The 144179-nt window shown below is 34.8% G+C and overlaps 1 pseudogene; it reads right to left on the bottom strand.

Annotated features, from left to right (window-relative positions):
• Positions 1-23024: 23024 nt before the first annotated feature.
• On the bottom strand, positions 23025-23999 carry LOC132487085 (lipid droplet-associated hydrolase-like; annotated as a pseudogene).
• Positions 24000-144179: the final 120180 nt, after the last annotated feature.

The following is a 144179-nucleotide window of genomic DNA, read 5'->3' as shown; positions in this document are numbered from 1 at the left end:
TCACAATTTTTTTCACTTAGAATAATGTTCTCAAGGTCACTCATGCATTTTGTATATCAGTACTTCATTCCTTTTTATGGTCTGGTAATATTTCACATTTTATTTATCCATTCATCAGTTGATGGACATTGACTCTGCCATTACAAAAGTGCTTCTTCATATTTTCTTTTAAAAAGAGAAGAAATTATCTAAAAAATTTGTATTTTGACAGGAAATCAAATGCTATATGCACATTTGCACACGTGTGTACCTGTGTGTCTGGGTAAGGGTGGGGACCTTGAAGAGGTTCCCTCGGTTTGATATTAGCATAAGGAGAGCAGAAAAGTAATATATAGAACAGTGGTCATGTGGTTTATAGTTTGTTTATTCCAGGGTCTCTAGACCCTATCTATAGACACATCATTTCTGATAAAAATGATGAACATATACTTAAGTGATAAATTGCTTTCAGTAAAATTAACTCATCTATTTGATGTTTTAAAAATTTATTCATGAGAAAAATCAATATTTTTGGTGTTGTTTATGTGAAAAATATACATGGCCAAATATTAGATATGGGTATATTTTATAGTAAACCTATATAAAAAATTACCTAGAGTCCAATTAAACTGGTAAACATTAAGAAAAACCATGTAATCATAAGACACTTTAGAATCATCAGAACCTAAATACCAAGGTACCATATAAATAACATGTTTTCTTTAAAATTCTAATATATGAAAATTAACTGAAATTTTCAGGAGGATCAGAGGAAATATTTTGAGAAATATCTCAAAAAATACAACAAAAGAGAAAAAGTTATAAAATTAGAGTATCCATCTGGGAAATCCTATAAAAATAGTTATACAAAGAAAGAGCTGAAATAATAGTTAAAAATTTATCAAATAAGAAAATAAGTTTCCAGAATTAAAGGTCTCATGAAATGAAATGATTAGTATAGTTAATGAAAAAAAATCCTATAAATTTATATTCATCATGAAATTTCAGAAGAGTTAAAGAGATTCTTAAAATCACTGAGGAAAAACATCAAAAAAAGAAAAAAAAAAGGAGGGGATTGGAATTACTTCCCTGCAGTAATACTAGACACTGGTATTTAGTCTTCAAAATTTCTGGTCCCAAATTTCTAGTCTAGAATTCTGTGCTCAGTAAAAATGAGTATGAGGGAGAAAATAATGATATTTCAGACATGAAGTATCTTTAAAATTCATCCAATATACCATTTCTCCAGGAGCTCCTAGAAGATAAGCTCCGCAAAATGATGACTAAACCAAGAAATAGGATAATATTGAATTCAGAAAAGAGAAGATTAAAAAACACCTCAGAGGTAAAGGTCACACTCCCGATAAACAGCAAGAGAAATTCCAGGATGACAGCTAAGCAGCACACCTAGGGAGCAACCAGCCAGATTGAAACATTGGAACAGGAGGAAAATTATGTATGTTTCTATTGGCAATGAATGGGAAAATGGAAAATCAAGCAAACCAAAAAAGAATTAATTGTTCCAATAAAATTAAAATTCGTGCAGCCATTGATATTTATGAATTGAACATTTAATCCTCAGTGATGACAAGTTACAATAATTATGTGCCCTGTGTACCAATCCTTGAAATTCCAATGCTTCTGCTTTAGAAGGTAATGAAGAAGGGAAGTGTAAGTGTGAGTAGAGAATACCATCTGCTATATATACTCTGATAGATCTAAATCCTTATCCTCCAGTTGTGGAAATGTTATATTCAAACCTCAAGCATCAGGAAATGGCAGCAAATGCAGAGGCAAAAGAAGCAGAATCAGCTTAAAGAATTGCAAATGATTGTTTCCTGAGATTAATAAACTCAGAAGGTGAAGGAGGAATGGGACATACAACTACTGTGGTTTTGCTTTTTTTAAAAAATAAAACTACTTGAATTTGAGACTGACATGGATTTATTTAAAATGGAATAAGTTTAAAAATAGCCATGGCAAAATATATAATTCATTTACTTCTATCACCTAAAAGAAAGTGGTGAAAGGAGCAGAGAGGGAAGAAATGACAAGTACTTCTCCCATCACTCACTCCTTTGTGCTCCTCCAAGAAGAATCTCAGAGGAAGAAAAAGACAAAAAGTAGGGGCAATTTGGTTATGGGACTCTCACTGTAATGATTTCATTAAAGCATTCTTCCATTTTATTTTCCAAAATCAAGTGATCATGCAGTGTTTATCAAGGAATGACTGAAGAGCTCCTTTAAAGAGTAAACAAGGATGCCTTTCCTGATTGTCCACATTCTGTTTCCAGTGCAGCCAGCATCTTCTAATATAACCAACCCTATTTATCTGCTTCATATAAATATGTTCCATTAATATGTTTCTATTTAGTACTTTGCAAAAATTAATTTCTATATGAATAATAGGGGTATACACAGGAGTGTACGCAGCATGTATGTAGCTATTTCTATCATCGTTATACTTCTGGCAGTTGTCTGCCTGCAGTGAAAAGAACTACATTTTGCAGCATCTTTACTCCACAAATTTAAATGTTTTAGGTGATATTTTTTCCACAGAGACAGTTATAGGATGCAGAGAGAGGCACAAATTACCAGCATGTCAATTATGGTAATGCTTTTACATAATAAGTATAAGTAGTAGGTCATAAGAACCACTAGTCTCCTTGTTACTAAAAACATAGTGCCAATCAAATTCTATATATGTGGGTAGTGGCTTGTGAGGGAGGTAATAAAAATGAGGAAACAAATTATTCCTATTAAAAGCATACCTTGAGCATACGAGACAATGCATATTAGGCCACATTCAAGCAAAGTGAGAACAGGAACCCAGCAGTGATAGTCTCTCTTCCCAGACTTTTTCAAAGATACCATAAATAGAGTCTGACATTAATGTTTACAGAGAAGAGATAGCTTGTAGGAATATTTGGATACTAATTTGCAGAGTAATAACAGATAATGCTCCAATCACTGTGAGCGGTCCAAAAAGAATATGAAAAGGGGCTCGTTAAGGTGACAGTTTATGCTTCTCTTATAAGAGAGGGCTTCTTAACCTGAGGCCCATGGACTCCCAAGGGTCTGTGGATAGGATTCAGGGTCCCAACACAAAAATCCACGCCTTATGAGAGGCAAAAGTGTATATCTATATCACTGTAGTATCAGAAGTACATGCAACTTTGTCACTATTAGAAATGAGAGATTTTAGATATCACAAAGCACTTATTGCAGATATTTTGAGTTACAGTTCATGCTCATTAACACTTCAAGGTTATTGTAGTTATTAAGTATACTATTAGAACTTATTATTTTAGGCATTAATAAAGAAACAATAATGTAAGTTTGTTTTTAATATTTTTAAAACTATATTTCAATATATTTGGTTTATATTTTAGTTCTATGCACTTTGTTCATTTAAAAACTCTTATTTTGAAAAGGAGTCCAGGCTTTACAAGACTACCAAAGTGATCCATGGATCAAAAACAAGGTTACAAATCTCTGGTTAAATTCAGAGGTAAAAATATTCTGCTTTTGTTTCAGAATTGAGTGCTCAGATAAATCCAGGAAGTCAGATGTTATTTGGGAATAACTTGGGGGATTTTTTTTTTTTTGATAGAAGGGAGGAGAGCTGGATATTTTAGTTTTCTAGAACATATACAGGTCTAATGTAGGAACATGAACCATAAAACTTTAGACACTTTAAAATACTATATTGGGCTTCCCTGGTGGTGCAGTGGTTGAGTCCGCCTGCCAATGCAGGGGACACGGGTTCGTGCCCCGGTCCGGGAAGATCCCACATGCTGCGGAGTGGCTGGGCCCGTGAGCCATGGCCGCTGAGCCTGCGCGTCCGGAGCCTGTGCTCTGCAACGGGAGAGGCCACAACAGTGAGAGGCCCGCGTACAGCAAAATAAATAAATACATTAAAAAAAAATACTGTATTGTAGTACCAAGTCGATGGGGAGGAAGAGAGAGATTCCCTGGGCAGACGGAGATAATGGATAGGGACTCCAAGTATTGATGGAGATATTCTGAAATGGCCAGAGTGTGATTTAGCAGTCCATTTTTACTTCATTGATTTCTCACTGTGATTGAATTGAACTTGTTTGTTCATCAGAAATTGCCCCTGGCATCTGATTTTTCCTCCATTTTCTTTTAATTTCTCTTTTTTCATCTAAATCATGTCATACTAATCCTCATTGCTATCGAGCAACAGAATATGACATTCCTGACGCAGGAAAGGACTTGGGTACTCAAGGTCTTCGTCAGCCATAGCTGCTCACACTACTGACAGTCAATAAGAAATCAGTGCTTTCTATTTTTGTTTTAGATAATTTGTTTTTTTATTACAACTTTTATTTTTAACAGTTCGAGTTGAAAGTTAAAAATACCAGATATAGGTTGGAAAGCATTCTTTTTTTCCATTCTTAATTTGGTACCCAGTCGAACATATTCAAAGATGCTGTTTTCAAACCATACATATTGTTGGGAAAAAGCAATCTAGAAGGTATCTCTAGGACTATCAGTTGAAACTATTCTTCAGAAATCCTTTATGAGTGTATCTGGATGTTCTGACCCCCTTGAAACATTTGTGACATTTGTAAGCTTGATCTTTCTTCACACTGTAAATTGTAAACTAATACAAACAGGGACCAGATATCATGTATTTTATGTAAACTCTTGCATAGACTATATACAGCCAACTACACTATCATTTGTCAACAAATATTAAAGAGATGGTAGCATATTATAGAGATTTGTTTTTTCCAAGTATTTATATTTGTGCTACTTAGCATGAAGATCCTGCAACAAAGATCTTATTTTGCATCTTGTTTAGGGTCATGATGCATATAGCTACTATATTTGAAAAAGATGATTTTCAAACCATCATTATAAAATCAAGTGATTATTTTATAATAATATACCTTTAAAACTATTCATTTTAAGAATCATTTTCAGGATAAAATTCTCTGGCTGTAATAATTTCTCCGAATGTAAATCTTTTTCTTGTTATTCTTACCACACTTTCACTGAAAAACAAAATAAAACAAAAAACTCTGCTTCATTTTTCTACAGTTATTACATTATCCTTCCCCTGTTCTCCTTGCTTCAGGTCTCATATATTAAATTTCTTCCAGTGGTTTCTCAGTAGTACTTAGGTGACTTCCAATCTATTTGATTATCTTGCACTAACACTTCATTTTTATCAATTTGATTATCAGTATTGGAATCCATTTGTACAGTCCACAATTTCTTACCATAGGGAATAATAGCAAACCAATGATAAAATCCTTTGAAAATCTCATCCTCACCTGATGGTGGTGATAATATTTTTAAAACTTTGAATTAGACTTGAAAAATGGCACGTTGTTTTTCCTTTAGTACATCTTTCCTCTTCTGTTTTTTTTTCTTATCATCTAGTTTGGATGCTTTATATGATGATTCAGTACATTAACATCAATATAATATGCTTATTTAGAGCATGAAATTTGGACCTAGACTGCCAGGGATTAAATGCTTCCTGGCTGTGTAACCTTGGGCAAGATACTTAACCTCCTTTGCTTCCTCATCTCTAAAATGGACACATTCTATTATTGGTCAAATCAAGTGAGGAATGCACCCCACATTGAAGATGTTGGAGAAATAGACTTCACCTTTTGATGAGAAGAGTAAGGATATCATATTGCAAAGGAGTCTTGATATAGGGACTCTAATTCATTGGAGGACATTACCATGATGATAAACTACTTGTTGACTAATTAAACATACAATTTATCTTCTTATAGGATGATCTGGGTTAAAGGTGGGAATATCCTTAGCCTACATTATTCCACCTTTCTGCTCACCAGGTTAAATTTGGACTCTCTGAAGGGCAAAATGAATGTTTTCCTGTCAACAAATTCTTCCCAAAGCTCTTTGTTTAGTTTAAGAGAAAACCTTAGACTTTCTGGAAAAAAAAAGTTCTGTTCGTCCATCAGTGATTTAGGACAATTTCTTAATAGTGTATTTGTTGAAATACAGTTGACCCTTGAACTACACAGGTTTGAACTGATCAGGTCCACTTATAAGTTGATTTTTTTTCAATAAATACATATTACAGTACTACACAGTCTTCGGTTGGTTGAATCTGTGATGCAAAACTGAAGATACGAGGGGTTAAATGTAAAATTATACATGAAGTTTTTGAGTGCTCGGGGGTCAGCACCTATATTCTACTTGTTGTTCAAAGTCAGTTGTATATTCACTAGAATTATCTACAAAATTTACCTGTTCCTGAACCCAACCTGACAGTCTTTGGCAGGTGAGAATAAAGCATCTTTCCTTCTCTTCCCCCCCCCCAGGTTTATTAAGATATAATTGACATATAAGGTTGTGTAAATTTAAGGGGTAAAATGTGATGACTTGATACACATACATTTTGCAAAATGATTGCCACAATAAGTTTAGTTACACCTTCACCTTACGTGATTAGAGTTTTGTTTTTTGTTGTGGTGAGAACATATAAGATTTACTCTCCAAACAACTTTCAAGTATACAGTACAGTATTGTTAACTGTGGTCATCATGCTGTACCTTAGATCCCCGGAACTCATAACTAAAAGTTTGTACCCTTTGACCAACAGCTCCGCATCTCCCCGACCCCAGCAGCCCCTGGAAACTACCAATCTATTCTTTGTTTCTGAGTTCAACTTTTTTTAGATTCCACATATAAGTGAGATCATTCAGTATGTGTCTTTCTCTATCTGACTTATTTCACTCAGCATGATGCCCTCGAGGTCCATCATGTTGTCACAAATGAAGAAGGAAAGGATTCCTTCTTTTTATGGATGAGTAATATTCCGCTTCATATATATACATAATTATATATATGTATATATATTTCCTTCATTCTTTCATGGATGGACACTTAGGTTATTTCCGTATCTTGGCTATTGTGAATACTGCTGCAGTGAACATCGGGGGTGCAGATACCTCTTCAGGATTTCATTTACTTTCATTAGTATCTGTGCATTTGAGGAATCAGTCTCTTCTTTTAGCCTTTCTCAGCAGTTGGGAGGGACTGCTGACTTCCTTCTCTGCCCTGGCAGGCTGTAGGATGTGCTTTTTAGTTGCCTAGAATCTCTGGCCTGGCTTCCTGTTTGGGTGGGCTGGTGACTTGCTTCCCTGCCCAGGCAGGGTCCTAGAATGGGCTCTGAGGCTGGGATGGCCTACCTGCTGGTGAGTAAAACTCAGAAGAACTGCTGACCGAGCTTACTGGCCAGATAGGGCCACTAGCTTGGCTCTGCAGATAAAGAGAGCCACTGGTTCTCTGCCTGGGTACTATTGCCAGCAGGAATGCAGTCTGCCAAGATCTGCATGCTTGTTGCTGTGGGCCCTGTCACCCTTCTATGTCTCTAGCTGATTCCCCCAATGATTCCCAGGAGGCAATACCTAGTAGCTTCCCTAAAAGCATCCTGTAATGCTGGAGAAGCTGGATGTCCACCTTGGGCTTTCCTTTTTCCACTGGAGAAATGGTAGGTCCTTGATGTAGTGTTGGACCAGCCTTGGGGAAGTGGTTTTTCACAACTCTTGTCATCCAAGAGGTTGCTTTAACCCTATTCCCAAGTGGGATCTTCACAAACTTGTCTTGTCTATGGATGATTGCCAGTTGTTCTTTCTGTGAGGGGAATTGAAGTCGGGAACCATCTATTTCTCCATTTTGCTGTGTCACTCTGCCTTTATTTCTAATACAAACTTTGGGTGATTCTTAGGCCTAGTAATGTTAGAGAACCATTGGTGTATTAGACATTGGGATACCACATTGACTGTATGAAAAAAATGTGTATGTTCTTCTATAACACTCAGAAGCCTCTGTCTTTTTCTATAACATGACAGAAGATGTAATAGTCCTGGTTAAATTTTATTTCACCCTCATTTATAACATTGTGACCAAACTAATAAGTCTACTGTATTCTAACTCAGAAGGCCAGGTATATAGACTCTCCTCCCTGGGTTTAGAGAGAATTCTCTGATATGGTGACAAGAATAGCTTCTGTGCCTGAGAATAAAGTTTCTAATCAGCAGGGGCAGGGAAATACTCTTGGAATACAATATATTAAGTTCCAGAAGGATGCCCATAACTAAAGTCAGGGGACTTGATATGGAGATGAAGTCTTGCATACATTTAGGTATAGGTTAAAAGTCACCAGGATTTAGGCATGTCGTTAACTTTCATTTTATTCGCAGGCTATAGATGTCAGAGTCTTGCCAGGAAAAATATTTCAGGCAAGGAGTTTAAATGAGTGCTATCAATACCCTTGGAAGGGTGGGGGAAACAAATGTCAGAGAAGGCTCATGGAAATGTCAGGAAATTTTTAAGTTGCAGAAATTATAGAAAAACAGCACTGCTAGTTTCAGCAACCTGCAGTACCTAATTAATTGATTCATAGGCAAATATCTGGAAGACACAACATAACCTTGCTTTCAGCCCAAATCAGTGTGCTTGCCTACTATTGTTAGCAGGACTAAAATGAATTCCATTTCTCATCTACCTTGAAAATCTTGTGAAAGTGACTTTCTTTGGCAGAATCTAAGCTGGAACTCAGCTAGGGATTTAGTCTAAAAATGTAGTTTTCTATGCTTCTTTCTTCAGAGCTACAGGAGACAAGTTAGAGAGACAGATATACTGCTGGATACAAGCAGACATTATCCATATTGCCTAAGCCATAATCATATGTGATGTTCTTCTTCCCTTTTCTGAGATTAAGAGAGACTGGGAGCTTGTTAGAATGCAGATTCCTAGTATTGCCCCAATAGAATCAAGCATCTATTACTGTTCAGAAGCACAAAAAATATCCTCATTCATACTAGATTTTAAGAATCACTGCCCTAGAAGAAGAATCAAGTTATTTTATATTTCAATAAAATACATGTCTCAAGTTTTGAATGAAAAGCTAATGTGTAATGGATTCTGGAAGCAAAAGCCTAGTTGTGTATATACCAACCCATGCACATCAGTATACACTTGGGTATTTAATATTATTTATCAAATTTAACACAATTACTACAACCGATTTGGACACTATTATAGAGCTTAAAAATAGATTAAAAATGTGAAAGGCAAAGGTTTTGGCATAAACTGCAAAATGATAATTTTATAAGAATAATTTTCTAGATTATTCTTAAGAGTCGTGATTCTCTTCATGTTTAAGGGAGCAATTAAGGATCTCCCCACAGTAATTTTAATGATTCTAAATGTGAATAGCTATGAAATTTTAAAGAAAGCTACCTTTTATTGCTAAGGTAGGTTAAATTATATTTTAACTATTTATCTTACAATGTAAATTATAGTCATATAATTTTCTTCATAAAATATATGTCTCAGTGGAAATAATGTCTAAAATGTGGAGGCAGTGCTCATTATTCTCAAAAGCCCCATTCTCATCTAAAATTTGTGAATCTCTAATATTTTCAGTTGATTTAGGAAAAAGAACCAGATGACATTCAGTTAATTTTCCTAACATTCAAGTTACTTCAGACCAAGTTAGATCTGACCTAAAAGAACTAGGTCTCCAAGGAGACTTAACTTTATTCTCTTTATAAATCTATAATTTCTGGGGGTTGCCTCCCTTACTCTCAGAGGCTTCTCATGAGTTTATAGTAACTGGTGGAAAAGTTAACAAAAACATCTTAAAAACATTTCTTTTCAGTCTAAAACTTTCAGCACAGGATGAACTTTTTATGAAGTTACTGTTCTCCTTTTTTTTTCTTTTTAACATCTTTATTGGAGTATAATTGCTCTACAATGGTGTGTTAGTTGCTGCTGTATAACAAAGTGAATCAGCTATACATATGCATATATCCCCATATCCCCTCCCCCTTGCGTCTCCCTCCCTCCCACCCTCCCTATCCCACCCCTCTAGGTGGTCACAAAGCACTGGGCTGATCTCCCTGTACTATGTGACTGCTTCCCACTAGCTATCGATTTTACATTTGGTAGTATATATATGTCCATGCCACTCTCACTTCGTCCCAGCTTACACTTCCCCCTCCCTGTGTCCTCAAGTCCATTCTCTGTGCCTGTGTCTTTATTCCTGTCCTGGCCCTAGGTTCTTTAGAACCTTTTTTTTTTTTTTTTTTGATTCCACATATATGTGTTAGCATACAGTATTCGTTTTTCTCTTTCTGACTTACTTCACTCTGTATGACAGACTCTAGGTCCATCCACCTCACTACCAGTAACTCAATTTCGTTTCTTTTTATGGCTGAGTAATATTCCATTGTATATATATGCCACATCTTTATCCATTCATCTGTTGATGGACACTTAGTTTGCTTCCATGTTCTGGCTATTGTAAATAGATCTGCAATGAACATTGTGGTACATGACTCTTTTTGAATCATGGTTTTCTCAAGGTATATGCCCAGTAGTGGGATTGCTGGGTCATATGGTAGTTCTATTTTTAGTTTTTTAAGGAACCTCCATAATGTTCTCCATAGTAACTGTATTAATTTACATTCCCACCAACAGTGCAAGAGGGTTCCCTTTTCTCCACACCCTCTCCAGCATTTATTGTTTGTAGATATTTTGATGATGGCCATTCTGACTGGTGTGAGGTGACACCTCATTGTAGTTTTGTTTTGCATTTCTCTAATGATTAGTGACGTTGAGCATCCTTTCATGTGTTTGTGGCGATCTGTATACCTTCTTTGGAGAAATGTCTATTTAGGTCTTCTGCCCATTTTTGGATTGGGTTGTTTGTTTTTTTGCTATTGAGCTGCATGAGCTGCTTGCAATTTTGGAGATTAATCCTTTGTCAGTTGCTCCATTTGCAAATATTTTCTCCCGTTCTGAGGGTTGTCTTTTCGTCTTGTTTGTGGTTTCCTTTGCTGTGGAAAAGCTTTTAAGTTTCACTAGGTCCCACTTGTTTATTTTTGTTTTTATTTCCATTTCTCTATGAGGTGGGTCAAAAAGGATCTTGCCGTGATTTATGTCATAGAGTGTTCTGCCTATGTTTTCCTCTATGAGTTTGATAGTGTCTGGCCTTACATTTAGGTCTTTAACCCATTTTGAGTTTATTTTTGTGTATGGTGTTAGGGAGTGTTCTAATTTCATTCTTTTACATGTAGCTGTCCAGTTTTCCCAGCACCACTGATTGAAGAGGCTGTCTTTTCTCCATTGTATATTCTTGCCTCCTTTATCAAAATAAGGTGACCATATGTGTGTGGGTTTATCTCTGGGCTTTCCATCCTGTTCCATTGATCTATATTTCTGTTTTTGTGCCAGTACCATACTGTCTTGATTACTGTAGCTTTGTAGTGTAGTCTGAAGTCCGGGAGCCTGATTGCTCCAGCTCCATTTTTCTTTCTCAAGATTGCTCTGACTATTCGGGGTCTTTTGTGTTTCCATACAAATTGTGAAATTTTTTGTTCTAGTTCTGTGAAAAATGCCAGTGGTAGTTTGATAGGGATTGCATTGAATCTGTAGATTGCTTTGGGTAGTAGAGTCATTTTCACAATGTTGATTCTTCCAATCCAAGAACATGGTATATCTCTCCATCTATTTGTTTCATCTTTAATTTCTTTCATCAGTGTCTTATAATTTTCTGCATACAGGTCTTTTGTCTCCCTAGGTAGGTTTATTTCTAGGTATTTTATTCTTTTTGTTGCAATGGTAAATGGGAGTGTTTCCTTAATTTCTTTTTCAGATTTTTCATCATTAGTGTATAGGAATGCAAGAGATTTCTGTGCATTAATTTTGTATCCTGCTACTTTACCACTGTTCTCCTTTTAATTCCTTTCCATACCTCATCAACACCATTTACCTGATCATTTCTTATTGTGCCTGCATTAGGCTGTAATCAGGATTCTTCCTTGATCTGTTCAGTATTCCAACCTCCCTTTGGTCAGTGCCACCTTAGCTGACATACACTTGGTCTTCCACAGTTTTCTATACCTGCAAGCAGCAGGAAAAACTTTTTCTCTTTAGGGTAGGGCATAAGATTGATAACCTGACAAAGCAATTACAGTAAAACTCTATTACAAGGCACTTCACTATTTCACAGATTCGATTATACCTTTGGTCAAACTATGACCATTGTGTACATTGTGCATTTCTCTTTATATAACATAGAAGGAGCCTACAAGGTGGGTGTTATCTTATCCTCTGACATCGGCATTATTACAGTGGTCTCTTTTATTGCACTGATTCATGTTGCTAGATAGAAAAAAAATACTTTCTATGCAATTTTCAAGGACTAGCAGATAAACAATGTCAGAAAATAATATCAGGCATCATTTTGTCTTGTAATATAAGCTTATCCCATTACGTATTGTCCCAGTTATAAAATATAGTTGGTGATTTATAGTCATAGGCCAAATATTTTAGCAATGATTTTATGTGAAATTTGTTCTAAGAAGATAATGCTATTTGACTTAAGTAAAAATATTGATTCATATGACTGATGATAGCAGATGTCTCTGATGCCTGCATGTTACATCTTTCCATTCCACAGTTCTGTGCACTTAGACTCACCTTGTGCTAAGGCTCCCATTACGTGCACTGATCTCTTGTCTTCAGGACTGATGCATTAGGCATAGTGCCTGGTCCATACTACTTTTAGGAGCCCACAATAATGTTTTAAATTTCTTTTATAATTAGAAGAAACAAACTTTAAGTTGATAAAAATGTTTTACTATATAATAGTAATATATTTTTCTTTATACAAATGCAGTCATAAAATGAGAATTTAATTTCTTTTTATGGTGAAAGGGACCAATCACAGTCATAATGTGGCCTTGCCTATCTTTCCACTTTCTCCATGGTTGACTCCTTGGCCATATGTAAGTATAGGTAGGATGTATAGGGGAGTTAACATTCCCTAGGGCAACAAGGTGAGAGTAGCAGCCAGGTAAGCAATTTTGCGAGGAATTTTTATGTTTCCAGAAAGAATGAAGTCCCTGTTGCCCCTCTATCACATCTTCATATACTCTATAAAGCACACTTATATACATTTTTCTTCATCTTTTCCTTGATGTGTAGAGTCAATTTCTCATTTTATAGGTATAGAGAACACAAACTAAGACTCTTGACTCTGTACTTCACTACCAATTTCAATCTTTTAAAATATAAAAATGTTCTTTAGATTTCTTGTTCCCAATTATATTTACTTTTATACTAACAGATTTATTAAGATTTAATTAACATACCATAGACTTCACCATGGTAAAGTATACCATGCAGTGCTCTTCAGTATATTCACAGACTTGTACAATCATCACCATTACCTAATTTTTGAACTTTTTCATCACCCCCAAAAGAAACCTCATACCAATTTGTAGTCATTTCCTCTTTCTTCTTTCCCCCAGCTCCTGGAAACCACTAATGTACTTTCTGTCTACATAGATTTGCCTATTCTGGACAATTCCTATAAATGGCATTATATAAAGTACAGTCTTTTGTGATTGGTTTCTTCATTTAGCATAGTGTTTTTAGGGTTCATTCATGTTGTAGCATGGATAAGTACTTTATTCATTTTTATGGCTAAATGTTCCATTGTATGAGTACACTACTTTTGTTTATTCGTTCATCTGTTGATAGACATTCATACGATTTATGCTTTTTTGGCCATCAGGAATAATGATGCTGTGGACATTTGTGTGCAAGCTTTTGTGTAAATATATATTTCAAGTCTCTTGGGCTTTTACCTAGATTGAAATGCTATGTAAAATGGTGACTCCGTGTTTAACTTTTTGAAAAACTCCCAAATTGTTTACAAAAGTGCTTCACATTTTCACATCCCCACTAGCAATTTTTGAGTGTTCTAATTCACCACATCCTTGCCAATACTTATTTGTGTCTTTTTTATTTTAGCCATTCTTTACATGTAAAGTGGCATCATCTTGTAGTTTTGATTAGCATTTTCCTAATGACTACTTATGTTGAGCATCTTACCATGTGCTTTTGGCCATTTGTATATTTTCTTTGGAGAAATGTCTATGCAAATATTTTGCACGTTTTTAATTGGGTTGCCCTTTATATATTGTGCATACAATGTTATTAGATAAATTATTGAAAATATTTTCTCCCATGTGAGTATCATTTCATTTTCTTGATCGTTTTCTTTGAGTCATGAATGTTTTTCATTTTAATAAAGTTTAACTATTTTTTCTTTATTACTTGTGTTTTTAATGTAATGCTAAGAAAACATTGCCTAACCCAAGGTCACAAAGATTCACTCCTATATTTATTTTTTAGTTTTATACTTTTAGCTTTTAAATTTATGTCTGTGATCCATTTTGAATTAGTTTTTGTACATGGTGTGAAGTACAGGTCCAATTTCATTCATTCTTTTGCATGTGAATATCTAGGTAACCCAGCACCTTTCGTTGAAACAGCTATTATTTTCCCACTGAGTTTTCTTGATAACTTGTCAAAAACCAATTGACGATACTGTAAGAATTTATTTCTATATTCTCAATTCTATTCTATTGATCTACATGTCTTTCTTTGTGTCAGTACCTCATGTCTTGATTAATGTAGGTTTTTAGTAATTTTTGGAATCAGGAAGTGTGAATCCTCCAACTTTGTTCTTTTCTCCAAGATTGTTTTGGTTATTCTGTGTCACTTATATTTTCATATGAATTTTAGGAGCTGCTTCTCAGTATCTGCTAGAAAGACACCTGGAATATATGATAAAAGTTGTGTTGAATCTGCAGGTCAATTTGGGGAGTATTTCCTCAGTGTACAAATTTTCAATCCATGAATATGAAATGTTTTCCACATACATAGGACCTCTTTAATTTCTTTCAACCATGTTTTATAGTTCTAAGTTTACAAGTCTTGTACTTTTGTTGAATTTATTCCTATTTTATTCTTGTTGGTGCTATTATAAATGGAATTGTTTCTTTAATTTCATTTTCAGATTGTTCATTGCTAGTGTTTAGAAATGTAATTGACTTTTGTTCTTTGATTTTGTACCCAGTAACTTTGCTGAACTCATTTATTCACTCTATAGTTTTTCTTAATGGATTCATTATGATTTTTCTATAGACAGAACTATGTTATCTACAACTAGAGGTGGTTTTACTTAATAATTTTCCAATATTGGTGCTTTTGTGTTCTTTTTCTTACCTAAATGCCCAGGCTAGGACCCTCATTCCAATGTTGAAATGACGTGGAGTGAGTGTATATCCTTGTCTTATTCCTGATCTTAGGTAAAGCTTTCACAGCCAAGTATGATATTAACTGGAGATTTTTCATAGATATGCTTTATTGTTTAAGAAAGTTCCCTTTTGCTACTACTTTGTTAGGTATTCTTTTTTTTCTTATAATGAAAGGGTACTGGTTTTTTTTCAAATGCTTTTTCTACATCTGTTAAGGTGATCACATGGTTTTGGTCTTCTAAGTAATATGGTGTTATATTATGCATGTAGTTTTTTTTTGTATTTTGAACCAACCTTGTCTTACTGAGATAAATCCAACCTTGACATAGTGTACAGTTTTTTAAAATTTATTGCTGGACTCAATTTGTTAGTATTTGGTTGAGAAGTTTTGCATCTATATTAATAAAGGATATTAGTCTGATTATTTTTCTCTTGTGTTGTCTTTGCCTGGTTTTGGTAGTAGGGTGTTGCTGACCTCATTGAATGATTTGGGAAATATTCACTCCTCTATATTTTACAAGGGTTTCTGAAGATTGGGTGTTATTTCTTCTTTGAATATTTTTGTTAGAATAAGCCAACAAAGTGATCTGGGTGTGGGATTCCCTGTGTTTTTTTGATTAATAATTAACTCTATTTTTATAAGTCTTTTCAGATTTTGAATTTTATTTTTAGAGTTAATTTCAGTAGTTTGTTTCTTCCTGGGAATTTGTCCATTTCATTCAAGTTATTGCATTTTTTTTGGCATAGAAATATATTATCTAGTGTTATTATCTTATATCCTTTTTTTATCCTGTAAAGAAGATAGTGATATCCCTTTTTCCTTTCTTTTTTTTTTTTTTTTTTTTTTCGGTATGCGGGCCTCTCACTGTTGTGGCCTCTCCCGTTGCGGAGCACAGGCTCCGGATGCGCAGGCCCAGCGACCATGGCTCACGGGCCCAGCCGCTCCGCGGCATATGGGATCCTCCCAGACCGGGGCACGAACCCGTATCCCCTGCATCGGCAGGCGGACTCTCAACCACTGCGCCACCAGGGAGGCCCCCTTTTTCCTTTCTGAATTTAGTAATTTGAATCTTGTCTCTTCTTTCCTGGTTACTGTAGCTAAAGTTTTGCTAATTTTGTTTAAACCTTCCCAGAGAAAAAACTTTCGTTGGTTTTCTCTATTTGTTTTTCTATTTCTGTGTCCTTTTCTTCTGCTCTATTCTTTATTATTTATTTCCTTCTGCTTGCTTTCGGTTTTGATTGATCTTTTTGTTTCTTCAGGTGAAAAGTTGGGGTGTTCATTTGAGATCTTTCTTTTTTAATACAGGTGATAACAGCTATAAATTTCTCTCTATACACTGCTTTAACTGAATCTCCTGAGTTTTGGTATTTTGTGCTTTTTATTCATCACAAAGTATTTTAAAATTTTTCTTGTAATTTGTTTTTTGAGCCATTAGTTTTCTAAGAGCATATTGTTTATTTTCCACATATTTGTTTAATCCCCAAATTTCTTTCCTTTATTGATATCTCATTTAATTCCATTGTGGTTGGAGATTATGCTTTGTATCATTTAAATCTTTTAGAATTCATTGAGGTTTATTTTAAGTCCTATCAAATGGTCTATCCTGGTGAATATTCCACATACACTTAAGAATAATACTCTGATGTATATGCTCTACTGTTGGATTGATTGTTTTATAGATGTCTAAATCTACTTGATTTTTTAAATGTTGCTTAATTCTTCTATTTCTGTGTTTTTCTTCTGCTTAGTATTTCTATCCACTATCTAAAGTGGAATACTGAAGTCTCTAGTGATTGTTGTTGAGTTGTTTTCCCCTTCAATTACGTCAACTTTTGCTTCATGTATTTTAGGGCATTAAGTACATATATGATTATAATTATTATATCTTTTTGTGGGTTGACCTTTTCTAAAATATCCTACTTTGTCTCTAGTTATTTTTGTCTTTAAGTCTATTATGGCTGATAATATTATGCAGTTCTTTGTATGGTATATTTTTTCCTTCCTTTCACTTTCAACCTGTTTATGGGCTTTGAATCTAAAGTGCATAACTTGCAGACAGCAGTTAGTTCATGGGTTTTTTAAAATTTACTTAATTAATTTATTTTTTATTTGTGGCTGTGTTGGGTCTTCACTGCTGCATGTGGGCCTTCTCTAGCTGCGGCGAGCGGGGGCTACTCTTTGTTGTGGTGTGCGGGCTTCTCATTGCAGTGGCTTCCCTTGTTGCAGAGCACGGGCTGTAGGCCTGCGGGCTTCAGTAGTTGTGACATGCAGCTCAGTAGTTGTGGCTCATGGGCTCTAGAGTGCAGGCTCAGTAGTTGTGGTGCATGGGCTTAGTTGCTCCATGGCATGTGGGATCTTCCTGGAGCAGGGCTCGAACCCGTGTCCCCTGCATTGGCAGACAGATTCTTAACCACTGCGCCACCAGGGAAGCCCCAGTTCATGGTTTTTAATCCCTTCTGCCAGTCAGAATTTTTTTGAGTGTTAAATCCACTTAGATTTAATGAAATTACTGATTAGGTGAAACTTAAGTCTGACATTTTTGCTACTTTTTTCTATATATCTTGTCTTTTTTGTACAGTTATTCCTTTTTTTTTAACTACTTCTTTTTTGCTAAATAGATATTTTCTAGGGTATTTAACTCTCTTTTGTTTCCTTATCATATTTTTTAGTTATTTTCTTGGTAGATCTCCTGGGGATTACAACTAACATCCTAAGTAAAGCAATCTAGTTTATATTAAGGCAAATTGAATTTATATAATGTATAAAAACTTTGCCCCAATATAGCTCCATTCTCCGCTTCTTTGTCCTATTTTCATATAAATAAACACTTTTATATAAGTTCATCCACATAGTTTTATAATTTTTTCTTTGTACAGAAGTGAAGCATTACAAAGAAAAGTACATTCACAATGTCTTTTATATTAACCTATGCAGTTACTTTTACCAGTGCTCTTATTTTTTCCCATTGATTTGAGTTATTGTATAGTGTCTTTTCCTGAAGGACTCATTTAATATTTCTTATGAGGGAAGTCTTCTAGTGATGAAATCTCTCATTTTTTGTTTATTAGGGTATGTGTTAATTTCTCCTTCAATTTTGAAAGATAGTTTTGCTGAATGCAGAATTCTTAGTTAACATTCATCTTCTTTCAGCACTTTGAATATGTCATCCCACTGCCATCTGGCATCCATTATCCTGTGAAGAGTCAGCTGTTAATTTTATTGAGAATTCCTCATGTGATGAGTTGCTTTTCTCTTCCTGCTTTCATCATCCTTTTTTTCTTTGGCTTTTATCAGTTGCACTGTGATGTGTCTAGAAGTGGATCTCTCTAGTTCATCCTTCTTGGAGTTAACTGAGCTTTTTGGATGGGCAGATAAATGTTTTTCATTAAATTTGGAGAGTTTTTTTTCTTTTTTAAAAAAAAATTTTACTGTTATTTATTCAAATATTCTTTCTTCTCCATTCTCCTCTCTTGAGATTCCAATTATGCATATGTTAGTAAGCTTGATAGTATGTCACAGTATTCTGAGACTATATTTATTTTTCTTTATTCTTTTTTTCTTTCTGTTTCTCAGATTGGATAACCTTAATTGACCTATATTCAAGTTCACTATTTCTTTCTTTTTCTATCCATTCCAGTCTGCTGTTTATCCCATCTAGTGAGTATTTTATTTCATTTTAGTTATTATACTTTTCAACTATAGACTGATTTCTGTTTTCTTTTTTAATAGTTTCTATCTTGATTAATATCTGTTTGTTGAGACATTGTTCCCACAGTCTCCTTAATTCTTGAGACATGGTTTCCTTTAGCTCTTTGAACATAGTTATATCAGCTCTGAATATTAAGCCCAATGTCTGAACCTTCTCAGGGGTAATTTCTATTGACTGCCCTTTTTCCTTGTGCATGAGTCATGCTTTTTTGTTTTTTTGTGTGTCTCAAAATGTTTTATTGAAACTTATATATTTTAAGTAGTATAATGTAGGATCTGGTGACTCAGATCCTCCCCTCCCCTAAAGTTTGTGTTATTGCTGATTGTTGAGTTATTTTTGTTGTTCTTATTGCTGTTTGGTTGTTTGATGTCTTTCCTGGACTCCTTCTGTAAGGTCTATATTCTTTGAGTTGTGTGGCCACTGAAGGCTCTGTTTCATTAGTGTCAATTTCAGCTAATGATTTGAAAGAGATTTTCTTAAATGCTTTGAGCCATTAGGTCTCCCAGTCTTAGCAGAAGAGCCCTATATTTGTTTTGGTGTTTCCTTTCATTGCTCATGCAAGCAGTTTACAACTCTGCCTTAGCTTTCACTCACTTCCTCCTTGTCAGAGCTTCAAGGTCAGACAGAGCTGAGGATTAGGTCTTCTTTCCTTTTTCTTTGGCATGAACACAAGCTTTCACATGGGCACTATCTTCTTGATTTCTAGGAATAAGTTAAAGCTTTAAAAGTCCCCTATTAATCTCATTCTCCATTTTTCACTTTTAAGTTTTTGGTCATCCTCTTCCTATTGTCACCTCAGGCAGGTGAGATTTTAAACAATTGCCACTGATTATTTTAGATAAAGACCCTTGGTATAGACTGTTTGCCATGAACAAGCTCTGATTCTGAGATTTAAACTTTTGAGGAACTGTACAGACAGGTAGATAGTGACAATAATCTGGGATTGAACTTTAAGGGGATTTATTTTTCTAAATAATTATTTCTATACATTTCAAAATCATCTCAAACTTACAAAAAAGTTGCAAGTACAGATAACTGTTTTTTCCTCTGAATGATTTGAAAGTAAATTGACATAATGCTCCATGATTACCGGACATTTTAGTGTGTCTTCAGTACAAGTAAAGAGATTCTCCTAGTTATCCACAGTACAACCACTGAAATCAGAAAATTAACATTGATCTCTTATTCCCAGCTAATCTTCAGATCCCATTCAATGAAGTTTTGCAAACTGTCCCAAGAGTGTTTTTTTTTTTTTTTTTTAAGTAACAAAAGCATCTAATCCAGAATCAGGTATTACATTAAGTTGTTGTATCTCCTCAAGTCTGGAATTAAATTTAATTTTAATATAACAAAGGACAAAGAAAAATCACGATTTTGGAGGTCACTGGCTCTCCAAGGGTTGAGTGGAGAGGCCAATGGTGAGAGGGCTGCTGCCTTGGACATCCGGCCAGAAAAAGCCACAGGGGCTGCCTCTGGAGATTCTTCCCCATGGTCCAGAGCAGACTGGGAACAACTGGTCATGATTTTTTGTTCAGGCCTTTCACTTAGCACTAGATAACCCCAGATGAAGTTATTAAATAATCTAAGTGATCGACCAGTATATACAGGCAGAAATACTTCTGGAAAATGCATTTCATCCACTGCTTGCCAACTTTAGTCTTTTGTTTATTTTTATTATTAAAACATTTAATAATATTTATTAATGTAGCCAATCTTTATCGAGAAAATATTCTTGTTTAGGCATTTTGCTAAATGCTTTCGTTTAATCATCGCATTGAAATCTTCTAACAATATAAGGTATGTATTATTTTTAATCCTATCTTATAAATGAGGACAATGAGGCATGGAGAAATTAGATGAAGTTGTCTAAGATCACACAGATTGTAAGGCCTCCAGAATTCACATACCTTGTCCCCTCATACTTATGCATGGAAACATTTTTAATTCCTAATGAAATAAAATGAACTTCAATTTCCTGAAATCTGATTCTTCCTTCTCTAAAAGAACCATTGAAAAAATGACTTTTCAATTTAAGAGAGAGACTTTGACCCTAGTCTAACTCAGGAGGACACTAAGATTTTACCCTTCCTCCCTCAACAAACAGAGATCAGGCCAGGCAAGGTCATTAAGTGTGGGTAAAACATTTATTTTGAAAATTCATTTGGTGCTTAGATGATAAACAGGGATTAAGAGCCAGTATCTTTTACTTTATTGTTTTACTTCTTATCATTTTTTAAGCTCTGGTAAACTTTGGTGTATCAGATATAATATAATTTCATACATGTGGCCTCCTGAAATATGAAGTAATGTTGTAAAATAACACTAAAAGAAAAGCTGGGCACGTTATTCTTTATTCCAGTAGCATGATTTACCCAGTACTTGCTTAAGTGCTTTAGGTTCGTACTGTTGAGCATCTCCTGTGTGCAAGGCACTTCAGAGCCGTGAGACCAAGCTACTAATGTAAGATTTCCAGAAGGCCTCCCCACACAGTTGCCAGTAAGGACTTTGTATGCAGCCTTGCACCAATGCTTATGCACCTACTGGCTCCTTTCTGGTGCCAGGAGACCTTCTTGCCTGGAGCTTGGCTCTTACCCTCTGAGAAGTCATTTGTCCCGATGCAGAAGCCATGCCAGAGGATCGTAACTCATTCAACACTTACCACTGGGTTGGGAGCATATCAGAGCTGAATCTTTCATAAGGGGGCTTTAGGTTTTGAGAAGAAGGACAACATCCCATTGTCCTTAAGGAATGATAACACCATGAGGAATTTCCTCTAGGAGAAAATAGAATGTTTCTATCAGTCATCAACCATCTTTGCAGTCAGTGGGATTTATTGGCTCCTAAGGTCCCAGGATTCAGTCAGTGTAGGAAGTCATATCATTAACCTACTGTAGGTCAGAGAACAAGCCTCTTCTTTACCGAACCCCAAGGTGTCCAGAGAGGGGGAATTCACATAATTTAATCAGTTCTTTTGGTTCATTAATGAAATAATTTCTTTCTGACTAACAAAGCTAATGCAGAAGTGGAAAACTTATTTATGGTGATTCTCTATTCAGCAATTTAAAGATGCCCTTTCAAAAATTACTTATAGAATATTGTCAGCAGACAAGAATCATAATGTAGCTAACAATCTATCTTCACTGCTTATATAGTACTTGGCTCATTGCTGGTCCTCAATGGAATTTGACTGAAGAAAATTACAGAAGGGGCAGTTGCATGTGGGCAGGTACAGGGTTGATTTGGGACAGCCCAGGGCCTCCCCATCCTGGCTCTGGAGAAGAGGAGCCAGCAGGGAGCTCACAACCAGAGCTCGCTGGCTGTCTGCTGGTATAGTTGGGATCCTTCAATAACTCTTATTAGTAGTTAGTTTACCAGAAGAATATCTGATGAAATTTATTCACTGACTACTGCAGGTAGATCAGGAAGTCATACTCCTCAGAGAAGGAAATAAGCAGTGCTTCCCCTGCCATTGGCTCTGTTTGGGTTTGTTCCACTGGCAGCCAGACAGAAGGCTGACTTCGTGGTTTGAGACACGCAGCATGGTGGTGACAGGTAGGATGTGCAGGCTATCCTGGGATCCAGTCTGATTCTGATAATCTCAGCCAAGACCTCTGCATAGTTAGTCTGGGATGATCTTCAGTTTCTGTCCTTAAGAGAGAGCTGGTCCACTGCCAAGATCCACTGCTCATCACTCCCTGCTCTACTGGAACTTGAGTATATTCTTCTCATGATCTCATACACTTCACATATCCGACTACACACATAACACTCACAGGTCTCTTACATTTTTGAGTAGGTCTTTCATAATTTTCTCTAGGGGAGCCTATTCTACACTGTAACTCAATTAAAATCAACTAAATTTAGATTTCCTTTTGTCTGCAAGGATTCTGCCTACCAAAACTGTATGGTGCCACTGGGCATCTTGTGCAAACATAAGAGACCTTGTTTAGATCACTGTGTTCCCGGAGTCTTGGAAAATGTGTTGTTAATCCTATGGAATATTGATCAACTGTGTTTATTTCAGCCTATAGCATGGGGAGCTAGGAGCTGATAGTTTCTAGGCCAAGAGGGCCTCACTTTTTTTCTCTTCTAATATCAAACATTAAAATTTAACATTTACCTACTAAGTGTACTACTTACTACTAAGAGGCAGTATACTTACTGCCCCTATGTCAGTGCTTGTTCCTTGTGTCAGTATTTATAGTTTAGACAGATCATCCTTTAGCCAGTCAGCTTCCATGTTGGGCTCCTGGTAAAAAAAATAAAGGATAAATGCATGAGGTATTTTTTTTCTCACAGAGTCGAATGTCTCCTGGAAAATCTTTCTTCATGTCTTCATAGTATGCTTTTGGACACCAACCATCTATAGTATCATAGTAAAATGTGAGCTTAGGTACATGTTCTTTTATGGTTTCATTGTCTCTCTTCACCACCTCCATCATTTCTTGACTCCCAAGGTAGGCAGCACTAATGAGGCAGAATGGTTCCAATGCATTCAGAAAGGAAAATTCACTCTGTACATTAATCATTCAAAGGAGCATTCTGATCATCGAGGACTTGATTTTCTCAGGCCACGATTTAAGTAGTAAGTAGCCAGGAACATAGAGAACATCAAAGCCAGCACAAAAGTGGATTGGCGAGCTTGCTGTTGGGTGACTCAGTCATTCGCTCAATTGCTGGAAAGAGCAGAAAGCAGCGAATTATTGGGAGCTCAGGGGCATGCTTCAGAATCTGAAGGGAAAAATAGCAGCCTACAGAATGACTAATGACCACAAGTTTCATTTCCTTTGGCACATGAGTTCTCAGGAAAGCTAGTTTGTATTCTACTTGACCACAGAGTCCATAGATGTCCTTAATTTCTCGGGCATTTGGATCGTCCAAAAGTTGTCAGAATCTTCTTGTCTTTGGGGGCCACGGCATGCCCAGCATGACTGATAACCCAAACTGGAAAGCGTCTTTTTGTTGAAGAATACAAAGCCTTTGCAAATGGCCCATAAAAGGCAGAAAAACCGATGTTACCAGTAATAAAGAAAATAAGCAGCTTAGGTCTGTTGGCACTTTGAGTATTAACGCGGTCAGTCCAGGGCCCACATTTTAGAACCTGTGTTTCAACTCCACAACATGAAATGAATTCCTCAAGCACAGGAGTTTCTTCCTTGATTTCTGAGTCCATTTCTGTCTGCCTAGAAGGCAGCGGGCTGAACCGTGACCATCTTGGTTAGTAAGGGGATTTTTTTAATCCATTTTGCTCCCTCCAGTGTCTGCAGGGCTGCTGGTTTTCACAGTTGCTGCTAGCCAGGCTATTGTTTTTCAACACTCCTGTACAGTAGGGAGTAAGGCGTGGGCACAGGGCCTGTTATAACATTTCAAACCTCACTTATCTTACTTTTTTATTGAATAATGTTTTCTCATGTATTTTTTAAGCATTTGGTTAATTTCTAGAGTTCTAAAAAGTTGATTTTGCCAATCATTATCATTGCTTTTACAGAGGGGCAGTTTTTCAGAGGTCTTGCTCTGCCATTCCAGAAATGTTTTTTATCCAAATGTATTTTCAGTCTACATGTCTAATTTTCACCTCAATATTCTTAGTACTCAGGTTCTGAAGTAAATAAATATCTAAAGTGGAAGAAATCCAAACTGAATATATCCACTGTCCTGGCTTACTAAATTCAAGGGTGAATTTACTGGTTGTGAGTCTAACAGGAGGCCGTACTTTTTTTTTCATTCTGGAAAAAAATATATATATCACATAATGTGAAAACAAAGTGTACAGCATGTTCTTTAGTTTGAATTTTACTATAAATTGCTCTCTAGATCTGGAACTTGTTCAGGACATTTTTTAACAGATTAAATTTTGCCTTCTTTAATAAAAGAATAATGTGTCCTCTATGGTGAACGAGCGTTATAGCAAAATTCTGTATTTAAACTGATGCTCAACATTGTGTATTATATATTTTCTTTGTATAACTATCAAATTTCAGATGCTCCTGCTTACAAACAAGCCTGGATCTAAACATTATATACTTAACTTACATCCAAAAAAAATAGAGCCTATATATCCCCCATAAAGAAAATTGTTACAATACCTCGTAACTGAGATGTATGTATGTATATCTGCTTGCCACGTTAAAAATTCTTTTGCTTGTGCAAAAATTAAGAGAAAAACCCCAACATGGTTCACCATGGAAGATACAAAAATCTACTCTCTGAAATTATGTGATGCTAATTATAAGGTGGGGGATAATATATTGAAGGTATTATTATCACTATTGTTATTTACAAAGCATTTACTTAGTAACTTACAGGTACTAAATGGCTGTTTTACCCACTTCCTATGATTTCATTTTCATTTTCAATGTTTTATTTACTCCTCTATCTGCCCTGTATCAGCCAGTTACATTCTGTGTGTATTCATTGATTCATAACTTCATTTATTTACTTTATACCTATTAGGTATCAGCTGTAAGCTCTTTAAGGGAAGGGACTAGGTCTTATTCATTTTTGTCTGCCTAATTTCTATCACATTGGCTATATAGGAAAACATATAAAAATAGAAAAATATAAAACAGTGCAATATTTTAGTATTACATACTTATTTTTGAGATTACAAATTGGTTGTTCCATGTGAAATTGTTAATATTTGATTATTTATTTATTTATGTTTGGCTGCATTGGGTCCTCGTTGCTGCATGTGGGCTTTCTCTAGCTGCGGCGAGCGGGGGCTACTCCTCGTTTCGGGATGCAGGCATCCCATTGTGGTGGCTTCTCCTGCTGCGCAGCACAGGCTCCAGGCATGCGGGCCTCAGTAGCTGTGGCACGTGGGCTCGCGGACTCTAGAGCGCAGGCTCAGTAGTTGTGGCGCATGGGCCTAGCTGCTCCGCGGCACGTGGGATCCTCCTGGACCAGGGATCGAACCCTTGTCCCTGCGTTGGCGGGTGGATTCTCAACCACTGTGCCACCAGGGAAGTCCCAATATTTGATCATTTTTGACTTTGCAAAATGGAACTTCATGTGATCCATCTTAATATATGCATAGAATAGTTAAAAGATCAGACTCTGATTCATAGAATGGGTGAAATTTGTCTTCACTTCAGGATTTAGTTTGGAAGCAGGGAATTTGGTGATTATCACCTTAAAGTATATGCACCGCCATGTTCATTGCATCATTATTCACAATAGTAAATAATGACATGGAAAAAGCCTATGTGCCCAATAATGGATGAAATGATGAAATGTAATACACACATACACACACATACACACTGGAATATATTTCAGCCACAAGAAGGAAGAAAATCAGCCTTTTGCAACACAGGGATAAAGCTTGAGGGCATTGTTCTAACTGAAAGAAGTCAGACAGACAAAAACAAATACTGTATGGTCTCATTCTTATGTGGAATCTGAAAAAGCTGAACTCATAAAAAACTCGTAAATAGTGCTTGCCAGGAGTCTGGGATAGGGGAAATGGGGGAGATGTTGATGGAAGAGTATAAACTTCCAGTTATAAATTGAATAAGTCCTAGGGATCTAGTTTAAGGCATGGTGAATATAGTTAATGGTACTGTATTATTTACTTAAAACTTGCTAAGAGTGTAGGTAATTATGTGTGATGATGGAGGTGTTAACTAAGCCTATTGTAGTAATCATTTCACAGTATATATGTGAATCAAATTGTCATGTTGTACACCTAACACAATATACAAATTATATCTCAATTCACTGGAAAATATGTCAAAAATAATAATTACTGTTTAATCTTAAGTGCAATTGTATTCTTTTTCCCCTTGAATTTACTTATGATAGATAAAATTTGTTCATTTTTAGACAGATAACATTGTCATACCACATATATCAATTAAGATGATTTCCACTGGAAGAAATTGGAAACCTGATTAAACTGGCCTAATGAGTGAGGACATTTTAAGCTTGCAACTAGGAACCCAGAGGAGTGTGTGTCCCAGGATCAGCTGAGTTAGAAGGTTCCATTTTATTGTGATTACCTCATTTGTATTCTTTGTTGGCTTCATGTCTTACACCCTGATGTACAAAAAAAAACCAGTGGAAGCCATCTTTTATATTTGCTTTCTCTTGAGTGTGATTCCTTCTCAAAAACCCCAGACTCTTTATATATCTATTCTTATGGCTGGGACATCTGCTGGTGGCGCAGTGGTTAAGAACACGCCTGCCTTATTTCTGAACTCAAAGGATATCTCCATATGTCAGACAGTAAATGGATCTGAATAGTACAAGGGGCGCAATGTAGCAAATGCTGGTGCCACATCTACATCCTGTCAGTGAGTTCCAGACCATTTCCAACTGACAGCACTTGCATTTCTTTGCCTAAAGAACCCATCTATGCTAAGGGGTTAAGATTATGCTTAGACCCTTCAGACTACTCCAGGAAACACTGGTTTATGCCATTGCATGAGAGATATAATGATACTGACTATTAAAATGAATGTGCATTTGGGTATTTTCTATTCAGTGCAATGAAAGAAGAAATGCTATGAAAGAAGAAAATGACAGGCTCATTTCAGCTAACTGCCAACTCATGATACACAGTGAAATGTAGAAAGATTCTATGGGAGGATTAAAGAGACTCTCATCTCCTATGGCTGTGGGGAAAATTTTGCTAAAAATCATTCCCAAAACCTGAATGGGAAAACATTGTAATGATTAGGTAAATGCTTACCTAATGTACAAAGCTGGATATGACATCTGGTGAAGTTGGGCCGCTATATTGACATCTGGTGAAGTTGGGCCGCTATATTTTAAGATAAAATATATAATTTGAACCAACGGCCATTTTGTGGCACTATATCCCTGACAGGTAGAATACACTGCTTTGAGAACTACTGCATGGAAATAAGACTTGCTTCTCTCATCGTCATTTCCATGACCCGTTTCGGAATTTGTGTTTCTATGTGCACAACTTTAAGCACCATTGGAATAAAGAAACTAAAGTGTGGGGAGTGGTGGCTTGGGGAAAAAGGGGGAGGGGAAGTATGCTTCTATCAGGGAACACAAGTAAGGGTCCACTAATCCTGACCCTTAGTCAGGATTATGGCTGCTGCTTTGTCATTTTGGATTCCTCTTAACAGTAGATAAGCAGGCAGGAAAAAGGAGTTAATTAAGTCTTTAGTGTCTACATTCATTAATATTGTCTTGAACGCCAGCATGAAAATTCTGGAACAGGGTAGATTATAATTACTTATATACACTATTAACTGTTTAGGGCTCACTTTGCCCTTATTCTTATCCCTGGGATGGTGTGAGAGGAACCAGATATAATCCTGCATGTAACAGGATCTACTGTAGGCAAGTATCGCAGAAAATAACTTTGGCATTTGTAGAAAAGAAAGAGCCAGCTGTCCTTCCTCTCCTTCTAAGAGTCTCTTTGGGAATATAATGGGAAGGATCCTGGGTCCTCACACATTGGAATCTGAATAAATATTTCTTGGGAAAGATGTGTATACAGCTTTACAACTCAAAGGGTATCTACATACGTCAGACAGTAAGTGGATCTGCATAGTACAAGGGGTGCAGTGTAGCAAATGCTGGTGCCACAACTACATCCTATCAGTGAGCTCCAGACCATTTCCAACTGACAGCACTTGTGTTTCTTTGCCTAAAATTTTGTTTGTTTGTCTTTACTGAAGAATTGGAAGTTACTTTGCAAAAGTAACAGATTTGAATATCAGGATATGGACTCCTTGAGAGCATGTCTATGTCATGATTGAAGAAATCTGAATAAAAAACCCAGCTCTCACTCCTGCTGAGAGAGACATGTTTTTACAACATTTCTCAAAGTTTTTCTGTGGAATTACATTTTTAAAAAGTGTAGTTAATCTTAACTGATAGCATTACCAGAGTGACCTCTAGGTGCCTTATCCCACAGGGATCTGTGGTGGTGGCTAATAGATCATGTTCTTTTTTGACAATATGGCTGCTGCATAGGATGTGGACATATGTAACTTAAAAAATACATATAGCTGACAAGCAGAAGCCTGATGTTGGATCCCGGAATGGAAATTGTTATAACTCACCTGATTTTTAAACCTAAGTTCAAACCCTGAACATTTGGATTGAAGTGGAGGCTAGATCTCTTTGGCAAAGGACGTTGTAATGTCCCTTATTGTAAACTCTCCCCTAAAGAACTCTGTTGCCATTTAGTAGAGTAACTGTATACTTAGAAAAAGAATATACAGAATTCTTTCATGTGCTATTAGATATTAACCATTAACTGATTCTGATATCGGAAGAACAGAAATATCATCATTATTTCTTGGTTTCCAAGAGGGCATATTGGGAATGATAGACTAAACAAATGCCAGATTGGCTACTATGGAGTCTACTATAGCTGTTAAGAGTCTTTGTCTAGAAGGACAAAACAAAATCCCCAGAAACTGCCCCTATTTCAGGCCTAAAATGTAAATCAGAAGGAATACCGGATCCTAGGATAATTTGCAGTGAATAATGTCATCCTCAAAGAATGAAGATGCAGTGATTACCAGCATATCCCAGTTTAATTCACCTGTACATTCCTGAGGGGAAAAGCAAATGAGCTGTGGAAAATGACAGAATAGTAAGTGGGGCCCCAATCTTAGCCGCTGTGCTGGATGTGGTGCTTTTACTGGAACTGATCAACATAGCCTAAAATTCTTGGATTGTGACTACTGATTTGAGAAATAATTTATTTTAATCAACTTCAGAAATGAGGATCAAAAGTATTCACATTCACCTGGGAGGAAGACTAGTACACATTAACTTCTTGCCCCAAGATCATGTTAATTCTTCTCGGTCTCGTTGTAGTCCATAGGGACCTTGCTTTTCTTTCCTAATGCTGGCTTACTGTTTTGGTGAGTCATCCTAACATAATCTTGTTAACAAGGGGAAGGAAGTACTTTGGATTTTGTAGTGTAACACATATGTGCAAAGAATGGGAGATAAATACTCTAAAGATTCAGGGTCCTGTCTCAAAAGTGAATCAATAGTCTGGGGCATTTGGGGACAGCTCTCTAAAGTATAAGAAAATGTATTGCACTTTTTATTCTTACCACTTATAAAGATGACTCAACTATGAGGTTTTCTCTCAGTTTCCGAGGCAGCATATCAATGTACTTGAAAATACTGCTACTGCTGGTGTGATTCAGAATACTGTTAGTTTTTAACAGGGGCCCAGGGCAAGAGAGGACCTTCAGTCAGTTGCAGTCCATGTTGTACTGCTGCTGGGCCACATGTGCTGCTAGTACCTCATCTTGAGCACACATTGTATTTTACTACATTCTGCCCCAGAGCCTAAGCTAATGCTGTAGCAACTCCACCTACATGTAAGCAGAGTCCAAACGTAGAGAGTGGTTAAGGTGCCAGGAGCATTCCTTACCAAGTGGGTGTTAAGTGCTGGTTTATAAATGCTCTGGACTTCCATCAAGACACAAAATTTTTACGTATAATTTGTAAAATATTGGTAAGCTTCACAGGAGTTTGCAGCAAAATACAACATCTATTGTTATAAAACAATCTCAGCCTCAGTTATACATCCTTATCTTTGGCTTTCCCCTTCCCGTCTCACTCTCTCAGTTCCCTCACTTGCATGTCTTGAGATAACCAACCAAATAAATCACAGGAGAACCAAGAAGAATTGTCTCCAAACGTGGACTTAACTGATTTTTAAAAATTCTTTATTTGTTTTCTATTTTATTAACTTATAATTTTCATCTTTCTACTTTCTTTAGGTGTAATTGCTTTTATTTTTCTAACTTATAAGCTGGTTAGTGAGCTCATTAAATTCTAGGCTTCCTTCTTCCTAATATATGCACTAAAGGCTATTGATTTCCCTCTAATCACAAATACACAACATATTGATAGTTGAATTTCCATTATTACAGGGCTAAAATATTTTCTAATCTAATTTCCATTATGATTTACAAAAAGAAAACTTAATTACCAAACACTCAGGTATTTCCTAGTTATTTTTTGTTGTTGTTGATTTCTAGCTTAATTTCACCATGGCCGTGTTATACATTTCATATAATTTCATTCCTTGGAAGCTTTTTGAGATATGATTTAGAGGCTAATTTGAGATCTATTTGGGTAAGTTCTTCATAGGCATGTGAAAATAATATTTATCTGTTACTATTAATTACAGTATTCTTCATATGTCAGTTAGATCAGGATTATTCATCTCGAGCAAACTTCTATACTTTTTTTGGTCTGCTTATGCTTATTTTGTCAATCACTGAAAGAAATTTGCTAAATCTTCCATTCTGATTATAAATCTGTTAATTTCTCCTTTTAGTTATGTCAACATTTGTTTTATATATTTTGAAGCCATTTAATTTGGGTGCATACTAACCAGAATTGTTATCATTTCCTGGTGTATTAATTTGTTTATTATACTGAAATGTCCCTCTTCTATTCTAGCAATATTTTTTGCCTTTATACCTATTTTTCCGAAGATTAATATAGAAAAGCCAGATTTTTAAATTGAAATATAGTTAATATACAATGTTATGTTAATTTCATGTATCTTACATAGTGACTTGAAATTTGCATACATTATGAAATGATCACCACAATAAGTTTAGTAGCCATGTGTCCCTATACAAAGTTATTACAATATTATTGACGATAATCTTTATGGTGTGTATTATATCTCTGTGACTTATTTATTTTATAACTGGAGGCTTGTAACTCTTAATCTCCTTTACCTATTTCACTCTGACCTACCCCAGTTTGCTCTGTCAACCCCATTTGTTCTCTGTATCTGTGAGTCCATTTTTGTTATTTTGATCATTTGTTTTTTTTTGTTTTTTTTTAGATTACACATATAAGTGAGACCATATGGTATTTGTATTTCTTTGTTTGACTTATTTCACTTAGCATAACACCCTCTAGATTCATCCATGTTATCACAAATGGCAAGATTTCATTCTATGTTATGGCTGAGTAATATTCTATTGTGTATATACCATATCTTTATCTGTCCATCTATTGATGGACACTTTGGTTGCTTCCATATCTTGGCTGTTGTAAATAATGATGCAATGAATATTGGTGTGCATGTATTTTTTCAAATTAGTGTTTTCATTTCTTTGGATATATACCCAGGAGTGGAATTGCTGGATCATATGGTAGTTCTAAGTTTTTTGAGGAATCTCCGTATTGTTTTCCACAGTGGCTGCACCAATTAACACTCTCACCAGTGGTGTATGAGGATTCCCTTTTCTTTACATTGTCAACATTTTTTACTTGTGTTCTTTTTGATGATAGCCATCTGACAGGCGTAAGGTGATATCTCATTGTGGTTTTGATTTGCATTTACCTGATGATTAGTGATGATGAACATCTTTTCATGTGTCTGTTGGCCGTCTGAATGTCTTCTTTGGAAAAATGTCTATTCAGGTTCTCTGTCCATTTCCTAGTTGAGTTGTTTGTTTTTTGAAGTTGCCTTCTACGAGTTCTTTGTGTATTTTGGGTATTGACCAGTTATCTCATACATTTTTGCAAATATCTTCTCCCATTCAGTAGGCTGCGTTTTTGTTTTAGTGATAGTTTCTATTGCTGTAAAGAAGCTTTTTAGTTTGATGTAGTCTCATTTGTTTATTTTTGCTTTTGTTTCCCTTGCCTGTGAAGACAGATCCAATAAAATATTGCTAAGACTGATGTCAAAGAGAATACTGCCTATGCTTTCTTCTAGGAGTTTTATGGTTTCAGTTTTTTTACATATAAACTTTTAATTCATTTTGTGTTTATTTTTATGTATTTTGTGAGAAAGTAGTCCAGTTTGATTCTATGCATGTAGCTGTCCAGTTTTCCCAACACCATTTATTGAAGAGGCTGTCTTTTCCCTACTGTATATTTTTGTCTCCTTTATCATAGGTTAATTAACCATATTAATGTGGGATTCTTTCTGGGCTCTCTATTCTTTTCCATTGATCCATGCATCTGTTTTTTGTGCCAGTCTGTTTTTTGATTATTGTATCTTTGTAGTATAGTTTGAGATCAGGGAGCATGATACCTCCAGCTTTGCTCTTCTTTCTCAATATTGCTTTGGTTATTGGGGCCTTCTGTGTTTCCATACAAATTTTAGAATTGTTTGTTCTAGAATGCCATTGGTATTTTGATAGAGATTGCACTGAATCTGTAGATTGCCTTGGGTAGTATGGTTATTTTAACAATATTAACTCTTCCAATCCATGAGAACAGTGTATCTTTCCATTTGTTTGTGTTATCTTCAATTTCTTCCATCAATGTCTTAAAGATTTCAGAATACAAGTCTTTTACTTCTTTGTTTAGATTTATTCCTGGATATTTTATTCTGTCTGATGCAACCGTAAATGGGATTGTTTTCTCAATTTTTCATTCTGATAGTTTGTTATTAGTGTATACAAATGCAACAGATTTCTGTATTTGATTTTGTATCCTGTGACTTTACTGAATGAATTTATTAGTTTTAACACTTGTTTATTGGAGTCGTTAGGGCTTCTCTTTATACTATTGTGTCATCTGCATATAATGACAGTTTTAATATTTGCTATTTTATCTGGCTGCATTTTATTCCTTCTTCTTGCCTAATTACTGTGAATGGGACTTCCAATACTAGGTTGAATAAAAGTGGCTAGAGTGGACATCCATGTCTTCTTCAGGACCGTAGAGGAAAAGTTTTCAAATTTTTGCTATTAAGTATGGTGTTAGGTATGGGTGTGTCATGTTTGACCTTTATGACACTGAGGTACATTTCCTCTATACCCACTTTCTTGAGAAATTTTTTATCATAAATGGTTGTTGAATTTTGTCAAATGCTTTTCTCCTCATCCATTGAGATGATCATATAATTTTTATCCTTCATTTTGTTAATGTGGTGTATCATGTTGATTGATATATGGATATTAAACCATCCTTACATCCCTAGGGTAAACCCCACTTGATCATGGTGTGTGATCCTTTTAATGTATTGTTGAATTTAGTTTGCTAGGATTTTGTTGAGAATTTTTGCATCTATGTTCATCAGTGATTTGTCCTGTAATTTTCTTATCTTTTTCTTTTCTTTCTTGTTTTTTTTTTTTTTCTTGTGTGTGTATGTCTTTGTTTGGTTTTGATATCAGGGTAATGCTGGCCTCAGAGGATGAGTTTGAAAGTGTTCCTTCCTCTGCAGTTTTTTGGAATACTTTGAGAAGAATAAGTGTTAACTGTTTTTAATATGTTTTGTAGAAACATTACCTGTGAAGCTGACTGGCCTTGGACATTTTTCTGTTGGGAGCTTTTTGATTACTGATTTAATTTCATTACTGGTAATTGGTCTGTTCATACTGTGTATTTCTTCCTGATTCAGTCTTAGGAAATGTACATTTCTAGGAATTTATCCATTTCTTCTAGGTTGTCCATTTTATGGTAGTATAATTGTTCTTAGTAATCTCTTAAGGTCATTTCTATTTCTGTGGTCCTGCTTGTAACTTCTCTTTCTTTTCTGGTTTTATTTATTTGGGCCCTCTCTCTTTTTTTCTTTTTCTTTTTTTTTTTTTTTTGCTGTACGCGGGCCTCTCACTGCTGTGGCCTCTCCCGTTGCGGAGCACAGGCTCCGGACACACAGGCTCCGCGGCCATGGCTCGCGGGCCCAGCCGCTCCGCGGCATGTGGGATCTTCCGGGATCGGGGCACGAACCCGTGTCCCCTGCATCGGCAGGCGGACTCTCAACCACTGCGCCACCAGGGAAGCCCTCTCTTTTTTTCTTGATGAGTCTGGATAAAGGTTTATCAATTTTATCTTTTCAAAATACCAGGTCTTAGTTCCATTGATTTTCTTTTTTAGTCTCTATTTTATTTATTTCTGCTCTGATTTTTCTTGTTCCTTTCCTTCTACTACCTTTGGTTTTGTTTGTTTTCCCTTTTTTAGTTCCTTTAGGTGTAAAATTAGCCTGTTTATTTGAGATTTTTCTTGTCTCTTAAGGTAGGCTTGGATTGCTGTATTTCTCTCTTAGAATTCTTTTTGCTGCATGCTGTAGATTTGGATCATCATGTTTCCATTTACATTGTCTCAAGGCATTTTTTGATTTTCTCTTTGATTTCTCCAGTGACCCATTGTTTGGTTAGTAGCATGTTGTTTAGACTTCAGTTGTTTGTGGTTTTTGAATTTTTTTCCCTGTAGTTTATTTCTAGTCTCATATCATTGTGATCAGAAAATATTCTTGTTATGATTTCAGCCTTCTTATATTCATTGGGATTTGTTTTGTGGCCAAACATGTGATCAGCCTATCTTAGAGAATATTCCATATGTACTTGAAAAGAATGTGTATTCTTCTTTTGGATGAAATGTTCTGTATATACTTATCAAATACATGTCATCTAACATGTCATTTAAGGCTAGTGTTTCCTTATTTATTTTCTGTCTGAATGATCTGTCCATTGATATAAGTGGGGTTTTAAAGTCCCCTACTATTATTATATTACTGTCAATTTCTCCCTTTATGTTTACTAATATTTGCTTTATGTACTTACATGCTCCTGTATTGGGTTTTTATATATTTATAATTGTTATATCTTATTGGATTGATCTATCATTATGTAATGTCCTTCTTTGTCTCTTGTTAACAGTCTTTGTTTTAAAGACTATTGTGTCTTATCTACCTGTGTGGCTCTTCGTGGACCAGGGCAGCTTGGAGTGGAATGATTTATTTTGGATAAATAAAATGATTAAGCATTTCTTTTCTTTTTCCACTAGTTTGTTTTATAAATCATTTTAATATCATTTTATTAGATGCCTTAAATATTACTACATGCATTCTTGATTTATTAGTACTTCCAAATATACTTAGCATTTAGATTTTTCAAGACTCTCTATAAATTAGAGGACCATGAAACATTAACCCCATTTAAATCTCTCCCATCTGTTGTATGATTATCATACTTCTTAATTTTGCACATATTTTATGATCCCTAGACTTTAATAATTGTTTTACACAGTTGTTTTATTTTCATATTTCTCCTTTTCATTGTTCTTCATTGCTTCCCACATTTCTGTGTTTTCTGTATTTGGCAATTTTCTTTCTCTCTGAGGAATATCCTTTAGTATTATTTTTAGTCCAGATCTACAGGTGTCATATCATCTCATCTTTTTTTAAAAAAAATCTAGTAATGTTTTTATTTCACATTACTTTTGAAGTTAACTAGTATATATTTTTAGGCTGTATTGGAGTAATACAGAGATGTTAACTATAAACTCTGGAAAGAATTTTTTTCTTTAAGTATTTGAAAGTGGTACTGGAGAGTTGCAAAAATTTTGAAAAAACACTGAAGAGCCAATCATTAAAAGGCAAAAGCTGAATGAGATTTATGTTTATATACTAATTTTACATTTATATTTCATTCATATAGCTTGAGACAGACCCTACTTCTTGGGGAGCAAAACAGTTGAATCTGAACTATAAAATTTTTGCCTTTTTGGCTTGAGAAATTAGAAGATAGAATTTGGGCCATCCAGAACAGTAGCAATGTTAGGGAACATACCCCTTAAATAGAGAAGCCCCCCAAAATGTGTGTGAATTACAGGCAGGTTTGTGGATGGCCTCAGAATTCCAAGATTCTAAGGAGCTCAAAGTAAGGGACAGATAGAAGGTTAAGAGAACTGAGCAGAGGTGTCAATCTACCCATACAGGGGAGATAGGGTTTGGATATTGTTCCAGCCAAGTCAACTCTTTGCTACAACTCTTAAATTTTTGCTCTTAAAAAGAAGATAAATGAGCAACAGTCTCTATGATATGTCATCTGTAATGTCCATTAAAATTAAAATTAAATTACTTGAGATGAGTAGAAACAGGAAAATATGACCCAAAGTTGAAAGAAAAAGTAATCAAGGCCTCCCTGGTGGCGCAAGTGGTTGAGAGTCCGCCTGCCGATGTAGGGGATACGGGTTCGTGCCCCGGTCTGGGAGGATCCCATGTGCCGCGGAGCGGCTGGGCCCGTGAGCCATGGCTGCTGAGCCTGCGCGTCCGGAGCCTGTGCTCCGCAATGGGGGAGGCCACAACAGTGAGAGGCCCGCATACCGCAAAAAAAAAAAAAAAAAAAAAGTAATCAATACAAACCAACCCTGAGATAATCTAGATTTTAGAATCAGTAGGCAAGGATTTTAAAGCACTTATAAATATGTTCTTGGACTTAACAGAAAATATTGTTGTAATTATTATATATATGTGCAATTTAGGCAGAGACATGAAAACTACGGACATAAAGCAAAACGTAGAGTTCAAAAGTACAAAACTTGAAAAAAATTTCAATTGATGGAATTAAAATTGCATTGTGCACTGTGTAGGAAATAGTGAAGTTGATAATATATCAATAGAAATTGTTCAACCTGAATATCACAGAGAAGAAAGAATTTTAAAAAAGAAAGAAAACATAATATCAGTGACAACTGGGACAATATCAAGGGATAATTGAAATTTCAGAAGTTGAGAAAAGATAAATTTTTAGAAAATGGAGTAAATAATGACAAAATTTTCCTAAATATGGTAACAAATGTGAACTCAAGAATTCAGGAAGCTCGAAAATTCTGAAGTAGGGTGAATACAAAGAAAATGATATCTAGGTACATCATAGTCAAACTATTAAAAATGAAAAATAAGAAGAAAATCTTGAAAACAGCATAGAAAAGTGATATGTTATATATTAGGTGAAAATTACAGCTAACTTCCCATCATAAAAAATGGGGTCCAGGTGAAAGTGGTAAAGCATTGTTAGAGAACTGAAAGAAGAAAACTGCCAATGCAGAAATCAATATACAGTAAAAATAGTTTTCAAAAGTTAAGGTAAAATAAAAGCATCCTTCACCGAATCAAAAGCTAAGAAAAATTTTTGAGTAGAACTGTGCTTCCAAACATGCTAAAGGGAAAATCATCAGACTGGAATGAATAGTAACATAGTGGGGTTGGTAAATGAAGTTATACTGTTGCCAGTTTCTATATTTTATTTGATAGAGTATAATGCTAATCTTAAATCAACTGTGATATATTAAAATATAAATGGTAATCACCAGAGCAAACATTTAAAATAATACAAAAAGCTATAACTGAAGAGACAATAATACAGAAAATAAAATATATTACCTAACTAATTTTATTAACACAAAAGTGGGTAGGACAGAAGTACTGGAGGAAAAAGTAAATGGAAGTTATAGAAAAAAAAAGCAAAATGATGACATTAAACACAATCATTTAAATAACTATATTGAAAAATAAATGAACTGACACTCTAATAGAATGCATATTTGTCAGACTGGTCAAAATGCAAGATCAAAATATATTCTGTTTGCAAGAGGTGAGCTTTAAATAAAAAGGTATAAATAGATTTTAAATAATTGTATGGAAATAAAGTTTTAAGTAAACACTAATCATAAAAAAGAGATTTTCCAAAAAGAACAGAAACAGGAGAGTGAACACAGTCCTAGCCCATGACAGTAAATGCATAGCCATGTGCACCCTTTGTGAATATGACCTGCTTCTGTTCCTCCTTTTTTTTAAAATAAATTTATTTATTTTTATTTATTTATTTTGGCTGCGTTGGGTCTTTGTTGCTGCACGCGGCTTTTTTCTAGTTGCGGCGAGTGGGGGCTACCCTTCGTTGTGGTGCATGGGCTTCTCACCGCAGTGGCTTCTCTTGTTGTGGAGCACGGGCTCTAGGCTTGTGGACTTCAGTGGTTGCAGCACGTGGGCTCAGTAGTTGTGGCTCCCGGGCTCTAGAGCGCAGGCTCAGTAGTTGTGGTGCACGGGCTTAGTTGCTCCGCGGCATGTGGGATCTTCCCGGACCAGGGCTCGAACCCGTGTCCCCTGCATTGGCAGGCAGATTCTTAACCACCGCGCCACCAGGGAAGCCCTGTTCCTCCTTTCTTAAGTCAATTTGGGTGGGGGTGGGCGGTGGCATTTGCCAAATCAATTGTTGCCTGTGCTCTGAGGTCAGGGGTTTACCGCTGGCTGGGTTCCATGTTTGGGTGGGCCTGCTGGCTGGGCTCTGCAGTCAGGAGGGGTGGTTGGCTGGCCTCCCTGATCAGGATGGGCCACTGGCTGCACTCCTTGATCAGGTGGAAGCACTAGCTGGGCTGTGCGGTCACCTATTGTCAGGCAAGGTCACAGGCTACGTTCTCTTACGGGGTGGTGACACTTGAACTCCACTATTGGTCAGGGCTGTGAGCTGGGCTCTGCAGTTGCTGGTGAGGTGGGGGTCTCAGGTTGTGCTCCCCAACCAGATGGTGCCACTGACTGAACTCTGTGTCCAGGCAGGGCCACAGGCAGGGCTTTATGGTAAAATAAGTCCTCAGGCAGTGCTCTGTGATCAGACAGGGATGCAGACTGTGCCCCAGAGTTAAATGGGGCTGCAGGACGGGCTTCATGGCCAGATAGACATCTGGCTGTGCTCTGCTGTTTGGCAAGATCACTGGCTAGGCTCTTTGGTTGGGAGGTGCCTCCAAGGGTATCCTGCAGTTGGATGTGCTAGAGACTGGGCTTTGAGGTCAGGAGGGGTCATTGTCTGCGCTTCCTAGTCAAGTGGGTCTGTGGGTTATGCTCCATGATTGAGCGGGTCACTGGCTGGGCCCCCTCTCTCGGCCAGGCTGTGGGTTGTATTCAGCAGTCTAGCAAAGCTATAGGCTGGACTCTGCTGTAAGCTGGGCTTTGTGGCTGGGCAATTACCATAGTCTGGGTTATTTGGTTGTGCAGGGTCACTGTTTAGACTCTCTGGTTATCTGGGGCCAGAGGCTATACTTAGCAGTTGTGTAGTACTGCTGGCCGGGCTCCCTGCCTGAGGGCGGCTGTACAATAGACTCCATGGCTGCTTGGATTCTCAGGTCAGGTTTCCTTGTTGGGTGGAACTGGAGGCTATACTCAGCAGTTGGGCAGTGCTTCAGATTTGCTTTCCTGCCTAGGTGGGAAGTAAAATGGTCTCCAGATCCAGTGAGGCTTGCGCTGGGCTCCTGAATCAGCCAGAACTGTCAACTGAGGGCAGACTCTGGCTCTGCTCTGCAGATGGGCAGAGCTACTTGCTGGGATCTCTGCTAAAGCACCAGTGCAGGGAGGAATGCAGTCTGAGATCTGAGCACTGTTTGCTATAAACCCCACTCCCTTCTCCATCTCTTTCTGTTCTCCAGAGGTCAAGCCCTGCAGGGTCCCCTAGTGATCCCTGTGAGAGAAGATCTGAGTGGGCCTCTAGGGAAGCATACTGCAATGCTGGGGGAGAAGAAACTCAACCTTGGGCTTACTTTTTCCCACTTTAGAAACTGTAGGCCCAGAGGGGCCGTCTTACTGTGGTGCTATGGCAGCCTGGGATAGGAGAATGCAGAGTGTAGCCACTCCTCTTACCCTTCTAATGTTGTCCTCCACCTCTATGGTCCAGGGGAGTGCTTCAGCCTCATCCCTGGGTACTGGGATGTTTTCAACAGTGTCTTGTCTATAGATAGTTGCTAGTTGGTCTTCTTATGAGGGGAATTGAAGTCAGGAACAATCTATGTCGCATCCTGATAATGTTACCCAGAAACATTATTTTCAGAAAATAATGTTTCAAAAAGCTGTATTTTCAAATATAGGTTGAAATATATAGTTTTCAAACTATAGTTTCAAAAAACTATATTGCCATGAAATAAATGAAATTGCCATTTCACGTGGAAATGAAAATTGTAGTCACTATCCATTGGAGGCAAAGAGCTTAATTTGTTATAGCATCCTGAGCAGCAAGTTTAGATTATTATCCTATATTGAATATTAGATAACTCTGTGTCAAGTAATGTGTTGGTTATTTAGAATATTCATTCTGACCCCTCTACTGTTTCTTCTCAGAGAGAGATCTTCATTTTTTAATTTAATATATAAAACTGTACTGACTATGATTGAAATTTAGGAATTTACGAATGTGAACGACCCCATTCAGTCCGTCATATAAGGACATTGAGATAATCATGCAAAATTAAGTTAGTATGTATGTCTTTGAAACTTGTTTCTATTTATTCTTTATGTACTTTAAATTAGTCATGAGATTAGCTACCTCTCTGAATTGGCTTTCTTTTTAAGATGCATGCCACACATGTCAATATGTCTAAATGGTCCTTTTTCCAATTTTCCTGATTTTTGATTCATGTGTAAAATTGTGAATCAGATTGAATCGCCGAGATGAATCCTCACACCCCCCCAAACTTCCTGTGTGTTTGCACCCTGTCTGTTTGAACATTTATATTTAGAATTCTCAAGCATGCCCAGGGAGTAAGAAATATACAACAGAAACATCTGTTCCTCTTGGCAAAACTATTTCGTGCTTTTTTACTTTTGGAGGGTCAAGAGAAATACCTAGGGTTTGTTTTCATATCTGATTGTTTTCATATCTTTGTAATCTTAGCCTTATTGCAATGATTTAAACACACACACCCACACACACAACACGGAAAAGTGTACATAATGGTGAGATCAATAGAAACAATTGTTTTCCTTTTTTCAATATGTGATTTTTTTTCCTTAGCAGTTTTACCAGCTTATTAAGAGAAAAGAAACCACCCTTTACCTACCCAGTTCACGTTTCTGCTGTCTCATCCCCATTCACACTCAGGCCACCTTTAGATTTTACAAGCATGAAATAAATATTTTAAAAATAAAAGCAAATATTCTTTGATGTCAGCTTATGTGGTTGCTCCCCAGTTACCTAAGGTCAAAACTGTAAAACTTAGTTGTATATTTTGGCAGGGCTGGAAGCTGAATTCACTTTTTAGAAATATAATAAAGGTTGCAGCTGAATGTGGTATGGATTCTGTTAGTTCTTGCTGGGCAAGGCCTCAAGCGGACATTTCCCATTCTGAGTGGCCTTTGACCGGGTGCCTTAGGGAAAGCGAAATGATAATTTTAACATGCCTCCTTCCTAATTCCCTCTTCAAAATTTAAAATCCATCTAAGCCTGTGGGACCAATTAAGTTTTTTGAAGGCTAAGGATAGCCCCAAGACAGGATAAAGCCTTTGACAGTATTATTTATTTTATAGTGAATATCTGTAACATATTGTCTTTTGCTTGATTGAAATAAAGTTGTTGCCAACTGTGCTGGGAAGTCATAAAGGTCTTGCTAATGAGAAGTGGCTTTAAAAGACAGGGGGCATGAATATTAAGTTAATTATGGTTTGAACAAGAACCTTGAATTGCTAGATCTAAAACTGCTGGGTGTAAGAACTATTAATCCACTATTTATCTAAGATTTATGGTGTTAAGCAACTATAAGAGGGTGTACCAGAACCAGATTTTACCATCAGAGTGAAATGAATCTGTCATGAAAAACATCTGCTCAAGGAGGAGCGCTTTTAGAATATGCCTTACTTAATAAAATTGAGATCACCTATGTAAAGTAGCTAATTTAATACTTGCAACCTTGTAAGCACTCTGTAAAAAGTAATGATTTTTATTGGTTTAATGGCTACAGTTCTCAGGCCATAAGGATTATGATTTTTTTCTATGATTAAATTTAATTTTAATTTTGAGCCTCCATTCTACCAGGTACCAAATAATAAATTTAGCAAGGTAGTCTTTACATCAGTTTATCGGGTTGTTTCTTCTGGGGACTTTATTAAGGGCAAGTCCTATGCTTGGGAGGCAAGGTATGTCTAACAGGAGTCATGGTCATGTATTTATGATGGTTTCTACCGTTATTTCCTCACTCACTTCTGCTCATTGGTGGTAGGTCCACACAGATCATTGCTTCATCTTGCCATAGTAGCTTTCCGGGTCTACCAGATTGAGACGCCACATTAGTCTGCTTATGGAAGCAGAGGAAAACATTTTGTGGCTCCCTGATACATACAGGTTCAAACAGGGATTCTATTAAGGTGTCTCAGAGCTGACTGACAAGAGAGCCCGTGCAGATATTTCTGATGCTCTCACACCAGGCTGGGATCAGAACTCTGATTCTTGATTTTTCCTAGTCCTAAACTGAAAAAGGTGGTTCAGGCTGCTATCTGCTCCTGAGTTCCCCAAACTAAAATCTATCAGTAGCTTCCATACTCAACCCAGGATTTGTCCAGGGGAGACAAGATTCCTTTTAGGGAATCACCAGCATTTAAATTCTTGTTTCATTTCTTTCTGTTTAACTTTTCTGGACCAACTTAATCCAGTCTTGGGTGATGGTGGAAGTGAGGTAGCAGAAGGTAATAAAAGACAAGTAGTTCTGAATGTTTGTTTAGTTTTCCAAATCATTATGGCATAATTTTTAATTTCTACATCTTTTAGGATTTAGGATTTTGAAACTAAAACGTTTTGGCTTTTGAAATGAAAGGATTTTTCTTTACTTTTTGTTATGACTAAATTAATAAATACAGGCCCAGGATGAATTGGGAAAGTTAACACCTCAAAATATTACCATTGCTACATTTGTATCATACTTGATAATGGCTACCATTTATTGGTTGTCAGTCACCTGATAGTCTATGAACCAGTATTTTAGAAAACAATATTCCCAAATTCAAACAAAATTAAAGGTAGACATTTGTGTCTAATTTTGCTGATAAAACTGTGTCAAAGATATTACAGAACAAATAAAAATCAAATCGACATCTTTCTAAATTCCAGTGTTGCCTTCTGCCTTTATGTTTTAGATGCTCAAACTAATTGAGAAAACTACATGGGGTTTTCAGCTGGTTAGATGTCTTCCTGTAAACTAGGAAGTTATCTACCATGGAAATTCTTAGGATTTTAAATAATAGGTATAGATGTTAAAAAGTAGTATGTTCTCAATTTAATACATCAAGACCAAAATCAGTTATAGATAGTAAAAAATTTAAATGTTATTATAAAGAGTTTTCTTTCTTGAGAGCAATATATGTTTTATTTTAAAACAAGCCAATGTGTGATCAGGCATATTTGATAAATTCGACCCCTAATAGGGTTTTTAATAGTATTTCAACAAATCTAAGAAAAAGTCTAGATATCTTAATCTGGCTTGTAGGGCTCCCCATGATCTTCTCCAACCTCATTTTTCACTTCTCTTACTTCCATCCACGAACCTTAACACACTCTAGATACTGAGTTTCTTCCATTTCCTTCATCCGCCAAACTTGTTATCACTCCTGGGTACTAGAACCTGCTGTTTTCTACCTGGAATATTTTTTTGTTTCTCTTTTCTTCCCTTTCTTACAAAAATCTACCCATGCCCTACCCTCACCTATCTATTTCAACTAACATTTATGTCACTACTTAGATGTCAGCTCCCCTAGGAAGCCTGCTAATTAGTACAGAAATAGTAGCATTGCCTATGTCTCACATTATAGAATGTTTTATTCTATGACACTCACTTTAAAAAAATATCTTTAACAGCTTTATTGAGATATAATTCACATGCCATACAATTCACCCATATGAAGTGCACAACTCATTGGTTTTTAGTATATTCAAGGAGTCATGCAACCATCACCACAGTGAATTTTAAAACATTTTCATCACCATAAAAAGAAACCCCGCACCCTTTAGTTATCACACCCTAATTCCCCTAATCCCCACCAACTCTAGGCAACCACCTGTTTACTTTCGTTCCATAGGTTTGCCTATTCAGGAAATTTCATATAAATTGAATTACATAGAATGTAGTCTTTTGTGACTGGCTTCTTAAATTTAGAGTAATGTTTTCAAGGTTTAGTCACATTATAGCATGTTAAAGTACTCCAATTTTTATGGCTGAATAATATCCCATTGTGTGGATATACTGCAATTGTTTTCTATCCACTCATCAGCTGATGGATGTTTAGGTTCTTTCCCATTTTTGGCTATATGAATAATGCTGCTGTGAATATTTATATATAAGTTTTTTTAAACATGTATTTTCATTTTTTTCTCTTAACCATATACTTAGGATTGGAATTGTTAGATCATGTGGTAACCAGATATTTAACATTTTGAGGAACTACCAAACTGTTTTCCAAACTGGTTGCATCATTTTACTGTGTGAGGGTTCCTGTTTTTCCACATTCTCATCAACGCTTGTTATTGTCTGTCCTTTTTGTTATTGTCTGTCCTTTTGGTTTAGCTGTCCTAGTGGGTGTGAAGAGGTATTGCATTGTGGTTTTGACTTGCATTTCCCTGATAGCTAATGATGTTGAGCATCTTTTCATGTCTTATTGGCTATTGTTAGATCTTCTTTGGAGATGCATCTATTCAAACCCTTTGCCATATTTTAATTGGTTTATCTATCTTTTTATTTTTGAGTTGTAAGTGTTCTTTGTGTATTCTGGATATATGACCCTTATCAGATGTGTAATTTGTATGGACATAATGATACTACTTTTATCCATTCATCAGACGATAGACATTTGGGGTATTTATACATTTTAGCCATTATGAATAATGTTGCTATAAACATTTATATACAAATTTTTGCGTGAAATATACTTTAATTTCTCTTGGGTATATACCTGGGTGTAGACTTACTGGGTCAAATGGTAACACTATTGTAATATTTTGAGGAACTACCTGGCTATTCTCCAAGTGACTGTGGCATTTTACATTCTCACCAGCAGTCAGTGAAGGTTCTCATTTTTCCATATCCTTGTCAACACTTGTTACTGTGTTTTTGGTTATAGCTATCCTTGTGAGTGTGATATAATATCTTACTGTGGTTTTGATTAGAATTTGTCTGATAGCCAATGGTGTTCAGTGACTTGTCAGTTGTTTATTGGCTATTAGTATATCTTCTTCAGAGAAATAGCTATTTATATAGCATTCACTTTTTTTAGTCTGTCTACCCAAAGTGAATGAAATCCCTCCTTTCATTTTAGATTTAGTACCTCAGACCACAAATTGGCACCAAAGATTTGTTTGTAAATTCAACAAAATTATAATCAAAATCCCTTATGTGTTCTTTCAGAGAAATTGACAAGATAATTCTAAAATTCATGTGGAAATGCAAAGGACCCAAAGTAGTGAAAAATTTCCAAAGAGAACAAATTTGGTGCTCTAAAATTACCTGATTTCAATACTTACTCTAATGCTGCAGCTATTAGGAAACTTGTATTGGCCAAAATATACACAAATATATCAGTGGAGAAGAATGGAGTGTCTAGAAATAGACCTACACATATATGGACTACTGATTTTTTGACAAAAGTACAAAGACAATTTTTGAGGAAAAGATAAGCTTTTCAACAAATAGTGCTAGGACAATTGGTATCCACCCCTCTTCCAAATCTTTATACTTTGCAACAAATGCAAAAATTAACTCAAAATGTATCATTGATCCAAATGTAAAATCTAAAACTATGAAACATCTTGAAGAAAACATAGGAGAAAATATTTGTGATCTTGGTTTAGGTAAAAATTTCTTAGATATGATTGTAAAAACATGATACAAAGAGAAACACTGTTAAATTCGACTTCACCAAAGTTAAAAAATTTCTGTTTTTTGAAAGACCCTATTAAAGAAATGAAAACATAAACCATAGATGGGAACAAAATATTTAGAAGTCATATAATACATAGAAGACTTTTTTCATGTATGAATATTTAAGGAACTCTCAAAATATAATAAGAAAACAGAACCTAAATTTTTTAAATGGTGAAATAATTTGAACACTTTACCCAAGGAGCCCATGAAATTATACTCTACATCATCAGTCATTTAGGTAAATGCAAATTCAGATCACATTGATATACCTCTAAAGACCTAATAGAATGGCTAAATTTAAAAAGAATGACTATGTCAAGTGTTGGTGAAACCATGGAACATTTAGAAATTTCATACACTGCTTATGAAAATGTAAAATGGTACAACCACTTTGGAAAACAGATGGCAGTTAAGTTTAAGAAGTTTAAAAGCAGTTAACTTTTTCTAAAGTTAAACCTACTGCTACCATAATAGCCATTCCACTCCTAAGTACTTACTTGAGAGGCAGGTTAGCAATATATCCATACACATGGACATTTGCATACATATGAACATTCACAGCAGCTTTATTTGTAATGGCTCAAAACTGGAAAAAGCCCAAATGTTCATCAACAAGTGAATAGATACACAAATTATGATATATTCAATGCAGTTTATTTTCAGTTGGTAAAAAAGACAAATAAGCTATTGATACACAATCAAAGATGCATAATCTCAAAATAATTATGCTAAGTGACAGCATCCAGGCCAAAAAAATACATCTGTATGATTTATATAAATTATCTTAAATGCAAACTAATCTTTAGAGAGAAAGGATGATGTATAATGTTTGCTCAAAAGTTGGTAGCTGTTTAGTACTTCCCTTCCCTCCAAAATCTTAAATATGTAAACACATGCATCTGAATAACTGCAGATACAGTTAAGACTTAAAAATTTATTCAGCTAATATCATCAACACTCTAAAAGTCAGGTCATCTGGCGAGAAGTTTTTTTTCAGAAATGTTTTTTAACTCAATCGTTCTTGAAGGGTATCATCCCAGAGCATTTCAGGGCTTTTACAGCTCTTTGCCGTGTCTCCTAAAATTTTTGGCAAGTTCTTCTGAGCAGTAGGTAAATGAAAAGGACAATAAGGAAGACCACGTTGAAGCACTAAAATTATGGAACGGGAGTTTGAGCTCTTTGAAGATTTAAAACAGGTGGGGGAAAAAATGAAAATACACTCATAAATATATTTCCCAGTCAAAAGCAGTCAGCCAGTCCAAAAAGTACGCACGAAAGCCTGTGAGATTTCTGGTACTCTTACCATCTGCTGATACTACTAGTTGAAACAGGCAAGTGTTGTTATTTCCATAATAATGGCTATTGAATGTGGGCATAACCATAAGGTAAGGTGTTGGATCAATGAACAGGTACACACAAGAGATATATTTTAAATATTACTTCTGTGTAACATACGACCAACTTATAGGCTTTAAACTGCAAAGAACTTGTTCAGCGTCCAGTAATACTCAGCATGTAAAACATCAAAAACAACATATGGTTGTCAAGAGCAGCCATTTAAAGTAGCAGGGAGTGAATGAGTGAGAGATGTATTTGCTTTTTACGAATATAGTCATGGTTATATATTTGCCACACTTTTCACTGAATTTAATACTGCCTATTTAGGCCTTAGTCTTTTTGTATTTTGTGCCATGAGTGTTAGAAGCACATTCTTAATGTCAACCCTTTAGAGAAATTGTAATATAGAAAGTATAAAAATTGAATAATTAATAAAGAGAACATGAACATTAAAAGTTTCCTATAATAGGAAAAAACACATACAAGGGCAAAAACATTCCAATAATTAAGTAACAGACAATAAGTATTAAAGAATTCTTAGAGTTTTCTGTCTCAACAACAATGATTTTTCCATCTGGGAATTTCATACAAGAGAAAGGAAAAATATCTTCAGTGCATTTGAAGTGATATTAGGAAATTATGTAAGCATTTTTTTTAAGATCAGAGAAGCTGTTTTCACCTAGCCATGTAGCAGTATCTGTTCTTGCCACAGATTAACATTGTACTTTTTATGAGGCTGATTATTTACTGGAAACTCTGTAACATGTCTGCTTCTTTCTTCATCCCTCTAATTCTTTCTCCGTGATTTAACAATATGCCCTTTCTTTCTTAATCAGACTGCTTGCCTTGCTCTCTATTTTCTCTCTAGAGCCTCTGCCTTCTCCCTCTCTGCTCTGAATATCTATTTCTTTTACCTGTATAAGACATTTTAATACACACTTCATTTTGATCCCCCTCAATTTTATATACTAGTCTTGTCTTCCCTAAACTTATGAACATTATAAGGACACAGGCTGTGGATATATTCATTTTTGTTTTTCCTAATAATAACTTGTTTAACAATGAAGGAGTCATTAGGTACAGATAAGCAAGAATATATAGGGAAGAGACCTGTGTTCTTGTACAATAATGTGGAAGGGATAAGTAAAACTTCTCATTTCAGCATTTCAAAAAATCTTAAAACTCATTCCTGGGCCTTATCCTTGAGAATATGATCCTCTGTCACAGGAGGGCTAAATTGGTATCTCAAGTGTGAGATACGACAAAAAATATCCCTAAGATCTAGAAATGTTTATGGAAAATAATGAAGATAAAAATATTGCAATTTCAAAGCTATAAGCAGTTTTTCTGTGTAACTGTGTAAAACTAGAATATGTATTTGAAAGCATATGGTTTCTTTGCTCTAGCTCCACCAAAAATCTGAACACTGGGTATTGCAAACATGAAGTTGAACCATAACCCATAAAAAGTAATAGGATTTTACATAAACTTTCAATCTGTGGGAGCTAATTTTTTGTAAAATAATGTGGATATTGCTTGTATTATAAGTGGAGTGTTACTCCTGTATAATCCTTCTGTAAAACTCCATCTTTCATGGACTTCCCTGGTTGTCCAGTGGTTAAGACTCCACGTTTCCAGTGCAGGGGGTGCAGGTTCGAGCCCTCGTTGGGGAACTAATATCCCACATGCTGTGCACTACAGCTTTCAATATTATTGTGACTGTTTATAAGCATATATGTATTTATTACTGAGAACTACAGTTAGATGCATATTACATCATGACCCAGGACACGAACATATGTTTTCATGAGTACGTGTGGTTATATGAACTTTTAAAAAAAGTTTTGTAAAATAATGTTATCTCTAATTACATAAATTGAACACATATTTTCTTTCCTTTCTCAGTCTATAGTGCTTGTAATGTAGTGACAAAATAATATCTATTTATCTGACATGGAGTGGGATAGAAATTAAGTATCATGAAAAATATATCTCCTCTCTTGAAACGTATCACAAGTTGAAACATACATTTAGTCTCTAGTGCTTAAAACACCATATTCTTTATAGACAATAGGGAAAAAAATAATTTGGGAAAAGAAATTCTCTCAATAGAGAAATTGTGTGTTAGAAACCCAGGGATTGTATCATTCTAAGAGTAGAAAACTGTGTTTTATTATGGAATCTTCACAGCACAAATTTCTTATCAGTGTACTAATACACACAAACATTTAGTATGGTGATATGAATTATTATAAAACACCTTTTGCAAATGAAACATATAATGAGTTCTCTACATTTTATGTTTGTCCACTTTAAATAGTATTTGCTTCCAGATAATTAAAAGATTTTTCAAATCTCCTTCATTGGATATTTGCATGCAAGAGCTGTAAACAAAGACTGGTGTAATTGTGTTGATTAACCACATGAATTCTACAAATTGTGTTGCCATTGATGATGCAATTTTCTGAAATAGTGAAAAAACTCAATAAATTCTAACCAAAATTCAGTCTTCTCTACATTCCTGAAAACTACAGTTTATAAATCCGTCAAAAAAGTATAAGACACAATTAGCATTAAGCTCAAGAAATTATAAACTGATTACCAACTACATGAATATCTTCTAGGTTGTCAGATTGTTATATAGACTAGGAAACAATTCTTTTTTGTTGGGGATTGTCCTGCACATTGCTTAACCTCTAGCATCTCTGGCCTCCATCAATTAAGTGACAGTAGTCCCCCTCATTGCTGTAAAATTATTAAAAAAAAAAAAAACCTGGAAATTTCTCAGAATGCCTCTTGTGACATAGTAGTGCCCAAAGGGAACCACGATTCTTGGACTAGATTCATTACCACTACCCTAAGCTCTTTGGCCCCTTCCTATGGCCATAAGCATCACAAAGTTTATGAGAAGAATATCAATAAGAAGTTTTATATTTTAAAAAATCTTCATGAAATTGGGAGGATTTAGAGAATATATGGGCTTTAGACGGTCAAGGAATCTATAATAATTGTAGATATGACAAAAAAAGTGGGAAAAGACACAAAAATGAATATGATATGATCAAAGAGGGGCAAAAGCAAAATTCTTTAAAATATAAAATAAGTTTTAAGATCGGTTAAGACCTGATTATCTGTGGCCTTAAGTTGGTATTGGGCAAAGGATTTCTGGTTACAAACATAAGATTAATTCAGTTTACTCTTACTGCTAAGCCTACATTAAAATGGCAATAAGTAATTTAAATATATATGTGTATGTGTGTATATACATACACACATATGCATACATACACCAGGACAAAAGAAAGAACAACTGGTGAGAGATTATAACATATTAAAAAAAAATCAAATTATTGGAAGTGTGGTTATGGATATAACAAAGGCAAGGAAGCTACAACTTGGCTATATGTAGAATGTGATGCCAAAATAAGAATTTGTCATAAACATTATGTTCCTTGACAGTGGAATGAACTATGAGAATAATAACAAAAATCTAGAATATTCCTAAATAAAACTATAGCCATAAAGTTATTTAAATAAACACTTCTAGGGACTTTCCTGGTGGCACAGTGGTTAAGAATCCTCCTGCCAATGCAGGGGAGACAGGTTCGAGCCCTGGTCCGGGAAGATCCCACATGCCACGGAGCATCTAAGCCTGTGCACCACAATTACTGAGCCGGTGCTCTAGAGCCCGCGAGCCACAACTACTGAGCCTGCATGCCACAACTGCTGAAGGCTGGGTGCCCACCACAACGAAGAGTAGCCCCCACTCGCCTCAACTAGAGAAAGCCCATGTGCAGAAATGAGACCCAACACAGCCTAGATAAATAAATAAATAATATTTTTTAAAAATTAAAAAAAAAACACTTCTATATAACTTATGGGTTGAAATCAAGATGAAAATTAGAGAATGTTTTGAATCAAATGAAAATAAAAACACATATCAAAAATTTGGGATCCTGCTAAAGCAATACATAGAGGGAAATTTTAGCACTAAAAATCTTTATACATCTGAAAAAATATTTGTTTCAAATCAATAACCTTAATTTATACCTTAAGAAACTAAATCCAATCCTGATAAAATCTCCCAGTAAAATGAGGAATAAAAGGCAATTTCCTCAATCCCGTGAAGGGCACCAATGAAAAACCTAGAGCTAACAACTGCGTGGAGAAAGACCATTTTTCCTCTCAGATAGAGAATATAGGAAAATGATGCCTGCTCTCATAACTTCTATTCATCATTATATTTGGGGTTCTAGCTAGTACAAGATGAAAGAAAGTACAAGGCATCCAGATTGGAAGAGATAAATCTATATTTATTTGTAAATGAAACAAACAAATGTCTAGAATATCCAGTGGAATATACCAAAAAACCAAATAACACACCAGAACTATATAAAGTGATCTTAGTAAGTTTGCAGGACATAAGATCAATCAATATAAAATAATCACACATGCTGCTATAAATAGCAAAAAACACTGGAAATTAAAATTAAATAACATTAGATAAAACATAAAGTACTTAGAGATAAATGTTACAACATATGTACAAGATCTGCACACTGAATACTATTAGACACAGCTGGAAAAAAAAATCAAGACCTAAATACACAGAGCAATATACTACATTGAAGTGTGAGAAACCTCAGTGCTATTAAGATGTCAAGTCTCTCCAAATGTATTTATAGATTTCATATAACCCCGTCAAATCCTAGCAGCATTTCTTTTTGTAGAAAATGACAAGCTGATTTTAAAATTCACATAAAAACACCAAAAACCTAAGAGAGTCAAAACAACTTTAAAAAGAACATATTTGGAAGATTAATGTTCCATTATTTCAAGTTTTATTCTGAAACTACCATAGTCATAAAAGTGTGAGTTGGTATGAAAGACAGGCAAATACTGTGGATCACTGAAATAGAACAGAGCCCAAAAGTAGATTCATTAAAAATAGAATTGATTTTCAAAAAACTTTTAAAGTTTATTCATGGGAGAAAAGTTAGTTTTTTCAGCAAATGATACTGGAAAAAACTGTGTGTTTATATATATATATATACACACATGTATATATATGTAAAACAAAACAAACAGAACTGTAATTCATACTTCACGTTGTATATGAAAATTAACTTAAAAATGATCATAGACCCAAATATAAAACCTAAGATTATACAACTTCTACTAGAGCACGTAGGAGAAAAATCTGTGTGACATTGGGTTGTCAAACATTTCTTCATATGATGCCAAAAGCATAAAGGGGGAAAAATGATGTGTTAGTTTTCATAAGAATAATTTCTGCTCATTAAAGACACTCAAGAGAATTAAAAGACAAGTCACATAGTCAGAATATATTTGCAAATTGTATACCTGATAAAAATACTTTTGTCTAGAATATATAAAGAGCTCTCAAGATTCAATGATAAGAAAACAAACAACTTCATTCTGGCAATATAGTTGAAAAGAAACTTCACAAAAGTGGACATATGAATGGCAAATATGAATATGAAAAGATGTTCAACATTGTTAGTCATTAGGAATATCCAAATTAAAACTACAATCTGATAGAACTATAAACATATTAGGTAGACACTGTTAAAAGACTATTCATACCAACTATTAGTGCCAGTATGAATTGGGACTCTCATGCACTGCTGGTGAGAATTTTTTTTTTTTTTTTTTTTTTTTTTCTGTATGCGGGCCTCTCACTGTTGTGGCCTCTCCCGTTGTGGAGCACAGGCTCCAGACATGCAGGCTCAGTGGCCATGGCTCACGGGACTAACCGCTCCGTGGCATGTGGGATCTTCCCGGACTGGGGCACAAACCCGTGTCTCCTGCATCGGCAGGTGGACTCTCAACCACTGTGCCACCAGGGAAGCCCTGCTGGTGAGAATTTTAAAGAGCACAACCACTTTGCAAAACTGGCAATTTCTTAAAAAGTTTAAGAAATATCTACTATATGATGTGGCTATTATACTGTAAGATATTTACTCAAGGAAAATTTTAATTTTTCCATACAAAACTCGTACACTTGTATATTCAAAGCAGTGGGATTTAAAAATTTTTTTGCAATAGCTAAATCTGAAATCAACCCAAATGACCATTAATAGGTGAATAAACTAATAGTGATATATCCATACAATGAATACTTTCTAGCAATATAAAGGAAAAAGCAATTACTACACATAACAACATTGGTGAATCTCAAAATAATTATGCTGTAGAGAAAAATCCAGGTAAAAAAAATGCATACTTTATGATTCCAGTTCATAAAGTTTCATAAAATGCAGACTAACATACAGTAACAGAAAAGAGATCAGAGATTTCCTAGGTATGGGTGGTGAAGAAGGATGGGAGGGAGAGATTACAAATAGGCATGAAGAAACTTGGGGGAGTAATAGATATAATCCTTATCTTAATTGTGATCATTTTCCAGGTATATATGTAGGCATGTTTATGTGTATAAATATGGGTCTTTAATTGTACATTTAAAATATGTGCAGTTTATTGAATATTAAAATACATCAATAAAATATTCATAAACAGATTTAATTGTTGAAGATATAATTACTGATAATTTTCTGAAACTGATGAATACTGTACCTTTGTATCGCAAATTTAATAAACATCATGAACTCAAGCAGGTAAAACACACAAAAAACCTGGTGCATCATGGTAAAATTGCTTAAGTGAAAGAAACAGAGAAAGCCTTAAAAACAGTTAAAGAAAAATAGACACATTATCTTTAGAGGAGCAACAATAAGATGGCAGATTGATAGACAAAAATAATGGAACCATGATCTATGGAATGTAATATTTACGATGCTGAAAGAAAAAAAAGAGAAAACTGCCATCCTAGATTTCTATACCCAGCAAATTGTCCTTTAAAAAATTTCCAAACACATTGAAGATAAAAATAGAAAGGATTCATCAGTATACCCTCAATAAATTTCCTCATGACCATTTATAGTCTCTCCTTCCCACCCTTCTCCCCGACCTATCTCCAGGAAACCACTGATCTGCTTTTTGTTACTATGGATTAGTTTGCACTTTATAAATCAGAGTCATAGAATATATTCTTTTTTATGGCATTTTGAAGTACAGGCAGAGGAAAAAGTCCCAACCTTAACTAAGGAATGATAATTTTTGGTAAGCTTTTCCAGAGAATAAATTAAATTAATGAGAAACCATCTACCAACATAGCTAAAATTAAACTACTGACAACACTAAGTTATGACAAAAATATAGGGAAATTGGAACTCTTTACATAATCTTGGTAGAAGTAAAAATTAGAATAATCACTTTGAAAAACTGACAGAATTTATTATGGTTTATCTTATAACCCAGTGATTTCATTCTTAGGTATATATCTAAAATAAATGCATACATATGTCCATGAAAGGGCATGTACAAGACTATTCATTGCATCATTACTTAAAATAGCTAAAACCTGGAAAGAAGCCAAATGTCCATTAATATTAAGATGGATCAGTAAATTGTGGCATAACAGGTGATAAATAACAGTAGCGAATGAATTAACTATAGCTACACACAACAACATAGATGAATGTCACAAATACTACTGAGTAAATAAGGCAAGCACAAAAGAATACATATATGTGATTCTGCTTACGTAAATTATGAAAGCACTAAAGGTTGATGGTTTCTTAGAAGTCGATGTGGTGGTTTCCAGTGATGCAGGAGGATGGGGTGGTCAGTGACTGGTTGCTGTGTGTGGGAGGAGGGAGGGGCTTCTGCAGGACTAGTTCTCCTCCATTTTTTGATTTGTGGGGTGGTTACACACGTGTTTAAATGGTGAATATTTATTGAACTGTTCACTATTTTTGTACTTAATGTGTGCTGTACTTCAATTATTAAAGTTTTTAAAAATGACATCACAGTATAAAATAAGATCAATCAAATAATAAGAAAAAGTTATTGGGAAATGAACATAGAACAGCAAAGAAAACCAGTAGAACATTTTAATGATAGAGTTCAGAAAATCCCACTGAAGTATAACAAAGTTAAATGTTATAGAAAACAGAAAATAAATATTAAGAAAATCAGCCTATTAGTGCAGGAACCGATATCTAATTCTAGCTATACTAAAAAAGGAGAAAAAATATGAGGAAAATTATCAAATAAATAAGGTTAGAAAAAAATTAGAATTTAGGCGCATGTGTCTCCTGATTAAAGTCTCTTTAAATCTTTAGCACTGTTGATAAAAAGGACCAGCAAGTCACAATGCTATAAAATTTCAGAATATCAAAATATAAAAGAAAAATTCTAAAAATTTCCAAAAAGAATAAAAGTCATATACAAGATATAAAGATTTAGAATGACATTGTTAGCAATATTGTAATATATGATAGTAGCACAAAGCCTTTAAAATCCTGTATTAAAATGTTTTAAAATATATATTCATTCTATACTAAAACAAACTACCAATCAAGTTGAGGGTGAAAGAAGTAATTTTTAGACATCAAATTTCTTAAAACATTTAGTTCTTATGCAAACTTTCTCAGGTGATATGGCAAAACGAGAGTAAACCAAGTAAGAGGAATATATGGAATTTTAGAAACAGAATCCACCACAGGAAAGAAATGAAGAAAAATATCAGAATGATAATTGGGCAGCAGAAATAGAGAGTAATTCTAGTGGAAAAAAAGAGGGTTTCTGAAGTGGGGTTTCTGAGAAAGAAAATAAATGGAACAGATGTGATCAAGCGAAATGACTTAGAATATTAAGTAGAAAACAGAGGTACTGGAATACATGAAACAAATAATACACTGAAACGTAGGAGAGCTTCTTTTTAAGTGTCCTATTCAGATTTTTCCTTATTATCCAAATGGTAAAATGCCCACAACCCAGGACTTTAACCCCTTCTTTAACTGAGGATTAGATTATAGCTTTAAATACTACTGGGAAAATTTTAAATCACTCAACATCCCAGACCTCTCTCATTAACTCCAGATTCAAACTAACTGCCCACTTTACATATCTACTTGAAGGACTAATAGACATTGAAATCCTAACATAACAAAAACTGAAATCTAGATCTTCCCCCCAAAACCTGCTTTATCTGCCATCTTCCTTAATTCAGTTGATGGCAATTTTATCCTTCCAATTGCTTGAGTCAAAAACCTGAAGTAATATTTGATTTGTCCCTTTATCTTGTCCTTTTACCCCAAATTCAACCCATTAGCATGTATACCTCTCATAGCTACCTTTTAAATTCAATCCCAAATCTGACCATTTCTTGTTTCTTTTTTAACTTTTTATTTTATATTGGAGTATAGTTGATTAACAATGTTGTGTTAGTTTCAGGTGTATGACACAGTGATTCAGTTATACATATATATGTATCTATTCTTTTTCAAATTCTTTTCCCATTTAGGTTGTTACATAATATTGAACAGAGTTCCCAGTGCTATACAGTAGGTCCTTCTTGCTGACCATTTCTTAATGGAGCATCTCTCCTGCTTCTATTGCACTCCATATACCACTGAAATACATTCCTAATTGATATTCTTGCTTTGCACTTGACTTCCCTTCATTCTATACATAGAAAACAGAAAACAACTTTCTAAATATAAATATGGTCATAACATTTGTCTGCTAAAAACTATATAAAATCCTAGTAAATTATAGAGTACTTACCATGGCCTACCAAAGAAATATAAATGACCAGGTCTCTGGCTCTAATTCACTCCTGATTTCTTATTGCCTTGCTCCCTCCCATTTACTCACTGCGCTTCAACTCCACTGGTCATGCCATTTCTAGCATGTATGAAACATCCCCTAAGGTCTATGCCGGTTGTTTCCTTACTGTCCTATCTAAAATGCCACTTCCCTGCAGCATCCCCATAATATTTATCAATTCCTCACATTAAGTTACAAATTGGGGTTTGTATTTTGTTTATTGCTGCCCATTTCCTCTCAATTCAAAATGTACGATCTTTAAGGCAGGGATTTTATCTCTTAACTGTTGTTTCCCTAGTGTTCAGAACATACTGTAGATATTCAGTAAATGTTGAATAAATCATCTATTTTGTCTTATGTGATGGAACATATAAATATGACTTACTCCCTTGTTATCTGTGGTTAAGAGCTAGTTAGAAGCAAATAGCCTCAAAGTTTTGCTCTATGAAATTGAAACAGAATAACTGTAAAATTTTTTCAGAATTTCCATGCTATCGATTCTGTTTGGCAAGATCCTTCCATGGTTCCATATAAGGAGAGGTAAGAGATAGTTGTATCAATCATGTAGGATGATTATATAGGATGCCACACAGGCAAATCAATATTCATCCAGTCTGCTAACACAATTAGCTAAAGTAGGTTTTGATATTGCTTTGAGGGATAGGCCTTATGGGTTTTCTCCTTATATTCCAAAGACTCAGCCTTGAGTACATATAGGCTTAAGTGTGAGAGAGAATCGATGAGAGCAAGTAAGTAAGATAAGAACATTCTTCCCAATAAATCATTTGATTTCTGAATTATTCAGATATCTGCATACCACTCAAACATTTAGATAGATATTAAAGATAGGAACAGCAACCAACAACTGGTTTCTCTTTAGTGATGTAGAAATCCATAGCCCTGTTTCAAATAGATCTCACTTATTCTTAACCTAGTATTTTATTTAATGTATAAAGAATCAGTCATCATTTGGAAATATTGTAATATTGAAACAACTTAATAATACTTTAAACGCAGTATCCAAGATATTAGAAATTATCTTTATTCACATAATTATGGGAAATACTATTGATTTTTTCTCTGTGGTGAATTAAAACAGGAGATGAGGAGAAATAGATATACCTCATTAATATTTAGAAGTAGTAAGAATAAAATCAATTGTACAAATGGACAACTTTATTTGATTTGATTTTCCTTTCCTTCTGATGTATATGTACTGTATCAATCATGGTACAAAAAGGAAAGCATCCTATATGTTTTATTTTTCCCTAGTGCTTAACTGTTTCCTGATCTAATATTCTTGTCACCTTGTTTACCAATGCATAGTAAGGTCCTTACAGCCTCTTTAAGATGTTAACATGCAAATAGTTTTCTCCTAAAGAAAAAATAGATGTGTCTTGTCTTAGAGAAATTCCTAACTCTTTTGCAAATGTCAAAATCCGCAAGAAACTCACTAACTCTGTTACACTGATGGATAAGCAAAGATAAAAATGTCCACCCATTTTGGCCATTGCAAGAGTAGTCTTTGTTGTTTTTACCTCGTTTTAATTTAAAATGATTACTTCAAACCTAGGGCAAGACGGGGATAAAGACGCAGACCTACTAGAGAATGGACTTGAGCATACGGGGAGAGGGAAGGGTAAGCTGGGACAAAGTGAGAGAGTGGCATGGACATATATACACTACCAAACGTAAAATAGATAGCTAGTGGGAAACAGCCACATAGCACAGGGAGATCAGCTCCATGCTTTGTGACCACCTAGAGGGGTGGGATAGGGAGGGTGGGAGGGAGGGAGATGCAAGAGGGAAGAGATATGGGGACATATGTATATGTATAACTGATTCACTTTGTTATAAAGCAGAAACACACCATTGTAAAGCAATTATACTCCAATAAAGATGTTAAAAAAATAAAAGTAAAGAAAAATAATAAAATGATTACTTCAAATTTAATATAGAAATTTGCTGCATTGTTTTATACAATTATCTAAGTGACCAGTTAGCTTAACTTATGCCATATTATGTAGAAATATTTTGCCATCATTAGACAGTCTCTTGGTATCCTGAATATATGTTGGTAGGAAACAATATGAAAAGAGTTGATGAAACCAGATTGATTGATTTGTCACATAATGTTGAAATGTATCTGAGTGACAGTTACAGAGAATGAAATATTTTAACTTTTTTCTCTCCTTCTGAGGCAGGAAAAATATGGTCATAATGTGTATACATATTCTTTGTTCTACTCTGGCATTCAGTTCTATGAGGAAATGTTTATCAAGAACATTTAAATGGACACACTCCTCAGATATCTCTGTTTGTTTCCAATTGCCTTTGAAAACAGGTCTTGGATTATGGTTGCCAGTGCATAAATCTCTCAATATAGTCATTTATACCTCCTCAAATCTTCCCACTAGTGACCTATGTAAATTAGGAAAGGGGACATAATTTAAAGGATTGAATTTTCCTGGAAAGAGGGGAAAAAAAAAACCCACGGATGTATGTGGTGTCTCAAAAGGCAATGTTAATATGGAATGAAAGCAGCACACACATTTCTTTCTGGGACAGTCCAGTAAACTGGGAAGTCAGATTCAGTTATGTTGTGTGACTTGCTTCTTGGAACAATGTTGCCTGCTACTTTTGTGTTATAATAATTTCTGATAATTGGAGGTATCGAAGAAACTACTAATATCATGTTTGATACATAATTTGTGCCCCCAAATTACTTGTTAAATCTGTTGCTGAATCTGGGACTTTATCTGTCATATGTTAAGAAAAAAACAAGCTTACCTCATCTTCTATTTGTAGAGGATTCAATTTCTTCCAACAGCTGTGCTATGCAAAATTTCTACAAGTGCTGTCTGGAGAATTTTGATCAGTTTAATATAGGAATGTTTCAGTATAACAGAATACTCAAAGACAAACTAAAATTCTAAATTCAGAATAGTTATATCAATAAAAATTACACAATTATATTGTACTGTTCATTTGGACGATATAAAACATGTTCTGAGATTGGGCCTGTAATGAAAATTATATTCCATGCCCTTGAATAAATAGTAAAAAATAATAATTTGGAAATGATAGCTCCCAAAGTGTATTCCACAGAGTTAATAACTGAAACAAACCGTAAAAAACCTCTGTGTTCATTGCTAATATGTTAATACACATTTGAGTATACAAGGGGGTGTTATAAGCAATAAGCCCAACTTTTGAAATATATTTGACCCAAAATTAATTTTTTGATGCAAATCTATAATACTGGTGTTTTAAATTTAAAAAGCCTTTCCTCTCCCTCTTTGAAACAGTTTCCAGTCACTAGTCAGGCTACGTGTTCCCTATAGCATGATGTTTGCTACCTAGTTGATGTAGGGTATGGCTATGTATACATACCAGAGACTTAGCATGACATTTGCAGTCAGTTCTGAGACTTTGGGCTATGCTTTCCCGACATTGAACACTATCCTGAGATTGTCAGTATGCAACTCGGTCCATTTACTCATAAGTGAGCCACTTTAAAATTTAATAGGTTCAACTCTGCTCATTCTTTTTTATTTGTTTGTATTTGTTTTATTTTTAAATTTTTTATTTTATATTGGAGTATATTTGATTTACAATGTTGTATTAGTTTCAGGTGTACAGCAAAGTGATTTAGTTATACATATACATATATCTATTCTTTTTCAGATTCTTTTCCCATATAGATTATTACAGAGTATTGAGTAAAGTTCTCTGTGCTACAGTAGGTCCTTGTTGATTATCTATTTTATATATAGTGGTGTGTTTATGTTAATTCCAACTCCTTAATTTATCCCTCCTCCCCACCCTTCCCCTTTGGTAACCGTAAGTTTGTTTTCTAAGTCTGTGAGTCTGTTTCTGTTTGTAAATAAGTTCATTTGTATCATTTTTTTCAGATTCCACATATAAGTGATATCATATATTTGTCTTTCTCTGTCTGACTTAGTTCACATAGTATGATAATCTCTAGATCCATCCATGTTGCTGCAAATGGCATTATTTCATTCTTTTTTGTGGCTGAGTAATATTCCATTGCGTATATGTACCACATTTTCTTTTTCCATTCATTTGCTGATGGACATTTAGGTTGCTTCCGTGTCTTGGCTCTTGTAAATAGTGCTGCACTGAACGTTGGAGTGCATATATCTTTTCGAAGTATGGTTTTCTCCAGATATATGCCCGGGGAAGGATTGCAGGATCATGCAGTAGCTCTACTTTTAGTTTTTTAAGGAACCTCCATACTGTTCTCCATAGTGGCTGTACCAATTCACATTCTCACCAACAGTGTAGGAGGGTTCCCTTTTCTCCACACCCTCTCCAGCATTTATTGTTTGTAGACTTTTTGATGATGGCCATTCTGACTGGTATGAGGTGATACCTCATTGTAGTTTTGATTTGTGTTTCTGTAATACTTAGTTATGTTGAGCATCTTTTCATCTTTTTGGTCATCTGTATGTCATACTTGAAGAAATGTCTATTTAGATCTTCTGCCATTTTTTTGACTGGGTTGTTTTTTTGATATTGAGCTGCATGAGCTGTTTGTATATTTTGGAGATTATTCCCTTGTCGATTGCATCATTTGCAAATATTTTTTCCCATTGTGTGGGTTGTGTTTACATTTTGTTTGTGGTTTCCTTTGCTGTGCAAAAGTTTTTAAGTTTAATTAGGTCCCATTTGTTTATTTTTGTTTTTATTTCATTACTCTAGGAGGTAGATCCAAAAAGATATTGCTGTGATTTATGTCAAAGAGCATTCTGCCTATGTTTTTCTCTAAGTGTTTTATAGTATCTGGTCTTACATTTAAGTCTTTAATCCATTTTGAGTTTATTTTTATATATGGTATTAGAGAATGTTCTAATTTCATTCTCTTACATATAGCTTTCCAGTTTTACCAGCACCATTTATTGAAGAGACTGTCTTTCCTTCATTGTATATTCTTGCCTCCTTTGTTGTAGATTATTTGACCAGAGGTGTGTGGGTTTATTTCTGGGCTTTCTATCCTGTTCCATTGGTCTATAAGTCTGTCTTTGTGCCAGTATGATACTATTTTGATGACTGTAGCTGTGTAGTAGGCTGAAGACAGGGCACCTGGTTCCTCCAGCTCCGTTTTTCTTTCTCAAGATCATTTTGGATATTTGGGGTCTTTTGTGTTTCCATACAAATTTTAAGAATTTTTGTTCTACATCTGCAAAGAACGCCATTGGTAATTTGATAGGGATTTCATTGAATCTGTAGATTGCTTTGGGTAGTATAGTCATTTTCCCAATATTGATTCTTCCAGTCCAAGAACATGATCTATCTTTCCATTTGTTTGTGTCACCTTTGATTTCTTTCATCAGCATCTTTTTTTTTTTTTTTTTTTTTTCTTTTTGCGGTATGTGGGCCTCTCACTGTTGTGGCCTCTCCCGTTGCGGAGCACAGGCTCCGGATGCGCAGGCCCAGCGGCCATGGCTCACGGGCCCAGCCGCTCCGCGGCATATGGGATCCTCCCAGACCGGGGCACGAACCCGTATCCCCTGCATCGGCAGGCGGACTCTTAACCACTTGCGCCACCAGGGAGGCCCTTTCATCAGCATCTTATACTTTTTAGAGTACAGGTCTTTTGCCTGCTTAGGTATTTTATTCTTTTTGATGTGATGGTAAGTGGGATTGTTTCCTTAATTTCTCTTTCTGAGCTTTCATTGTTAGTGTATAGAAATGCAAGAGATTTCTGTGTATTAATTTTGTATCCTGCAACATTACCAAATACATTCATGAGCTCTAGTAGTTTTCTGGTAGCATCTTTAGGATTCTCTATGTATAGTATCATGTCATCTGCAAACAGTGACAGTTTTACTTTTTTTCCAGTGCTCATTCTTATTATATGAAAAAGACATTTTTATTTTTAATTCATATCTGTAAGCTATTGAAAACTTTACATTCATGTTGATTATTTTCAAAAAATATGAGTATGTTCTCTATTCCATATTACACTATTTATTGAAAATCTTAAATGGAAACAAAACTAGAACTTGTCTCTAAAGAATTTTATCCTATGATATCCACCAGACTTGCACTAAATAATTTATTTATTTTTGGAACATGTTCAGGTATTCTTAACAGATGATTACCTATCAAAATATAAGTGCACACTGTTTTTCCCAATTAGTTTATGAGTTTGCACATATATGCAAGAGGCATTTGAAATCTTATTAAAGGCAATTACATGTGTCCATGTTGAAAAGATTTTTGTTCTGACAGAATACATTTTTCACAAAGCCATGTTAACTTAAAGTTTCTTCAATACTTAATTTCCAAGGTTCTGGCAAATTTCTGTGTGGGAAAATGAGGCTAATAGGAATTGAACATGCTTTTTCCACTTTATAAAACATACTGTAGGATACTTGCAGTTTCTCATTCAACATGTAAAGCACTTGGCAGTCATGTCTCCTGTCCTCACAACAAGAAAAAAATAAACAAACTGAAAATCCACCACTCTTTTTTGAGCCATCAGAAAATTGGGAAGACCACCATCACCAAATTGGAGAGATAGGAAAACACAGTGAATTACAGCTTACTGGGAGCAGAAGCCACTGCTGGAGACTAGTAGGCATATTTAGAGGGTAATTGATCAATTGCTGGAAACTGAGCATGGACCAGCTTGGGAGATAAAACTTAATGTGTCCTCCTCTTTCATAAACTTGACCTCTGGGAGCCCCACCAAATTCTTAGAGTGAATATAGAAGAAAAATTCCCTCATGTTTCTGACGAAGAAAAGGGAAAAATTACCATTTCAAATACATCAAGAGTACTCCATTTTCCTTAGCAAATACTTGCCGTCAGTGCATGTACTTTAAGCGAGTCTAACTAAAGTGGGGAAAGGGAAGTACCGAACTCTAGCCTCCACACCCCTACCCCTCGGTCTCATCTAAGTCAGAGGAAAAAGCTCAGAAGCTCTGTGAAGAACACAGCAGAGGGAGAGGATAGAGGCTCACTAAAAGACTGAGATCTAATCATATAGGATTATATAATTCTTCCTCTCTCCTCAAAGCTTATCATCACACCCCTCAGTCCATATTGCCACATCATTAGGCTCTTGCATAGTAACAGGGGACTACAACTGAAAGAACTGCAAGCCTCACTCCCTATTTAACAAGGCTTTAGGAAAACCCAAAGACAGAGGAGGAGATAAAGCAAGGACACCATAGGAAATTTTAGCAACCAGTAAACACAGCCTAATGCCAACCAAATAAGCATAAAACCTCATACTAGAGGCCTATTTAACCTCAGTTCCTTTTATCCAATACATCAGATTTGTCTTTGAACAAAAAATTACAAGACATACTAAAAGGCAAAACCAGTCTGAAGAGATAATGTAAGCATAAAAACCAGAGAGAGAATTGGAAATTTTCAGATCAGGGATTTAAAATAACTATGATTAATATGCTAAGGACTCTAATGGAAAAAGTGGACAAGATGCAAGAGCAGATAGATAATGTTAACAGAGCGATGGAAATTCTAAGAAAGAATCAAAGGAAAAGATAGAGTTAAAAACACTATAACAGACATGAAGAATGATTTTGATGGGCTCAACAGTAGACTGGGCATGATCAAGGAAAGACTTAGTGAGCTTGAAAACATTTCAGTAGATACTTCACAATCTGAAAAGCAAATTGAAAAACTAGTTTTAAAAAAACTGAAAAGAGTATCCAAGAACCATGGATCAATTATGATAGGTATAACATCATACAGAAATACCATAAGGAGAATAAAGGGAAGAAAGAAGACAAAAGAAAACTGAAGTATACTGACTGAGACTTTTAATGATAGACATCAAACCAAAGATCCAAAAATCTCAGAGAAGAAGCAGAATAAATACAAAAAAAGAAAAAGGAAGTCTAAGCATATCATATCCAAACTGCAAAAAAACCAAAGACTAGAAAAATCCTTGAGAGACACCAGAGAATGGCAAAACCTATTTTAGAGGAACAAGGATAAGAATTATATCAGACTTACTTTGAGAAAACATGCAAGCAAGAAGAGAGAGGAGTGAAATATTTAGTTTTGAAAGAAAAAAACACCAACCAAGAATTCTGTATACAGTGAAATTATCCTTCAACAATGAAGAAGAAATAATAAATTTTAGAAAACAAAAATTTGTGTCCAGTAAATATGGCTTGCAAGAAATGTTAAAAAAAAAAGAGTTATTTAGAAAGAAGGAAAATGACATAGGTCACAAACTCAGATTGATATAAAGAAAGGAAGAACATTAGAGGGGAAATAAGTAAAGGTAAAACTAAGATGCTAGAAGGTACTTCAAGTCCAACACGGTAGAATTATTATATACATTTATGTCTTCTATATTTCAAGTCCTCATTAATAAAGCATTAAAAGAAACAAAAAAGGAAGGTAAACCCCAGGACAAAGGGGAACATGAGCACCATTAGCAAGAAAGAGATTTTAACAAATATTTGGAGAACAGACAGCAGATGAAGGATTCTCTGTCCTCATCAAGATTCTGCAGTCAAATGAGCAACCTCCTTGACATAAGCAAGTTAGAGGAGGCTAGAACCTGGGGTGTATATGGAAGAAGCTGTAGCTAAGAAGTTGTGATTTTTCCTGCAGATCCTCAGAGAGGTCTGGTTCTTAAAAGTCCCGAGGCTGATAGAAGGAAGGAATGAGTCAGTGGGTCTATTCAGAGTTAAGAGGTAAATTAATTCCTTCAATTCAACTTTCACATTTCCATGAGCAGTATGCGTGGGAGCTAGCATCTAAACACCAGGCTAAAAATCTCTCTAGACAAATTGTATAAACAACCCTAGAGAAATAGGCCAGTTTGTGAGTTCTTGACCCTCAGAGCAAATACTACTACATTTTCACATCTCCCAGCATAATGATTGTCCACCCCTGTCACCACCCACCATATCTGTGCATATTTTCTTAATATAATTTAAATATAAATGAAAAGTTAAGGATTGCCAGACATTTGAAGTAAGCTAACCATATAAGAGATAAAAACAGGAAAAAAATGAATAAATTGTATAAAATTTAGAGAAGGAAAATTTACCTAAAAATACTCTAGTTACTATCCCTAGAGATGTCAAAAGGATATTACGTATATACAGTATGAACAGGATGATGTCAAAATGAATCCTCCAGGGAAAAAATGTTTTTATAGAATACGTTTCAGCACTTACATTTTATATACAATGATAGACATCAAACCAAGGATCCAGGAACCCCAGAGAAGAAGCGGGATAAATACTGACCCACTTAGATGCCAATCTGGCCCTGAAAAGACCCAAGAAGGCACCAAGAGTTTGCTCTTGTGACACGCAGTCCCCTGACCTTCCATCCAGTTCATTTCTATGACAGCTCCCATATTCAGGACCATAACATTCAGCCCTTAACAGGATAATTTGCATCTTGATAGAAGCTCTGGCTTCTAAGAAACAAATGGCTGGTACCCCTCTAGCTTTCATACAGCCTGGCTGCCGCTGCTGGCTAATACTCCCCTTGGGTCACTCTCACATAACTATTTGAGGAAACTGAGAGATCCAGGGAGAGGTAAGGAGAACTGGAAAGGTAGTAACAAGGGTCACTCCAGGCTTTGGCCTCTTAAGAAATCTGCCAACAGAGTGGCACCTCCATTGCAGAAGAGAGGACTCAAATCAAGGGATTGCTCCCATGCATGTGTCAGGTTCCAGAGGATTCTCAGATTGTGGTTTCTCCTTTTCATTATTCCTATTGAATTTTGACCCTATCTAATGTGGTCTGTTTGGTAAAACCATTCAAAATTCTCATCCTTCATAGGAATTACCAGACTTTAATTTTACCAAAAAAAGGAATAGCTAATTTTTACAGAGGATTTGCTCTATGCAAGATACTTCTATAAATTTACATTAAATAAGAAGAATACTATAGTTTTAGCTTATCCCCATTTATGGGTGAAGTAACTGAGGCATAAAGAAATGACTTAAAATATAAGTAGCAGAGCTGGAGTTTCAATATATGCACCCTGATAACAGAGTCCAGTTTCTTAAATGTCATTCTATCCTAATTCTGAAGGAGTAGTTTTCATCCAATTAAATATGGCAGTGTAATAAACTACTGTCATGACTTTTTCAGTAATAGAGCTATTGAATATTTAAAAACAATCACAGACTGGGTTGAACATTTTGAATGTAATTGCTGTTAAAGAAAGCAGAAAGGAAAGATGATTTGCTACCTTGATATTAAGAAAAATTCTTTAACTTTTGTTAACACAAATTATCTAATAACTTTCCATTTAATGGGGAAATTATTGGAACAATTTAATATAGTCTCTATGTCAAATAATTGCACAAGGCACTGGTTAGCTCTCCACACACACACACACACACACACACACACACACACAATCCAAATAAGCTTACAACACTAATTGATAAAAATTGATCAATTTTACTAATAATTTGTTTTATTTGAAACAAATATTTAAAAAATATTCACAATTTACCATGTTATAAACAAGTTTATTAAATGTAACATGTATTTATCACATAGTTTATTTAGAAATTAAAATGCTTATTTATAAATTTTGACATATATTACTTTATAGATCTATTATTACTGTACTGATTGTTAAATATTTTGACTATTACCCTTTTTACCAAGATAAAGGATATTAACTTGGACGTGGTTTTATATCTGATATTGAGCACTTTATTCCCTCATCTAAAAATATGGAGACAGAAACAAGAACGGTGAAACATTTAAGAGGAAAAAAAGAATCATGAATCTCATAAAACAGGAAAATATTAAATTCCAGGTAATTCAGGAAATAGAATACAGTTATTACAAAAAATTCATGAATATACTAGATTTATAAAGAAAGAACAGATTGCAGTTTAGCTATGAAAAAGAAACATTTAGAGTTCTCTGCCACTAGAAATAAGGTGGCTACAGTAATAATGCTATAGATAAACTTTTTGTATTATTAAAAATTAAATTACTGAGTTGGAAGATCAAGGATCTTCTCCACAGTACTGTGTGGCACAAACAAAAAGCTTAAAGTTAATGAGTAAAATGCTTGATGCATTGATGATAGACAGTGGAGTTATAACATTCCTGTTACAGAATTTCTACAAACCAATAACAGAGATCACGGAAGGGAGGAAATAATCAAAGCAATAATAGAAAAATTTTCTATTCACGTTTTTAGATTGCAAGAGTCCAAGAAGAATAAATATATAAAAACTATACCTAGAAACATCTGATAAAATGTTAGAACGCCTGGAGCAAATGAAAAAAAAAAGTTTCAGAGGAAAACAAAAAGACTACCAACAAAGAAAAAGTATTAGATTCTCTTAAAATATTGGGTCAGGAATGACCTAAAAGTTCTGAGAAAATATTCTTTTCACACCTAGAATTCTGTGTCTAGCAAAATGATCATTAAAGTGCAAAGTCAAAATAAAGACTATCTGAGACTTTCAGGGACTGAGAACGTTTAGCACGCAAGAGCATATAACATATTGCAAAAGAATCATTTAAGATGCAGATATAGACAGACACACATACACAAAATCAATACAAGAAAAGACATCAGTAAGCATATAGTCAGTCCTGAAATGTTGAAGAGGTATCTCTGAAGCTTAGCATAATTAATGAATTATTCCTAGAAAAAAGATTAAATAACAAAATTGATGAAAACTAGGAATTTGAATTAAATTCTAGAATTAAATTAAATTCCTAGAAACATACAATCTACCAAGACTGAATCATGACAAATTAGAAAATCTAAAGAGACAAATAATGAGTACGGAGATTTAATTACTAATCAAAAACTTACCAACAAAGAAAATCCCAGGCCCAGATAGTTTTACTGGTGATTTCTACCAAATATTTGAAGAATTAATACCAATGCTTCTCAAACTCTTTCTTAAAAATTGAAGAGGTGGGGGAATACTCCCAAACTTATTATATGAGGCCAGCATTACCCTGATACCAAAACCAGACAAGGAGACTACAAGAAAAGAAAATTACAGACCAATATCCCTGATGAATATATATGTAGAACCCCTTAACAAAATATTAGGAAATCGAATTCTACAACACACTGATAATATACACCTGATATGCTATGATGGAAGTAGCACAATAAATCTGTTTTAGTCATCCTCTTAAGAATACCTAAGCCCATTTCAATCATAAGAGAGACATCAGACAAATCCGAATTCAGGGACCTTCTATAAAATATCTGAACAATATTTCTTAAAATTGTCAAGGTCATCAAAACCAAGAGAACTCTGAAAAACTGACAGTCAAGTGAAACTTAAGGAGACATGACTATTAAATGTAAAGTGGTTTCCTAGATAGGATCCTGAAACAAACAAAAAGGACATTAGATAAACTAAGAACATCTGAATAAAGTAGGGACTTTAGCCAATAATAATTTACTAATAATTTTCATTAATTGTAACAAATATATCATAGCTGTTAATAATGGGGGAAGTGTGGTATGGTGTGTGTGGAACACTGTGCTATCTTCAGATTTTTCTTCTGTAAATCTAAAATTGTTCTAAAATAAAAAGTTTACTTTAAAAAAAATGAAAGCACCTCTTTCAACATACCTGTAGGGACAATAAAAACAAATAAAACAAAATACATATAGTTTTATATAAGTCTATGGGAAACTGGAAGGATTGGATATGTATAACTTGAACATTTAATTGGAGAAGCTAGTATAATAATAACAATAATCTAGGACAGTAGAAAGAAGAAATTAGTAAAGATCAAAGCTCAAATTAATTTACAGTGAAACCAAGGAAAAGGGACTTGATCAATAAATCTAAAAATAATTTCTTTGAGATGGCTAATAAAATAGGAAAAATTCGTCAATTCTTTACAAGGGAAAAATGAACAGTTGAAAGTATTATCTGTGAGAATAAGAATACAACAATATATGAAGAAGATTCTCAAAGTTTTAAGAAAGTTTGAGATTATGCAGAAAATTTGCATCAACCTATATAACAAAACCATAAAAACATAAAGATAGAGCAAGATCACCCTCTCAAAAGATACCAACTATAATTTTTCTTGTATTAATTCCACACAATTTTTAATAGCTCACTTTAATATTCTATTTAAAATATTATTGATCATGAATAAAATGAGATATTTTGTGATTCATTCTCATCAAAACAAAACAGCATAAAAAGTATAATCTAACTTTGTACATAAATATAGATGCTATTTTAGTTTACTGTGGGTGCTGTAACCAGTTACGACAAATTTGTCAGCAGGGCCATATTCCTCTCCAGAGGCTCTAGGGGATAGTGTGTTTTCTTGCCATTTTTAGCTCCTAGAGGCTGCAAGCCTTCCTTAATTCATGACCCCCTTTCATCTTCAAAGACAACAATGACTAGTTAAGTCTCACATTACATCACTCTGATTCTGATTCTTCTGCCTTCATCTGCCACTAAAGGACCTTTGTGATTACACTGCCCACCCCTCCACAATCAAGGGTAATCTTATATTAAGATCAGGTGATAAGCAAACTTAACACCATCTGCAACTTTCATTCCACCTTTCCCTCTAACTTAACATATTCACACCTTCTGGGAATAGAATGTGGACATCTTGGTGAAAAGGGAGCGGGATTATTCTCCCTATCACATAGAGCAATAACAGTTGAACATTATGCTTACAGACTGTGCTAAGTCTTTTAAATAGTGCATTGGATAAGATTAGGAGCTCTGGGGCTAGAGTGTATGGAGGTTCAGCCACTTACTCTAGCCATTACCTCTGAAACCTCAGATGAAGCTGGGATTTGTGATCTGGTTTGTTTATAAATAAAGATAACAATAGTGTCTAATGTGTAGAATTTTGAAAGGATTAATTGACTAATGGATGGAAGTAACTTAAAGCCTGGCATAAAATAACTGCTCAAGCTTAGTATATATTAGATTTTTATCTTATTTAGTCTCTTACAAACCAATGGAGAAAAAACATTACTTTCATTTTCCAGGTAAAGAAAATGAGACTTAAATAATTACATAATTTCATAAATGTTATACTATGTAAGTGGTAGAAATGGGTTTAAGGACCTAAGCAACTTTGGCTTAGACTCTTTTTTTTTTATTAGTTTCTGCTTTATAACAAAGTGAATCAGTCATACATATACATCTGTTCCCACATCCCTTCCCTCTTGTGTCTTCCTCCCTCCCACCCTCCCTATCCCACCCCTCCAGGCGGTCACAAAGCACCGAGCTGATCTCCCTGTGCTATGCGGCTGCTTCCCACTATCTATCTACCTTACGTTTGGTAGTGTATATATGTCCATGACTCTCTTTCGCTTTGTCACAGCTTACCCTCCCCCCCCCCATATCCTCAAGTCCATTCTCAGTAGGTCTGTGTCTTTATTTCTGTTTTACCCCTAGGTTCTTCATGACATTTATTTTTCTTAAATTCCATATATATGTGTTAGCATACGGTATTTGTCTTTCTCTTTCTGACTTACTTCACTCTGTATGACAGACTCTAGGTCTATCCACCTCATTACAAATAGCTCAGTTTCATTTCCTTTTATGGCTGAGTAATATTCCATTGTATATATGTGCCACATCTTCTTTATCCATTCATCCGATGATGGACACTTAGGTTGTTTCCATCTCCGGGCTATTGTGAATAGAGCTGCAATGAACATTTTGATACATGTCTCTTTTTGAATTATGGTTTTCTCAGGGTATATGCCTAGTATTGGGATTGCTGGGTCATATGATAGTTCTATTTTTAGTTTTTTAAGGAACCTCCATACTGTTCTCCATAGCGGCTGTACCAATTCACATTCCCAGCAGCAGTGCAAGAGTGTTCCCTTTTCTCCACACCCTCTCCAGCATTTATTGTTTCTAGATTTCTTGATGATGGCCATTCTGACTGGTGTAAGATGATATCTCATTGTAGTTTTGATTTGCATTTCTCTAATGATTAATGATGTTGAGCATTCTTTCATGTGTTTGTTGGCAGTCTGTATATCTTCTTTGGAGAAATGCCTATTTAAGTGGCCTAGACTCTTAAACCTGAACTTACAACACTGTTTTAAGTGATTGGGTTTTTTCCCATATATTGATTACTGTCTTTAAAAAAATAAAACATGATATTGAAACTGAGCATTAATGCCTAGAGGTGATCCCATATGTATTCTGTGTTTTAGAAAATTTTAATAATATAACCTTAGAATTCAGATGCAACTACCTATCAAAAATACAGACACACTTTCCAGACATATCCGATTGCCGTGAGCAGCTATGTGATTGAGTTCAGGCCAATGAAACAAGGTGAAGGGAACCTTTCAGACTGAACTCCTAAAGAACATTGGTGTGCCCTTTACTTTTATTTCCCAATTCTGGCTGATTGAAATATTTTGCTAAGGAATCTCCTTGGACATGTAAACAAAGGCAGCATCTTAAGGATGACATAACAGTAAGATAGAAGACTAGGTCTCTATGTCTGGAGTATTTTCATTTGTGCTATTGTTCTAGAAATAAATAAATATATAACTTTAAAATCCACTTTTAGTTTTATATTGGTGCATGACTTGTAATTATACACAAACGTATACAGAATTTGATTCCAGAAGTAGGGCTGCCATTACAAGTCTCAAATACCAATCATCAGCTTAGTGTTTGTGTGGCAGGTACCAAGCACACAGATATTGCAGGCCAGAAGTTCAGTTACCTTTGATGTGCAAAACAAAACATTTGTTACCAGCCTTGCCCAGTAGAACTTTCTGTGATATTGGAAATTTCAGAAGTCAGAGCACAGACAAAAGAGTCTGTGGCTTGAGGGGATGCAGTAGGAAAATAAATCATAATATTGGAAAGTGTTGCTTTCTTAGTAACATTTGCAGCAAGGTCCTGTTACAGAGACATCATCATGGAAAAGTTATAGAGATTTCAAAGGAGAGATACAGTTTTGATAAGGGAGATTGTTTTGCTTGTGGCCTGTGTTCTTTTTTGACCAAAATCTTGATAATTTCAACACTTGGCAAGGTTGAAAAAGCCAACTGCTTTTGTAGACCAAACTGAAGTAGTGTTAAGAGGTGACTCTGATGAAACAACCCTTGAAGCCGATAACACTGCAGCCTCACAAATTTAAACAACTATCATTGAGTTATTTCATAGGCAATGGAAGCAGCTCAACAGCAAAATTCAGACAGAGGTTATTGCTGTTCCAACCAAGCCTTTGTTTCAGACAGCCTCAAGGTAGACTACATGAAGAAATGTGGAGTAGGGAATGAATAGAACACAGAGTAAAATAACTTTTCAGGATTAGAAATTATATTTAGAATATAACCTTGCCTGTGTCTCCTCATTCATGATAGTGAATGGAAGTAAACAGACACAAAATCTACTATGTTTTCAAGGGATTATATTACCAACAAAAACTATATGCCTAGCCTACAAAAGCCTATACTTGTTGACACTCAGAATCACTCACAGGTCCCAGAGACTGTACCAACATGAAATAGATTGTGAAATAATTTAAATTCTCAAGGGCATACCCTGCATTGGCCAATTCAGATATGGAGATAGAGAATAATAAATGAGGAAGAAACTCCCAGCGGGCAGGAATGTTCTCTACTGTAGTGCAGGGGGTTTTGGATATCTAGCAGTATATGATAGTTGCTTTGGATGATGAACAGCTATGTGTTTTCCATTATACCCTACTCTATATGGTATTTTTTCTTATAGTTATTCTATTTCAATTTTACCATTGTATATTGGATAAGGGGTAGCTGGAGAGAGGAGAAAAAAAAAAAGCTTTAAAGTTTTTAGGTTGCCAGATCACAAACAGCTATGTTTATGCTTCCAGTTGCTCAGATCAAAATCCTTAGAGTCATCCATGACATTCCATGACCTCTACCTTCAAAATATGCAGAGTCCTCACTTATCTTCACATAAACTGATCCAACACTGACCTGTGACACATTAATCTCTTGACTTGATCATTGCAAAATCCTTATAATTTATCTCTTCTATATGCTCTCTATAGCCTATTTTCAGTGAATCAGCCAGAGAAATCATTTTAACTATAAGGAAGATAAAATGTCACTCTCTGCTCACATCTCATCAGCGGCTGCCTACCCATTTGAATCACATTAAAAGTCAAAAGTCCTTTCAAACATTGACAAAGTTCTACATCATCTGGTCTCAGTTTCCTCTTTGACTTCATCTCCTATACCACTCCCCTTTACTTACTTGGAAGCAGCCATGCTAGTCTGTTTACTATTCCTAAAAATGCCAGATCCTTAATTTTTAGAAAAGGCTCTTTCCTTCCCTAGGACACTCATCTCCCACATATCCAGATAGCACAGATGTCATTGTGTTATCTGCCTTTTTCTGATCATAATATTAAAATCCCAAATCATACCTTTCTTGAATTCCAGTGATATGTCGGAACCAACTTGGCACAGGCTCATAATTGTTGATTGTTAATATTTTAGAAATTTCGCAAAATGATTGACATCACATTGGTAACTAATGTTGTCTGTGGTGGGAGTATTTGCTCCATGGAAATTGAAAAACACGACAAATCAGGAATTTTTTTCAGAGCTGGCTTTTAAACATTTACCAGCACATTACTACCAATCCCTTTTACTTCCTCTATTTACTATAGTACTTATAATTTTCTAAAATACATCTTAATATATTTAATTTTTATGTTTATTATTTATTGTCTGTCTTCCTTATTATAATATTAAAACAAGGATAGACATTTTTATTTTGTTCACAGATGTATCTATAATGTAGCTGTAATTAGAAGAGTGCTGATACCTGGAAGTCATTCAGTAGTACTTGTGGAATAAAAGAGCCATTAACAATATAAACTCTTTGATTGCACCTAGAAACAAGTACATTCAAAAGAAAGACTATATCTCTCAGATTCCTTTGAAGTTAATCATGGTCAGTAATCATCTTCTGGCCAATAGAATTTAGCCAGAGTGATGTGTTGACACTTACACTAAGCCTTTATGGGATAGGAATGAGCTTTCAAACAATTTAGAGTACAGATATAGTCATGTATCATCTTGGACCATTTGTATGAGGTAGTACTCTCCAGATGTCTGTATGAGAAGACAGAGTGGTCCTAGATCCCTGATGCAGAGATGATGCAATAATAGCCCTTGACTGATCATTCTTAGATTGTTATTTAAGAGGTAAATAAAATTCTGTCTTGATTAAGCCAGTGGTTTACCCTATTTTTAAGCTTATTGCACAGTAGAAAATGCTGGGCAAACAGATGAGGTAACAAGCCCATTGGTTCCTACTACCAGTGACATATGTGTCCATGGTACAACTGTTGCAATTCTCTGCTTTCTACAAATGTTATTTGGGTTTTGTTACAGTAGCTATGTGCTCAGAATAAATTAATTGCAACTACTCCCTTTGTTATTGCATAATAATACTGGATTATATTTTGGAAGATTTAGATACCACCCTTCTTTCATGTTAGGCTATTTGTACTTGCTGATTATTCTTTCTGTAGTAGAGAATTACTCCACGTTGTCTTTCCCACTTAATTTCTACCTATTACTCAGGTTTAAATTGAACTATCAGTTTCCCCCAATTATATGTACTTTAGTCCTTTTTTGGTCATATTGTTTAAAACAAGTTTATTTGTGTCATTGATGAGTGTGTTTCTATCATAGAGGCTAAAAGGGAACATATATGTTTTGCTCACTGCCTTGCACCTGGCAAGCATTCAGTTAACATTTGTCAAGGAATGAATTAGCAAAATAACTTAATATACCTGAAATTGATGTTCTTCATTAAAAAGTGACACAATAAGTTAATATATGCCATGTTAACGAAGTTTTCATGTGCGCATTAACTGAGTCAATAGTTGTTATGTATTTTAATAATGGAATAGTACTATATAGATATTATATACATATATATATATATATATATATATATATATATATATATATATATATATATCCTAACTATGAAGTTTTTTGCTACAATGAAAAGACACAGGCTTGCTGAATGGATACAAAAACAAGACCCATATATATGCTGTCTACAAGAGACCACTTCAGACCTAGGGACACATACAGATTGAAAATGAGGGGATGGCAAAAGATTTTCCATGCAAATGGAAATCAAAAGAAAATTGGAGTAGCAACACTCATATCAGATAAAATAGGCTTTAAAATAAAGAATGTTACAAGAGACAGGGAAGGACACTACATAATGATCAAGGGATCAATCCAAGAAGATATAACAGTTATAAGTATATATGAACCCAGCATAGGAGCACCTCAATACATAAGGCAAATGCTAACAGCTATAAAAGAGGAAATCGACAGTAACACAATATTAGTGTGGGACTTTATTTTATTTGTTTATTTTTTTTTTTTGCGGTATGCGGGCCTCTCACTGTTGTGGCCTCTCCCGTTGCGGAGCACAGGCTCCGGACGCGCAGGCCCAGCGGCCATGGCTCACGGGCCCAGCCGCTCCGCGGCATGTGGGATCCTCCCAGACCGGGGCACGAACCCGTATCCCCTGCATCGGCAGGCGGACTCTCAACCACTTGCGCCACCAGGGAGGCCCTAGTGTGGGACTTTAACACCTCACTTAAACCAATGGACAGATCATACAGAAAATTAATAAGGATATACAAGCTTTAAATGAAACAATAGACCAGATAGATTTAATGGATATTTATAGGACATTCCTTCCAAAAAAAAAGTAGATTACACTTTCCTCTCAAGTGCACATGGAATATTCTCCAGGATAGATCACATCTTGGGTCACAAATCAAGCCTCGGTAAATTTAAGAAAATTGAAATCATATCAAGCATGTTTTTCAACCACAATGTTATGAGATTAGAAATAACTTACCAGAAATAAACCATAAAAAACACAAACACATGGAGGCTAAACAATACATTACTGAATAACCAAGAGATCACTGAAGAAATCAAACAGGAAATCAAAAAAACACCTAGAGACAAATGACAACAGAAACACGATCCAAAACCTATGGGATGCAGCAAAAGCAGTTCTAAGAGGGAAGTTTACAGCAATTCAAGCTCATCTCAAGAAACAAGAAAAATCTCAAATAACAATCTAATCTTACACCTAAAGGAACTAGAGAAAAAGAACAAACAAAACCTAAAGTTAGTAGAAGGAAAGAAATCATAAAGATCAGAGCAGAAATGAAATAGAAACAAAGCAAACAATAGCAAAGATCAGTAAAACTAAAAGCTGGTTCTTTGAGAAGATAAACAAAATTGATAAACCTTTAGCCAGACTCATCAAGGAAAATAGGGAGAGGACTCAAATGAATAAAATAAGAAATGAAAAAGAAGTTACAACAGACACCACAGAAATACAAAGCATCATAAGAGACTACTACAAGCAACTCTATGCCAATAAAATGGACAAACTGGAAGAAATGGACAAATTCTTGGAAAGGTATAGCCTTCCAAGACTGAACCAGGAAGAAATAGAAAACATGAATAGACCAATCACAAGTAATGAAATTGAAACTGTGATTAAAAATCTTCCAACAAACAAAAGTCCAGGGCCAGATGGCTTCACAGGTGAATTCTATCAAACGTTTAGAGAAGAGCTAACACCCATCCTTCTCAAACTCTTCCAAAAAATTACAGAGGAAGGAACACTCCCAAACTCATTCTACGAGGCCACCATCACTCTGTAACCAAAACCAGACAAAGATACTACAAAAAAAGAAAATTACAGACCAATATCACTGATGAATATAGATGCAAAACTCCTCAACAAAATACTAGCAAACAGAATCCAACAACACATTAAAAGGATCATACACCATGATCAAGTGGGATATCCCAGGGATGCAAGGATTCTTCAATATATGCAAATCAATCAACGTGATACACCATATTAACATATCAAAGAATAAAAACCATAGGATCTTCTCATGGATGCAGAAAAAGCTTTTGACAAAATTCAACAGCCATTTATGATAAAAACTCTCCAGAAAGTGGGCATAGAGGGAACCAACCTCAACATAATGAAGGCCATATATGACAAACCCACAGCAAACATCATTCTCAATGGTGAAAAACTGAAAGCATTTCCTATAAGACCAGGAACAAGACAAGGATGCCCACTCTCGGCTCTATTATTCAACATATTTTTGGAAGTCTTAGCCATGGCAGTCAGAGAAGAAAAATAAATAAAAGGAATCCAAATTGGAAAAGGAGAAGTAAAACTGTCACTGTTTGCAGATGACATGGTAGATAATCCTAAAGATGCCACCAGAAAACTACTTGAGCTAATCAGTGAATTTGGAAAAGTTGCAGGATACAAAATTAATGCACAGAAATCTCTTGCATTCCTATACACTAACAATGAAAGATCTCAAAGAGAAATTAAGGAAACAATCCCATTCACCATTGCAACAAAAAGAAAAAAATACCTAGGAATAAACCTACCTAAGGAGACAAAAGACCTGTATGCAGAAAACTATAAGACACTGATGAAAGAAATCAAAGATGACACAAACAGATGGAGGCGTATACCATGTTCTTGGATTGGGAGAATCAGTATTGTGAAGATGACTATACTACCCAAAGCAATCTACAGATTCAATGCAATCCCTATCAAATTACCAATGGCATTATTTTTACAGAGCTAGAACAAAAAATCTTGTATGGAGACAGCAAAGACCCTGAATATCCAAAGCAGTCTTGAGGGAAAAAAACGGAGCTGGAGGAATCAGACTCCCTTACTTCAGACTATACTACAAAGCTACAGTAAGCAAGACAATATGGTGCTGGCACAAAAACAGAAATATAGATCAATGGAACAGGATAGAAAGCCCAGAGGTAAACCCACGCATCTATGGTCAGCTAATCTGTGACAAAGGCAAGGATATACAATGGAGAAAAGACAGTCTCTATTAATAAGTGGTGCTGGGAAAACTGGACAGCTACATGTAAAAGAATGAAATTAGAACACTCCCTAACACCATACACCAAAATAAACTCAAAATGTATTAAAGGCCTAAATGTAAGACTGGACATTATGAAACTCTTAAGGGAAAACATAGGCAGAACACTCTTTGACATAGATCACAGCAAGATCTTTTTTGACTCACCTCCTAGAGTAACAGAAATAAAAACAAAAATAAACAAATGTGATCTAATGAGACTTAAAAGCTTTTGCACAGCAAAGGAAACCATAAGCAAGATGAAAAGACAACCCTAAGAATGGGAGAAAATATCTGCAAATGAATCAGTGGACAAAGGATTAATCTGCAAAATATATAAACATCTCATGTAGCTCAGTATTAAAAAAACAAACAGCCCAATCAAAAAGTGGGCAGAAGACCTAAATAGACATTTCTCCAAAGAAGACATACAGGTAGCCAAGAGGCACATGAAAAGCTGCTCAACATCCCTAATTATTAGAGAAATGCAAATCAAAACTACAATGAGATATCACCTCACACTGTTCAGAATGGGCACCTTCAGATAATCTACAAACAATAAATGCTGAAGAGGGTGTGGAGAAAAGGGAACCCTTTTGCACTGTTGGTGGGGATGTAAAATGATACAGCCACTATGGAGAATAGTATGGAAGGAGAAAAACTAAAAATAGAATTACCATATGACCTAGCAATCCCACTACTGGGCATACACCCAGAGAAAACCGTAATTCAAAAAGCCACATGCACCCCAATGTTCATTGCAGCACTCTTTACAATAGCCAGGTCATGGAAGCAACCTAAATGCCCATCAAGAGACAAATGGATAAAGAAGATGTCGTACATATATACAATGGAATATTACTCAGCCATTAAAAAGGATCAAAATTGGGTCATTTGTAGAGACGTGGATGGATCTAGAGACTGTCATACAGAGTGAAGTAAGTCAGAAAGAGAAAAATGAATATCATATATAAACGCATATATGTGGAATCTAGAAAAATGGTACAGATGAACTGGTTTGCAAGGCAGAAATAGAGACACAGATGTAGAGAACAAACGTGTGGACATCAAGGGGGGAAAGTGGGCGCGGGTGGTGGTGATGGTGGTGGTGGGATAAATTAGGAGATTGGGATTGACATATGTACACTAACATGTATAAAATAGATAAGTAATAAGAACCTGCTGTATAAATATATAAATAAAGTAAAATAAACCAAACAAAACATACAAAAAAAGAAACAGACCTTGCATGTTTTTATTTCATTAAATTATTTAATTTTTCTTACTCATATGATCATTAGAAATGATTAATAAACCTAGATAGATTTTTAAATTGCATTCCCTTTTTTAAAATCAATGTTCTATTTTCATTAATACATAATTTTATTTATAGTCAAAGCAAGATTTGGGTTTTAATAAAATCTTGAATTAAGATAAGATGGAGTTATTGACCTTTGTAAGTCTCCAGTGAAAACATTTAATTTTTGGTAAACAAGGTAAACAATTTTGAGAATTAGTGAAAAGCTTTGGAATGTAATAATTCCCCCTAAACCCGTGTTTTGGAACTAAGTATGTGTGGATCTCATTCCAGATGGTGACCTTTAATTGAAAACTTTCTGGGTTTATGCAATTTGAGCTCCTGAGAATTGCTGTCTACCAGCTGGTAGCAAGGCACCATTACAGAGTAAAAGACAATCTAACTTCATTTATCACAGTTCCTAAGACTCATTTATACATGTTTCTATCCATCTTGTTGGGCACCAAGTATTTCGTTAATGGTTACCTTGTTCCAAGCACTGTATAGACAGCAGTGAATTATACATGTCCCTGTGTTGTCAGGTTGCCAAAAATCTATTGTGGAGAACATGCAATGAACCAATAAAATGAAACAAATACAGAACATAAATATGATAACTACAGAAAGCAGTTAGTTCTGTGAACAAAATTAAATGGGACAGAGAATGATATTGGAGTAATATTTCTGCAAAGACAATGCAAAGGAGGTGGCTGCATGAAGTTCTGGGTAGAGTGAATTTTAACATTTATTAAGCAGTCAATAAATAATTGTTAAATATGTAAAGAGTGCATGCAGGTAAATTACATAAGGCAATAATTGTGCTAAGATATGGATAGGTAGGAATGAGCAAGTTAAGTTCATTAGGATATTGTGATTTTTGGAGTCAGATGGAAAGAATTGGAATCTCAGCTTCTTCCATCAAATAGGAATACCTAAATTCATAGTTTTGTTGTGAGCCTTTAGGGTCTTATGTATATAAAGCAGCTAACAGAATAACTTGCATATGCTAGGACCTGCTTTTGAATATACCATAATCTCTCTTTCCTTTTCTTTGGGTTTGCTGTAGTAGAATACCTCTCTTGGTACAAATATTGAGTATTTTCCCTTGGGAAAAAAATGTAAAGAATATAAATTGAATTTCTGAATCCCTGTTTTGTTTAATACCTTAAGCATTATAAATAAATATGATGTAAGAAATTGTTTCTAAAACTTTGTAAAAAGAGTATTGATTGGGGAGGTTGGTTGTTACTCAGCCTCCCTGTGTTTTCTCTCTGGGTTCCAAATTTTTAAGTAGCACACTTAAACAATGATACATTGCCTTATTCAATCCATGAGAACAGGGCTGTGTAGTTTTAAATTGGTCCCAGTGGAACTAATCGTAGAGTCATTGGAGACTATGTTACCAAAAAACAGAAAAATAAGTCTTTGGTCACAGATATGATTCTAAGCAACTTGCTTATGTCTAGCATGCTTAGTAAGAATATTAAAAATATATATTAATATGTATATTACACATTTTAATATATGTGTTTAAAGAAATGGTTGTTAAATAATGATTAATAATGGCACCTAAGGATAGTTTTGCAGTCTAATTGAATGTCTTCTTATATTTCCTAATTTCATTATATACATAGAAAGGAATACTGTAAGTGTGTTTGTGTGTCTGTGTGTGTGTCTATAAATATGGATATAGATAAATAATAGATACATAAAAATACACAGTAAAGATAAATATGTTACACCATACATTTGCACACAAATGTAATATAAACACAACAAACACTACTAATTTGGATGTATGAATATGCATTTATTGTTTTAGCAGAACATTTGTTAATATTGTTAGTTTTCAGTGTGGGTAAAATATAGCCAAATGAGAATTTCAGCCTTTGAGAAAGAATGTCTGGTTGGCATAACCTAAAATTAAAGTGGTGGGTATGAAGATATTTTAGCAAAAGCTGAAAAAGCAAAACCTAATATAACTACTCTAATAGTATAGGCATCTACATTCATGTTGAGTTTTGTGGCCAATATTTTAAAAATTCACAGTGTGTAATCATGTTTTGATAATAGTAATAGTTTTTCCTTTCCTTTCAGAGACAGTAATGATCTTTCAAAATCAGAATGGAAAGAAACTTAAAAAACAAAAACTTTCAAATTTAGTACTGCAACAACAGCTTACTTGCTAGATGTTTTTCTGGTTTAGGGATACAGCAATCAAACAAGCAGTTCGGAAGACTGATGCCTCCCTGTGGAAATGCCATTGTATTCCACATAAAATAATGTCTATTTCTGTGATCAAAGCTCATGCTCATGATTGATATCTGATTAAAGACATAGAAAGAAATATATATCACAAGAACCATAATGAGAATTAATTATTGTAAAGAAATTGATACATTATTTATAAAGGAAAGTAATCCACAATGAATGTGAAATAAGTAGCTTTTCAACTGTAATATTACATGTTTATCACAGCTCCGGAGAAAAGGCAAATTTTTTTTTCACATCTTTATCGGAGTATAATTGCTTTACAATGTTGTGTTAGTTTCTGCTGTACAACAAAGTGAATCAGCTATATGTATACATATATCCCCATATCTCTTTCCTCTTGAGCCTCCCTCCCACCCTACCTATCCTATCCCTCTAGGTGGACACAATCATTGAGTTGATCTCCCTGTGCTATGCAGCAGCTTCCGACTAGGTATCCATACTACATTTGGTAGTGTATATATGTCAATGCTACTCTCTCACACTTCATCCCAGCTTCCCCTCCCCCACCCTCCCCCCACCCTGTGTCCTCAAGTCTGTTCTCTACGTCCAAGTCTTTATTCCTGCTCTGCCACTAGGTTCATCAGTACCGGAGCAAAGGCAAATTTTATTAAAAACTGACAGGTGTAAAAACATGTTCTATGGATACATCAGAATCATACAAAGCTGATAACCTTATTATGCAGAAATTGTGTTTATCAGACATCTGATATCTCTAATATCCACAGTGAATTTAGGATAAATTTAATTTTTCAAAATAGTACTACTTAAGATTTCAAATGAAAAATTTATGAATTGACGCAATTGTTTTTGGCTTAATTTTTACATGTGTGAATTCATGAAAAATACCTGTTTTAAATTTAAAAAACAAAGGTATAGAAACCTAATTTCCCTCCTTTTTAAAAAGATCAGAATCAAATTAGAAATGAAAAAAATGTTTTTATAAAATCCAAGGAAGACATTGTACCTACTTTTATATTATACTGTATATTTTATATTGTGTTGAATATAATTCAGCTGTTCAAATATAAATAGAAAAGATTTAATAAAAAATATTAAGACTATGAAATAAAAAGTAGATTATCAAAAAAAGGAAGGAAATAATGTGTTAATAATAACAAAATTTCCATATTCGCATTATGGTATTAATGTCAGTAGTGCCTTCATTATCCTTTTTATATTCACTCCTTACTATTCTCCTTTTCTCAACCCCTCATATTATAACTTTTGACCAAGGTAACTAACTTGTTTTTCCAGAAAAATCTGTAAGGTAGTTATTTGGGAACTATTTGTCATATGTAAGTGTTTTAGCTGACCTGTAAAGTTCATGAGTCCATATAATAAAACCCTCTGCAGCCATATACTTCCTTTCATTCTTTCTGAAATAGGCAAAATGTATAATTGTAATATTATTGTTTTTAACATAATCCAACTGTATAATTATAATATTAAATAGAAGGAAGTATATATATATATATATATATACATACATATATATATATATGATTTCTTGAGGACTCTGTTTTACTCTGATGAAGATTTATGAACTACCAAAGACATATGGCCACTCTCTGCAACCCCCCATACACACACACATTCAACCAGTAATAGTGGGGCATTAAAAAGAAACAAACAGGGCCTCCCTGGTGGCGCAAGTGGTTGAGAGTCCGCCTGCCGATGCAGGGGATACAGGTTCGTGCCCCGGTCTGGGAGGATCCCATATGCCACGGAGCGGCTGGGCCCGTGAGCCATGGCCGCTGAGCCTGCGCGTCTGGAGCGTGCGCGTCCGGAGCCTGTGCTCCGCAACGGGGGAGGCCACAACAGTGAGAGGCCCGCATACCGCAAAAAAAAAAAAAAAAAAAAAAAAGAAACAAACAACTTGTGGATATTCCTATATGACTGTTACCGTGTTTCACTCCATGACCTAAATACCACATCTATCATCCTTCCTGAGCAGACTTCTTTCTGCTTTGGGGATGTGGCCAGCTTTCATAGAACAATTCCATGACAATTCACAGAAATCTTTTCATCTAGCGAGAATGTCTAGGTTGAGAGTGTCTTAAATCTTTTATATTTCTTAATGGGGGTTAAGTGTATTAATTTTTGTTCCTGTATTACAAACTGCCCCAAACTTAATGACTTAACATAGCAATGGTTTATCATTGCTCACAATTCTGTGCTTTAGTTGGGCTTAATGGATTTGTCATTCTGCTCCGTTGGGGTTGTCTGGAGTCAATCATTGGGCTTTAGATAGTGGGAAATTTGGGTGCTGCTTGAATATACAAAATGGTTTCACTTGCATGTCTGGTGTCTGAGTTGGGATGGCTGGAACATATGTGGTTTGCTATCTTCTCTCTAGCAGGATAATTGATGCTAAATGTTCCCCTATAGTATCAAGATAGCAAAAGTGGAAGCTGTCCAACATCACATGGGCTTGGCCTGGAATTGGTACATTTTCACTCTTCTACATGGCATTGGTTAAAGCAAGTCACAAGGCCAGCACAGATTCAAAAAGTGGTAAAAGGATTCCCCCTATTGAAGAAAGAAGTGTTATGAAAATACAAGGATGGGCGAATTCTTGGTGACCATCTTTGGAGGTGATCTATTGCACATATAATAAGCAGACTACAAAAAGATTAACAAAATAAATCATTAGTCATATCTCACCTGACAAAGTATAGGTCCCTTGCTTTTACTCAACAGAAATCATCAAATGATCAGAAAATGAAATCTTAATTCCCCAAAACTGCTGGCACCAATGAGAAAACCATGTTTAAACAAGAATCAAAACTAGGCCCGCGGGCTTCCCTGGTGGCGCAGTGGTGCTCCGCAACAAGAGAAGCCACTGTAATGAGAAGTTCGCTCACCACAACGAAGAGTAGCCCCCGCTCGCCGCAACTAGAGAAAAGGCCAGCAGCCAACAAAGCAAGCAGCAGCAAAGACCCAATGCAGCCAAAAACAAAACAAAACAAATAAATTAATTTAAAAAAATTTTAAAAACCTCTTACACAAATAAATAGAATGAGCATGTGTCAAAGATTTATTTAATTCATAAGTGGGGAAACCAATAAAATGGCGAGTGATTTTGGTCTTATAGTTCTTAATTATATAAATGAAGGTACTATATCTTAGGGAAGTTATTTGCTGAAAATCACATGGGCAATAAGTGTTAGATGTGAGAAGAAGGTCTAGGATAAAGTTTCATTTCACTATACAGTCTCCCAAGTGAGACAATTCCATTTTTTAAAAAAACTTATTAAATGGTCTGCATTGTAGTTAGCTGAAATCATCAGGCCTATAACTTCTAATCTCTAATCCTGAAAACTTGGTAGTACTATTAACATACATTAACATATCTTATATTTTATTAACATATCTTATATTTTCACTAGACTTTCTGGAAGATACATTACATTTTTTATTTGCATTCTTGGATCTGCTAAAAGCATTAGATCTTGTTGCACATAAGCTACTATATTAAAGCTATGTGAAACTTTTGTTTATAATAGAAAAATTTATATGTGTCAGTATTTTTATTATGTTTAAAGTACATGTGTATCAGTCAGGTTTTTTTTTTTTTTTTTTTTTTTTTTGCCTTATGCAGGCCTCTCACTGTTGTGGCCTCTCCCGTTGCGGAGCACAGGCTCCAGATGCGCAGGCTCAGGGTCCATGGCTCACAGGCCTAGCTGCTCCGCAGCATGTGGGATCTTCCCGGACCGGGGCACGAACCCGTGTCCCCTGCATGGGCAGGTGGACTCTCAACCACTGTGCCACCAGGGAAGCCCCAGGTTTCTTGATTGTAAACAAAAAGTAATTGATTCTGGCTAATTTAAGAAGAAAAGATTTATTGAAGGAATATCTGGCAATTCAAAGAATCCATGGGAAACTGGAATTGGAGGAGCAGCGACCAAGATCAGGCCACAGGAATATCCTGGTTAGAAAGGCGATTTGTCGCCACCAGTGAAGATTCTGGTGCTGTATACTGCTGCTAGGGAGTATATTACAATTTCAAATGCATATGCATTTGTTATATGAGTTCATAACTTTTTCAAGATTCACAGACCTGAGTTGGAGCAACTATTGCCAAGCTAGATCAGGTGCTGCTCCATAAAGGCTAAGAGATGTATAACCCATTTCTACTTTCATACTGAGAGGCAGACATCTCAATAGATTACCCCCACTCTATACAAAGTGAGAACGAACATATTTCAGATTAAAAAAAAAATGTCCACCTTTCTAGTGTGGTAACATTTATTCATATATATATTCTTTCACCATTACATCTTCAAATTACAAAAACAGCAATTAAAAAAACGGCTCCCACAAAAATAATGCAAACATCCTTTCCAAGGAGAACTAAAGAAATTCATTTCTTTGTCCCACTCCAGGTCCACGGTGTTGACATCTCCTCTGGTTTTGTTAACATTACTTCTAACTATTATGTAGTTTATGGAGTAATTTGTAAAGAGATCCACCATTAAACATTGTCTTTATACAATACTGACAGGAAAATAAATTAGTTAAAACGTAGATATGTTTGTGACATAGTAAGGTGGAAGACTGATGAAGGATACAGTTCTTATTCCTGCTACTGGTGACAGGGCAATAGCACTAATATATAACTCTGTTCTTTGCACGTACTCTTTACCAGTTAGTTGTGTGTTGTTGGTCAGGGTTCTATTCCAGGTAAGATAAGCCAAACATTAATTTTGAGGAATGAGAGCCATAATTTAGGCTGTTGCCTATATAAGTTTACATCAGAATTCCACTAAAACTTACCCCTCTGTATAGTATAAAAATGTTTCCTAGGTGCATCTAAAAATGTGTTTACTAAATAGGGTATCACATAATATGTCATTCAAATCACTATTTTTATGAGAGTGATTAGAAAATTAGAAATGTTTTATTAGAGAATATGTGGTATTAGGCATTCAGTGTGTTCAAGGATAGTGGTACTCACATAAGTATGAAAACCAGAGGCAAGACTCATTTAGAAAATACAGGGTCATACTTCTTTCTAAAGCCTCCTTGTCATCAAAGTCCAATCTTGTTCTTTCCAAGTCCCTCACTATTGGGTCATCTTGTCAAAACCTTAGACACCAGCATAAACCATAATATATCCTTTTGATAAGCCATCCATCTTTATAGGATAAGTGGGCAAAATGGCTATGTGGAAGATTGGCTCTCTCCACTGTCCTCAAGAGGCATTCCTAGATGGGAAAGGCATTGCTGCAGCAGTTCATTTAAAGCTGGTTGCAGTTACCATGCAAAATCATTGACAAACCAGGCTTAAACTAGTTCCTCCTCTTTGAACTGGTATAGAAATTTCTCCATGAAGTCATATTTATGGCCTGAAGATATAGATGTATACGGAGTGTGAGAGAAGTTGGATTTTACTTTATTTGTGCCTTTGGGATATGCTTGGACCCATTCCTGTCCCTGCATGATGACAGAGGCCTGCTGGGCAAACCTAACCTTGGGTGAGGTTTACTAGATAAATCTTATTCAAGTGAGGCAGCTTAGGTCACATGGTCATCTGGTGTCCTGGGGCCCTGTAGCAAGCCGAAAGTTTTCTCTCAAGTAGCAAGCTCCTAGAAATATTCTTTTAATTTCTTACATTGAACTTCAAATTCACTATTCCATTCCAGGGTCTTTCTGGTAGAGTTGGAAAGTACATTCATTTGTCAATCAATAAAATTTGCATAAGAAGGATTTTGGATCTTTACATAACTATAGCACATATTTACCGAAGCACCTCAAATGCAAAACACCACAGAGTTCAGCATTTATGCTTTCTACTTGAAACCACAGGAAGATTAATGACATAAAATAATATAGAAGTAGAAATATTCAAAGGATACACAGCTCAATATTGCCTATTTTAAAGCACAGTTATTTATGCCACAGGGAAACTGCTGTTTTCCCTGTGGCATAAAATAATAAACAAAATCTGTTTACAATTTTTTTACCTTGGCACATGCTGTATAGTGTAACAAAGTATATATTATGGAAAGGAGAAATTTGGAAATTTGGTAAGGTTTGTAGCATGGGTTCTGCTAAAGAGAAGCTTCCCCACTGATGTTCAATGTGGTGAAATATTTTGAACCCCTTGGAGACTCATTGATGTTCCTGAAATCTGAGGCATCAGCAGTAACCACGAATGTCTCCATTCATTTGTTAAGTGCTCCAGACAGAAAATTAAGCTGCAAGATCAAGATCTTGCTTCAGTGATCCATACTCTTGACATATTCAGCCTTTCAGCCTGGTATATTTCAAACCTCTTTATTTGAATCTCTCCAGGGAAGCAAGTCAAAGAATAAAAATGGCCTGTAAAATAGCAGACTGCTTTTCAAATTGAACAAACAGCATTCTGCAGTGATTTTCCTTAACCTTTGCTCATTGCCAGGACACTTCCAAATATAGGAAATCCCTTTCTTCTTATTTTCAAAGCCTCACACAAGATGAGCCCCAGCTTCTTCAAACAGCATCAAACTTCACACTGTTACGTCTGAATCCAGAATAGCATTGAACCAAAATGACAGAAAATTCCTAGAATCCCAGGTATTGGAACATTCTTTTAAAAGGGCATGGGGAAAAAAAGAGAGAAAAGAATTCCTCGTACACTAAAACAAGTACCACGGAATAATAATAAGTTTAGACAACTAGTGTGCTAAGTATAAATTACTTAATACAGAAATAATTATAAGGTTAGAAATTTTATATATATAAAAATTTAACCATATTAAATATGTTAGTGTTATATATATCAGAGTATAAAACACTACTCTGTGTAAAGACATTGTTGTAAATTATATGCAAAATACTATAAAATGTTTATATTATAGGTTAAATTGTGTCACATCTGTACATATATGGATGTCTAGCATCTATCACACTGAGCAAAAAAGTAGATGCTCTTCTTTTATCTCAGGTTATAAGCAATCAGTACTGAAGATTTGTCAATATATTCTGCTCATTAAAACTATAGTAGGCAAGATGAAGTCGTGTTAATATTGATACAAAGGATTGAATTATCAAGTTGATTTATGCAAGTTATACTTCTTACCCCATATCAAACTTTACTAATGATTTCAAGTATACAAGGTAGAACCAAATACAGTTATAAAAATTTTCTGTAGAAGCCCCATCCATCAAACACAGTTTTCCAAAAAATGTCCCTTCCTCCTATATTATAGGTTGTTTTTGGATTCAGATGAAGAGACAAATTGTAAACACTGTGTGCAGGAACACTGTCTACAAAGGAAGCCCTTTTGTATTGGCGAGTCCTGTGTCTCTAATTCATTTTTTACATATATAGAACAATATATTTTACTTCTCATTTCCCAGCTAGCTATGCAAAAACCATAAATATAGGTTTATTTGTAATAAGTGATCTAGACAGACCAGATATATCCTGCTAAAAAGCATTTTTAGATAGGGGCCTCCCTATCCTTCCCACAAATGATATTAACATGTTTATAAGAAAGTCTGGTCAAGATCATTAGGTATCTCTCATGTAGAAAAGGAGTGGATAGTGGGTTATAAGCTGAAGTTAACCCTTTTCTTTCCAGAGATAAAAAAGCATAAATGAGGTAATATAAAGTTTTTGAAAGTTAAAGTACTCATTTATCTTTTCCTTCTTTACATATCTGATCAGATTTACTGACTTAAATTTGTTCATATCTCCTTATTATCATTTTTTTTTTTTTTTTTTTTTTTTACGGTACGCCGGCCTCTCACTGTTGTGACCTCTCCCGTTGCGGAGCACAGGCTCTGGACACGCAGGCTCAGCGGCCATGGCTCATGGGCCCAGCCGCTCCGCAGCATGTGGGATCTTCCCGGACCGGGGCACAAACCCGTGTCCCCTGCATCGGCAGGTGGACTCTCAATCACTGTGCCACCAGGGAAGCCCCTTATTATCCTTTTAATATCTATAGAATTAGTAGTTATATTACCTCTCTTATTCCTGATATTATTGAATATTGTTCTTTTTTTTTTCTTTGATCATTTTGGTCTGAGTCATCAATTTTATTAATATTCTCAAGAACTATCTTATGGTTTTATTGATTTTCTCTATTGTTATTTTTCCATTTTATTTATATTTTCTCTGATCTTTATTTCTTTCTTCTGCTTACTTTGGCTTTAATTTGTTCATCTTTACCTAGTTTCTGGTTAAATCATTGATTTGAGACATTTCTTTCTTTGTAAAATAGTCAGTTAGTTGTATGTGGGGGCAGATAGATCAAGATTGTGGAGTAAGATGATGTGGAGCTCACCTACACCCAGGAACACATCAAAAATATATTTACTTGTGGAACAATTCTCATTAAAAACTAACTGGAAAATGGCAGAAGGACTCCTGTACAACCCAGACTGTAATAAATATGTACACATAATAGGGTAAGAAGGGAAGAACAGTAATAGGATTGGGCCCTGTGTCCCTGGGAGGGGGCTCAGAGGAAAAGGAAAAATGCACAGGCAGACACCCACCCTGGGGATTGAGCAGTGAGAACCACAGACTGGGTGCTCCTGTCTTAGGGTCCAATATGGTGGTGATGAGCCCCCTTGGCCAGTTGGAGAACTGATGGGACTAACAGGAGAGCTGTGGGAAGCCTGGACTCTGCTCCTGAGGAGCACACATGTGCTAGTTTGCTCCCAAGGCAGGGGAGAGAGAGGTCTGCTCTAGTGACTGTCAGGTTTCCCATGACCACCTTGGTGCATGCCCCAGCCACTGGTCTTAAATGACATAATAGATTAATAGCTGGAGTTAATAGATATCTGCATGACATTACATCCCCAAACAGCAGAATACACATTCCTTTTAAGTGACATAAAATGTTCTTTAGGATAGATCACACGCTAGACCACAACACAAATACCAACAAATATAAGAGGATATAAATTATATCCAGCATGTTTTCCAACCACAATTATATGAAACAAGAAATCAATTACAGAAAGGAAAATAGGAAAAGAACAAATACATGAAGACTAAGCAACATGCTACTAAAGAAACAGTAGGTTGATGAAGAAATCAAAGAGGAAATCAAAAAATACCTCCAGGCAAATAAAAATGGAAACAACACTCCAAAGTCATGAGATGCAGGAAAGCAGTTCTAGGAGGGAAGTTTATAGTGATACAGAATCAAGGATCAAGAAAATTCTCAAATAAACAACCCAACCTACCACCTAAAGGAATTAGACAAGAAAAAACAAAGCTCAAAATTAGCAGGGGGGAAGGAAATAAATAAAATAGAGATCAGAAAAACAATAGGAAAGATCAAAAAAACTAAGAGTTTGTTTTTGAAAAGACCAACAAAATTGATAAACATTTAACCAGGCTTACCAAGAAGAAAAGACAGAGGACCTAAATAAACAAAATAAATGAAAGGAGACATAACAGTTGATACCATAGAGATACAAAAAAATCATGAGATATAAAAAAAAATCATACTATGAACAGTTATGTGCCAACAAATTGGACAACCTAGAAGAAATGGACAAATTTCTAGAAACATACAACCTACCAAAACTGAATGAAGAAGAAACAGACAATTTGAACTAACTGATTACTATTAGTGAAATTCAATTTGTAATAATAAAAAAAACTCCCAGCAAACAGAAGTCCAGGATCAGATAGCTTCACAGTGATATTCTACCAAACATAGAAAGAAGAGCTAATGCCTATCCTTCTCAACCTATTCCAAAAACTCAAAGAGTTTTTTCTATGAGGCACCATTACTCTGATACCAAAACCAGACAAATACACTACCAAAGGAAAAAAAAAAAGAAAGGAAAATTATAGGCCAATATCTCTGATGAATATAGATGCAAAAATCCTCAACAAAATATGACCAAACCAAATCTAACAATATATAAAATGGATCCTACACCATGATCAAGTTGGATTTATTCCAGTGACACATGGATGGTTCAGTATTCACAAATCAATCAATATGATTCACCATATTGACAAAAGGAAGGACAAAAATCACATGAGCATCTCAATAGATGCAGAAAAGCATTTGACAATATTCAACATCCATTCATCATAAAAACTCTCATCAAAGTGGCTATAAAAGGAACATATCTCAACATAATAGAGGCTATTTATGAAAATCCCACAGTTAATATCATACTCAATGGTGAAAAGCTGAAAGCCTTTCCTTTAAATTCAGGAACAACACAAGGATGCCCACTGTCATCATTTCTATTCAACATAGTATTGGAAGTTCTAGCCACAGCAATCAGACAAGAAAAATAAATAAAAGGCATCCAAATTGAAAGGGAAGCAGTAAAACTGTCACTTTTTGCAGATGACATGATACTTCATATAGAAAACTCTAAAGTCTCCACCTAAAAACTATTAGAATAAATGATTTCGGAAAGTTTGCAAGATACAAAATTAATATACAGACACCTGTTGTTTTTCTATACACTAATAATGAAATAGCAGAAAGGGAAAGTAAAAATAAACAAGTTCTGTTTAAAATCACATCAAAAAGAGGAAAATGCCTAGGAATAAAACAAGGAGGTGAAAACCTATACTCTGAAAACTGTGAAACACTGATGAAGAAAATTGAAGATGATACAAAGAAATGGAAAGTTATAATGTGCTTTTGGATTGGAAGAATTGTTAAAATGGCCATATCAATCAAAGCAATCTACAGATTTAATGCAATCCTTGTCAAAATACCCATGACATTTTTCACAGAACTAGAGCAAATAATCCTAAAATTTATATGGAATCACAAAAGACCCTGAGTTGCTAAAGCAATCTTGAGAAAAACAAACAAACAAACAACAGGTCAAGCTATCACCTTCCCAGACCTCAGACTATACTACAAAGCTGTAGTCATCAAAACAGCATGGTACTGGCACAAAAGCAAACACTTAGATCAATGGAACTGAATAGAGAACCCAGAAATCAACCCACGCACCTATAGTCAATTAATCTACAACAAAGGAGGCAAGAATATACAATGGAGAAAAGACAGTCTCTTAAGTGGTGCAGGGGAAACTGGACATATAAGTGTAAAATAATGAGATTAGAACATTTCCTTACACAACATATGAAAACTCAAATGGATTAAAGCCCCAAATTTAAGATTTGAAACCGTAAGACTCCTAGAGGAGGGCATAGAATACTTTTTGACATAAACTGTAGTGATATTTTTTGAATGGTTCCTAAGGCAAAGGAAACAAAGCAAAAATAAACAAATGAGAACTAATTAAATTTCATAGCTTTTATACAGCAAAGGAAACCATCAACAAAACAAAAAGAGAACCCACAGAATGGGAGAAAATATTTGCAAATAATGTGAATGACAAGGAGTTAATAAACAAAATCTATAAACAGCTCATACGACTCAATATCAGAAACAAACAAACAAACAACAAAACCAACCCACTTAAAAGATGGGCAGAAGACCTAAATAGACATTTTCCAAAGGGGACATATAGATGGCTAGCAAGCACATGAAAAGTTGTTCAACATCACTAATCATCAGAAAAGTGCAAACCAAAACCACAATGTGGTATCACTTCACACCTGTCAGAATGGCTATCATCAATACAAATAACAAATGTTGGAGAGGATGTGAAGAAAAGGGAATGCTTGTATCCTGTTGGTAGGAATGCAAATTGACACAGCTGCTATGGACGCTCCTCAAAAAACTAAAAATAGAAATACCATACGATTCAGTAATTCCACTCATTGGTATATATTTGGAAAAATTAAAAATACTAATTTGAAAGATACATGTATTCCAATGTTCATAGCAACATTCTTTATAATAGCCAAGGTATGGAAGCAACCCAAGTGTCCATCAACAGATGAATGGATAAAGAAGATGTGCTCTATGTGTACAGTGGAATAGTACTTAGCTGTAAAACTAAGAATGAAATTCTGCCATTTGCAGCATGTGTATGGGCCTAGGGAATATTATGCTTAGTAATATGAGTCAGACAGAGAAAGATCAATACTGTATGATATCACTTATATGTGGAATCTAAGAAATAAAACATGAATATATTATACAACAAAACAGAAAACAGAAACATAACAAATCCGTGGTTATCAGTGGGGAGAGGGATGGTGGGAGGGGCAATATAGGCATATGGGTTTAAGAAATACAAACTTCTATGTATAAAATAGGTAAGCAACAAGGATATATTTTATAGCATGAGGAAATACAGCCATTACCTTGTAATAACATTTTTTATTTAAGTATAGTTGATTTACAATATTGTGTTAGTTTCAGGTATACAAGAAGGTGATTCAGTTATATATATTTTTTCAGATTATTTCCCATTATAGGTTATTACAAGATATTGAATATAGTTCCCTGTGTTATATAGGAAATCCTTAATGCTTGCTTACCTATTTTATGTATAGTAGTTGGTATCTGCTAATCCTATACTCCTAATTTATCCCCCCCCCCACCTTTCCCCTTTGGTAACCATAAGTTTGTCTTCTATGTCTGTGAGTCTGTTTCTGTTTTGTAAATAAGTTCATTTGTATTATTTTTTTAGATTTCATTTATAAGTGATATCATGTATTTATTTGTCTTTCTCTGTCTGACTTACTTCACTTAGTATGATATTCTCTAGGTAAATCCATGTTGCTGCAAATGGCAATATTTTATTCTTTTTAATGGCTGAGTAATATTCCATTGTATCTGTGTGTGTGTGTGTGTGTGTGTGTGTGTGTATATATATATACACACACACACACACACACACACAGATACAATGGAATTTTAAGAATATTAACTAATAAAAAATCATCTTGTATATTTACCCATGAAGTTACCATTTCTGGTAATCTTCCATTTTTTTTTTTTTTGTAGACAAGAAAATTTTTAATTTCTTATGATTTAAATTTTAATCTGGATCATTTTCCTTTTCCCAAAGAACTCCTATATGGTGATGACTTTTTCAGCTTTTATATGTCTTAAAGAAAATCTCTATTTTAACTTTATTTTGAAGGCATATCACTGGGTATAGGATTCTGGGTTGATAGTTTCTTGATACCTTAAAGATATTGCAGTACCCACTTTCAGTTGTATTGTTTCCAATGATAAATCTGTAGCCATCCCTCTGTTCAGAATGTATTTTTGTTCTTCATACTCCTTATACAATTTCTTCTTTAGAATTGGTTTTGAGGAATTTGATGACCATTTGCTTTATTATAGTTTCTTTCATGTTGTTTGTAGTTGCAGTATGTTGAGCTTATTGTGGGTTTTTAGGTTTTGTTTTTTCACATTTATAAAATATTTGGTCAGCATTCTTTTCAAATATTTTTTCTGACTCTTTTGTCTTTCCTAACTTTTGGAAACTCCAAATTCAAATATATTCGAATGCTTGAAATTTTCCAACAGATCACTGATTCTCTGTTCATTATTTTTCTTTTCTTCTTCTTCCCCCTCATTTTCAGATGGTTTCTGTTGTTACATCCACAAGTCAACTAATTCTTTTTTTCACAGTGTCTAATTTGTTCTTAAACCCACCCAGTGTATTTCTCATCTTAAAAACTGTAGTTTTCATTTTTAACTTTGGAAAACGTGGTACACAGTTATAATAAATACTTTAAATTCTCTTTTTCTCCAATTTTGAGACATACCACTTCTGGATTGGTTTCAATTGATTGATTTTTATCCTCATTATATATCATATTTTCCTGTATTTTTGCATGGCTGTTATTTTTTATTAGATGTGAGACATTCTACCTGCTGGATATTGGGTATATTTTTATTCCTATAAATATTCTTGAGCTTTGTTTTTGGATGCAGTTAAGTTACTGAGAAACAGTTTGATCATTCCTGGCTTTGTTTCTAAGACATTTTATGTGGGATAGGAATAGTGCTCAATCTAGGACTAATTATTCATATATATGAATAATTTATATGTATAAATATATAAATTTATATATATATGAAACGTGTATCATCCACCTAATTATGAGATTTTCCAGTCCTGTATGAGAACCAGATTCTGCTCCATTTGTTTGTTTTGCATGTTTGTTTATTTTTTTCCCTGGCTTTGATTAGTTTCCTCAAATGGACACATTGATGAACCTTCAGCAAAATATTCAAAAGGGAGCCTTTACCAATCTCCAGAGTTTGAAGGTCTCCTCTCCATTTCTCTTAGCTCTAGTTTCTTGGTTCATCCTGCCCTCTCATCTCTCTGCTCAGTTCATGGAATCTGCTGGTCTCTACCTGGTTCTCCTTCTCTGATCTGTGGCCTGGAAACTCCCCTATAACAGTAAGCTAGACAATCATAGGGTTCATCTAATTTATTTTTTTACTGGAAATGTTTTTCAAGACATTTACTAATGCTTTCTTGAAGCTGTTGCCTCATTATTTTGTGTTATTTTCTTTTTCATTTCCTTTGATTTTCTTTTTACTAGTTCACATAGGAGAACAAATTTGGTCTCTGGTACTTCATTTTGGTGAGAAGTTTGGAAAAACAAAAAATGCTGTTTTTAATGTTCACATTTATTTTGACTTTATTTAAAACTTCAAAGCTAGAAAGAAAACATTTTCAAGTCACATATCCAACAAAGGACTTATATCCAAAATATATTTTAAAAAACTCTCTACATGCAACAGTAAGAAAACAATAAACCCAATAAAAAAATGGACAAAAGGCTTGAACAGATAATTCACTAGAGAGGATATACTGATGGCAAATAAGCACATGGAAAATGCTCAACATCATTAGTAATTAGAAAAATGAAAGTTAAAACCATGATGATATACCACTACCCACCTCTAAGAATATTTAAAATTAAAGTCTGAACATATCAAATATTGCAAGGACATGGAGAAAATGGAATTCCTATACATTGTTGGTGAGAATATAAAATGATATGATGACTTTGGAAAATAGTTTGACAATTTCTTTAAAAGTTAAACATATGCCTGCATATGACTTAGACATTCCACTCAAGGTACTTATCCAAGAAAGAACAAAGCATTTGTCCATACCAGTACTGGTACATGAATGTTCATAGCAGCTTTATTTGTAATAACCAAATCATAGCAACTTTATTTGTAATAACCAAAAACTGGAAATAGCCCAAATGTCTGTTAATGGAAGGCTAGGTAAACAATTATGGTAAATTCACAAATAGAATACTATTTGACAGTAAAAAGAACTATTTTAAAATAATTATGCTGTGTGTAATAAAGCAGAGACATAAAAGAGTCCATATTATATGATCACATTTATTAAAATTCTAGAAGATGTGAGCTAATTAACATTGACAGAACACAAATGTGTGGTAGTGGGGCATTGACAAGGTGTGGGTGCATGTGGGAAGAAACAATTACAAAGTGGCATAAGGATACTTCTTTTGGGGGGGAAGAGATACTTTTTGAGTGATAGATATGTTCCTTATCTTGATTCTAATGATGATTCCATGATACACACACACATCAAAACTTATCAAATTGTACATTTTAATTATACACAGTTTATTTGTGCCAATTATATCTCAAAAAGCTGTTTTAAATATTTTAAGAAATCAGAGCTTTCTATGGACTAGGCATTATGTGGACAGTGGGTATACAGGGTTAAGCAAAGGAGACGTGCTCTTTGTGAATATTAATGTGCAGTCTGTCAGAGGTAAGTTTTGGTTAGTGCTATGGGGGAGAGAGACTTTCTGTATTAAATTCCACTTTGTATTTTTTTTTTTTTTTGCAGTACGCGGGCCTCTCACTGTTGTGGCCTCTCCCGTTGCAGAGCACAGGCTCCGGACGCACAGGTTCAGCGGCCATGGCTCATGGGCCCAGCCGCTCTGCGGCATGTGGGATCTTCCCGGCCCGGGGCATGAACCCGCGTCCCCTGCATCGGCAGGTGGACTGTCAACCACTGCGCCACCTGGGAAGCCCTGTATTGTTATAAGTCCTTGAAAACAGGAACTACCTCTTACCTTTTACTTTTTCATACCTGGTACATTGCATGTTATAGAGTAGCCACTCAACAAACACTTTTTGAATTAACTTATTAGGGTTTCATGGATGAAAAAAACATACCATTCTAGTTCCCAAAATGGTTACTCAGTGATACTGAAGGGCTTCCCTGGTGGCGCAGTGGTTGAGAGTCTGCCTGCCGATGCAGGGTACATGGGTTCGAGCCCTGGTCTGGGATGATCTCACATGCCGCGGAGCAACTGGGCCTGTGAGCCACAGCCACTGAGCCTGAACGTCTGGGGCTTGTGCTCCACAACAAGAGAGGCCACGACAGTGAGAGGCCCACGCACCTCGATGAGGAGTGGCCCCTGCTCGCCGCAACTAGAGAAAGCCCTCGCACAGAAACGAAGACCCAACGCAGCCAAAAATAAATAATAAATAAATTAATTAATTAAAAAAAAGATACTGAAGACTTAGATAAAAATTACATGAGACTATCATAAATTATATGACTAATACATGCCTAGGATGCAGTGGAAAAACAGGGTGCCTAGTTTTTATTTGTAGGTCAGGAACTAATTCTTGGAGGAGCATTTAGTTGAGCCTTAGAGGACAAATAACATTAGAGAAGAAAGATAGCAGGGAAGAGAGGTTTTATGAAGAGTGGTTAATATGTTCAGAACCATAGAGGTGAAAAATATAGGCAGTATTATTAAATCCCATATGGCTGAAGTTTGAATTGCATTTGGTAAAACAACAAGATATGAAGTCCTAGAGTTAGCAATAACCAGATAAAGGACTGTATGCTAAGTTATTACTAAACTATATTTCATGCTAAAAGCCAGAAGGAGCCAGTAATAACTTTAAGTAGGGGAATAATATTGATACAATGAAATTTTCATTTCATAAAATCATTCTGACATTGAAGAGAATTAGGACCCTTGTATGGGGACTGAGTAGGACATTTTTGTAAAAATGTAGTGATGAGGTTCAGTGCCTACAGCTGAGGCACTGGAAGTAAAGAGAAGGGAATGGATTTAAGATGCAGTATTAGAATCAGAATGGAACTTGGTTACCAGTTCAATTTAGGTAGTAGAGCAAATGACTTAGGAGACTGAAGAGAGGCGGATAACACTCATGGAAACAGATAATAAAGAAAAGGAGCCGGTGTGGTGCAGAAGGAAGAGAATTAAATCAGACCTGGTTGGTCTATTTGGAGATACCTGCTTAAAACTCCTAAGCCCTTCTCACTTGCAGGTAAAGTCTTTCTTTCTTGCAGAAATTTAGTAGTAGTAGCTTTCCACGTGTTTCTTTAAGAATGCCCTGGCATTTCACTCAGTTGTAACACATGCGAGCTGCTGGGTTTCAGAGGAAGACTTTCCTCCCTCTAAATAAAGAATCAGGTGAGGAGAAGCTGCCCCCGATTTCTGTCTTTGCAACAAGCTCTATGTCAGCATGCATCTTGGGTCTTCCCCTTATGAGGGGCAAGCCTCAGAATCAAACTCGACGCTGAGATGATGGAGCATAAAGGAGGAAGCACTCAGGATTTTGATTAAAAGTTTGAACTACTTCACTAACATTGAAACTGCTCTCTTTTTGCGAGGTAATAATGTGTCTACATAATTTAAGTCAGCTTTAACGTGGTATTTTGTTTCGTGTCAGCTGACAACACTCTGTTACAGAGGTAAAGACTGGGAGCTTGGAAAAACAAAAATAGATGAGAAATACAGATTTGAAAGATATTAGCACCTAAATGATAAAGTTATTGTTACATATAATCCATTTTTAATAACAGAATGTATGTCCCATGCTATCCATTCAATATCCATTCCAGCCTCCTCCAGTTTGCTTTCCTATAATACAGAGGCTGGAAAGGTAAAAACTGCATTTTCCAAACTTATTTGGCTCAGATTTCTATAAGTGATTTAGACTTGGCAGATCATGTGCACACACAAGACATTGGAAGACAGAAGTGAGATGGAGGCCATATGGCGGCTTCTTTTGCTATTTCACCTGGCAAATACAGATATTGAGGCATTTGCTGTTTTACGCAACACAACAAGTTGTGCCATAGTTCAGTAACTGGCTCCATGAAAGCAGACAAACAGGGTACAAACACCAGTTTTGCTGAGGTTGTAGTAGGTCCGATGTGGTTCTGGAGACAAGAACAAAACTATAAGTTTTTCAGGAGTGGTATCCCAAACATCTGTAGGCGTGTGAATATGTGAATTCCTAATCATGGTGGATTTTGATTTTTGGTAGTTCCTGGTGATAATGTAAATATGGTTCTAGGGTTTACAAATTTATAATCTTAAAAGAAGCTTCCTTGACATACTGATTCCCTGGAGTGATTTGTGTAGTTGTTTCTAAAACTCAACCTAGCATCTCATTCTTCAGCCCTCTCATTGATTTCTTAAGCTTTTTAATATCCTACAATAATATCCAATTAATATATTTTAATATTCTGAAACAAATTCCCTCTTTCTTAAACTACCTAGAGTGGAAATATAAAAAACATAATTAATTTTTCATTTTTATACACATTTATGCGTTAATTGTATGTTTTCTGTGACTATTTTTCCTAGTATCCAGCAACGTGCTAGGCACATGGCAATTCATAACTCTATATAGATACACAAATAAAAATAAAATAATATAAAACCTAATATCATATTCTTGTAGTGTTTGTTTCAAAATATTCCCTTTGACTAGATTATAAAAATAGCAACAAGAAAGTATGTTAAACATTCATTGTGAAAGTTTTATGAGGAAATGTGAAAGGTGAACTCCTGATATTTAAAGTATAAAATGTATACAGACATTCATTTGAAGAAAACAGACAGTATATAGTACATGCATTGTTTAGTGACAGGTTTACATGATGTCAACATAATCTTCTGACAGTGAATAAATTGGTGAATATGGGTACAAGTGCCCGACCTGATCTCACTCTATGTTTATCTACTGTTTCTAAATAAATTTTCCTATTAACTTGCAAGAGTTTCTATCCCCAAGATTTCCCATTGACTATTTCCAGTTTAGTTTAAAATATTTTCTTCAACTTAACATGGGCAATTATTGGAAAGAAAAAAAGAACCCATAAAGACAAAATTTGTAATGTTATTCACAGGTAGCCATAGCTTGACCATTATTAAATTTCTGCTTAACACCTATCAGTCTATTAGCCATCAGGAAATAGGACTGTCCTTAGAGTAAGTAGTTTTCAATCTAGTTTTACTTGGAGAATTATGCATAGTTATTGAAATTACAGTTATCTTTGTGCTCTGCCTACATTGGTTCAAATCTCGAAATCTATCACTTATTACATAAGAGAATAACCTAATTAACTTCTCTGAGGCTGAATTTCTGCATGTATATATTCACATTTATTAATAGTTATAGTAGCATAAACCCCATAGGAGTTACATAAAGATTAAATAGGATTGTTTTTCTCCTAAAGCATTTAGCCTAGTACTTGCCACATAGGGATAGATTCAATAAAGGCTAGTTTTTCTTAATTGTTGAGGAGCATTTTTGGATTCTCCTATTTGAAACATCTCTCTCACAGGCCTTTCAGTGGTTCCAATGAACAAGTTTAGCCTTAGTCAATAAAGGTTATCTAAAAAAAATATGCATTTAAATTTTATATAAGCATCAAGTTATAACAAATATATTAACTAAACTGCTTTAAGTGTTTATGTGAAAGGATGCAATATTAACCTTGCAGAAGACTGGGACAATATGGTGCAGGCATATATATTTTGACTAGAACACATGATAACTGTGGAGCTGTAAAAGAGATAGGATTTCAGAAAGGGGAGAAATGATAGGTCATTGTAAAAATTAGTTCTGCCATCTAATTCAAACTTCTTAACAATAATGATGACATCAACAACATTTTTGAATGTCTAAAAAAAGTTAACTGAAAAATGTATCAAGAAAGTATGACTTCAAGTACTCAGAAAACTTGATTTAGTGCATAATAACTAACAGTGATGTCTTTGATATTTCAAATATAAATGTTAAGAATCATTGATTTGATAATCAAATTTACAAGATGTCCTCCTTATCCAATCATATGTATATTTACACAATAAGTTTATAATGATTTCAATTAGTCTTCTAGTTGACTTTTTTGCATTCCTTTAGCAAGATTTAATTTTAAATAACTTGCCATGGAGCACTTGTTAAGGTATACTAGTTATTACAGAGGCACTGAATATATTAATTTTGTGTGACTTGAGTTATTAATATATTATTCCGGCAAGGTTTTTGGACAGTTAATTAAAAATGTTTAACAAGGCAGCACATTGCAAAGTACTTAAGATAATCACCAAAGTGAGACACATTAACAAAAAACACAAGAGAAAAAAGGATACTTTAATCATGGCAACAAAACAAATATCTTCGTTGCACCAAATAAATGTGCATTAAAAAAATCATTCCAGTTTCTAATAGTGTTGGATACTATCAGTCACGGTGTGGATTTCATAATAAACGGTGCCCTGGTATTACCATAAATGTGTTATGTCCTGATAATACAGTCAGTAACTAATGTCGCCACATGAACAGAATGTGTTAGAGATATGACTTAATTACTCTGCACCTCCATTTACACTTTCTCAATATGTTCAATCATGATTTTCAAATATCAGTCTGAATATCACATTAATTTCTTTCTTGGAACAAGATACTTGTAATCTATCTGTCTTCTGGGGGCCCAGGTCGTTAATATCTTTGAAAGCTGGGTGTATGTTCTGGAGAGAGAAATCGCTGTAAATAAATGAGTGCAGAAATTTATATTATGTAGGTTGATTTAGAACATATTTATTATAACATATCAAAGAGTATAATTTAGTTCTTCATAGAAAATTATAATTTGGAGTTAGAAAACATCTTGAAAATTTATGCTTAAAAAAATTTATTGAGGGAACCAAAGACATTTTACAGAGGGGATGTGCACGGATTTTTGTTTTGTTTTGATGTATCAATTATACCTCAATAAAGCTGTTTTAAAAAAAGGATGAGTCCAAGGTAAAGAAAATCGTCTGTAGGCACAGCTAACACTGAAACAGAGGTTTTCTCATTCATTCCACTTAACTTTTCAATATAATTTATACTTTTAAGTTATAGTCCACATGATTAGTAACAAAATGTAATAAAGCTTGTATATGTTCAAAATGTGATATAAGAATCACTTTCTTAAGAATTTAAGGCAAGCATTTAAATCTCTTCATTAAAAATAATTTGAATAGCTTGTAGATTCACATTTCTATCAGCTAAAGCAGGTAGATTATGTTAAAAATTAAAAATCTTTTTTGCAGTTTCTTTGAAGTACTCAAATGATTGTGATATTAAAGATACACTTTAAAATTAAATTAAAAAAAATCATGAGTCTGCATAAACTTACTTGCAAGCGATTGTTATTCATATTGTCAAAATATTTTTCTGCTTATGTTGTTTCAACTGGAAACATTTTTAATGTTACTAAAGTAGTTTTCAACGACATGCACACACACCTGCATAAACACATTACTTTTAGAGAAAATATCTAAAAAGCATAAACTGAGTTATACCTACATATAGTGTAAAATGTATGGATCCAGAACATAGCTGCACATTGCAAAACTTTTGTTTTACCATTTTTGGAGAAACATAATAAAAACTATTTTTCAATATAGGGGCTAAGGTTATAAAAACTTTGTTTATTTGATCATTGTACAAAGATAGTTGCTTCTTGCCTAATGTTCATTAGCTATACCTGCTGTTAAAATAGGCCAGAAAGAAGATATAGAGGACACGTTCCCTTTTGGAGATAGCCAATATATGTGGATATCATAGATACCCCAAAACATTGTGATATTATGAAGGAGATTGAAGATAAAGGGGTTTCTTCTTTTAAAAACTACAAAATTAATTTCTTCCAGTTTCATGATTCCAGCAATACAGAGGAAAATTGAAGAATTACTTAAGGCCTATAGTACCTATTTAATTAATCCATTCATCAGTCACAGAGGCAGTTATTGGTGATAAAAAGCATAGTTCGTTTCCTGAAGTTGTGGGAGAGGGTTAAGTAAATGAGGAATTTGAACACAGTGTGATATACTCCCAGAACTAAGAAATCCCAAAGGAATGTCACCAAAACACACATTGCTAAATATCATTTGAAATCCTCACAGCAATATTTCAAGGAAGATATTATGAATCCCACTTTATAGAGGTAACTGCTCAAACAGGCTAAGTTTTTATTTACCTGAGATTACAAGTGGTAAATTTTGACTTCAATCCCACCTTTAACAATAAACTCTTTACACTTTGGTATGATATGGTTAAGAAATTTGTACTCCATATTCATCTTATGTATTTGGTTTTACTCCAGTCTTCTGGAATTATCAGGTCAGGAAGTCAGGTTAGGAATATTTTCATTTGTAATTTTAAAAATCTTAAAATAGTGTTTTCTGATTAAGAATATTTTACATCTTTTTACACATTGGTCATCATTTAATGTAATATGTAAGATATAGGAGGTAACACTCTAAGTGACATTAACGTAAAATTCCATAAAAAAATCATTAAAGCTACCAAAACACTAAACACAGCTGAGGACTGTTTTATGAAGCCTTTTCTTAAGTACTCTCACCATTGTCTTACATGTCCAGGAAAAAAAAAAAAAAAAAAACAAGGCCCCAGTCATCCAGTGGACTTATAGAAATGCTCAGCTGTTAAGTATACATTGAGTAGCTATTGTAGACTACACTTGACTCATCCTAGAGTATATTATGATGCACCTGCTCAATAAAAATTATAGAACTTCATATTATTATCCTTAAAACACACAAGAAAATAGGACAAAAGTTTGAGAGCTAATAAATGAAAATTTCTGCTTCTGGGAATATGGAGTAGGCATCTTTTTTCCCCTTTCTCCCATTAAGTGCAACTAGAAATCCTGAATATTGTTCATAAAAGAAACATATGAAAACCCTTAAAAGTGTAGGGGAGGAGGCCAACAGGTAGGGACCTCAGGACACAAAGAATGACACAGTTGTAAGTTCCTGGATTTTCTTTTTGCCTCATATATCTAAGATTGGAGATGGAAAAGCTGGCAACCTAGGACTGCCAACAGGTACAACAAAAAATAAGCCCCAACAAAGGCCTGCCATCTCTGATCAAAGGATCAACAAAAAGGGAAGCCTAGGAAAATAGAACACTTTTAGAAAATATTCACTGTACTGTAACCAGATACCACAGCAAAAGTTATGCCCCCAACCCTGCATCCATGGCAGCAAAAGCTGAATGGGGAGTCAAGAGTTCTAACCTCGCCATGCTGTACCAAGGTGCCTCAAACTCTCTGCTACAGTGGTGTCAGGGAAGGACAGTAGGGAGTCAGAGCTCCCATCCCACCAGATAGGGCCTCCAGTGAGCCACCAGTTCTGGTGACAGAGGAGACCACAGGAGGACCTGGAATTCACCCCCACATCCAGAATTAATGAGGCACCCTTTCACCTCTCCTTCCCAGGTGGGGTGGTATCAGAGGAAGCCTAGTGGGAGTTAGAACTTTGACTACCAGTCAGTAGAAAATAGATCATCATTTCTTTCTCCTTGTGGTGTCAGGGGAGGCCACTTGGCCTGAGGTAATGAGGTACTCTAACCCCTCTCAACCAGGGATGAATCAATGGAGGCACAGTGGGAAGCTGGAGCTCTCACCCCCCACCTATAGAACCTTCTCCCTCAGGTGTCAAGGAAGGCCAAGTGCAGAATTTGAGCTTCAATCCAGCCCTAGTCATGACAGGCCAGTGCTTTCCACCCAAGCCAGAACAGTGTCTGAGGAATCAGCTACAACAGGTTTAAAATTAGATCCAGACTATCATAATATAACACCCCAACTCTTCACGTTTCAGTCAAAAGAAATTCATCATACCAAGGACCAGGAAGGTCTCAAATTCAATGAAAAAAGAAAGTCCCTAAAGCTAACACTGAGATTACAGAGTTGTTAAAATTATCTGACAAAGTAACCTTCATAAGAATGATTCAAGGAACAATTACAAATGTATATGTTGAAGCAAAGTTGATTCTGTTAAAAATTCCAATAATAATGGAATTCCCTATACATGTAGATATGTAGAATAATGTATGTGCAAAAATAATTATTTGATCAATTTATAATAGAAAAAATGTTGCAAAAACCTGAAAGTCCATTGAAAAAACTTGGATAAAGAGATTAAATGGATTATAGAACACTGATATTATATAAAACTGCAACCCTCAAAAAGAAATGAGGCAGTTTTATTTTTTTTAATTAAAAATTTTTAAAAATTTTTTATAGTTTCTCCATTAATTTTAATTACAGTTGGTTTGAGTTTTCACAAATAGTTCTCAAACTTTTGTTCCTTCTAAGGCACCACATGTGTGAACAAGCTTACAAAACAAGGATCATTGGCAACCAGTTAGCTTTTAAACATGTAGCCTCTAATCCTCTATAGTGTTAAACTATATGAATTCAACTTACATTATGTCCTTTTTTTTAACATCTGTATTGGAATATAATTGCTTTACAGTGGTGTGTCTTAGTTTCTGCTTTATAACAAAGTGAATCAGCTATACATATACATATATCCCCATATCTCCTCCCTCTTGCATCTCCCTCCCACCCTCCCTATCCCACCCCTCTAGGTGGTCACAAAGCACTGAGCTGATCTCCCTGTGCTATGCGGCTGCTTCCCACTAGCTAGCTATTTTACGTTTGGTAGTGTATATATGTCCATGCCACTCTCTCACTTTGTCCCAGCTTATCCTTCCCCCTCCCCATGTCCTCAAGTCCATTCTCTGAGTCTTTATTCCTGTCCTGCCCCGAGGTTCTTCAGAACCTTTTTTTTTTTTTAGATTCCATATATATGTGTTAGCATACGGTATTTGTTTTTCTGACTTCACCCTGTATGACAGACTCTAGGTCCATCCACCTCTCTACAAATAACTCAATTTCATTCCTTTTTATGACTGAGTAATATTCCATTGTGTATATGTGCCACATCTTTATCCATTCATCTGTCGATGAACACTTAGGCTGCTTCCATGTCCTGGCTATTGTAAATAGAGGTGCAATGAACATTGTGGTACATGACTCTTTTTGAATTATGGATTTTCTCTGGGTATATGCCCAGTAGTGGGATTGCTGGGTCATATGGTAGTTCTCTTTTTATTTTTTTAAGGAACCTCCATACTGTTCTCCATAGTGGCTGTATCAATTTGCATTCCCACCAACAGTGCAAGAGGTTTCCCTTTTCTGCACACCTCCTCCAGCATTTATTGTTTGTAGATTTTTTGATGATTGCTATTTGAAGCAGTTTTATGTGAATTAATAGAATTTTACCAGATGACTAAATAAGTATAATGCAGAAAACTGTATAGAATAAAAAGTAAATATGTCTCTCTAAAGTATAATCATTGAAATATAGTTTTAAAATATAGAGAGACAATGTTTTAAAAATAGCTATACACACAAGTACCTATTCAAACTTACAATAACTCTAGGAGGCTGTATAAGAAACTAGCACTAGTGGTTGTAGGAGGGCAGGGAGTAGATGTGTAGGCAAGGCACAGGGAATATTTATAGATCCATGGCCTGTCTTCAAGTTTCTGCAACTCTTTGTTGGCATGTGACTGGCATGGGCCATTGACCTGATTGTTTTGTATTGGTGTCCACCTATCTGTTCTTTCAGGAGAATAGTTGTATTTGTTGCTGATGTTCATGAGCTCTGCTTGGCCTCAAGCATCTTTAGTCTCCCTTTTAATTTTCCCAGGCCTCTTCCAGACCTATTCTTGCTGTTGGGCAAGCAACCCCACCTCCCCTCCAGACATTGCTAATATACTTCCCCACACCATGTTGGATAGGGCACTGTACATACACGATTTCTTCTCTTTTGCCCTAGGAAGCAGGATTCCCCGCATGTAACAAGGTAACTCTACAATTCCTATTTCCTGGTGTTTGACTTCAACTGTGGGGAAATCCAGGCTAACTGAATCTCATATCTTGTCTTTCTTCTTTTCTCTCTCTTCCTGAGGTATCTCCCTGGCATCAACTACATAGGTTTTAGAAAGGTTTCTTTCTTACAGATTGAGAATATCCCTTATTCATTGTATTAGGCAGGGTTCTCCAGAGAAACAGAACTAATAGAATGTGTGTATACATATATAGAGAGATGTTTATTTTAAAGAACTGGCTCACACAATTGTGGAAGTATAATTCCAAACTTACAGGGTAGGTGGGTGGGCTGGAGACCTAAGGAGGAGCTGCAGTTCAAGTCTAAAATCAGTCTGCTGGCAGAATTCCTTCTTGCTCTGGAAGATTTCAGTCTTTGCTTCATTAAGGCCTTCAACTGATGCTTTGCTCAGAATCTACTGATTTAAATCTTAATATCATCCAAAAACACCTTCACAGAAACATCCAGAATAATGTTTGGCCAAATATCTGGGCACCTTGGCCTAGCTAATTTAACACATAAAATTGACTATCACACTCATATCCTTAATTCTTCCCTATGTGGTATGATTCTATGGGAAACCTTCTAACTTCATCATAGATATACATTCAGCAAGTAACAGAATTTATAAAACCCATTTATTTCTTTAAAAAAAGATAGGTTTTCGATAATCTCAGTGTGGAATTAGCAAATCTCTGGGAAACAACAATGAAATATTATTTAGAGAGAATGAAAAATAAATCAGCTTAATATTTTCAAAATATTCCTTTTAGAAGCATACAGATATGTAAAAATGAATAATAACCAAAATAAGTTGAGATTCTTTCTGTCTTCTCTCATAATCTTCTAGTTCTCCTATTTTTAAAACTGGTGGGAACATATGGTTGATTTTATAAAGAAAAATTAATATGAAATTAAAATATTCATTTCTGATGCAAAGAACATGAGAAGCATTTGAAAATATAATTGAACATCTATTTGAAAATTTTAAACAAGAGAGAATTCTATAAATAGTTCTCTTTGGAATTCCATAAAGTTGCATACCTATGGTACCTTTAAACTAGGTTGTGTGATTGATGAGTTAATTTCTAATTATATTTTCTTTGAGCAGAAGAAAAAATATGTCCCTGACAGGCAAACTCATCAATGCTACTGGTCTCTTTTCCATACTTCCACTTGTCCCTTATAATGAAATATGAATTTTCTGTTTGGGGGTTTGTTTTGTTTTTTTCCCATAATAGAGATCAAAAAGCAGGTAATATATATTAGACCTTGGAACCTGGATATGGCAGAGGCATGTATTTTGTGATCCTTATAGCAGAACTGTCTAGGAACTGATAGCCCAAGGTCAAGCTTCAGTCTTCTCTGAAAAGTAAACAGTGAATCTTTTTGAAGCATTTTGACAGGGAAAGAGTTGTTTCCAGCTGAAAGGACATTAAGCGTAGGATGTGTACATTATAATGCACATGTCAAATTTCAGAAATGTTAGTGGCCTTTACCTCTAACCTAAGTAGCCCTGCACTGATGGTTCAGGGTATTTGAACTGAAGTCAACATCAGAGTACACTGTTCCTCTCCCTCTTTATTCTTGTGGGGAGACTTGTGGCAGTAAGAAGTCTTTTTGCTCAGTCTATTCTGAAGGAAGAAGCACTCTCTAAAGATTTATGGAGACACAAGTCAGCATGTAAAATTTAAGTTTTCAACTTTATATTTTCTACTAAATGCAAACTATTTTCCCCACTAAACAATCTAGTTCCAAAAACATGAGAGAAGTTTTGTATACTCACAACTTGATACAATGCTTGAACCAGGGTAGGTCCTCCATAAATATTCATTCAATTGAGCTGAATTTATTTGTGTGTTTTGTTGAACAATAAATTAGATTATCCTGCTAATAAATTTCAAAAAGGACATTAAATTTATGTGACTAAATAGAAACTAGGAACGATGATAAAAAATTTGATATTTTATGTGGTGTTGGTTCATTCTAATATGTGAATCTGGAGAAAGAAATGTTAAAAGGTTCTAAATGCTTTTCCTAGTGCAGGAAAAGAAAGCACAGTGTGAAGGGGAGCAATAATGAATATAACTAGGGGAGTAATTAGCAATAAAGAGTCATCACTAGATACACAAATAAAAGCAAATTAAACAATAACAACAACAAAAAACCCTAGGATTTTCTTCTTGACCCAAATACTTCTCATTTCTTTCTTATTTTTCACTTTAACATATATCCCTTTCATCAAAACCTCCTTAAATACATTGTCTTAGTGCGTGTGAACTGAGTAATTCTACAAAATGCAAATGACCTAAATGTCATTTTCTTTCATCAACTTATATATTATTTGGCACAAATAAATACCATCCAAGTTATTCTCAAAGATTCAGAAATATAACATAGTAAGAATATATTTATGTTAGATGGCTAAGGCTGTAAAAGTCATAAAAATTCACTTTTCAAATAGGGCACATGAACCCACATGTTCTTAAAGTGTGGCCTTTTGTGTTCCTAGATTTGATAGATTGTCCATAAGCACACTAATCTATGAATTTTAATGAATGCTTATAAACTTAGGTCAGTGAATATTTCACGAATCTTCACTGATGATTCATGATAATTTCACATGGCTAGTATCAAGTTTTTGAGAATTTTGTATTGGAATTATTTTAGAATAGAATATTTTAGAATAACTACAGTTATTTAGATGAAGTCTACATGCTAATTACATTACATTAGTTTATCTAAAATATTAATTTCTTCCATCAACTACGTTTTAGTGTTAGTTAACAGAGAGTCAGAATAAAAGCACTCAGCATGAAAGTCTGCTTACTTTGCTGTATATACCATGCAATCCACAGGCCCATAAAAATCCAAAAGTTTTTAGATTTTTCTCCCCATACTATTTATATAACAGTATCCTGGTGCTTTTATTTAATTATATATTTGGACTGCCTTTCCATTTCTTTTATTGCCATCTACTTCCTTATTTTTTGATCTCTATCTGGTCCCTTCAACTAGATCCTCACCTCTTGCTTTACACAGAGCAATTTAAACTAAATTGAGGCTCTCAGATAGAGATGGAAGCCTCTAAGAAACGTGTTATGGCATTAATGTGGATTTATAGCAGAATATTTTTTTATTAAATATGAGAAAACTGACAGGGCAACATTAATTCATTGATCAATCATTTTTTTAATATTTATTTTCTTTATTTTTTTGGCTGTGTCGAGTCTTAGTTGCAGTATGCAGTGTCTTCAGTTGTGGCTGGCGGGCTTCTCTCTAGTTGTGGCGTGCGGGTCTTCTCTCTCTAGTTGTGGTGAATGGGCTCCAGGGTACATGGGCTCTGCAGTTGTGGCACATGGGCTCCAGAGTGCATGGACTCTGTAGTTTGTGGCACATGGGCTCTCTTGTTGAGGTGCGTGAGCTCAGTAGTTGTGGTGCGTGGGTTTAGTTGCCCCACCAGGGATCAAACCTGCGTCCTCTGAACCTGCATCCCCTGCATTGGAAGGCAGATTCTTTACCACTGTACCAGCAGAGAAGTCCCTGAGCAATCGTTTTTAAATCATCAATTGATTATGAGTACCTGTGCCAGATACTAGGAATAAAAAGATAAAGAAGAAATAAGTCTGATCTTCAAGGATGTTACAGTGAGAAGACAAACATTAGCAAAATAATTGCATTATAATACTAGAACTGTAAAATAGATGCAGCTAAAAGATATGTGAAAAGAGGGAATGAGCCACATGAGAGTTTAAGACAAGTAGTAACATATTTGATTACTTGGATTAAAGTAATTTCTAAATAATTTTTTCCATATGCAGTATATATTTTGCCCATATATATTTGTTACTGTACTGTCAAGGACAAATTTAAATGTCAGCTTTATTTTATTTTATATCTCAATTGTTTTATAAATGATATATATTTTGGCTTTAAATGAACTAATATTAATTTTAGTATAAATCACTGAATGGATGATTATTAGATGATCCTGTTGAAAAATAAGTTATTGTTTTGGAATCATACATGATTTTAAAGACTTTTGGTTTCTAAAGTCATTATTAATTTTTCCCCTATAGCCATTTTACTGACCTTATAGGGTGATTATGTTTTAAGGGTAGAATCTCAACAATATATGAAAGAAAATTTTGGAAAACGTGTAATTTTATTTATAGGGATTTTTCCTTTTTTAAAAACAACTGTATTACCATATATAAAACAGATAAACAAGGATTTACTTATAGCACAGGGAACTATATTCAATAACTTGTAATAAACTATAATGGAAAAGAATAAAAAAAAGGAATATAGATGTATACATATGTATATATAACCAAATCACTTTGCTACACACCCGGTACTAACACAATATTGTAAATCAGCTATACTTCAATTAAAAAAAACTGTATTGAGGTAAAATTGATATAAAAAACTGCACTTTTTTAATATATACAATTTGATGAGTTTGTACATATGCATACACCCATGAAACCATCATCACAATCAAGGTATTAGATAAATCCATCACCTCTAAGAGTTTTCTCGTGTCCTTTTTTTTCTTTTTTTGTGGTAAGTATACTTAACATGAGATCTAGCCTCAACAAATTTTTAAGTGCATAATACAGTATTGTTAACTATATGTAGTATGCTGTAGAGCAAATCTCTAGAACTAATTCATCTTGCATAACTGAAGCTTCATACCAATTGAATAACTACCCATTTCTCCTGACACCAAGCCCCTGGTAGCCACCATTCTATTCTCTACTTTTTATCCTATGAGTTTGACTGTTTTAGGTATCTCATGTAAGTGGAATCAGGCAGTATTTGTCTTTTCTTCGACTGCCTTATTTTACTCAGCATGATGTTCTCAAGTTTCATCCATATTGTCACAAATGACAATTTCCTTCTTTTTAAAATCTGAATAATATTCCATTGTATTTATATACTACATTTTCTTTATCTATTTATCTTTTGATGGATATTTAGGTTGTTTCCATAATTTGGCTATTGTGAATAGTACTTCAATGAACACCATGAAAGAGCAGATAACTCTTCAAGATCCTAATTTTAATTCTTTTGGGTATAAGCCCAGAAGTGAATTTGTTGGGTCATATGGGAGTTCTATCTTTAATTTCTTGGAGAACCTCCATACTGTTTCCACAGCGGTTGCACTATTTTACATTACTCCCGACAGTTTAGAAGTGTCCCAAATTTCTCAATTTCTCCACATCCTTGCCAACATTTGTTATTTTTTTCGGTTTTATTTTGTTTTTAATAATAGCTATCCTAACTAGTGAGATTGGAGTTTATCACTTTTTTTTTTTTTTTGTCTTCTGGCATGTGTTGCCTATGTGGCTACAAAATAAAGGACATAATTTTCAATGAAAACACTATAATAATTATATATATTTAAAAAAACTTTACCCTTTTGAACTCTTAGGAATAGGACTTGATAATACAGTACTATGCTCATGTTTGATACATATTCTTAGGTTGTATACTTGGCTGAGAAACCAATTTACATTACAGTTTTCATCCTCTCCCTCACCAAATTTGACTTCTTAAATCCACTAATACTCTCTTTGTTTTTTGTGATTGTGTGCTAATCATTAAGTATGGCTTTATTTCTTTCCTTGCTATTAGAAAATAAGCTGATAAATTTATCACATAAGGTAAATAAAAAAGAGGAGCAACTTTCTGCCAGTAAACCATATTAAACTTTTCCAGTGAATGGCTTCTACTATCCCCTCAGACCCAGGAAGAGTGACAGAAAACTCTGATGGTTGGAAAATTTACTAGTAGTTACGTTTTATCTACTTAATAAAAGGAAAATCTGCTGTTTCTCTTTTTATGAAATTCGATTTTCTAGTAGCAGTGAATACGAAATAAAATAATCAGACATAGAAGTTGAAGAAAGATTTTAAATTAGTTAAAAATTGCAACAAATCTAAAATTCACTTACAATCTAAAGGAATAAAAGTACGTATAAATAAACACATTTGATTTTAATATTAAAAATACTTAGTGTATTGCATTTTTTTTTAATTATACTAACCATTGATGTCCATTAAAAGCAAGATAAAATTTCCTTCTGGCTTCCACAGTTCTGAGCATAAGACTCTACATGGAGTTCCAATGCATTTCCTTACCTCCCACCTCACACCCCACAATGAAAAAAAAAGACCTTAGGTGCTGCTATTTAAAACATTTATTAGCAAACATTTGCTTTGAGAATTTGAAAAGAGTCCCAGTGAGTGAGAGTTTTTTTATGACTCACTGTACAAACTATGTTGTATTAGTTAGCTTTAACTGCATAACAAATTACTCCAAAATCTAGTTTCTTAAACAACCACCATTTATTATTTCCCACAAATCTCCGTATTGATTAGATAGTTCTGATGTAGGCTATGCTCTGCTGACCTCCACTGGTCTTGTCTAGATATCTATGGTCAGTTGGCGGGTCATCTAGGCCTGGTTGATCTAGGGTGGCCTCATTCTTAAGCCTGGCAATTGAAGTACATACTAGTAGTGGTTACAGGGGTGATGTGATCATTGTTTCTCATCAGGCAACAGGCTACCCTAGACTTTTTTTTTTTTTCTTACAAATGGGCTGGCATATTTCAATAGCACCAAGAAAGGGAAAATCCCAATGTAGAAGCAATTTTCAACTTTCTGCTGTGCCACATTTGCCACTACTATTAACCAAAGTAATTTGCATGACTGGTTTCAGAGTCAGTATAGTAGGCAACTATCTGAGGGCATAGATACAGGAAGAACTGAGTAAATTATAGCAATCTATGAGAAATTTTATATCTGAATAGTTTTGGTTTCTTCCACAAAGATACATGATATCAAAGATATTATTTTGCAAAGAGTAGGTTGTTATGGAAAGGGAGGCTGTATGAGGAATTGGCTTCAACTACAGAGAGATTGAAACCAGTAATAAAAAGTGAAGCCAACATAACTCGGTGTTGTCCAGGACTGGTGTACAAACTGATGTTTTCCTTCAAAAATTGTTTTCTTCTCCATTTCGGTCCCAGTGTAAACATTTATAAGCTATTAACTTCCTGAGTGATTTGAAATACAAACTGATCCAAATTATCAGTGCCAACAGGCTAGCAAATAATAGCCAGCTGACCAAATATGGTATGAAGATAGAAATAAATTATGATTTATGAAATGCCTGTATACTTTTTGAAAATTAATTTCAGAATGAAATGGCGCATCTGCCCAGATGGCATTTAGACAATTAATAATGTCATAAATCATTACGTTTTTTATGTGAGGAAAATGTTTACTACAGTCCAACATCATTATTCAGGAAACAGTGAAACTTTAGAATGGAAGACCACAGAATAAACACTACAAAGCACCGAGCTGATCTCCCCGTGCGATGCAGCTGCTTCCCACTAGCTATCTATTTTACATTTGGTAGTGTATATGTGTCAGTGCTACTCTCTCACTTAGTCCCAGCTTACCCTTCCCCCTCCCCATGTGCTTTGTGACCATCTAGAGGGGTGGGATAGGGAAGGTGGGAGGGAGACGCAAGAGGGAGGGGATATGGGGATATATGTATACATATAGCTGATTCACTTTGTTATACAGCAGAAACTAACATAACATTGTAAAGCAATTATACTCTAATAAAGATGTTAAAAAAAACTACAATCATTCACTTTGTTTAATTATTCATACTTTTTTGATTCATTTATATTATTCAATTTCTTTATGCATCATTTGCATAATGAAATATTAATGCTGACTTAATAGGATAATTGCAAGAAATAATGAATATTTTATGACATTTTAAAACTGAAAAATGCTATATACCTTTTGTTCCAATTCAAGTAGATAGGTGCATTCTTAAAAAACAAATACATTGTCAAAGCAATATTATAAATTGTTTCAGTAGAAAAAAGACATTTATGCAATACAGAAGTTTTTCACCCATTCCTATGGTTAAAAATATGCAAAGCCACACTGACATAATATGCCTATGAAGTAAGACACAGCCTTTTTTCCAAATTATAGTAGGTTTTCCCGAAGATAGCTCCAAACTGAATAACAACAATAGTATTTAGTATAATCAAGTCAAATTATATAAGTAATTGATCACATTATACTAAATTTGCATCACAAAAATGCATATTCTAACATACAGAGTAATAAGCAACCACTTGAAATGTTTGTTTTTATGGCATACCACTAATTAAAATTTCTGATGCACTACTTCAGAGATTATATTTCGTCATCAGTTTTGAAAAACAATTGTTTCTAAATATATACCACAGAATATTATGAGAGTATCTACATTTTGTACTTTCTACCCAAGAATAAATATTGATGAATTTTTATGAGTAAACCTCAAAAGTTATTTGAGAGAAGAACCTTTTTGTGAAAATAATGACAGCTTTAAATAAAATAGTGTCTTCTAGGGAATGTGTGTGAATATACACGTGCATGTGTGAATTTCACTTATTTTAGATCTTTAACAAAATCTTCGTGCTTAATATGTATTGGACTGTCTTCTCAGAGCACTAGAAATATTATCTCAAAAATTATCATAATAGACTTAGGTAGTATGTTAGTATTTCACCCACTTCACAGTGAGAAAATTGAGGTTAATAGCTTGCTCAAATTCACATAATTATTACACACTGAAATACAAAAACTGATCTTTGAGCTTTTTATAAACAGTATTTAGCTTGAAAGTAAATAGTTTGTGTGATTGTATCCCAATCTTTGGTCCATTGTTACTTTCTGAAATGCTTCTATTGTAAAAATACTTAGAGTGTTGTGCTTATCTCATTGTTCTTCTCTTCTCTCTAGGTCTGGTCTTAAAAATTCTTAATACTTTAATGGTTTTCTGATTCTTCAAACAGATTTTTTCCTTCAAATTTTGTCAAACTTTTCTGTTGTCCCTGTAATTATGTGAGTGTGCAATATGTTTCTTTATCATTCCTAGAAGCAGAACTCTTATACTCTATTTATTTAATAGGATTTAATAGTTTAGCTGGACATTTCTCAATTACCTCTTTTCCTACCAGTGTAAATCTATCTCTACTATCCATGAAGGTAATTAGCCACAGTATCATCTCAGGCCCTCCATGTTGTAGATATCAGCACAGGACTAGGCTTACAGGAGATTTATTTGGGAAAATTCCTATGTAGATAGAGAAGGGGAAGAGCAGAAGTTGGCAGAGAGAACGTGCAGACTGCAATGTTGGTCTGACATTTGTTCAAGAGGAGAAGGAAGGAGCATTGAGTAGAAAGAGCCTTAGACTGCAGTGCAGCCAGGAGAAAGTCTTAGCCAGGCCAACAGGGAGTCCCAGAACAAAGATTACCTATTAGAATAGTCCCATGTTAGGCCGGGATGGCTCAGCTCTAGGAATCCCACCAGGCTCAGTCACTAGATGGGAGCACCCAGGGAGCATGGCCTTGGCCTGAGCCAAGGAGGTAGTGAAACCCAGAAGGTGGAGCAGGTGAAGGCTGTTGGTTCTTTATATTCCTTGCAGCAAGTTTCTCCTGAAGGGAGACCTGCAGAGTGCATTTCTGTGATTGCCACAACTACAGTCTTACCAGTGTTCCTCTGTTTTACATTGCCCTTTTATTATTTGTTTTCTCCTCTAAATAATGAATTAAAATTAAGTCCTGATTTTTAACGTTAATGAAAATATCAAAGAAGAAAATAGAAATGTACTATGAGACACTTAGAAGTGCTATACAAATCCTAATTATTATGTCATCCTTTAGATATAGTTCCTTACAAAAATATTCCATTCATAAACTTAACAAAATAGATAATAAATTTGAGTTGTAGCAAACTACTATCCATCTTGATATGCTAATGATATATATGTTAAGACATTTCTAATAGAAGCAGCAGTACCTAAGGCATACTCTACCTAAGCCCATGATTAGAATTTGGCATTGTTTTCTATACGTTCAGTTCAAAATAACATGTGATTTTCAATGACCAGCACTAAATTGAGAAACTTTAAATGATTCCAAAATAGTAAACACCTTTGAATTTCTAAGATGAAATATGCATATAAGAAGGTACCAATTACAATAATAATTCCTGTGAGAGTAAACATCATCATCGACAGAATTTATGGGCTACCAAATTTTATGTAGGTATATACTAAGTAATTTACAATAAGAAATTACATAGACAAAATATGTAGGTGGGGCTTCCCTGGTGGCGCAGTGGTTGAGAGTCCGCCTGCCGATGCAGGGGACACAGGTTCGTTCCCCGGTCCGGGAGGATCCCACATGCCGCGGAGCGGCTGGGCCTGTGAGCCATGGCCGCTGAGCCTGTGCGTCCGGAGCCTGTGCTCTGCAACGGGAGAGGCCACAGCAGTGAGGCCCACGTAACGCAAAAAAAAAAAAAAAAAAAAAAAAAAATGTAGGTGAAGGTTCTTTTCAAAACCACATGTAATTTTTCTGGCTAGATGAAACTGTTTAAGTTTGAAGTCATTTATATTTTAAGAAAATTAAGAAATGAACTAAAATGTTAATAAATTAAAGTTATCTGCAGTTTTCCAATTATTATAAATTTATATTCCAGTAAAAAATAACATCATAATGAATTTCTCCCATCAGTTTGTGACACTATATTCTTTGCTTATTAATACATGCATATAAATATCTGAAATGTTAAAAAACATAGACATATTCAGCTGGAGAATGAGTGTTCCTATATTAAAATCAATTTGATTATAATTGCTGTGGGGTGAATTTGGGGGATAGAGTAGAAGAGTGAAAATGACAAAATTATGACTAATATTTAATATCATATGTTAATTAAAATACATTGTTTAAAAATATTGATTGTTATTATTAAATTCAAATAACAAGAGCAACTTGGTGCATGTATTTAAAATATTTTTTGTCTTGTTTCACAGCATAGTAACAAGCAAGTAAAACTAAATGACCCCAAAACCACTTTATAGTTTTCTTATAATAAGTTATAATAAGTCCTGTGGAGCCTCCAAATTACACTTAGAAATGCACATTTATTATTATTTCAAAGGTTTCAGAGAAGTCCAGTAAACACACATGTGAAAAATTCTTCTCACATGCACCTTTAGGATAAAGGTTTTCAACATTTTGCCTGCTTCTGTTATACTACTGATCACCAAAATTTTTTTGTATACTATTTAAATTTTTAAAAATCTTTTATTTTATCTTGCAGCATAGTTGATTAACAATGTTGTGTTAGTTTCGGGTATACAGCAGAGTGATTCAGTTATACACATACGTGTATCTATTCTTTTTCAAATTCTTTTCCCATTTAGGTTATTACAGAATGTTGAGCAGAGTTCCCTGTGTTATACAGTAGGTCCTTGTTGCTGCTTACCAAATTTTTGATAATACATAAGAGAAAATTAAATATTTTAACACACTATATAAATGAGGAATAATGAAGATCTACCAATAATACAATAATTTAATGTTGTACATTACTTATAAAAGCATCTGTATTCATCGCCATCTTCCTTTTGTCTACCCTAAGCATTCTCTTAACATTTGAATAGAACTCTTGCCCTGGATGCTTACATGTACCTGTAACCATAAGATCTTGTTTTGAGTGCAAACTTGATTCTGAATCAAATTTCTCACTTAGAGCCATAAGTAGTATGTTACTTACCTCATTGTTCTAGTGGATACGTATCAGTGTAACAGTATGCATATTCACTACAGAACATTTTTTAAAAATAAACTTGATATACTGATTGAGAACTTAAGCCTAGGTTATGGATATTCATCTATGCTTCATTCACTTTGAATATTATATCCTGGAATCATGAAATCTCTATAGAAACAATCTTTAAAGTAATAGGCTAAAAATTATAGAATAGAAAGTTTCTACTTATTCATTATCCTTCTTATGAGGAGCGGTCCTGTGGGCTCATTTCTAAATAGGTGAAAGCTCTCAAGCAATGAATAATAAATTTAAATTTTATGGTGCTAGTACCTTCTCGATAAAGTGTTTTCAGAAAACTGACTAACCACCAAAAGTCCAGATAGCAGTATAACAAATTATTAACAAGAAAAATGAACTTCCCTTTGAAAGTTCTCTGCAGGATGAAATATTTTGAAAATAAGCTAGAATGCAGATATCCATTGAAAATATTGTTTCTAGTAGTTTATTAAGATGTAGGGGCTGGTGTAAGATTTATGTTAAATGAAAAATTTTAACCCATTAGTAATTTATGACCTAAAATTTAATCAACATTAATGAAATAAATGTGGTACGTTTTTAAGTCTATATGTCTAAAAAATGATAAGCTATTCCCCCCATTTTGTAAGAGCTGTTACTAATATTGGTGAACAGAGAAAAGACATCATGGAGACATGCTGACTAAGAAGTGGGCATAGTGAGTGTTTAGAAGCAGAGGCTTTTGAGTAGCAGTGATATAATAGCAAGAATAAATTTCAAGTACAAGAAAGAAAAACTGAATTTGCCATATGTTATCTGATAACTGTCTTTACAACCTGGACCTCATTTGTAACAGAAAGTCTATTTAACGTTCTGAAATACTTGTATATAATCAGCTCTAAACCTGTAAAAAGAAGGTTTTTCTCCTACTGGTGAAATAACTAGGCTTCTAGTCTCCAGAGTGAGTTTAAAAGGAGGGAAGAAGACTTCAAAGTTGTCAGCACTTTCAACAGCAGATACTATCTGTATAATCAGCTGATCCTAGACCATGTAGGAATTTGTATTGGAACTGGGAACATACAGGATGCTGGCTCAAGATGGTGACAGATCCTAAACTCACCTTTTCCCACAGACACTCTGGATCTACAGCTATACAGTATGTGGAACAATTTCCTCTGCCTAAAAACTGGCAGCGTGACCCCTTCATAGGGCAAATGACAATGAAGCGGATAGGAACGGCTGAGCCACAGTTTTTCCATAAACCCCACCCTGAGCCTAGTAAAATCAAAACCTAGAGCTTCTATCCTGCATCGGGCACCTCAGCTTTTAAGACCAGCACTTGAGAGAACTGGGAACATACAAACCGAATCAAAATCAAATAATGAAAAAGTAATCTTACATTAGTCCCAAGAAAAAGTGTTGAGATTTCAGAGCACTAAAGTATAGTCAGTCTGAATTGCTTTATTCCCAAATATAATTTGTCTAGTGCCTTATGGTCCTGTTTGATCTAATTAAAATAATTTTATAACCTGCTATTGACAGTGCTTTCCTTTGTCTAGATTTTATAAAGCCAAAGCTAAAAATATGAACTTGAGGAGGGTAAACAAAAATTTTCATATTGAACCATATATTTGGGGGGGTGTACAACTCAGATTATTCAGGGTTAAAAATAATTTTAAAATATGTGATGACAATAGCTTTTCACAGAGTAATAGGAATTACGCTTTTGTCATTGCAGTTTTCAGTACTTGACACAGAACCTTGATGAGGGTTACAACTGACATGGAAAAGTGTTATTTAAGTACTTGCACCAAAGATAACTATTGCTGAGGAACAATTTTTGAGTGAGGAGTTTATATATTATCTTTTTATAACCCATAGTACAATTCATGATTGTACTGTCATTCTTCAGCAGAGCTAAAATATTGTAGACTAGAATCTGATCAATAGTATACTTCAGGTGGAATAGAGAGAGTACATCCTATGTGACAAGATCTATACTAAGAGTTTAGAAAGCATTTTCTTTTTCAATAATTTCAAAAACTTTGAGTTTTTGATATCTCATTTTATAAATAAAGACAATAAAACTTAGAGACATTACATAATTTTCCTAAGGTTACATAAAGTGGCAGAGTCAAGATTCCTTCTATACAGTCAAACTTAGAAACAGCTATATGTTTGTATACCTGCAACATCAAAGATATGCTTTCTTGGAAAGGAAAACATGTGCTGTTAAAAGTTCTATAATAATGAATGATACCAGAAAACCATTGTTAACAGTGTCCAGGAAGTAGCAGCAAAAGCCACAGCAACAGTTGCAACATTTTCATTATAGTACTCAGCACATGAGTAAACTAATCACAGTGAAAATTTCCCTTAGTACCCACAAACAGGAATTTCCACCAAACATGTTCTAGGGCAAACTGATTTGGTGATTCATGTTTTAGAAAGGAGTGCTTGTTCTTTGCTGTCATGTCATAGTTTGTATCATTTCAAGTGGATTAAAAAAGATTAAATATATATACTACAAAGAATAGTACAAATAAAACAAACTATTCTAGCCCACTGCCTTTCTTTCTCTCCTTTTACATAATCTCCCACTTAAATCTTCATTTTCTTTGGAATGTATTTAAAATGTATTCAGCCAAAAACAAGAGGAAACAAAGTGCCTAGGACATAAAGTACAGCAAGTAATAGAGGCATGAGATATGTTATTTTTATATTAATAAGAATATATTTGTGTGAGATGTAGAAAGTAATAGAGATCTAATGTCAAGAACTCCTAAAATTCTCAGAAATGGCACAATTAGCAAAAAACATATTGGTGAATTTTAAAAGTGAATTTTAAGGTGAAATTTAAAATCTTCAGGAAAATCATTTGGAATTTTATTTTTTAAGCCATTAAATTCAATTTAATTGCATGTTTTTGCATAAAATTTAGTATAAAATTAATCTATAGCACATAAAATATTAATTTAAGAAAGTTTTAAAGTTTGTGGAAAAATACATTCATCTATAGCACATAAAATCTTAATTTAAGAAAGTTTTAAAGTTTGTGGGAAAATACGTTCAAAGTCCAATGAAACACACTAAAGTGTCCCTTAAATTTAAATTTTTCTTTGATGTATTCATTTTATTTTCAGAAATTTGTCCCAGCTTATTTCCTTAGTCTTCTGGGGTCTCAAAGTGTTCAAAGATCACACAAGATTGTAAACACAATTAAGTACACATTATATGAAATTATTTAATAACCATGTTTCTGAACTAAATTGTTATTGACATCAACCATTTCTTCATGAAGTTCCACTTAACACATTAAATGATATGTTGTTTTTATATTAGTTCAAATGGAATTATTTCTAAAGCAGTCAAATTAGTAGAAACCACACATAGCATTGGAAATAATGGTCAAGATATAAAAAGTTAATATTGTGCTTGTAGAACAATCTCTTTGTTACCTCTTTCATGAATCCTGCATGTGTATATGTAATATGTAGTGCTTAATGCAAAAAACAAAATTGCTATTGAAGAATTTCTAAGAAGGCACTGTTTATGAAAAATTAAGCAACACCACAAAGTGTGTTATTTTAGTTATTGGAAAATATTATGATTGGTTATATTAAATTGAGTTAGTAAAACTTTCAGTGTAACACTGGAGTGAAATATAATCTTTACAGACATTTGTAAATGATAGGAAACATCTATTTATCTATCTATCTATCTATCTGTATTGTTTGGAAATTTAAGGTTGGAGAAATCCTCCATAGACTTCTGTAGTCAATTAATAAACACACACACTTTATTTCATGCCTTTAGAAAATCATTTTAGATTTGGTATCTCATGTAATCTTCATAATTAAGCTGTGAATTTGCAACTGGATCATATTTTGTAGAAAAGGAATGTGAGCATGATTTATGACAGTTAAGTAACATTTTTTGGTCCCAAATTTCTCTGCCATCAATGCCAATATTTTTCTTTTATGACTTTGCTTCTCTCCCTGTTACAGAAGAAAAGATACTATATCTTAAAATGTAGTATATATAACATCTATATGCATATTCTATAGATGGTATATATATAATATCTATACACATGTCCATATACATGCAGAGTTATATACAATATTTACATACATACAGATTTCCATGCTGTAGTTTAAAGTAGCAAATATGTGTTGAATTCATGAGAAAATAGTAACACTAACAGAACCTCCAACAACTAACATTACTATGTATCATGAACTCATCTAAGTGCTTTTGTATTTTAATCCTTAAAAGCATACTATTAGTATTCCAATTATAAAGATAAGTAAACTGAAACCTGGAGGTGTAAAATACCTAGTTCATGATCACAGTTACTAAATGGTAGAACTTAGCTATAAAACCAGACACTCTTATTCTAGATCCTGGACCTACCTCCTCTCTTGTGATGCCTTTCCCTTGTGGGGCTTCACTAGTGTTAGAGCGGTCGTTAACAGAGTGCATTCCTTTAGGGAACAAGGCTTTAGCCTTGTTCAGAACTTCTTAAAATTATGTTGATGATCTCCTGTTGAAGCTAGACAGAGACCATTGAGATAACATAGACATTCTAATCCTGTTACTATAATCCTGTGACTTGGTTAAACACTTTCAGTAAAATTCAATAACTGAGGTAATCACTGTTTTTAAATTATCACATCATAGCATATGCCATTCAGTTATTTCACCCATTTTTCCTTATTTCTTCTTTTTCTTTTTTTTATTTATAGAATTATACATTTGTTGAATAATCAAGAAGCGTTAAGAACACACGTGCCAGGCTTTAAGAATGACTTTAATGGTGAGTTTACAGCATTAACATAATTACATACTTGCACCTATATAAATGCATAAATACATATTAATTTGAAGAACATAGGACATAGAGATCAGTTGATGCTTAGAATGTAACTATGGTAATCCTATCTATCTATTTATCTATCTATCTATTCAAGAAAGTTAATATACTTATTTGACCATGAGAAAACCCCTCTTAATAGCAGTGGTATTAAACTTAAGAAAAACATGCTAGCCCCGGTAGGTGAATGAATTATTAGGTTAATACCTGAAATCTTATTTCAGAGTCTTTGACTTAAGCGGTAAAATTAAAATATATATTCCTATTTTATTGTTTTCTACTTATTATATTTTCTATATGTTTTATTATAAGTATATTATGTGCAGTGTGAATCCTTTTAAGTTTTGGGACAATTAGATTAATTTGAAGAAATTACAATTCTCAGCAAGTCTCTGGACTGGGTAATTTATTGTTTCCATTTCCCAATGTGGTATAGCTGAAACCTATACTTGCACAAGAAAATCAAGCTCAGATTTCATAGCTTGTTGGGGGGAGGGATGATATGGGGTGAGGATATGGGAGGTACAAATTATTGGGTATAAGATAGGCTCAAGGATATATTATACAACATGAGGAATATAGCCAATATTTTGTAATAATTGTAAATGGAATGTAACCTTTTAAAATTGTATATAAATTCTTTTAAAGTTTAAAAAAATTTTTAAAGTTGACTATCATAGTGGGGTTTTTAAAAATCACTTTAAAAATACTTAATATTTATTAAAGGTACTGAAAAACTCGAAAGCAAGTTTGTAGTGATAAAATGAATGCTGGCAATGTAAACTCCCTGAACAAAAACATCTCCTTGTCTAAGCTGTGTGAGACTTTCAAAGGAGTACATGATGTATACATTTCTAATCCATTCAAAATAATTTCATTTAATAATCTATTCATGGTCCATATAAGATTTAAAATCAGACAAAATTAATAAGATACTGAATCTTAAATTCCATGAAACAACGAAATGCGCATTTCTCAGCAAGCCATTCAATTTTTAAGTGCTATCTTCTCTTCCCTCAACTGATGGAGAATGAAAGCTAGAAATGTTGCCTGTCACACTCTTGCTTTTATTTCCAAGTGTTAACTGACTGAATTCTCAATTTTTTATAGCTCAAATGTAAGTTAGAAGTTTTTGTTATTAAGTTTCAATAAAAGGAAATAAAAGAGCAATCCACTTAATTGTTTCTCTACCAAAGGAATTTTCATTATCACTGTATTTTTATATGGTTGGAAAACTTATTTTAAAATATCTTTATGAACACAGAGGAACCACATTTGGATGACTATGGTAAAGTTTTGCTACAACTACTTATGGACAAATTATCTGACTTACAGCAAGCACTTAATTTTATATTAGCTTATATTAGAAGTATATTATTACTTGTAGCATTTATAATAACAGTGCGACCACAGTCTTATATTCATTATACCAAAATCCAAACATTCTAAAAAGTGGGTTTTGTTCCTAAACTATTTGAGCAGCTAAACCTTAGCTTAGCCAACCTGAACTCAGGTGATGATAAAACCAAACCAGAAGTGAAATAAATCCATTTATAGTCTTTGTAAAGCCCAACACGTGGATATGCTTATATTTTAATGAAGTAATATGAATGTGTTCCACTGAGAGGTGCTCCTGGACTCAACTGAAAGTGTTATGCTATATACCATGTATGAAGCTTTAAAAAATCTGAAAAATTTTGAAATTTAGAGCCCATCTGGCCCCATGAATTTCTGATAAGGTATAGTAGATCTGTAATAGCACCTTCTAGTCCCAGTTCTTGAAAAAGAAAGAAAATCAAAACATTTTACTTAAACGTAAAAAGCATGCCCTACAAATATGCCCAATCTCTCTCATCATCTGCATGTTCTTTACTTGATCTGTTCTCGTCACTCTACTTTCTATTGTCATCATGTTTTTTTATACCTACCTCACTAACAGCCTTTGCTAATAATGCAACTCTCTCATAGTGCGTATTATATTCCACCAGTTAATTTTCTTGTCTCTCCCTAACTGAGCTTTCAGACTAGCTTATCCTCTTAGCTTAGTCATACTTCTGTAATTTTCCAAATCTTACTTTGATGTGACATTAAAAACACTACAGAAAGCTTGTTAGTATATCAAATAGGCTGTGAGTGTAATTTCTGTAGAAGTTGACTGAAATAAAAGAAATTAAGTTTAAAAGGAGAAAAAAAGATTCACAGTTATCCTGTGGTAGATACAGCTGGTTGACTAGTCAACGTCTGTCCTTTACTCTGCCTTGGTAAAAAAAAACCTCGATATTTTTTAACCCTCCTGTGATAGTGTGTGTACTTTTGTGAAGGCTCCTGTAAAGGTTTAATAGGTCAGAGTGACCCCATTCCTTTTTATTGTTTTTGGTTTGTGAGGAATATAGGACACATGAAAAGAGATTTTCAATGAACTTCTGGAAAAGGTTTACATACCATTAACAAAAAATGGTAAACAAGGCCCAGATGGCTTCTTGGGACAATTCTCCCAAATCTATATATTCAAAAGACTAAAGTACTCTGAGGCATAGAAAAATGACAACATATAAATCGTTTCTATGTAGTGAATATACCATTAGTCTGTTACCAAAACAAGAAAAGAATTAAAACCAAAACAAACCACTACAGGCAAACATATCTTATTAATGTTGATGGAAAATCTTAAATAAAATATCTGCAAAATAATTAAAACATTAAAAAATACAGTACATCCCCTGCTTGGGTGTATTTCAGGAATGCAAACATGGTTCAATTTTAGAAAAGCTATTGTTTCTTATGGTAATAGATATAAGAAAAAGGGTTTAGGATTATCTCCACAGATGCTGATAAAAACATTTGTTAAATTTATCATTCATTCCTATTCATAGATATTTGGGCCTTTAAATCTCTTTTTTTGAATAGGTTCTAGTAAATCATTCAAAAAAGCTAAACAAAAGATTCGTAAGGTTTCTTGTGAAAAGGTTTTATTAATTTCCCTTGTGTTTTTTACCTCTGATTTTTCTGTTTTTAATCATAATACTTTTTATTCTCTTTTTTTATTCTTGATCAATCTTTCAAGTGGATTGGTTTGTTAGTACTTCAAAAAACAAACTTCTGACTTTGTTGATTGTATTTATCTTTGTTTTATTGATTTGCACTTTAATTTTTATTGCCCTGTCTTTCTACTCTCTGTTTATTCTTCATCTGAATTCTTATATTGGCCACTGATTTTAATATTTCAGCTTCTCTCTCTCTCTTTCCCTTTTTGGTTTATACCAGTGTTTTTTTTAAGACTTTATTTTTAGAGCAGTTTTAGGTTTACAACAAAAGTGAGATGAAGGTATAGAGATTGCCCATATATTCTCTGCCCCTATACATGCATAGCTTCCCTCATTATCAAAATCACTCATCAGAATGGTGCATGGTTTTTTTTTTTTTTTTATCAAGAATGAACCCTCATTAACACGTGATAATCACTCAAGTTTATAGTTTACTAAGGTTCATTCTTGGAGTTGTACATTCCATGGGTTTGGACAAATGTATAATGATGTGTATCCATCATTATAGTATGTACAGAATATTTTCACTGTTCTAAAAATCTTCTGTGTTCTGCCTATTCATCATTTCCCCCATACACCCCTGGAAACCACTGATCTTTTTATTACCTCCATAACTGCACCTTTTCCAGAATGTCATATAATTGGAATCATATAGTATTTAATTTTTTTCAGATTGACTTCTTTCTCTTAGAAATATTCATTTAAGGTTCACCATATCTTTTCTTGATAGATCATTTATTTTTAGTGTGGAATAATATTCTGTTGTCTGGATGTACCACTGTTTATTTATCCATTCACCTATTGAAGGACATCTTGGTTGCTTTCAAGTTTTCGCAGTTATGAGTAAAGCTGCTATAAACATCTGTGTGCAGATTTTTTGTAGATATAAATTTTCAGTTCTTTTGGGTAAATATCAAGAAACATGGTAAGATTATGTTTAGTTTTGTAAGAAACTGTCAAACTATCTTCCAAAATTGCTGTACCATTTCGCATTCCCAGCAGTAATGTATGAGAGTGCCTCTTGTTTCATATCCTTGCCAGTATTTGGTGATGACAGTGCTCCAGATTTGGCCATTTTAATAGGTATGTATTGGTATCTTATTGTTGTTTTAATTTGAATTTACTGATGACATATGATGTGGAGCATCTTATATGCTTATTTGCCATCTGCATATCTTCTATGATTAACATCTTTGACCCATTTTTAAATTCATTTATTTTATCGTGAAGTGTTTTTTTGTTTTTAATTGAAGTATAGTTGATTTACAGTGTTGTGTTAGTTTCAGGTGTACAGCAAAGTGATTCAATTATATATATATATATATATATATATATATATATATATACATATATATATATTTGAATCTTTTTCAGATTGTTTTCCTTTACAGGTTATTAAAAAATACTGAGTATAATTCTGTGTTCTATACAGTAGATCCTTGATGGTCATCTATTTTATATATAGTAGTGTGTATATGTTAATCCCAAGCTCCTAATTTATCCCTCCCTCCCTTCCCCTTTGGTAACCATAAGTTTGTTTTCTATGTCTGTGGGTCTATTTCTGTTTTGTATATAAATTCATTTGTTTGGTTTTTTTAATATTTCACATATAAATGATTTCAAATGATATTTGTCTTTGGCTTACTTAGTATGATAATCTCTAGGTCCATCCATGTTGCTGCAAATGGTATTATTTCATTCTTCTTTATTGCTGAGTAATATTCCATTGTGTGTGTGTGTGTGTGTGTGTGTGTGTATATGTGATATATATATATACCACATCTTCTTTATCCATTCATCTGTCGATGGACATTTAGGTTGCTTCCATGTCTTGGCTATTGTAAAACTGAAGTTTTAAGAATTCTTTGTATATTTTGAATAACAGTCCTTTATCAGATGTGTTTTTGCAAATATTTTCTCCCAGTCCTTGGCTTGTCTTTTAATTCTCTTAACATTGTCTTTCACAGAGCTGAAGTTTTTAATTTTAATAAATTTCAGCTTGTCAATGATTTTTTGCATGGACCATTTCTTTGGAGATGAATCTTAAAAGGCATTACTATGTCCAAGGTCATCTAGGTTTTCTCCTGTGTTAACTTCTAAGGGTTTTATAGTTTTACTCTTTTACATTTAAGTGTGTTATCCATTTGAGTTAATTTTCTTGAAGTGTGTATGGTCTGTGTCTAAATTCATTTTTTGCACGTGGGTGTCCAGTTGTTCCAGCACCATTTGTTGAAAGAGTGTCTTTGTCAAAGATCAGTTGACTATATTTACGTGAGTCTGTTTCTGGGCTCCCATATGTTTCATTGATCTACCTATCACCAATACTATACTCTCTTGATTACTGTAGCTTTATAGTGAGTCTTGAAGTTGTGTGGTGTCAGTCATCTAACTGTTCTTGTCCTTCAATATTTTATTGACTATTCTGTATTTTAGCTTCTCTTTTTGTAACATAAATATTACTGTTTTGTTGCATCACAGAGGATTTGACATATTGTGTTTTCATACTCTTTTAGTTCTAAGTATTTTAAATGCCATTGTATTTTCTTCTCTTATTCTTGATTTATTTAGATGTAGTAATCTGCAAGCTAATTCTCAATCCTATATGAAAGAGCTTAGCCATAAATAGTCAAAATCTTTTTGAAGAAGAAGAAGGTTAATGATCTTCTCTGCCAAATATCAAGTTTACTGTAAAATAATAATAATTACAGCAGTATTTATATATAGAAATATATAACCAGAGCAATAAACAAGGATTGTCCAGACAAGGACCCTCATGTATACTGCACTGAAGTATGTGACAGAAGTAACATGGTAGGTGGGTGAGGATAGGATAGGATAAACTGTTCAAAAGAAAGATATATTATATGTAGATTTATAGATACAAAAAAAATCCTACCTCACATTATATATAAAATTCAAATATAGATGGATTAAGGATTAAATTATCTAAATTTAAATTTTAAAAATTAGTAAAATGCCTAGTAACACCCTTTTGTTATTGGGGCATTGTGGTAATTTTACAATAAGACCTAAAATTTTTGAATTGATTATATTAAAGTTAATGGCATCAGTTCATGAAAATATAATAACAAGTGAAATAAAGTTATGAACTGGAAAAGGATAATTGAAAAAATCAACAAAAAATTGGTATCAATAATATATAATAATTCCTCTTAATCTATAAGGAAAAGATAGTGCAATATGAAAATATGTCTATGATATATATAATATTCCAATTTCAGAGAAGAGAAAACACACATGGTACATAAATGAACGAACAGATACTATCCCTTATTAGAAATTGAGGAAATGCAAATTGATAGCAGTTAGAATACCATTTTTTAACATAATTTATTGCCAAATTTAAGAAGTTGAACATGATTGTTAGCAAGTATGTGGATTAACAGAATCTCTTCTAAATTGATATTTGCAAATATAAATATAATTACTTTGGAAAACAAAATATTTACTTATAAATTTGAATAATCAAATTCTCTATTAACTGACATTCTACACTTAAGCATATCTTCAATAAAAATTTTGTACTTGTGTGCTAGGAAACATGAACATGAATATTCAAAACAGCAATACGGTCAGCCCTTCATATCCATGGATTCCACATCTGTAGAGTCAAACAAACTTGGATAGAAAATAATTTTTTAAAATTGCAGAAATTTCCAAAAGGTACAATTATTTACATAGCAGTTACATTGTATTGGGTTTTATAAGTAATCTAGAGATGATTTAAAGTATACAGGAGGCTGTGCATAGGTTATATGCAAATACTATGCTATTTTACATAAGGAAACATTGGTATTTACTGGGAGTCCTGAAGCCAATCCCTTGAAGATACCAAGGGATGACTGTATTCACAATAGAAAATAATCTAAATACTGAAAAGTACCTAATAGAAGAATAGATAAATTCATTGTGATATATTTACATAGTAGAATATCATACAGTAGTGAAAATCAATAATTAGAGCTACACAGCATAATAGAACTGAATTCAATCATATTTAGTGAAAAAGTAACTCCATGAAGATTCCATATAATGTGATACTGTTTTTATAAAGTTGAACAGAAAGATAAGCATATGCATATTAGATAATTTTTTTAAAAAAGAGATAAGTGGTAATTCCAATTTTGGATTATCTCTGATGTGGGGAAGCAAAAGTTAAGGAAGGAGTTGTTCTATTTTTCAAGTAGGGTGTCATTCCCAAGTTGTCTCATTAGCTGTTTTAGAGGTTATTACAAGATTTTACCAAGGTAGTAAGATCCAGGTGGTATGTCTATGGATGTTAATTGTATTATTAAAATAAATACATAGAATAAAAATAAAATAGGGTATGCATGGATTCTTACATTGAATTCCCCAAGAAGTAGACCTTGAGTCTAAGATTTGAGGAGACATATTTCATTTGGAAGGTGATCCCAAGAAGCACCAGTGTGGGAATGGGAGAGTAGAACAGGGAAGGAAAATAGGCCAAAAGTGGTGCATTAATGAGTAGGTTACCTCTATGGTAAAGTAGAACACACCTCCCTCAGAGTTGCTCCAAAGTTGTCCAAAAAGTCCAAAGTTGGCCCTTGTAATTATAACACCTATTTGTCCTTGGCAGAGGATTTCAAATGCATTTAAAAGCATTTATCCTTGGAACTCTAGCCAGCTCTGCATGCAGCAAATCCTCCTCATGGCACTAGGGAAAGCTCTCAGGCAGAGAGTTACAAGTGCCTGTAGTGAGATGCTATCATCTTCCAAGAAACAGTGAGCTTGAATGCTGGGGAACTGAGTCAAACACCAATAGCACCTACTATAGTCCACTCAGGTACACCTGTACTTCACATTAAACTCCTCTGTCCTCCCACTGATTCTTCAAGGTCATTGTCAGTCAAAATTTCTAAATCAAAAGGACATACAGTAGTATGTTTAGTGGGACAAGCTACACTCATCACTGTTACACTCGTTTCTGAGGCTGTAATTGCTATGTGTACTTTCTGTCCTCTATTATCCATTCTGGACTCCACTCATTTTTGGTTAGAATTTGTGCTAGTTTATGTTGATGACTCAATGAAATAACCCATGTTTAAGGTGACTGGGCCCCTGTGCTCTTCTCTGCTGTGATTACTATAATTGCCCATTTGTGCACCTATCACCAGGCTGGAAGTATAAAGAAGAGCCCCAATTACTTTTTCTCCTCAAAGTAATCTATTTATTCTCTTGGTGACTTCACTATTTTCATGGCTACAAATATTTTTATTTAGTAAGATCCTGGTAATATCAGTATCCCTGAGCTCTTACTGTTACAACTTATACCTACTTTCATTACCTACAGCCCATTTCTTACTAAAAGTATAATCGCAGAGTAAAATATTAAATGTTCAGTTCTTTAGATGTATTTGGCATTTAATTTTCCATGGAGAAAGATATAAATTAATCATTTTAGAATTAAATAATATTCAGCCTGGCTAACTTACTAGGTGCTTCTTCTTTCTAAAATAGATGTCAATAAAAAGTTAAAACTATTTCAGGAGAAATAATTATTAAGGGAGGAAGGTTGACCCTTAGACACATGTAAGAGAATGAAAGACAATATTGTTACTGACCAATCTAATAATCAAGAAAGTCTGAAAAAAATAGATTGTTCAGCTTTAAAAATATTTACTGAATATTATTACCACTCTCTTGAAATCTAGGGAAATTGCAGTTTATAAATTCAGTTGCAAATCTTCTAGGAGCAAGATACTATATTTAATTTTTGTTTTATTTATGTTGTAGATTCTCCATCTGGTAAATTTTGCTTATTTATTTTCTTCATTGTAAGCAAGAAATTTGCTTTCTTTGTACACTGGTAGCTTGAGTAACAGTAAAGTAAAACATTTGACATTGACTTTTTTCAAAATAGATTTTACTCTACTTTATAACGATGCTGATAAGGAATTTGGAGGCTCCTCTACCAATAAACAAATATGAGAAGCATAAAAGTTTACTGATTCATTATTTTACCTAGAAGTAATACATTTGTTTATTTTCAATTAACTAGAAGTGCTAGAACATATTTTGGTATAGTGGATGAAATAAAAAGCTTGTTTTGCATAGCTTTCCTGAAGAAACTAAAAATGCTTTTAAACTATAATGTTAAATTTACAGTAAAGGATTGGAGTTCTAAATTTCTATGAGTCTGGGTTATAAGACTACATATGAGACAAATATCTTTCATCTGTTAAAATAATTATTTCCAGACAGCTGTATTAGTTATTGACCATGCAGCATAAAACTAGACATGATCTACTGCCTTAGGCCATTCCCTTCATATGAAATGTTAAAAATCTTTTAAAGATTTGTTTGGCAACTAGACAACAGTTAAAGATATCATTAGTTCTTTTTCTTTCTTTTCTTTTTCCTTAAATTAAAAAGAAAAATGTCAGCAAACTCAAGATTTCAGTGTGGTAGAATAATAATTATTTATCAATTTATTAATGAAAAATAATCATATTTTGCATGACCAGGCAGCTAGCATTGAAAAGAAATTATGCTGAATATATATGTGCATATGTATATGAGTACACACAGGTATATCTGCCACCTCAACTGTGCTACCACTACCATCATTACAAAAGCAAAGCTGGGGCCTCCCTGGTGGCGCAAGTGGTTGAGAGTCCGCCTGCCGATGCAGGGGATACGGGTTCGTGCCCCGGTCTGGGAGGATCCCATATGCCGCGGAGCGGCTGGGCCCGTGAGCCATGGCCGCTGAGCCTGCGCGTCCGGAGCCTGCGCATCCGGAGCCTGTGCTCCGCAACGGGGGAGGCCACAACAGTGAGAGGCCCGCATACCGCAAAAAAAAAAAAAAAAAAGCAAAGCTGCTGGAGTCGCTCTCCCTAACCCAACATATGACCCTTGACAACTTATTTTAGGTAGATTCTGTATTTATCTATTCAAGAAAATAAATAATGTGACTTTCCGGGAATTGAAACTTTTTATGAGGAGGCCCTACGTCCTATACCCTCTTAGGCATAGTCCTGGGTAGCATTCTGGGCCTTTGGTTATGTTCTTAAATATTAGCACCAGGTAGAAATCCTTTAACTCAGTAGGTTCAGCAAGAATCTCTTTAGTAGATTAGAAGGAGAATGATAATTTGTAAAATCTTCAAGTAAATTGATTATTTTAAAATGAACAACGTAATTGTCTATAGTCATTACAATAAGAGAATATTTTAAAAAGAAACCACTGTCTGCTTTTAATTTGCTTTCCCTCAATTTATCGTAAATGCAATTCCTCTAAAGTAATTATGCTTTTGGTTTTAACTGTAAGTTACTTAGTAGTCCACTAGATCAGGGTTTCTACACATGCGTTAATAAAAATGTGTTTTCTGAGACTTTTCTAACAAATTGAATTGAAATTCCAGGAGACATTTTAACAATCTCTGTTTTTAACAAGGACACTTGATATACCTTTTCATCAGGTAAATTTGCAGGACACTGCATTAGACTGTTGGCTTCAAGTGACCAGGGACAATTGCCTGCCCGTAGTAATTGCTTAATATATATGTTAGAATGAATAGAATTAAGACAGAATTCCTTTTTCCAGGCTAGTACTACTTCTAATAAAGATTGCCTGCTTAAGCAGTGATTGGCATCTACAAGCTGCCGTAGATACTTATCTAAACTTCTGTTTATTGGATGGTTATACGTTTGCCTCAACATATAACATAGGCAAACATTTACAAGCTTCATGTAGGGCATTTCTTCCCATGGAATCCTCTACCTCTGAGTTTAGAATAAAAACAAATAACCCATACCAAAAATATATATGTCCTACATGTTTTCGCTTAATTGTTTTTCTTTTCTCAGTCCTAAGAAAGAGATAAAGAGAGAGATCATTTTCGAAATACCGAAATCTTCTAAATGGTTACATTTAAGTGGATATCCATCCACTAGCCTTCATCATGACTCCTCTGGTGTATCTTTACTCTTCTGGTAGCTACTTAGTGTACAGTATTACCCCCAGGATTTTTTCCTTTTTATCATTTTTTCTTTTCTATCTTAACTTTCGTTTCCTCAGTTTAAGTGGGAAGTATCTGCACCTAATTTAAACATTAAGGTGAAGATTAAATAAGAGCAAACACAGCATTGGAAAAAGCGGTCTCACGTGCACAATGTTTCCACCCCTACTCCACTGCGCATACCTGGATTTTGGACCTTAAACACTTCCTTACCAAGAAATAAAGAACCCATACAATCTGTGTCAGGCTTCTTGCCTGGTGTGGGAATATTTTTCCCTGTTGCAAACTCAGTGAGCTTTCCTTTGTTCTGCTTAAGCATGTAAATCAATGGCCCTCAGGCACTCCCTCAGCTTTCAGACTCCCTGAAGATGTCTGTGCATCCTTTTAGTGCAGCACAAGATGGGTGCCCTGTGTTGGCTGCCAGGGGGATGCTATAGCCATGGAGGTCACACACTATTGGAGGTGACTTTGCTCTATCTCTTCCCTACATGAGTTCAGTGTTGTTCTATCCAGTGCTTGACTGCATTGTGTTTTCCTTGGCAACTCTGATCCCAAGATGCAGTGTTGAGTCTTCCCATGGGATTGGTAACCAGTGCATGGTGTTCTGCTTGACACATAATGTCTGAACTTCAAAGAGTATTCATTCATAAATTGCTTTCTCAATGGAAGTTATTTATCAATTTTGTCATCTACTAAGTGGCATAACCCTCACCAAATTAATCAAGTCTGAGCCATTATTTCACACTTTTCTTTAGGAAATACTTCTTAAAACATACAAAACATAATAAAAGGATTGTGAACTGGTAAACAGTGTAGTTTTCTCCAGAGGGTATTAACTTGAAAAAAAATTCCAACATATTTTATAATATTCATGATGATATTGTCAATACCTGGTTTGGCTTAAAAAAGTTGGCTAGTATACTTCTTAAATCTTCTATATAAACACAGATTACTACAATAAACCTAAACTGAGTACAGCATAGCATTTGCTTAGCCATCTGTTACATTTATATAACCGGTGTCCGGGCTGCTCCCTGGGGTTCTACAACTTAATCAAGTGCTCTGTTTACACAGTCATGAATTCCCTCAGAGCTGCCTCTAGTGATGAAGTTTACGTTGCTAAATTTATCAATTAGTTCTAGCTACTGGCCAATCAGTTGATAAAACTGGAAAGCTAGATCAGAGAGGAAAATCTTAGTTAAAATTCCTTTGACTATCTTAAGAGACTATTTTAAAATGCTGAAATTGTTGCATTCCTTTATTTATTTATTTTTGGCCAGTCTCAGAACAATTTGTAGCTATTGAAGAGACTCAACTGAAGTAATGGAATACAAAGGAAAGGGGCTGTATATTTTGTAGATATAGGAATAAAACAATAAAAACCCTACAAAAAATTGGTCTGCTTTTTATTACACCAATAGTTCTAAATATTTTCAGTGATAAAATACGCATTCACAAAAAGATCCTTTGTTACTTAAGTTCTAATTAAAACAAGTGCTGCACTGACTGTTGAGTTTTATGTATGCATATACATATATCTTTTATACATACAGATACATATACATTATATTTATATTGGTATATTTATATTATATATATTTGTATGTGCATATATATTTCAAACTAGCACTGCTTTGTTACTTATATTTTGAAAAACATTTTATTCTACATGAAGGATTACTTTGAGTGAAACTGAGCTCCCCAAAACAGTTCCTCTGCCGAGTTTATGACTAACCTCTTTATCCAAAACATTATTCCCTTTCTTTTCCAATACCGCTTCCCCTCATGACTGAGGAGTATCAAAGAAAAGGGGGGCTTCCCTGGTGGCGCAGTGGTTGAGAGTCCGCCTGCCGATGCAGGGGACACGGGTTTGTGCCCCGGTCCGGGAAGATCCCACATGCCGCGGAGTGGCTAGGCCCGTGAGCCATGGCTGCTGAGCCTGCACATCCAGAGCCTGTGCTCCACAATGGGAGAGGCCACAACAACAATAACAACAACAAAAAAAAAAAAAAAAGAAAAAGAAAGTGGGGATTGAAACCAAGCAGGACCCTCTGGGGTCCTTCTGAGTATAAAAGTCTTACTGTGTCCCCCATTTTTTGTTTGTAGGAAAAGGGTTTCAGCCCCCTAGACTTTCCATGAGTTCCAAAGAGTAGACTCAAACAGCTACTAATTAGAAGAGTGAAGGAATGCAGAAACAAAGGAAAGGCAGTCAAGAAACAATAGTGCAGCAATGGGGCAGGGTCCTGGTTCCTCCTCAAAGGATAACAATATATGTCTGAGTTCTTCTATAGGAACTAAGGCCCCCACCTAGGTGGAGGATGGTAACTTCAAGCTTAGAATAAGCTTGTGGACCCCAGACTGGTTGGATCCAGAAGGCTGATGATTGAGATTCCTGAAACACCACCCTGTTATCTCACCACCAACCAATCAGAGGAAGGTTACACACCCTGCAGATCTCCCATCATATTTTGTCTATAACTCTTCCCTGAAAACCACTGGAGAATTTTAGTTTTTTTAGCATGAACTGCCTGTTCTCCTTGCTTGGCCCTGCAATAAACCTTTCCCAGATGTTCCAAACTCTCATGTTTCGGTTTGTTTTTCCTCACTCTGTCAGGCACAAGAACTTGGGTTCAACAACATGAGGACACGGTTATGTAATCCTCCCTGACCCCTATCCCCAGACCTAGATCTGTGTGTTTGTTTTCTTTTAAGTGGGAAACTCAAGTTAAACAATGATTATGAAAACAAGGAACAGAAATTAAGTTACTTCAATTTTGTTATTCCATGTGACCACTTGGAGATTTTTTTTAATAATAAATGTTCTTAGAACAATTTTAGATTTAAAGAAAAATTGAGCATAGACCCTATGCCCCTCTCTGCTGCACAGATATTACTAATATCTTGCATTTGTGTGGTGCATTTCTTACAATTAAGGAACCAATATGATCCTTCATTATTAACTAAGATAATTTTTGTTGTTTCCCTCTTTGTGTTGTAAAGATCCACGGTTTTGACAAATGCATAATGTCATTTATCCACATTTATAGTATCAAACAGAATATTTTCAATGTCCTAAAAACCCCTGTGTTCCATCTATTTATCCCACCCCCCACCCGTGAACTCCAGGCAAAGGCTGACCTTTTAACTCTTTACATAATTCTTTTTCAGGATGTCATATTCTTTGACATTTGACATTGTAGTAGTCTTTCAGACTGGCTTCCTTTACTTAGCAATTTGCATTTAAGGTTCCTCCATGTCTTTTTTTTTTTCTTTCTAGTTTTGTTGAGAAATAATTGACATAACATCACTATATAAATTTAAGGCATGCAATATGAAGTTTGATTTACATATATTGTGAAATGATTACCAAAATATATTTAATCCATCATCTCAGATAAAATAAAAAGAAAAGGAAGAAAAGGATAAAAAAGGAAAAACATTCTCCTTTTGATGAGAACTCACAAGATTTACTCTCTTGACAACTTTCCTATATACTGTACAGCAGTGCTAGCTATAATCATCATGTTGTTCATTACATCCCTAGTATACTTATTTGTCTTACAACTGGAAGTTTATACCTTTTGACCACCTTTCTCCAATTTCCCCTTCTCCCACACTCTGCCTATGGTAACTGCAAGTCTGATCTCTTTTCCATGATTTTTTTTTAATATTTCACATATAAGTGAGCTAGTATAGTATTTATCTTTCTATGTCTAAATTATTTCACTTAGCATAATGCCTTCAAGGCCCATCCGTATTGTCCCAAATGGTAGGATTTCCATCTTTTTATGGCTAAATCATATTCATATATGTGTGCATGTGTGTGTGTGTATATATATACATATATTCTCTCTCTCTCTCTCTCTCTATATATATATATATATACACACATATAGTCTATATATAGAGAGAGCCACAATTTCTTTAGTCATTCTTCCATTGATGGACACCCCACACTTAGGTTGTTTCCATGTCTTAGCTTTTATAAGTAATGTTGCTATGAACATGGGGGTGCAGATATCTTTATGAGTTGGTATTTTTGTTTCCTTTGAATATATTTTCAGAAGCGGAATTGCTGGATCATATGGTAGTTCTATTTTTAATTTTTTGAGGAGCCTCCATACTGTTTTCCATACTGGCTATACCAGTTAACAATCCCACACAGTGCACAAGGGTTCCCTTTTTTCCATATCCATATTAGCATTTGTTAAAGCTTATCTTTTTGAAAATGTCCATTCTAGCAGGTATAAGGAGATACCTCATTGTGGTTTAAGTTTGTATTTCCTTATTGACTTGTGATGTTGAGCATCTTTTCATTTACCTGTTGGCCTTTTAAATATTTTCTTTGGAGAAATGTTTATTCAGATCCTTTGCCCATTTTTCAATGTTTTTGGTTATTGAGTTGTGTGAATTATTTATATATTTTGGATATTAATCCTTTACTATATATATTGTTTGCAAATATTTTTTCCCATTCCAGAAGTTGTCCTTTCATTTTGTTGATGGCTTCTTTTACTGTACAGGACCTTTTTATTTGATGTAGTCCCAACTGTTTGTTTGTTGTTGTTGTTGCTTATGCTTTAGGTGTCATATCCAAAAAATCATTACCAAGCTCATGTCAAGGACTTTTATTCCTATATTTTCTTTGAGGAATTTCATGGATTCAGGTCTTACATTTAAATATTTAATCCTTTAATCTATGTTGAGTTAATTTTTGTGAGTGGTGTAAGATAAGGGTCCAGCTTCATTCTTTTACATGTGAATATCCAATTATCCTAATACCATTTATTGAAAGGAGTGTTTTCTCTCCATTGAGTATTCCTGGCTTTCTTGTCAAATATTAGTTGACTATATATGCTTGGGTTTATTTCTGAGCTCTCAATTCTGTTCCATTGGTCTATTTGTTTTTTTGTTTGTTTTTTGTTTTTTAAAGATTTTGTTGATGTGGACCATTTTTGAAGTCTCCATTGAATGCATTACAACATTGCTTCCATTTCATGCCTTAGTCCCTTGGCTGTGAGGCATGTTGGATCCTAGCTCCCCAGCCAGGGACTGAACCTGCACCCCTCGTATTGGAAGGCAAAGTGCCCCACTGGACCACCAGGGAAGTCCTGGTCTATTTGTTTTTATACCATTACCATAATGTTTTGATAAATATAGGTTTAGGGTATAGCTTGAAATCAGAAAGTATAATGTGTCCTGCTTTGTTTTTTTTCAGGATTGCTTTGGCTATTCAGGGCTTTTTTGGTTCCATGTAAGTTTTAGGATTTTTTTTTACTTCTGTAAAAAAAATGCCATCAGAATCTTGATAGGGATTAGATTGAATCTACAGATGGCTTTTTGTTAGTATTGACATTTTAATAATATTAATTCTCCCAATCAATGAACATCAGATACTTTTTCATGTATCTATGTCTTTTTAAATTTCTTTCATCATCTTCTTGCAATTTTCTTTAGTTAAGTTTATTCCTAAGTATTGTATCGTTTTTGATGCTGTTGTAAATGGGATTGATTTCTTTATTTCTTTTTCAGAAAATTCATTGTTAGTGTATAGAAATGCTATTAATTTTTATATGTTAATTTTGTGCCCTGCAACTTCACTGAATTCATTGATTAGATCTAACAGTTTTTTGGTTGTGTCTTTAGGATTTTTCTATATAAAATCATGTTATCTGCAAATAGTGACAATTTTGCTTCTTCCTTTCCAAGTCTGATACCTTTTATTTCTTTTTCGTGACTACTCTAGGTAGGATGTAGTACTTGTAGTACTATAAGTTGAATAAGAGTGGTAAGAATTGGGGGCTTCCCTGGTGGCACAGTGGTTGAGAGTCCGCCTGCCAATGCAGAGGATGCAGGTTCGTGCCCCAGTCTGGGAGGAGCCCACATGCTGCGGAGCGGCTGGGCCCGTGAGCCATGGCGGCTGAGCCTGCGCATCTGGAGCCCATGCTCCGCAATGGGAGAGGCCACAACAGTGAGAGGCCCGCGTACTGCAAAAAAAAAAAAAAGAGTGTAAGAGTTGGCACCCTTGTCTTGTTCCTGATCTTAGAGGAAAAGCTTCAACTTTTCACTATTGAATAATTCAATATTATCTATGGACTTGTCATATATGGCCTTTATTATGTTGATATATGTTATGTTTCCTTTATGCCTAATTTAAAGGTTTTTTATCATGAATGGACTTTGAATTTTGTCAAATGCTTTTTCTGCGTCTGTTGAGATGATCACATGAGTCTTTTGTTTCACTCTATTAATGCAATGTATCAGATTGATTGATTTGCATATACCATGGTTAAACACACACACACACCAGCAGGATAAGAAACAAGGAACAAGGATCTACAAAACAACTAGAAAATAATTAACAAAATGCAACAGTTAAGTCCTTACCTACCAATAATTAAACATAAATGCTTTAAATATACTTTCTATCCCTTTCTCTTCCTCATCTCCTTCTGAAATTCCCATAATGCAAATATTGTTCCTTTTCATTATGTCCCATAATTCCCATAAGCTTTCTTCACTTTTTTTTTTTTTTTTTTCTTTTTGCGGTATGCGGGCCTCTCACTGTTGTGGCCTCTCCCGTTGCGGAGCACAGGCTCCGGATGCGCAGGCCCAGCGGCCATGGCTCACGGGCCCAGCCGCTCCGCGGCATATGGGATCCTCCCAGACCGGGGCACGAACCCGTATCCCCTGCATCGGCAGGCGGACTCTTAACCACTGCGCGACCAGGGAGGCCCTCTTCACTTTTTTTCATGCTTTTCTTTTCTTTCTTTTTTTTTTTTTTTTTTTTTTTGCTTCTCTCACTGGATAATTTCCAGTGTCTTATCCTCCAAGTAGCTGATTCTTTCTGATGCATGGTCGAGTCTACTTTTAAAACTCTCTATTGAATTTTTCAACTCAGTTATTATATTTTTAAACTCTAGGATTTTTTTTTTGATGTTTGCTGTTTGTTTGTTGAACTTCTCATTGAGTTTATGCATTGTTTTCCTAATTTCATTTAGTGGTCTGTCTGTGTTTCTTTGCAGTTCACTAAACTTCCTTAAGAGGATTATTCTGAATTCGTTGTCTGACAGTTCATAGATCTCCGTTTCTATGGGGCCAGTTATCAGGCCTTTATTAATTTCATCTGTCCTATTTACCTGATTTTTTTTTTTTAGTGATCCTTGATTCCTTACATCGGTATCTTCACATTCGAGTAACTGGGTTCCTCTTCCAGACTTTACAGATTTGCTTTGGCAGAGTCAGTTGTTCACCAGTTGGTTCGTTTTGGGTTTCTGTGTGTGTCTGCTGGTAATATCTTTGGGAAGATGGGTTCTGCTATTTTTGAGTGAGGCAAGTGTTGAGCTCTGAAAATAGAGATGGGGGTATGCCACTGGCTAAGAGTAGTTGAATAGAACTTCTGGCTTGGTTCCCTACCTAAGTGAGGCTGGAAGATGGGCTCCACAGTTTCCTGGATTCTCTGGTCATGCTTACTAGATGGGAGTGGATACTATATTCAGTAGTAGACAGGGCTATTAATTGGCTTCCCCACTCTGGCAGGGCAGAAGGATGGGACCAAGATTTGAAGAACCAAATCAGGCTACAGTGTGTGCACTAAATTCTTTGGTCACGTGAGGCCACCAGTTTTGCTCTGCAGATGGGGGAAGCCATGGGCTGTGCTCTCTGTTCAAGTGCCACTGTATGTAGGGCTGTTGAATGGGCTACACAGCATTCTATGTGCTCTGGTTGGGTTCCCTGGTTAGACAGGCTGAAGGCTGTATTCAGTGACGAGCAGGGCTACGCATTAAATTCCCTGCCCAGGGGCAGTGGAAGAAGCAGCTCTAAAGCTGGTAAAGCTCTTTGTATATTGTCTTAACAAAGCTGACCACACCCCAAGTTCCCTGACCACAGGGCCACTAACTTTGTTTTGGAAACTATCAGTTTTCCCATCTG

The sequence above is a fragment of the Mesoplodon densirostris genome, chromosome 1 (genome assembly GCF_025265405.1).
Source record: "Mesoplodon densirostris isolate mMesDen1 chromosome 1, mMesDen1 primary haplotype, whole genome shotgun sequence".
NCBI classification, from domain to species: Eukaryota; Metazoa; Chordata; class Mammalia; order Artiodactyla; family Ziphiidae; genus Mesoplodon; species Mesoplodon densirostris.
Note: the sequence above shows the minus strand (reverse complement) of the source record. Positions and strands in the feature narration are given on the sequence as shown.